The 116114-nt window shown below is 33.3% G+C and overlaps 10 protein-coding genes across 23 annotated transcripts; 6 read left to right on the forward strand and 4 right to left on the reverse strand.

Annotated features, from left to right (window-relative positions):
* Positions 1-13819: 13819 nt before the first annotated feature.
* On the forward strand, positions 13820-14644 carry LOC148230639 (uncharacterized). Its single transcript, XM_088195002.1, has 2 exons — positions 13820-14258; positions 14316-14644. The coding sequence occupies exons 1-2, from the start codon at positions 13908-13910 to the stop codon at positions 14586-14588; spliced, it is 624 nt and encodes a 207-aa protein (XP_088051128.1). The 5' UTR covers positions 13820-13907; the 3' UTR covers positions 14589-14644.
* A 2812-nt stretch (positions 14645-17456) lies between these two features.
* On the forward strand, positions 17457-25564 carry LOC148230640 (uncharacterized). 4 transcript variants are annotated; one of them, XM_088194590.1, is made up of 3 exons: positions 21405-21794; positions 24240-24716; positions 24857-25564. In XM_088194590.1, the coding sequence occupies exons 1-3, from the start codon at positions 21423-21425 to the stop codon at positions 25217-25219; spliced, it is 1212 nt and encodes a 403-aa protein (XP_088050716.1). In that variant the 5' UTR covers positions 21405-21422; the 3' UTR covers positions 25220-25564. The 4 variants fall into 4 exon arrangements, with proteins under 4 accessions (XP_088050720.1, XP_088050716.1, XP_088050718.1 ...); XM_088194592.1 differs by lacking the exon at positions 21405-21794 and adding an exon at positions 21799-21927; XM_088194591.1 differs by lacking the exon at positions 21405-21794 and adding an exon at positions 22180-23761 and having other exon boundaries at positions 23822-24716.
* Positions 25565-29045: 3481 nt separating this feature from the next.
* Positions 29046-65000, reverse strand: LOC148230641 (uncharacterized). Of its 7 annotated transcripts, XM_088195436.1 has the most exons (5): positions 64783-64991; positions 62882-63003; positions 37068-37221; positions 34652-34781; positions 29046-29681 (listed from the first exon to the last, which is right to left on the reverse strand). In XM_088195436.1, exon 5 carries the CDS (start codon positions 29595-29597, stop codon positions 29118-29120), a length of 480 nt encoding a protein of 159 aa, XP_088051562.1. In that variant the 5' UTR covers positions 29598-29681; positions 34652-34781; positions 37068-37221; positions 62882-63003; positions 64783-64991; the 3' UTR covers positions 29046-29117. The 7 variants fall into 7 exon arrangements, with proteins under 7 accessions (XP_088051562.1, XP_088051561.1, XP_088051560.1 ...); XM_088195435.1 differs by lacking the exon at positions 37068-37221 and having other exon boundaries at positions 64783-65000; XM_088195434.1 differs by lacking the exons at positions 34652-34781; positions 37068-37221 and having other exon boundaries at positions 64783-64996.
* Positions 65001-67578: 2578 nt separating this feature from the next.
* Positions 67579-68507, reverse strand: LOC148230642 (uncharacterized). Its single transcript, XM_088195441.1, has 2 exons — positions 68193-68507; positions 67579-68131 (listed from the first exon to the last, which is right to left on the reverse strand). The coding sequence occupies exons 1-2, from the start codon at positions 68505-68507 to the stop codon at positions 67850-67852; spliced, it is 597 nt and encodes a 198-aa protein (XP_088051567.1). The 3' UTR covers positions 67579-67849.
* On the reverse strand, positions 68446-71606 carry LOC148230643 (uncharacterized). Its single transcript, XM_088195429.1, has 2 exons — positions 71528-71606; positions 68446-69249 (listed from the first exon to the last, which is right to left on the reverse strand). Exons 1-2 carry the CDS (start codon positions 71578-71580, stop codon positions 68622-68624), a joined length of 681 nt encoding a protein of 226 aa, XP_088051555.1. The 5' UTR covers positions 71581-71606; the 3' UTR covers positions 68446-68621.
* Positions 71607-71855: 249 nt separating this feature from the next.
* Positions 71856-79311, forward strand: Pits (Protein interacting with Ttk69 and Sin3A). Of its 3 annotated transcripts, none has more exons than XM_088195430.1 (4): positions 71856-72583; positions 75035-75331; positions 75906-76177; positions 78242-79311. In XM_088195430.1, the coding sequence occupies exons 1-4, from the start codon at positions 71926-71928 to the stop codon at positions 78365-78367; spliced, it is 1353 nt and encodes a 450-aa protein (XP_088051556.1). In that variant the 5' UTR covers positions 71856-71925; the 3' UTR covers positions 78368-79311. The 3 variants fall into 3 exon arrangements, with proteins under 3 accessions (XP_088051556.1, XP_088051557.1, XP_088051558.1); XM_088195431.1 differs by having other exon boundaries at positions 75975-76177; XM_088195432.1 differs by lacking the exons at positions 75906-76177; positions 78242-79311 and having other exon boundaries at positions 71856-72628.
* An 847-nt stretch (positions 79312-80158) lies between these two features.
* Positions 80159-84650, forward strand: LOC148230645 (uncharacterized). The gene has a single exon (XM_088195696.1). It carries the CDS (start codon positions 83079-83081, stop codon positions 84648-84650), a length of 1572 nt encoding a protein of 523 aa, XP_088051822.1. The 5' UTR covers positions 80159-83078.
* Positions 84651-87691: 3041 nt separating this feature from the next.
* On the forward strand, positions 87692-88656 carry mRpL14 (mitochondrial ribosomal protein L14). Its single transcript, XM_088195772.1, has 3 exons — positions 87692-87762; positions 87833-88027; positions 88091-88656. Exons 2-3 carry the CDS (start codon positions 87841-87843, stop codon positions 88357-88359), a joined length of 456 nt encoding a protein of 151 aa, XP_088051898.1. The 5' UTR covers positions 87692-87762; positions 87833-87840; the 3' UTR covers positions 88360-88656.
* Positions 88657-93645: 4989 nt separating this feature from the next.
* Positions 93646-108974, reverse strand: LOC148230647 (calcineurin subunit B type 2). Of its 3 annotated transcripts, none has more exons than XM_088195769.1 (5): positions 108715-108974; positions 108587-108626; positions 103499-103558; positions 97608-97906; positions 93646-94196 (listed from the first exon to the last, which is right to left on the reverse strand). In XM_088195769.1, the coding sequence occupies exons 1-5, from the start codon at positions 108715-108717 to the stop codon at positions 94026-94028; spliced, it is 573 nt and encodes a 190-aa protein (XP_088051895.1). In that variant the 5' UTR covers positions 108718-108974; the 3' UTR covers positions 93646-94025. The 3 variants fall into 3 exon arrangements, with proteins under 3 accessions (XP_088051895.1, XP_088051896.1, XP_088051897.1); XM_088195770.1 differs by lacking the exon at positions 103499-103558 and adding an exon at positions 104899-104934; XM_088195771.1 differs by lacking the exon at positions 103499-103558.
* A 1900-nt stretch (positions 108975-110874) lies between these two features.
* On the forward strand, positions 110875-114493 carry eEF1gamma (elongation factor 1-gamma). The gene is made up of 9 exons (XM_088195773.1): positions 110875-110906; positions 110970-111119; positions 111188-111254; positions 112482-112624; positions 112685-112825; positions 112891-113007; positions 113081-113250; positions 113706-113875; positions 113944-114493. Exons 1-9 carry the CDS (start codon positions 110895-110897, stop codon positions 114222-114224), a joined length of 1251 nt encoding a protein of 416 aa, XP_088051899.1. The 5' UTR covers positions 110875-110894; the 3' UTR covers positions 114225-114493.
* The last annotated feature ends 1621 nt before the right edge of the window (positions 114494-116114 follow it).

Here is a 116114-nt window from a genome sequence, read left to right on the forward strand (position 1 = left end):
AATACATCGTGTTTTATGTAGATATCAATATAAATTAAACATATTTCAGGGGGTCTGTTGAATCAACATCACCCTCAGTCAAATTGTTTTTTAAATAGGTATGTTTAAATGTATTTTTTTTCAATACGCTACCTTATGTTAAAATCATTAACCCATCTCAACAATTAATGAAAAAAAACTATTTGATATTTAATGATAATTTTGGCTATAAAAGCATGTACAATATTGTTCTTATGATCATTTCCAATGCTAATTATCAATCTATGATGGTTGATAATGGAGGCAATGGACGGATATCAGTCGGTGGGGTTTTAAAAATACTACGTTTTGGCAACGGTTTTCAGAAAATAAACTGCATGATCCATAGCTATGTGAGTTATCAGAAACAGATAAAAAGTAGAATTGTAGGAAATGCATTCGGGATCCTGTCCTGGCGGCTTAGAATATTAAAAAAATATTGGATTACATCCCAATAAAATACAAAAAATTGTTATGACTGTGTGTCACTTAAACAACTATTTGTCTAAAAAAATTAAATTTTTTACATCCAATCTGAATACGTTGATTTTGAAGACACTAGAAATGGCACGATCAAAGAAGGTTCATAGAGACAAGGACGCCAGTTACTAGATATAGAACATTACTTATAATATTAATATTACAGTTACTAGTTAAAGGGAACTCGGTTAATAAAACGAAAAAAGTCTAGGATGACTTTTGCGAGTATTTCAATGACAGTAGTTCAGTTCAGTGGTAAAATAATTGTTTAAATTTGTAAATACAAGATGTGTACTATAAAGAGTGGCGTAGCTAGGGTATGTGCCGCCCAGGGCGATCCTTAAAATTGCCGCCACCCCCCCCCCATACAATTTTTACAGGGTCATAAAATCAGCATTTCTTAAAATAATAAATTGGTTATTATTAAGCTCTTGTTATTCGTGGATTTATATATGTTTTAGTGCATTCAGGGTTAAGAACCACACTAGACGATCCCATCGCCAATATGCCGCCCCGAAGCAAGTGCCGCCCGGGGCGGTCCGTCCCCTCCACCCCACCATAGCTACGCCACTGACTATAAATGATGACCAGCTACAGAGCACTGAATGATGATGACTGATGATAATAATGACTATTACATACATTTTTTCATTCATTAAAATTTCTCAAGAATTCTCAATAAATTTGAGAATTATTATTTCTCGATAAAATCATCGAGAAATCAGAATGCCTAGTAGGTACTAAAAGACACGTTCACAAATACATATAAGTACGATACTACTTCCTTCACATAGTGCAACAAACCGAATGAGGCGTACGCGATTGACACACCTTCAATTAGAGCTTCAATTGAAACCTTCAACTATGTAAACATTGACAATCGCAATTTACTGTTTAAAGGAACCCAAGAACACTGTGAGACGGAATATAGAGTGAAAGGTCGTTCCGATTTTAATCACAGTAGTCATGTTTTCTTCTAAAGCGTCACTATATTATTTTTAAACATTTTAATTTCGGCACAGCCATACCTCAACGCATTCGCAAGTGTGGGCGATGCGAATCGTCATTTTCCTTTGTCTCCAGATTGCTATCGAGCGGAGCCTCTGTGTGTGTGCGTGCACGTGCGCGCGGCTGGGCTGCCCCGCCAGCTGACACGTGAGCCTCACCCCCGCCTCGGTCGATCGATCCCGGTCCGTGCCCGGATTTTCCCGGACGTTGTATAACCGGATTTTGACCTGCGCAAACGGGGAACGCCTCCCGGGGCGCAATACTACGAGCCTAGTAAACGAGCATAATGAATATGTACACGTGGATTTGTGTGTATGGAAGAATATACGCGTATTGACACGCTATATTTGGCGATGGTGTGTGGCACGCGATGGACGCGCCAATTCAGGGAAAATCTCACGACGTTAGATCAAAATAATAAGTCGTATTTGAAACATTGATAGACTGGGGAAGATATTTGCTTAGTTTCCTCAATGTGAAAAAATAATGATTTCATGAGTTATTTGGGATTGGGACAAATTATCGAATTAAACATTTCTTTGAAAAGTAATGATGATGTCTAACAAGCTAACACAGCAGTAATTCAAGCAGCAGCTGGAAAATTCACACTCAATCTTAATACAAATAAAAAAATCACCCCGTAATATTATCAAAAAACCTATGCAAAAAGTGGCAACAATCAATATTACCAAGCGACAAAACAAAATTCGATAAAGCTGTTAAAGAACTAAAAGCTCTATTAGACAACTTCAAAAATGATTCTATTCAAAATTACTTTTAGAACCTGTCAGCCTCAAAAAGCAAAGATTACACGCTGTGAAAAGCTACTAAGAAGCTAAAGCAACAATGGATGAAATCTTGAAGAACGGAAGCAAACATTAAAGAAAAATTCCTGCTCAAAAATAAGACTACATTTAGACAGAAGACTTACATGGCGGAATCATATCTTTACTAAAAGGAAACAACTTGGAAATCAACTTCAAAAAGAGCACTGAGGGATGAGAAGAAGATTACAAATGACACTGAAAAACTAGATACTAATGTACAAATCAATAATCAAACCAGTATGGACATATGGAATTTAAACCTTCGGGTAGTTCTTGTGTTTCCACCATCGCCATCATCCAGAGATTACAAAACAAGGTTGTACAAGTGATAGTCGACGCTCCCTGGTATGTTCCTAATGATGTAAAACATAAAGACCTTAACATATAATTCATAAAAGACGAAATAACGAACAAATACACAACATACAACTCCACCCAAACAAAATGGCAACCAAACTACTTGACTGTAGATATGACGACACAAGACGACTTACACGACTTAGATCATCTGATATACCTGACAGACATGACAAATAATAAATTAGTATTCTATTAAATAAATTAGTTTTTGTATTAAAAATGTGTAGATGCATTCAATGGGATGTTTCTTTATATGGCAATATCCTAATTTAAAAAAAATACTATTTGCTCATGTATAAACAAATAATATCATAGTATATAAATTAGTGACATATTTAAGAAATAATAAATTATTATTAAAGCTTACAATTCATTTATTAAATGCACGATTAAAAACGAACGATCTTCGTCGGTGAAATTTGAAATAATTAGCACTAGGGTACGACTTTTATCACTAGTCATGTTTATCATACGTATTTACATACATATATATGTTTATTGTTATATATACTTGTATATGTGCTAATTATAATAATCCTTGCCTTGCTCTTCGTGTTTTTTTTTATTTTATTTCATTTGTTATTAATACTATTGTTTTATTTAATTATTTAAAAAAATGTTTTATTTGTAAAAATTAAGCTTTGGTTCACGAGAAAAAATAAAGCGTAATATATATTTGTTATTTCAAAATTCAAATATATATATTCTAATATATAAATATAAATTAGGTTTCAGTGTCGTGCGTCGGTGTTGAATGCGGATTTAGTCCAGGTGAATTAAATTGTGCTTTTTCGCTGCTTGAATGATAGTGTTTAAAAATATGTTTCTTACAAATATTCGTTATTTTCAACTATTTCAATATCCAAAACCAAACGATAAAATATTCGAATATTCGAATAAATTCCTGAAGTTATGAAAAATACATTGAATTGAAAATACAGATTGAATAATCTATAGTCTATACAGATTCATACATTATTTGTTACATAGAAAATTGATAAAAATCACTATTATTATTTATATTATTTTAAGAATAATAGAGTACAAATTATTTTAAACTCTGAATTAATACAACATTTAATTTTATTATAACTGATCAAAATATCAAAATAATATTACTATTATAAATTACTTTAGACTAACATGAAATTGAGCATTATTAGTTTTTATTTAAAGGAGATAAAAAAAATAACATTAATCATTGAGAAAGTCCACAGATGCACAATATTAACTCGTAAATATGAGTAATTTATGGAATTTCGGCAATAAAAAAGTGTTGATTATAATTCAAATAACATAAATTTCACAAAACAATAAAAGGGCATAATTATGTTTTTAGATAATGCATCACACAGCGTAAGAAAAAAATTACTACATGTATTATTGTAAAAAGTTACTACATGTATACAAAAAATTAGAAAAAAATTACTACATGTATACAAAAAAAAATAAGAATTTCGAAATATTACACTAAAAATATGAACAAATAAGTGGACAAATATTCGAATAACGAATTGTTAATAACGAACAAATATATTCGGATTAAAGTTTTAGTGACCATCCACAAATGAGTCTATTTTACGCAATTGAAAAAGTCTTTGTCTTGAGCGTGAAAATTAGAGTTCTTATTCGAATTATTTGAATATTCGAATAATTGCTCAAATATTCGTCTATACTATCTAGAATGAAATTTTTTTTTTTTTTAAATGAAACAATTTGTAAACTTGCGCAACACAGATAGTTGTTTTTTCCCTCAATATATTCGAGTGATTTGTGCCGCTCCAAAAATTAATAAAAAAAAAATGCTTTTACGCGTTAATATTTGTGAGTACAATACTTATTGGTTGTATCTACTATGACCGAAATACGCAGAATTTGTTCGTTGAACGAAACAAAATATTGGAAAAGCCCACCTTTTACTATCGTGTAACGCTTATCTCAAAAATAGGCGTGCGTCATATTTTGTATTTATAGTTTTAGGACGTAAAGATTTTATTTTAGTTAATTTAATAATTCGATCGCGGTTAATTTATTTATAGTTATTTAATTTATATGCAAATCCGTACAAAAAATGTTAAATTCGTTCCAATCCTTATTGTATGTACAACAAATTCAATAAAATTACGTATTTAAAATGTATTATCATTTTTGCTGAATTAACTCAATCGCAGGGTCTGGTGATGATTTATATTTCTGAGGTTTCTATAGTGTTTTGTTTAAATGGCGATCTCATTCGTGAGATGATTCATAAAGCGCCTTTGCTTAAATTACGTTTTCTACCACAAAATTATGTAGGATCCCGTACAACTATGTTACTGTTATCATAAAAAATTAATTGAATTAATATGTCTTAACTCATCTTTTTCAGAGAATATGTAAAATATTAAAAATAAAACTTTTTTTAATTTTATATATGTATACATTCAGTTATAGTATCTTTGAGGCAAAAGCATTACTTTGCAGTGTTGAGAAGATGAGATTGCTATAAAACACTTAAATTTGTATTATGAAATAAAAAAATACTCGACTATACCTACCCAGTTAAATTCGTTCGCGTACAATATTCAGGTGTTATATAGGGAGGCTCGCCACCCTTCACCACCTTCACCACCACCTCAACTCAACCCTCGCCAAACAAAAAACTGAAACCAACGATCAATAAAGCTTGCAAAAAATTGCAGTTGCATCGCAATGCGCATTGGCGGAACGGTCGTATCGCGTTACAAGAAAGCCAACCTATAGTGTGCGTGTCGTTCTGGATTGATCGAGGGTACCTTTTATAGTAGGTAGTACTATAGTAAGGAGCGCAGACACGCAAATCGGTCGTTAGTAGTCGTGTATCCGAGTGCAGCCGAGGGTGGCGCGGGGGCGAAGTCGTGGGGCGTCGGCCTGCTCGTCCGGGCTGCGCTCGATATCGGCGGGGGCGCGGGTCGTGACTCATGCCGCCCGGGAAAAGCTCTGCCAATGAATGAAAGTTATAGAAAACGCACGGGAAAAACGACGCCGATCGATCGGGCTTTTCGGTGGGTAGTGCGTGGGCAGTGTTTTAAGGCAGTGGGACTCATTCACTCATGTTTTATAAACACGAAAAGTTTATTATTAATTATTCCATAAATTCAACCCCAGCAAATTATTTTAAAACATTATTAAATAAGTCTTTTATCGATCAATAACTTTTCTATTTCTATTAATAGCTGAAATACCTGTATTTGACGCGAAACTTGAAATGTCACGTACATACTACATGGTTCTCATAGATTCGCCTCCAGCCCAATAATAACATTTTTTTTATAAAATATAAATTACAGCAATAAAATAAAATATAACACACTCATAATGAAAAATAGTACAAAATATTATGCAAGACAATGCAAGCCTACTAATTTCTAAGCTAAAATTTAATGTACATATACACATACATATGTAAATCAAATGGTCGATATGACATTATCAGGGGTCGATTCGGGCCTCAACGCTGATGGAAAAAAGAGGTTGTAATTGTTACACAATTCAAAATATACATCTCATATAATTTATTAAATTAAGTGAGATTTTGTTCTATTAATGTGAAAATATTTTCTGCAGATTTTTTTAAAAAATTAGTCAATAAGTCAGTGAGTGATTTTATTATAATGCACCTAATAATATATATTTATATATAATATTTGTAAATAATAAACAATCTATAATATTACATGAACGTTTATTTTAAGTCGTAAAAATACGTTTTGTGAAAATGGTTGCTCCTATTTTTCTTTTTCACCTCTCAAAATATTTATTTAAGATTTCAAAAGATTTTCATAATTTATTCGCCTTTGGTTTAAGACCGTAAGCACTTGGCAATAGCGTATATATAATATATAAACGCGTATTTTATTTTATTTTTGGTACATCGTTCGTTAGAGAAATGGCCCAAACCAACTTCGCTGGGGTACTCCAGCTAGAATTTTACGCGGTATCGAGTGTTCATTCTTTATTGAAACAACATAACTTTTACTTCTCAGGTATGATCATATTAAGCGTAACAGAAAGCAAGAGGTTTTCTATTTGTATAGTTTATAAATCAAACCGTCATGTCTAACTGTGTCGAAAGCTTTTTCTATATCTAACATTAAAAGACCCATACCCTTTTTCATAACATTAAAAGACCCATACTTTTTGTTCTGCGGCTCGTCACGGCTGAACTCTTGATTGTTCCAAGTTGGAAGCGAAATGGTAGAAGTGGCAGTTCTGACTAAAACTTCTTAATGAAAGTGAGGTCAGTGTTCGCGTTTGTATATTTTCTTATAGTTAGGGTGCGCTTGTATATTTTCCCATAGTGCTTGATGATTCGGGGCGGAAACAGATAATTTCTGATTGACTACTATAATATTTTGCGTAACGGCTATGATTCAAAAATCAGGAAACGTGGCAATGGTGTAATTAAATGAATTTCCATTACATTAAACCCAATTTTAAACAATAAAAGAGCACAAAAAATAATTATCCCTTCTCAGAAGTTAAAAATCTACGTCAAAAGCAATAAAATCGTGCCGTCGCCGTCGCAGTGGGAACGTTCGTTACCGAGCGTTGAATTGCGAATGCCATCTCTTATGTTGAAATTTAAAGATGGTTACATTAATATACCAGTTTTGGATTGACCAATACATAATATGTTAAAAATAATTAATAAAATGCAAATTAAATTATTATTTTCCGAAAAACAAATGGGTGAAATAAAATTTTATTGTTGACACTCTGCAACCCTTAACTGAAGCAACATTGAAGTTGAAAGTGATTTTTACGAAGTTTGGATCCAATTCAAAATAAAATTACGATATTTAAAAAAAAGTCTGCAGATTTGTTATATAATGAATTATCTAATAGGGAAAAATTGTTATTAGAAAGTGATAGTATACTAGAAGCAGTTTATTTCGATACGCGTTATCAAATTTTACTTTCGACGTCACAAAAAGTGCAAGCTGTGCAGCATTTGAAAAATATTACAATTTTTTGAGAAATCAATTTCAATCATAAATGAACAAGCACAATCATCTAGTAAATCGTCTGCTGAAAAAAATGTTTAAGAAGTAAAGAATTGGCAATAGATTCCCTATTTCTAAAGATGTTATTAGACAGAAAAAAACATACATCCTCATTTATAAAAAATTGCAATGGTGGTTTTAGGAGCTCTAGCAACACAAGTTAGTGTTGAAAGGGCTATCTCTGTTTTAAAAAATATTCTATGTGATGATAGAAATAGTTTGAACGAAAATATATGTAATATATTTTAATAGTTAGAGGTAACTTTCATTTGTTTTTAATTATAAATAAATATACACAAGAATCCTGTATAATTCAACCGCGGATATACGAATTTGTTTCGTTTATACATATGTATGTATATATTTGTATATTAAATTATATTATTATCATATATTATTTATTATTTATATTATTTTTTAAGGTTTATAACCCTAAGGGGTGTGACTTCGCAGCCAGAAAGATGCCGTTACATATACATACATATATGGGCGAGTTATTCTCCGAGCTGTGACGGAGAAGCTGGCGGAGGGATGATGTCCAGTGGATGGTCCTCAAAGGTTTTGTAGTTGTGACAGCGACGGTGTAGTGGAGGTTCGTTTCTTTCTGCAGCGGCGATCGTACGGTGGAATCCTTCTCTGGCCTTGACCGTCTATGACAAATTAATTGCAAAGCTCGCTGACGAACCATAACCATGCAGCGACCACTTAGCTAATTGTTACACTCATTTCTTCGACCAACGAAATATGTCCACGCCTCTAGAAAATGACATTTGCTTGCTGGATGGATCAAATGATGCAACGGGAATATTATGAGTTTAGGGTGCTTTTTGTCGTCCAGTGATATATTGTTTTTCGTGTCCGTTTCGTAACAAAGAAATGTTCTTTCAATGCATCGGAGAGTAATTACGTGTTATTTATGTGAAGTCATTTTTTTTCTGGACGTAACGAGGGTTTTTGTGTGGTCCCTTCCTTTACACTCTATTGTCAGACTCATCCTTATTGTGTCGTGGTTACGGTAATTATTGCGCGAGCTTCTAGAAGAAGAACCCCCCACAGTATTTTTGTATCAATTCATGTAGTATGCTTAGTGCAAAATAAGGAATAAAATGTTCTAAATTATTGTAGAAAATATTTTTTTAATACAAATTAAAATAATTAATAACATTAAAAATTAATCACTCGGAGCTGAATTGAAAACATTATCTTTTCTGGAACGAAAACCGTAATGAAAAAAATAACGGTTCGAAGCACTGATATAAATTTACATATGATACAATCGAATAACAACCAGTGGCGTCAATAAACAACCAAACTCCTTAGAGTAATTTTCAATTACGTGATCAAGGCTAATCGTCTGTGTCTATTTTGAAGTTACGTAAAACAAAGTTTTTTTAAAAGGAATAAGATTTTAAATTGCTTTTCATATAGATACTCTACATTTCATATATATAGACATGTTTTAACGTTACTAATTCGGATCGTAACTTTTGACCCAAACAAACTCGACTCGAAATTTTGACCCTAACAAACCCAAAAGACGAGTTCACCATGTGCGAGTCTATCGTGTCACGTGTTCCCATGTAACCCTTCGTCGTGTGTCACGCGGTGACCGAGCTACGACGATGACGTCGCGCCTCGTCAGAGAAGTGTCTCCTCAGCTCGCGGACCTGAGGTCACGGACCCCGGCCTGCGTCATCGTGACGCACAACTCGATCCTGACCCTCAATGCACCGTTACTTATCGCTCATCTTCACTATGTTCAAATGCCTTCCCGTGTTATCTCCCGTTCTGGAAGCTCATGCAAGCTTCCGATAACGCAGGGAATGTCAAGATCAAAGGCGCACTCAACCGAATCGGGTTAACGAGTGTCAAAAGTCGGGTAGATTTACGGTTAGACTGTTTACGAATAAACGCATAAATTTATGGTCAGTGGGTTACTACCTCAGTAGTAATCGTTCCGGTCGATCGACGCAAGTGAGGCACTCCCTATTTTATTTGATACGCGGCTGTAATTATTTGAGCAGGACAAGGTCTGCAGGATAAAACTAGTAATGACACTTATTACAGCGACTACTGAAAGTTTATAGAAAGATCATTTAAATCAGGCCTCGGTTACCTGCGGGTCAAAATAATTAAAATGTGACTATGTATTAAGAGAAGTGTCAGTGAATATTTTTGGTCCTAACAACCATATATGTGGTCTGATCATAACACGTAATCCGGCACATAGATATACATATATTTAAAAAAAAATGCTATTTGCAGAACTCAAATGGGTCACTTAAAATCATCAAACGGGTTACTTTGTGACCCGCGGGTCATAGGTTGCCAAGCGCTGATTTAAATCATAGGTGTGCAACCTTTTTTTGGATCAGCGCTCACTTTTTTAAAGAGCGCTATATATGAGATAGCGCTCCCACTGGGCGAACTATGCGATATATTGAAAATAGATATTAAACAAATATTTTATAAAAAAATATTAACAATATTTATGCATTACGTGAAGTATAATTAGGAAATGTTTATTATTAAATAACTATAAATAATGTTATTAGTAAGAAGGCTGGGCTGGTGTGATGACACTATTTTTTAGATATTGTGTACCATTTTATTTAGTATATTAATTTATTTAGCTAATATAGCACTTAATGCAGTGGCGTAGCTAGGGTATGTGCCGCCCAGGTCGATCCTTAAAATTGCCCCCCCCCCCATACATTTTTTGCAGGGTCATAAAATCAGCATTTTTTAAATAATAAATTGGTTATTATTAAGCTCTTGTTATTCGTGGATTTAAATATGTTTTAGTACATTCAGGGTTAAGAACCACACTAGACTATCCCATCGCGAATATGTCGCTCCCAAGCAAGTGCCGCCCGGGACGGCCCGCCCCCTCCACCCCGCACCCCATAGCTACGCCACTGACATAAGGACAATTTCTTTATAACAAAATAAGGACAGAAGGGAAGAGGAATTTGACGAAGAAAAAGACAATCATCAAGATGGAATTTTTGAAATTATATTACATACATATGTATGTATGTACAATCTACATACTAATGTATATACTATGTATGTACTACATTTACATTTCTTCGTATTTTTTATTTCTCATTCTTACTGACAATATTTCTTAGATATTGAATCACACGAAATGTATGTGTATGTGTATATTTGAAAGGTTTATAATAGCTCTACTTTCAACCATTGCGTGTCTTGAGGGGTGCAATCAAAGACACCGCTATGCCAGGTGTACCAGGTATTCGTTTTTTTATATAGGCTCTGCTGTGTTTGATATTTGCGAATTTTGAAAAGAGGGTTCTCCAGCTTGTGTCCCGGTTCCAGATAAAACGCCAATCGGGACAAAAGGTCGCGGAAGTGGGCCATTCCGACCGAAACCAGGCAACGGATTATTATATGGGAGCAGTAATTTTGTGCAGTATGTGGGTCAAGGCGAGAGGCATCCAGATGCGGTGCCTGGAATTTTCGAATTATGTCAAGATGAGCAAACAGGTCGCTGCTGTGTGCTACTGGCATTTACTGGAAGGTAACCATGGAATCGCTCGTATACATTAATTATAAGTTTTGATAAACGTCATAAAATAAGAATAATATTTTTATTTTTTATGCCATTTCCATGAAAAACAATACAGACAGGATGAACTAAATAATCAATAAAATTACCAGGTATATTTTTTAATCAAATCAAGATGAATAAACGTCGATGGCTGCTATTGTACTGCGATATTCCCATGATGTTTGGTAACGGTAGAGATGTCAGGTCGTGCCTCTATGACCAGATTCACATCGCAGGATGCCATAGTTCGCTTGGAAGTTGCACTCGTGTGACGTTTTCTGAGCAAACGAGCTGCATCCGCCACGTTTTGCGGTCACCCCACAAACTTCTGGGTCACATCCGTTAACCTCGCCGAAGAAGCCGTTATGTTTTCATGGAATTTCAGTTTACAGCTCTCTAGGAGCGAGCTTTGATATAAAGCCATTTCAATAGTCAATAGCTTATTGAGTATGTATATTCGAAAGAGAGTTTCACAGTGGTGATAGTAGAAGTTAATCAAAAGGCTCGACTCGACGGTCGGTCGAGCGGTTCAAGAATGTAGAGTAGGCTTACTGTACTTATTGCCTCTCGAAGATAGAGAAGGTACAAATATTAGTTTTCATCAAAATCATGCCTAAAAGATATTTAAATTATTGCATGAAGTAAAAAATTTTGTGATCGCGATTTCTCACGAAAGCACTACACATTTTGCTTGGTCATGAAAAGCTTTTGACAATTTTCTGCATTTCTTTCAAAAATTGATATAAAGAATGGATTTGGTAGGCTTATTACGATTATGCTCTCAGGCAATTTTATTTAATTTTTAGAAATATTCACAAATTCTCAATTTTTAATAAAATTAACTTATATTTATTTATTAACTTGCATTCGGTTTCTTGTGTGGTGATATAAATTCACCACACAAGAAACCGAATGCAAACTTGTATTTGTATTTATATTAACCCTTTCACCGCGGATGGCTTCTAGAGAAGTCATAAAGAAAATCGCCAGTACTCACTGGACACCTAAAGGTGCCATAAACCTTTGAGTCTAATGATTTGGTTATTTACCATAATTTAAGACTGTAAATCACATGAATTTATTGACCCATAATATTTTCAAAAATATGGAATGAATAGGTGCGCCACATATTAATAAATTTTAAAATAGCGCGCAAAAATGTTGCAAACGTGAAAGGGTTGAGGATTATGTGTCAATGTGACGACTCGGGAATACTCTGTTTTTGCAATCTCGTATTCCAGGACTTCTCGAGACTTGACACGTTCTGATTTTCTACTGAAAAAGTTGTAAATGAACACTTTATTACTAGAAATGTTCGCAGCGCTGAAATAAAAAAAAATAAAAAAATAAGCAGCTCGTTGGTTTAATATTTTTTTTATAAAAGCCCGCCTATATTGCCAATGAAAAATATTTTCACATTGAGCTTGTTTACTTGTGATTGAAATTGATATCTCTATAAATTGTAATTTGTTCCAAATATTTTTTAAATATAGCACAACTTGCACTTTTTGTGTTTCAATATGTACCGAACCAAAATAAAACGATATTTTTTTTCGGTTTTCGTTTCAACAAAAATCAGTAAAATTATATTTTCGCTAGTATAAATATATATCTACTAGTGAAAATGTATTTGAACTTCACTAGTATAAATATAATTTACTGAAATATACCAATAAATAATGATAAATTTGTGAATATATATATTACTATGAAAATATCTACTTACGAAAAGATGAAATAATACAATTTTACTAGCACATGAATTTGTGTAGAAAATAATTGTCATTTAATGAAATACTATGAATCTTAATAAAATCGAAATATTATAAAAACGACCACTTACTGGCCAGCTTTTGCCCCTCCCCCACCCCTCCTTGAGAAAGCTAAAATAACGTCCTAGATTCTAAACCTAAAATTCCCGGGCTATCACTAAAAACAATCTAACCCGAATTTTTTTTTCAAAATAAGTCATTACAGTGAAATTATACCGGAATACATTTTCAACGGTAGATATATATTTTTAATTGTGAAAATATAATTTAACGGGCAGGTGCTAGTAAATTCTTATGATTTCAACTTTTCTATACTTTTTGTGTATTTACCTGTTTAAACTGGATTTAATTTTGTTTCTATAATAAATAGTGATTCACACAAAAAAAATGAAAATTTTCAGAAATATTTTTCAAAATATATTTAAAAATCATCTATATTTGCATACACTGCTTATTTCGTTTGGCACTAAAAGGGTTAAATATTTTTATTTCATTATGATTCATAGTATTTAATTAAAGAACATGCATTTTTCTGGTCAAATTCATGGGGAAGCAAATGCCCCGTATACCCCCCCCCCCCTCCCCCGCTCCGCCATTAAAGTATGTCCCTGGTTAAAATAAAATGCATTATTAATATTTATAGTATTGCATTCAACACATTCATATTTTTTTGAATAAATATTATTTTTTACAAATCACAGTTTGAGAGTTGCTGGCGTATGACGTAAGTTCGCGTTCGAGCGCACGTCGCGTGCGCGACGTTGAACAACAACTAGCGCTATCTCGCTCAGTCGAGTCGTGGCCTCGCAGCTAGTCACCGGCTCATGGGGAATATCCTCAAAAAATGGACGCATCAGGCACGAGATGGAGCGACGAAACCACTGTAAAGTTCATCCGCTTCTATAAGCAGCTACCCTGTTTGTGGAAATCTGGTACCCCCGAGTACAAATGCAAAAAGTCTAGGGACAGAGCTTGCAGATCCTTGGTCACTGCAATGGGCATAGAAGGTTTCGACGTCCACAACGTCAGGCTCAAAATAAAAAACATACGTTCCCACTATTGCCAAGAGCTGAAGAAAGTTCAACAATCTCAAACCTCTTCAGACACTCAAAAATACTACCCCTCAATCTTATGGTTTTCGTTTCTGGACTCGTTCCTCAGAAACCACGTACACAAGATGTCCAATGGATCTGAGGTAAATATACTGATAGCATCACCTACTCCTCATACACTAAATATGACTCAATTTTAGATTCCTCAATACATGAACCGAAGAATCAAACTAACGATGAATCCAAAATTAATGCAGGACAGTCCGATGATGAAGAAAGTAAAAGTGATGCGCATCAAACATTCAAGACATGAGTACTATAAAAAATCTGACACAGAATTTGAAGTATTCTGCAAATGCATAGCTGTGCATTTGAAGAAAATGCCTGTAAGAAATGCTCTGCGTATTCAGCTTTGCATTCAAAACTTGATGACGAACGAAAGACTAAAGCAAATGCCGAAAGAATCTGATTAGTGCCTTTTATTGTAAACATGTATATATTTTGTAAATATAATATTTTTATTTATTAAGATGACTTTTCTTAAAATTTTAAACCCAAATCTAAACCTAAATATATGCTTATTATATTGCAATAGATTTATAACCACGATAAGTAAACATGCAATAAACGAAGCATTAGAATTATTATTTTTATATTAGTCCTTCAAATTGTTATACTATACGCATTTACCATTATTACTATAGCATTGTACACATTATCTGAATCGAATCGAAGGAATGCGATTCAATGAGTTATTTTTTAAACATTATTAATGGTAATGCGATAATTTTTTATGTGTACACTGAAGGTGTAGGCTGTGAAGATAAATAACTTTTGGAATTTCAGTATTTTAGCGTAATACTGATAACATTTACAATATACATCTAAAAAATCAAGGCGAAATGTTGTTGATGGAGAATTAAAAGAACAAGTCAAAATCATAGTTCTTGTAAGACAATAGTCATATTGAAGCAAATACTATTTTTTTGTGAAGTATAAAGTGTTTTTCAATGGCAATTTTATTAATCAAAATATATAATTGCTGCAATGGTTTTATTACTGAACATGTATCTCATTTACTAAAATAAAACTGTCGACATTTAACTATTTCCGTAATTACGTAAATAAACAATTAGTTAAATTTATGTTTACGGGTGTACTATTTGTATTTAGGTGGAGGAAAAGTTGACAAAAACCTCCTAATTCGAGAATTCTTTGTTGTCAACATAGCGTATAGTAGCCTAAAAAAACAACAACAACAACAACACGCTTTTGATATAAATAGCAACCGGGTTATTTACCATAGCCGCCTTTCTTTAGTATAAATCAGCAATTTACTATTTTAACGACATAATACAGATTGATACAAAATAAAGTCATTTTTCTAAATATAATATATAGACAAAGAGACTTGATAATTTATAACTCATCTTATTAAAGATACTTATTCTTTTTACATTATTTTGTCAATTAAGTAAAATGAACGTGCTGCAACAGTCATTATCTCTTAAATCAATAGATTTATTTTATCAACTTTATATTGATTTAGTATCTTAGGTTACAAAACCATAGATATAAAACAATCAATTACTATTAATTACAACTATTATGATCTCTCGAACAATATACATACTATCTAATGTGAAAATTTGCTCATACATATTTCACAATGAGTAAATTGTAATTTAATACGCTATATTTTTAATATTTATATCATATATTATATTTATCTGTTTGTGACCATTTTTTCTATGTGAGCATTTTTTTCACGTGTGTGATTTTAAAGTAAATTGCTATGATATTTTTTTAGGAATAACGAAAATTTTATAAATAAATAAACTTAACCAAATTTATTGGAAAAATAAAGATCGACTTTTTTACTATTATAATGAATAAAACAAAATGATAACATTATGTATAAACTAGATTTATAACTTTGCGTTCATAATCTCGTGCTTTGCACTCGAAATATTGTTTTTTTTTTGTTAGGGTAAGCTTAAACTCATTATTTAACTAAATTATTTGTATTTAACGCTTGAAATAATCAGATATACTTATCAAATAAAAATTATGATAAGATAAGCTGTGTTTTGTACATCAAAGAATACTATTATAAGATATGAAAACGAAGCAATAATATAATAAGCAAACATATTTTTAATTACGTAACAAGAAATATTCGTGAAGAATATCTATTGTAAAATAATGATATTAAAAATAATACATAATTATTATTAGTATATAATATATGTTACTAGTGAAGTTATATTTCCACTATTGTTGTCAATTAGAAGTTTTTTAGTCTTTTTTTCTCAGGTTTAGGGTCTTTTCATTATTCTCAGCTTCCAGGTTAATTAATTCGAATATTCCTCCAATTTATAACTATTCGTTATTCGAATATGTAGTGAAATACTTTGAAATTTAAATTTCTAAAAACACCAAAAAGCGACGAAAACTTAGAACAGCTGAGTGTCACTTTTTCTCGATGTGATACTACAATTATGCTCTTCATTGTTTTGTAAAATTTGTATTCAAGTTATTTTTGTTTTGCGATATTAATATTCTTTTCTTTATATTATTTATAACAGCCATGACCATAACAACCAATAGTTGACAAACAAAACAATAAAGAAAAATTACTTCGTAATTGCCGAAACACTCATATTTCCTACTTAATATAATGCAGCTGTGGACTTTCTCAATGGTTGGTTTTAAATTTTATATATTTTAAATTAATTTGTATAATGTTTTATTTCAAGTCGGTCCAATGTAATTTATTATGGTAATATTTTTATTAACATACCGAGTTGTAGTCTTTATGCAAGTTCTAAAACCATAATTACTTTTAGAACTTTCATTAGGTTATGTTTGGGTTTGAACAGCAAATTTATATTTTTATACATACATTCTTGCTATGATTTTCTCCAGAGTCGGGCCCCATGAATTTGTCCCCTCTTCCCCCCCCCCCCTGGTAATATTCCATGAGAGCAATATTCGTGTACGCGATCGCTATGGGAACAATAGTCCGTTCACCGTATTTACATATGTGTACATATATTACTTCATTACTAAAATGGTAAATAAACATATGAAAATAGAAAAAAAACGATATTGAAAACATGCTCCGGTCACAGCCCTGTCGGGAAGTCGTGTAGTCTCTTTGAAGAACAAGCCCACCTCGATCGCAGCCCGCGAGGCGTCACAACACAAAAGAAAGTTTCGCGCGTCACTTCCTTTACGCGCGGTGACGTCACCGGCGCGCGACCATCAACAACAAACAAACATAATCGATGGACTCGCGCGCGTGAATGAGGAGGCGCGCGCGAGCGAGCGAGCTGCTCAGTCGAGTCGTGGCCTCGAGGACTGGTGCGCGCGCGAGACGACGAGCTTCATGTCGCACCACGCCGCAGGCAACAGATGGACGGACGAGATGACGGTCAAGTTCATCCTACTCTATAGGGAGCGACCCTGCTTGTGGGACACTGCTCACCCCGGCTATAAGTGCAGGGACCTTCGCGGCCAGGCGCTGGCCACTTTGGTGGAAGAGATGGGCATCAAGGGCTTCAACGCGACTACCTGCAAGATCAAGATCAAGAACCTCAGGTCGCACTACTGCCAAGAACTAAAAAGGATCTATTACTCGAAGCTGCGCAAGGACTATGCCGTGTACACACCGTCACTCATGTGGTTCCCCGTCATAGACGACTTCCTCAAGAACCACGTGCACCAGACCATCTTCGTTGAGGTTCATGCTAATATTGTTTATCCTTAGATTATACTACTTACTGTTGTACTATTGCGGATACAATTTCATGACCATGAAATTGTTGATATTTCAGTTTGATAACAGTATTTGATAGAAATTTTCAGAATTCGTTCGTTGAACGAAACAATATGTTGAAAAGACCCGCCCTTTATTATCGTTCAACGTTTATCTTAAAAACAGGTGTGCGTCACATTTTTTGTGAAATTCGTATTACGTTTTTGTATTTGTTGTTTCAAAATACAAAGATTTTATTTCAATCAGTTCAATAATTGCAGCTGATCTTAATTCTGGTGATTCGAAAATGCTGATAACTCAGTTAAAATGTATCAAACGATTGATTTACAATTTTACTGCTCAGTATCAGTAAAATTGAACAGATGATACGGTATTTCCACATGATCAGATATTCACAGAATTGTGACGTCACATCGTTCAATAAAATACTGCAATATTTAAAGTAAATAAACCAAACAGTTAGTTTTGGGCCTTTCATTAGGTCAAGTTGGGTTTGGTTTGGTTTTGAACAGCAAACGGACGTTTCATAAATATTTTAGAGCGGCAAATAATTTCATTAGTGCCTATCAGTTAAATTATATACCGGGGAAAATTTATTCCGATATAATTTCACTGAAACGCCAGTAAAAATATAATTTCACTGGTAACAAACATCTACTGTAACATATACATCGAGTTATTTTATTAAATTGCTCATTGCGGTATTCTCCCCGCAGCTTCCCTTTTTTTTACCTATGCTCCGCAATTTAAACATTTGCATAATCAATATGCGTGTACACAATTTGCAAATCTTCTTTTTGAAAAAAGTAACAATGTTAATTCTGACATAATATCGATGTATACAAAAGTCAATCTATATTTAATATAAACGCATATTAACCGCATCATTTTGATAATCTGTACAACAGTATTTTCACTGCGCAGCTAATTTTCATTAAATAAAATTACAGTTGATGAGTAAAATATTTCAAACATTTGCCTTACGCGCCAAAATACTTATCTGTGCTTTCTTAATAATACATTAATTTACGGACACTGTTTCACGCTCATAAAGTCACACTTTGCGCTCAAACCTCGCGCTTTACGTAATATAATTATTAAATAGTAGAATGCTTAGTAAATAAATATAGCTCCCAGCTGATTTGGCTTAGCAATCACTTATATTTAAAACTAAAGCTGCGGTGTTTCGTTTGTTTATCGTATGAATGCGTATGTAAGATGAAACACGCGAGCGTCTCTCGGGTTGGTGTAAATAGACACATATGCCGCGCGCGAGTTTATCTCGTTCAAAAGCATGAGGGGGTTACCTCTTCATTTTATGAAAATGTGATAATCGTAAGATGCAATATAATTAAAAACTGGATTTGGAATATTACAAATTTATAAAAAAAAAAACTAGGATTTAACTCGGTTTTTATAAACGAACAAAACCCGACATCGGAAGCTTAGTATTAATTATTCATTATTTTTTTTAATTCAACTTTCTCCAGTCCCAAAAAGTATTTTAAGCTGTTATTTTATTCCAAAAACGTATGGCCGCGCAGCGCAATTTTTTTTTAATCATATAAAATAAAGAGGTGTGACTGTTGGCGCAGAGCGGTTTAATTTTTTATATTTTTTTTTATTAAAACTACTTTATTGTATTATTGGCCATGCAGTGAGAATTTTTCATTGAATGAATGGTTTTGTGCGGGTGTGAAATATCTGAAAATATAGCATGCGAACCGTTTTAAAATGGCAACAAATTAAATAGTCAGAATTTACATTAACTTTAGGTCAGAATAAAAATCAAATCTCGGTCAAAATTGTATTCATGCTAAATATATTTAACTCATAGGCATCATTGAAATTAAACGCTGTTCTAAAATGTCAATGAAACTGTATTTGACAGTTGCAAAATGTCCATCTTCTGTTCAAACCCAAACTTTACCTAATAAATGTTCTAAAACTAATTATCGCTCTAGAACTTTCATTAGATCAAGGCCAAAATATTTATCTTAAGGTTATTTCTCTCAGCGGAAGAAGAAGTACAGACAAATGTCGCGTCTCGCATATTGCTCCATAGTTTGTCTGCACTTGAATATTACACTGTTTTAATACAATGTTTTAAAAATGATAACTGTCCTTAACGATATTACTACGAACTTTTGATATAAGGGTGTTGGTCAAAGTACATATTCAAATCGAATTTTGGTCAATAGGAAGGCGCAAAAACAATTATCACTTCTCAGAATTCAAAACTTCACGTCAAAAGCAATAAAATCGTGACGGCGCCGTCGCAGCGGGAACGCTCGTTACCGAGCGTTACGTTAGCTGAGAAATGATATTTTTTTTCGTGCTCTCTCATATCTTAATATAAACGCTTGATAATCGAGGGTTTTCACCGCGATGGCACGATTTTATTGCTTTTGACGTGGATTTTTGACTTCTGAGAAAGGATAATTATTTTATGCGCACTCCGGTTTGTAATAATTCAGTTTAGATATGCTTCCTTCAATTCTTACTTATTTTAAGTCGTAATATTGTTTAAAAAATCTTAATAAAAAGCGAGCGCCAAATTCGAGGATTTTCACTGGAGCAGCGTCGGCACGATTTTTTGCTTTTGACGTGGATTTGAATTTGTCCAGAAAAATGCATGTCATTTAAAAAAAACATACTTTAAATATGAATGAAATCGAAATATTACAAAAAACGACCACCGACTAACCAATTCCCCCCTCCCTCCCTCCCTGGAAAAAGTTGAAACGACGTCCCTGCATTTGACACTTTGAACACGCGTGATTATTGACAGCTGTCTGATTTATAAAATAAAAAAATTATATAACATTTATAAATATAAATGAGTAATAAAATATTTATTTTAAAAATATATTATAAAATAATTCGCTCGCAATTTTCACCATTTAATATAAATTCTGACCATTTAATATTTATTATAGCTGCTTATATTCTGACCGATGTAATCTGACCTTTTAGTATAAATTCTGACCCATGTAATATTAATTTTGATTACAACGTATTATATCAAATTTCCGCTCAGGTCTCATATATACATTACTAAATACAACATCAAGGATACAAAGTAACGGAAATAGAGGACACAATCATTAAAACACGTGACGTCAATAATCATAACCCCAATGAATATTTGAACATGACGTCACGGTGCATTGATAATATGGTTACAACAAAACAATGCATGGCCAAATTGACAGTCTATAAATAGATTCATGTAAGCCCGTGTAGTTATTTATTTAACTCCGTATGTTTTGATTGAAATTATCACTCGCCGCATTTTTTAATTACACAGCGATAAACCTATACAAAACATGCTGTGTTTTTTTATTTATAGCGCGCGCGCAGAGATACGCGAATCTTTATCGCTCGCATAATAATGCGATTCGCTGCTATGTTTTTGCCGACTTTTTTGTCGACAAAATATTTTTTTGTCGACAAAAATATCGTACGCTTTTGCAAGTCGAGCACCGCGCTTGTCAAGCACGCCGCCAGTGTTGGCTCGGACGCTATGGAAGACGCACCGCAGAATTCGCTCAGCGAAAGAGAACTCATCTTGCACTTTATCAACATATACCGCGATATACCGGCCACGTGGCGGATGAAGTCGGCCGAATACGCGGATAGAATCAAGCGAAGTTGCGGATATGGACAACTGCTGTACAGATACAAGTTCTATAGTCCGTACGCTACTATAGAGGAAGTCAAAAAGAAGATCAACATTTTGAGGACGTGCTACAGGAGGGAGACGAAAAAGATCAAACAGAGCATAGAGGACGGTTACGTGGGCGACGACGTCTACAAGCCTTCTCTGTGGTATTATGACGAGTTGAAGTTTTTGGAGGAGGAAGACTGTGACGCGAACAAACACAACTCGGCGGACGTGAGTAGTGCGATTGTGTTGTTGCTCCGGACGGTGCGAGTGTGTTTTGTTTGTATGTTTTGCTAAGTGTGCCGGCTGTTTTGCGAGTTTGCCGTCCAGGCGGTACAAGGTCGAGCGCTGCTGCTGCTAGATAGTACGTTTATAATGGCAGCGAAATTCGCTAAAGAGTGGACCCGCGGAACTTCAGCGAGATGGAAAAAACCACGCGCCAAAAACCGGTCCGCCAAAAGAGATGGACTCCAAAACTTGACTCGCATCGTCCGACGAGAATCTTACAGTCCGATTCTGCCTTACTTTGCCACAAAACAAAAATTTACCGTTAAACCAAAATATTTTTTCTCATATATATATATATACATATATTTCAAGACAGTGGTTCGACTAAGAGAATCAAATAAAAAATATACAAATCTAGATTAGTTTTTGAAGGGTTCCTTGAAAAATAAAAATTTGCAATAAGAATTAGTTTCAACATAATCAATGAGCCTAAAAGAGAATACTTATGGGTGCGAGGGTAAAATAGTTGCCAGTCCCTAATATTTTGCCGAACACTGCTTTAGTAAAAGGTCTACAAACCTATATTTATCTGATTAAAATGTCATGAAGAAAAAAGGGGGGGGGGAGCAAAAATAAATAATAGTCCTTAAAATATAAGTGACAAAGAAAATTAAATAATTTTAAAAAAAATTCGTTGGTCGCGCGTGAGCGCAACGCCGCACTCGAGTTTTTAGTTTGAACCGTTCTTGAGGCACAAGAAGGGGCACAGGCACATTTTACAAAGAAACATATTTGTTTTTATATTTTACAAACTTATATTTATCTGAATAAAATAGAGTTTATATAGTTATTGCACTATTGTCAGGAAAATAAGGGGGGGGGGGTCAACAATAAATAATAGTCTTCATAATATAAGTTATACTTTTTTCGCTACGCAGCCTAATGTAGCATATGAATTTCTTAAAAAATTGGACGATTTCCAAAAAAATTCGTTCAACCCGCCGTTAGTTGCGCGTGATTAGTTTGCACCATTCTTGAGGCGCAAGGAGGGGAGGGAGGAGGTACAGCAAAAAAATATTTTTTAAAAGCTTGCTAATCAAACAAATACTCGATTCTTAACCCTTTTACCGCAGCTGATATTTTTCAGCACTATTTCAAAATTTGCGAATATGTGGGGGAGCAACTATTTATGCCAAAAGTTATTTAAATATTATTTCATTATTATTATGGTTTAAAAACACTATTTTTCAACCATAGATTATACAAAAAAAGCATTACAAAACTCAAAAGTTTATGACACATTTAGGTTCCCAATGCATTTATGATTTGTATGGGTGTCATCTGCTGTCAAAGGGTTAAAGAAAAGTTTTTAAAGAAAAAATATTATAACTTTCATTATACGCCTTTGGTCGCGCGTGAGCACAGCGCCGTATTTGAGTTTTTAGTTTTTATACGTACTTAAAATGCAAGAAGGAGGGGGAGGTAGTTTAATACTCACTTAACCCTTATAATGCCAAATGATTTTGTCTTATATATACGAAAATCGACAAGCGTTTTTTATAGAAAAATCATCTTACAAAAATCATCCCATTTCTAAAAACCTATTTTAAGTTAAGTTATTAAAAAAAAAGGGGGGGGGGGGTTATAGCTCTAGTTCTGGCTCTAGGTCAATTTGATATATTATTTTAGTTATCATATTTTTCTATTCACATCTCAAGTGCACGTGAACGGTTATTCTTAATCTACATCCTCATTTTTATATGCACTCACTATTTGAAAAGATATTTTATGGGCTTTCGAGTTACTTGTAAAATTATTTTGATGAAGAATCGTTTTTTGAGGATCATTTCTGCAAGAGGCTTATGAAACGACGCTTTATCACGAATCTAAACGGTCGAAATGATCTCTTTGCTATTGTTTATCCCTTATCTCAAAAGATGTGCATATATTTCTGTTTTTCTTCTTACTTGGTATGAAGAAAGGGTAATTTGTTAATTGGCTATCGAATTACCAAAGAAATAGAATCCTAGAAAAAACAAGAAAAAATGGGGATTTTGAGTCATTTTCTAACGGATATTTTTAAAAATGTAGTGAAGTCTTAAATAATTTTAATCACAAACTACTCCCCCAGCCCGTTTTTTATAAAAGTTTATATTATGTTAATCTACGCAACGCGACGAAACTCGTGATTTTTCTTTGAGAGTTGGTGGTAAAGTTTAAGGAAATACGTATAGCCATTATTTCTACAAATTAGCTTTAAATTAATCAAATTTGGGAAAAGGATAGTAACACTGTATAATTAAAATATTTTTGAACCACTGTCTTCAGTTTTCCAAACGTACTTATTTTTAAAATATGTATACGGATTAAATGGCAAAATAAGGCAGGATTGTAAATTTTATAAAGACCAAAGTTACTCTACAATCTGAAATGAAAACAAATTTGCAGGATCAAAAATATGTCGTGCCAAACAAGCGAACTAGATACAAAATACCATCTGAAAACTGCCAAGTGGAAATGTCAACAGTGCCCCAACCGAACACCGACGACTTCACGTCGAACAATAGAGACTGCATAGAGAACGAAAGAGACTTCATAGAGAACGATAGAGACTTCTTAGAGAGCGAAAGAGAATTTATAGAAAACGGAAGAAGCTATTTAGAGAGCGAAAGAATCGACGCGGAAGAGGAAATCGACAGTCTTGCCAAATTATGGTCGATCAAGATAAAGAAGCTATCGGGCAGTCAAAGAATTTATGCGGAAAAGCTTGTCATGGATATTTTACTGGAAGGTGAACTTGGAAATCTTCACATGAATTCCAACGTTCAAAAGTGGCTTTCGAGCTCTGTAGCAGCACCGCAAGAAGATCCTATTGCAGTGATTGAAAATTGTGTATCACAAGCATCACATCAGTTGGAGTGTGCAGTAAGTCATCACGGCACATCTTTAGATGACTAATTTATATAATTAATAAAAATAATGAAAAACCCTAATCTTTCCTTATCCACGAGTTTCATTTTTAGACTGATTTTTAGATATCGTGCTTAGATTTGGTTTGTTTTCAGAATGGTGAGGATGCGTTGGAGCAGAAGATGGAGGAAGAACCAGCTAGAGAAATGGAGTTTACCTCCCAAATCACAGTGAAACAAGAAACTATGGAGATGCCAGAGGAAGGTCATGAAGATCATTCGGGGGAAGAGGCGCCAGCAAGAAGAAAACGATCGCACTTTCGTAAATTAGAAAAGTTAAAAAGGCTTAAAATGAAATCCACTTCTCAGCCAGACAACGAATTCGACCTGTTCTGTAAAGGAGTCGCTATGCAGCTAAACAGTATGCCTCTGGAGAATGCTCTTCGGCTACAAATGAGCATCCTCAACGTGGTCACCGAAGAAAGACTCAAATGCCTTGGAAGCGAGCAGAACACATGACATCGCTTCTGTTGATTTTTGGACTCTTTTTTATAATGTTTTCTAAAAATTTATGACATAAGTGAAACGAAGCTTCGAATATTAGTCACAAGAAAAGTGAAAGTGTTAATTTTGGCGTACGTACAACATGTGGTATAATATAATATATTATAATAACCTAAACGTAGAGTTTTAGTCCTCTCGCGTTTCCATTGATCATCCTTTGTCTTTTGTTCAAAATTTTGTGATATTTGTTTTATAAATGAATCTGGGTTTGTTATACGTGCGCTAATATGTGCGTTGTCGTTATATTACATTTATTGTTCCTATTATTTTTAATAGTGCTAAATAAATAATTTGTTTTTATTTTGTTGCTTAAATTCATGTTAAAATAATCCCAAATATCTGAGGCCACAACTCCGGGGAGGATCTACCGCCGGGGCTCTGCCTTTTTAAAAGAAACTGTCGGTTCCAAATAATGGAGTTGCCAAATATCCATTTATTTGAATTATGACCGTTAAAAAACAGGTAACGTACAATAACATACTATTTCATTTCTGTAGATTGACTAGGATGACTCTAAGAAGACCGAGAAAGCAGCTGCTTCTCACTTCACGTCAGACCTGGTTCAGCTACAAAGTTCAAAATACAAGAGTACAATCCGTTCTTCAAAATTATCGAAGACCACAAAAGTATATTATTCTTTTTTATAGTTGATTTTCAGAGATTTCATGAAATAGATATTCGGATACCACACACAAGCTAACGTACTACACAATCTCAAAACACTACGCCGAAAATAATATAATTATTATTATAATCACATTTCACACAAATTTTCCGACATTTTGTGGTTGCAAAATCAGCAAGAAGATAACTCAGATCGATGACTCAAGAACTCTGGGCGACTTAACATGACGGCTTGGTTGTTACAAATGTGACGATCGAAGTGAAAATATTGTTTTCTCTTCAATCTGTGTCTAATTGTCGCCCGTCACCATCCGATTACCAAAAGTAAATACCGCGAAAGCAATAAAAATAATTTAAACTATAATTAAAATTAAATTTTGACATATTTCATTAGCTAAATAAAATAAACTAATGCTATAATGTTCACGTTTATATTTATAAATAAAAAAATAATAATTAGCCAGGTAGATGACGTAAGCCAAGAAACCAGGAACGTCATTTCAAAATTTTCCAGAAGGGGGGGGGGGGGCAAAATTTGGCCAGTAAGTGATCGTTTTTTTAGTATTTCCATTTTATTAAGATTCATAGTATTTCATTAAATTACATTTTTCCCTGTTTAAAATCCACGGCAAAAACAATAAAATCGTGCCGTCGCAGTTGAAACGCTTAGAAAAGATATTTATGAAGCCTATCTAAACCAATAGGAGAGCGCAAAAAACAATCATCACTTCTCAGAAGGCAAAAATTCACGTCAAGAGCAATAAAATATTTTTAAAACATAGTATAACATCGAAGTGCAGACAAACATGGGGCAATATGCGAGATGTGACGTCTGTCTGCACTTAGATATAAGTTGACTGTTTGTATTTTAGACTTGATCTATCAAAAGTTCCGAAATCTATAATTAGTTTTAAAACTTTTATTAGGTATAGTTGGATTTGGTTAATTCGTATAGGTTAGATTTGGGTTTGAACAGAAAACGAACGTTTCTCAACTGTCAATTTGAGTTTCATAGAAATTTTAGAGCATCATATAATTTCACTAACGTCTATCAGATAAACTGTATTATCGCTAGTAGAAATATGTATCTACTGGTGAAAATCGGACTTCACTAGTGAAAATACAATTTTACTAAAAAATACACATTCACTGTAACATTTATACATCGCATGTAAATAAATAATGATAAGTACGTAAATGTATATATTAATATTTATAAGAAATTTGAAATCATATAACTTTCCTAGCACCTGCCAGATAAATTATAGTTTCACTGGTAAATACATATCTACCGGTGAAAATGTATTCCGATATGATTTCACTCAAATGATATATTTAAAAAAATATTTTCGGGATCGATTCAACACTGTTTTTCAGATTTTTTTTGAGGGATAACCCAAGAATTTGTGGTTTAGAATCTGGGACGTCATTTCAGATTTTTCCAGGGGGAAGGGCAAAAGTTGGCCAGTTAGTGATCGTTTTTTTTTATATTTCTTAGTATATTATTAAATGTACAAAAGACCTTCTTTGTGTTTTTATATCACAATCACACTGTATCTCATTCTAATCGGATATGGTCCTTCACCTCACCGAGGAATGCGCTCTTCACTGGCGGCTGCCCGCGAGTGGAATTAACGGGAAACGAACAGGCGGCGCATACCCGCGGGACCCTAGGGTCGGCTCTCGGGATCAATATCTGGCGAGCACGTCGGGCACATTCCACATTTCCGGGCCGGCGGCTGTATCGAGCGGCGTCGCCCTCGGCCTACGCCACTAGCGACGCCCCCAGGCGCCCACCCTGTCGCGCTCCCCCCGACTGCGCTATCGACCCGCTAGCGCCACAGACACACCCTTCGCACCCCTCGCCGGCGGCCCCTCTGCACGCTAAATGACCTCATTGGATGTGCCGCTGCATGCTCGTCTATTATAAAGGAGGCTCCATACGTTGACTAAACATGCGAACAGTGAGTCCTGAGAAGAGCTGAGAACTTCCTACTTACCTACTGTGTTTAGAATACATAAAGGTCTTTGAGAATTTAATAAAGACAACAGTGAACAAAGGCGAGAACTGCATGAGTTATAATTATTTTTCAATTTCTGAACTGAGCTTGTTTTATTTTTATGTTTCCATTATTAACCCTTTGCAATCCAATATTTTTTTATTAAATCCTCTGCGCTGCAATTTATTGAATCAAAGCAATTGGTTCTGCACCCGGTTTAGGTGTTGGGAGCACTACCTGAAAAAAACCACCCAATAATGCAAAGACAAAGAAAGAATGTATCACTCCTTGTAAATAGTATTATATTACGTCTAATATGCATACTTCTTGAATGATTTTAATAGTCTGGGAATGACAAAAAATGCTTACAATTTTTTAACACTCGAACTCGCCTTATTTTTGCTCAAGTATTAAAATAAGGTACTCAGATAAGAAACCTTTCCGAATGTGTTTGTGCCAGATGTTTGAAAATATGCACACTTTCTCGGAAGATCGAAAGTATTTGAATGACCAACTATTTTTTCCCGACTTTCTATTACTCTAACCGGCCGCTGGATTTATCTTTGTTTTGGTGATCTAAACACCCGCTCCGATAAAAATAAATTACGCATAGAAATCGGCAGAATGCAAAACGTATTTCAAAGCAAACATCACCCAAGCATCATTTCTCCAAAACCTAAAATGAAATTATACAGTTTCTTAATGAGATTCTAAATAATTTTGTCTGCTTTTTTATTTCATGTAATTAATTTTTTATCATATTTTATTTTAAAGTTTTTAATAAATTATTTAAAAGTATACATATACCAGTTTATCTTAAATAGTAGAATATGAGAAATATATTTTAAGGGTTCCTACATAATTGCTTAGTAGAAAGCAACTATCGAACAAAACAGTAACACCTAAAAGGTTTAAGAGTGACCTATGTACATAAACAACATATTTGTGTGTATATAAAAACTTTTTTCGCTCTGAACTTTTTATGTTCTTATTTAATTTACTGGATATTGGACTTTCCCCTCCCCTTTATTTTAGATGATCCAAAATATTATTGTAATTTCTATTCATTTACTGTCGTATTTTTAGATAATAAAACAATTCTCAACGTGCGGCTTGATAATGGCTTACTAAATACTACTGAATAATTACAAGAATTATTTAAATTTTTTATTTATTTATTTTTTTATAAATGAGTTACAAGTTAAAATATAATCGTCACAATGTCTTATTTATTCTGCGTCATTAAGCAGTATTATATTGTCTTTGCAGTCAATTTCCGAATCGGATTCGTTGCTCTGATCGTATTCCATCTCCGAAGACGCCGAGGGAGAAAAACACATATCTGCCACTTCTATTTTATTAATTTTCTGTACTCCTTGAGATGTGTCGATCGTCTCCAAATTATCTAGTCTTAGTTGACTCAAATACGTTTGAATATACTGCTGAGCCTGCAGAGCTAAATACAAAGGCATATTTCTAAGTTGAGCCCCTATGTGGCGTCCAAATATTTCGAATTCATTATCGTCTATATAATTAGGATTGTTTACAGACGCGCTAATCGCTCTTAAGTTATTCAACACGTCTTCAAGATCTTGAACTTTTCTTTTCTTGGCATATTTAGTAGTTTTCTGACCCACTGGCAATTTAACTTCTGCAGGAGTGATATTACTCTTGAGGAAAGAAGAAATTTTAGGTTCAGTTGTGTCCATGGAAGTCCCTGCATCTACAGATATGCTAGTCTCTCCTATTTGTTGAGGCTGTTCATCAACAGCAATACTATCTTCATTGTAATCCTGAAACATAATAATAATATTATTAATAAACAATTGACATGAAAATAAAATATGTCGATTTACAAATATGTACGCTAAATTTTAACTGCATTTTAAGTCATTTTCTATCGAGTCTAGCAGTGATTATTACATTATTATATTTCCGTACGATCATCACAGATTAGGTTTTCTTAGATTTACCTAATCTCACGGAAGAATATTGTGACGAATAATTAAAATAAAATCGAGCTAGGTTGAGCATAGTGACATATATAATAATAATTTATAATTAATGAAGCAGATCACTAATTTCAATTAGGTGTCTCGCTATTGTATGTAACTCGTTATTGGTCTAATGCCTGTCATGTTGCAACGGAACATATACAATAAATAAATAAATGAAAATAATTTATAGAAGAGAAATTGAGAAAATATGTCATTATTAAAAGTTTTAGATATGTACATTATTTATCAAAATAATTATACACTAATATTTTACAGACTTTCAAAATATAAACGATATAATACAAACAATAATCTAAAGGCGCACCTGCCAGCTTTATCAACAATATATGTCTGGGAGACCTTACATAATAAAGCATGTTAAATGTTTCAATGACATTGTCACGCAAAAACAATACACGTTGTTCTCATTCAGACGTATAGAAAGGACACGTCCATAGCAACAGACAATGTAGGTACTTATGGCCAATAAGTCATTATGGCTTGCCACTCCTAAGAATTCCGAACAATATTTGCTGCTGACAGAATCAAGTTTTCGTCTAAGAGCATATTTAAGGGAGTGGATAACCCATTCAACCTAATTGGTTGTAGCCATGAATCATATAAAAAGGCTTTTCACGAACGCTTCAATTCGAGCGGCAGCCAGAACACTGACACAGAAATAAATATATACAAGATAAAAACAATAAGCTCATTGACTGAAAAGTCACACGTTTTTGACACTAAAATCGGTCAGTATCATTAGTTAACCTGATAATGTTTTTTTATTGAATAATTTTAGTCATGTTTTAACAAAATATTTTGAGTCACATTTTTATGACTGACTATGTTAAATTCGATCCAGAGTATTAATTTGAAGTTTTGAGCTCTAGATAATGATGGGTGCAAATGTCCCTATCTGCTCCCCCCCAGTGACGTCCCTGTTTGGAATCTACGTCAAAATCAATAAAGTCGTGCCATAACTGTAACAGTGGAAACACTCGGTTATCTAGCGTTCATGTTAAGACATTTTTATAACAATATTACCACTTATAATAAGTGTGAATCGAATGAAGCATATCTAAACCAACTTTTTCTCCCTATCCCTCAAAAAATCTATTTATTATTTAAAATACGTCATTTCAGTGACATTATATCGAAATACAATTTCACCGGTAGATATATATATTTTTACCAGTGAAAATATTATTTATCTGGAAGGTGCTAGTAATATTACATAATTTCAACTTTTTCATTATTTATTCACATGCGATGTATAAATGTTACAGTGAATGTATATATTTCAGTGAAGTTATATTTTCACTAGTGAAGTCCATTTTCTGCTCAAACCCAGACCTAGCCTAATGAAAGTTCTAAAACTAAATATAGTTTAAGAACTTTTATTAGGTCAAGTCCTAAATAAACTGGAAAAGAAGTACAGACAGATATCGCATCTCACATATTGATCCATAGTTTGTCTGCACTTCGATATTACACTATGTTTTAAAAATATTATAGCTATCGTTACCGATATTACTTCGGACTTCTGATATAAGAGTATTGGTTAAAATATATTCAAATCGAATTTTGGTCAATAGGAGGGCTCAAAAACAATTATCACTTCGCAGACGTTATAAATTCACGTCAAAAGCAACAAAATCGCGTCGGCGCCATCGCAGTGGGTTTTTGGTGAAAGAAAAACAAAGGAAATGTTTAAAAATGCAATTCAAAATCATATCTTCATATGGAAGATCGCTTCGAGAAATATCATACGATGGACAAATGTAACCAAACATCAAGTATATACATATGTAAATAATTGTAAAATACAAACATAAATATATTTAGTGTTTCATATATTAAACTTATAATAAAAACAACAATAAATTCTGTGCGATTAAAACTATGTTGAGAACTATTGGTGTTGTGTGAATTACAATAGCGAAACATTCGTTCTTTTGTCATTGCATTCATGGGTGTTTTTTTTCCAGGTAGTGATCCCAACATCTTGAACGAGTACAGGTATACCCTAACTAAATGATATATAAATAATAGGTAAAAAGCCTAATTTTTGTGATTAAATAAATTGAACCGCAGTGGATTCAATAAGAAAAAAAAATATCCGGTAAAGGTTAAATTATGAACATTTTTATAAGAAAAGTTAAAGACAATAACAACCAGCCTGTCGAGTAACAAAAAGCTAAGCACCTCCTCTATCTCGAAGTGTACATAAACATATTCATCAGGCACACGAAGTATAGCGGGGTAACAACTCTAGGAAGGCCGAGGAAACAGCCGCTCTAAAATTTTGGTAGTCTTGGAATATGTACTTCTAATATTTAAACTACGATCATTTCACGCAATGATAACATTCCCTTCCGAAACGAAAACTTTTAACCCACTTTTTACAGTACAATACTAAGGTGCATTTAATCGAACTGTTAAAAGGTGAGGGGATGTAACGATTCAAAAAAAAAATACGTGTAACTAATGTATGACCGATTGAAAATATACTTTTTAAGCGGTAAGGTTTTTAAGTCATGCATTAAATGAAGCAGTGCAGCGAGAATATTTTAAGCTTACCACATCTATAACGGAATTCGGATCTTGTATAATTGTGTTCTTCAGAGCGTTGTGCATAGTTTTAAACCATTTTAATGATGGTATATACATCGTTCCCACCTCTCTCAACTCTTTGATCTTTTTAAGTTCTTGAGAATATGTAGATCGGATGTTTCTTATTTTTTTGACTACTTTCTTCTCCTCGAAACCCTCAATTCCCATTACTTCCATGATCTCTTTATAGGATGCACTGCGAGCCTCTTTTATTTTGTACAGTACATGTCTTTGGTCCCAAAGGCAATCATGTTTGATGTATTCGGAAACGAACTTGAACGTGACGTCTTCAGACCACCTTGCTAGCGCCATCGCGAGAAATTTTGCAATTTACGGAGCACAAGATGCGCGACCGTGCCTCGCGACTAACAAACTCGACTAAAATCCGTTTAGTTGCCTGTATGGTCAGTGGTGGGGGAATAAAGGCCGGCTCACGCGCGAGCAGATGTTTAGTGTGGCGCGTTCACACGAAGTAAAATAAGCATTTACATAATAATACATATAACAATGAGTAATAACTATGTACAAAAACCTCTATTGATTTACATTATCTTATCTATCAGCATTCTTCAATTGTTATCATTAACCAACAGGCAGTTATCTATTTAGTATATTGAAACTACCGCAATCAATGTTGCATAACGTTTGATAAAACAAATATTATTGATACAAGCATAGATAGCAAAAATATTGACATGTAATAATAATTAATGATTCGTGCTTAATTTCGTTTTGCACATTAAGCGCTATGTAATGATTCATTATTTTAACTAGAAGGAATTTAATAAAATATATAATGAAAGTAGATTAGTAATTCTAAAGATAAAATGTCTGGAATTTTAATAAATATTTTGTGTTTGGGTTGCGTGAATGAAATTCATGTCACATTTTTAATCTACTAAATAATACGGCATTAGTAAGCAGTATGGAACTGGTGGAATCTTTTTATGCATAACGATTTTTTTAGGTCTAATAATGCGCATCTTTAACTGCGAATAAATAATAAAAATTAATGTTATTAAAATAATTCGGTAATCCCGAAATAAATGTCAATTTTTATAATTTAAATTTTAAAAGTCAGTTAATACCCCGAGTACTTTTTTTGTTAAATCTGTGTGGTGCACATCTTGACTCAACATTCCGGTATTTAAAAACAACGGCCGCAAAATTTACGAAGGCAAAATTTTCACCACGTAAACAATTTATTCGAAATCGCATGTTATTAGAATTTATTAAAACAAATTATGCAACTACGACCACTAAAATCACTGTTGAAGTGGTAGGAGATTCATAAGATAGCAATAAATGTCAAAGATGGTTTAAAAATTCGAAGGTGAAATTAAGAAACGAATAGTCCTGAATTAGGGCTTCTAAAAAACTGTCCAAAAAAAACAGTTTTTTGTTTTTTACAAACCAAAAACCGTTTTACCGGTTTTAAACGTCCACAATAAATTCAGATAGTTAATTTAATTTAAATTTTTATTTAAAAAAAGAAATATGTAAATATTTGTTTAAAGTTATGCAAAAAAAAACTAATTTTATTGCTTATAAATATAGTATTTATGGTAAAATAACCAGAAATAGATAATCAAATGCATAAGAAAGGTAATATATATATATATCAACTATTTTTTATTTTATTTTAAAAGTAATATATATATATATATATATATATATATATATATATATATATATATATATATATATATATATATATATATATATATATATATATATATATATATATATATATATATATATATATATATATATATATATATATTTTTTATTTTTGTTTGCATAGTAGATGTACAATATAAATGATAAATTGTGAATAATTTAAAATAAAATACATTATAATTGCCAAAAACAATTTTTTGGGTAAGGATAATATATAATTAGAGATAATAAATTAAGAAATTATAATACAAAAATACAGGGCTGTGGAGTCGGAGTCGGAGTTGGAGTCGTGGAGTCGTGGTGTTTTGGCCGGAGTTGGAGTCGGAGTCGGAGTCGTGAAAAATGAGCGACCCCGACCATTTTTTATATAAAATGCATTTTTTTAAATTTTGACATTTATGAAATTTTAATTGCGTAATAATGAATGTGTATAGCGTATGAATATTAAACGTGTAGAAGAACACCAAAAATACCTGATAAAATTAAACTTTTTTGAGTCGGAGTCGGAGTCGGAGACGGAGTCGGAGTGGAGTCGTGTTGTTGGTAAATATCGGAATCGGAGTCGGAGTCCGAGTAGTGTTTTTTTTTAACGACTCCACAGCCCTGCAAAAATATCAATAATAGCGAAAATATTAAAATAGCAATTATATCAAAAATTCAAAATATATAAGAAAGAAATTATATATTAAATAAATAAATTAAAAAATTGATTTAAAAGTGTTCTTTTAGTTTCATTAAAAAAAGGGATTACCTAATACAGTGAAATCTCTTTGTAACGAATACCAAAATAAGGAAATTCCCAGCATAACGAATCTTTAGAATCCCCGAAAAACTTTCATACAAAATGTTTTCATTGTAACAAAACTGATTTCAGTATAACGAATTTTTTTATTCGATCCCGTGAGTTTCGCTATATTTAGATTTTACTGTAATTTATATTGAATAATGATAAAGGATATTAATTTTTTAGAGAACAAAATCTGACTAAAAAAATCAATACTTTTTCTGATTCAAACGTCTTTTTTTATTATTATTTTGTAATAATCCTACTAAGAGATACAAATAAATAATAAATTAATATTGTAAAAAAAATATTTTATCTCAAAACGTGAAATAAAAATATATTCCTTTCATTTTAGTTTAGTTTATAGTGTGAATTTCTAATAACGATATTTTTTATGCATTTTATCGCATAACGAATTAACAATGAACCATATTTAATTTTTATCTCAAAATAACTATAAAATTCTTATCGCATTCATAATTTTATTACATGATTTTTTAAGCGTATCGTTTTTCATTTGATTTGATAACATAAAATGAATAACAATATTGATATGTAAAGGCCTATAAAAAGTTTATGAGAAAATATTTTGAAAAGTTCGGGCTGTTTTGAAAAAAGAGTTTTGGTGTAATCGGAAACTTATAAACAAAGTATCCAGAAAATTCGTTCAATTGGGATGTGGCGTGGTACCTCTGGAGGGCTCAGGCTCTCTGTTGTTGTGAATGCAACATCTGAACTGCAGCTGATTTTGGTGGACCAAAACAGGGCAAGTCCCGCCTGTATGCCAACTTTAGTTAAAAATTACGATGACTGGTTTCAGAAACTGATTGTGTGAATAATGACGTTCCGACATATAGACTGTTGGTGAATGGAGAAAATGCTCTTCCTTATTTCCTTCGACTGGAGTTACTGTTATTTTTATACTATTTTTATACATTTAATAATGTTAAGCTTAAGCGGATATATGAGCAAATTGTAAATAAATATATTAAAAAAGAAAGCCAATGTAGAAAAATTCCCGATAAACGACCAATGTCCACGTTGTTTTTTTTATCTTATTTTTGTGTGTATTGTATTATTTTTAATATTAATTTATAATGTTTTAATATTAAATGTTAATATTTAAAACTTATTTAATAAAATATTTCGTTTTAATCAAAGAAGAAAATTAATTTTTACTCTCTCCTGTAAAAAACGGTGACAATGGTTGTTCTTCAAATAAGGTCTTCAATTATTTTATGTCGTGTCAATAAGTTTATCAATAAATATGTAAACTGGAGTTACTTAAAATTTAAACAGGTTAGGTGCGAACGAGCGGCAGCGAGTGAGCGTTGGTCAGAACAGTATGACTGCAACGAATCTACTTAAAAAAAGTGGTTTATAATTGTATATAAATAAATAAAAGGTATTAAGAAATAAAAAATAGTATTTAAAAAATACTACGGATATGTGTAATAATAATATTGTGCAGAATGAAACGGGAAATATCCAACTCATATTACACCTAGAATTTGAATTATCACCGCTAGAATTTTTTACCCAATTTGCTAATTGCTAATAAACAAACCGTTTTACCGATATTTTTATTTATATACAATCCTCGGGAGCGCACATTCGGCGAAAGTGGTGTGCCGTTAGCGGCGGCACGTGTCGTGGCGTAATTCGTAGTAGCGGTGTACGGACGCACAGTGTGCGCGCCAGGCGATTCGGTGACCCAATTCACCGATCGCCGACTCCATCGATCATTCGGTCAGCTGACGAGCGTCGCCGTGACCGCTGCACCGGAAGGTCTAGGCGAGGCGCGCATGCGTAAACTCTCCCCGGCCCGACTCGTCATCGATCGCTAAATCCGCGCTGCGACAATAGGATCGCCCTCCCGGAATCAAGGGGTGACGCGCAAAAGTTGGTAGCGCCGAAATTTGCTTCGGTCGACCATTGCCGATTATAAAGCCTCGTCTAAACCGAACGGCATGCTCCAACACGCGATATGAATAAACTAAAGCAATGGTCTTCAATGGCCTTCGGTACCCTTCGAGTGCTGATATCATTTTAGATACCCTTACTTTTAAACCTCCTGATTATCTTATAAACATAATAACTCGTACCTGACAGCTCGAAGTTGTATTGTTTCGCTAGATAAGGAACTCTCGATACCGCAAAAAAATCCAGGTGTAGTCCCACAGGGTAGTTTCCTTAGGCCGTTCATCTTGGTTATATAATATATACCAGGGGCGGCCAAAACGTCAACCGCGTAACTTCCTAGACGCCGCGCCCGCAAGAAAGAAAATGAAAGAGAGAAACAAAAGAAGATATTGTTTTATTTATAAACTATTTTTATGTTTGTGTGAAATAATAATTAATTTATGTTATTAAAATAATTTGATATTGAATTATTAGTATTATCTTGTTTTTTTTTTAAATTTAAATTTATTTTTGGCTTTAAATTACTACTTTTCTTATGACTGAACACACCGCCGTTAATAATTTAAAAAGCAGGTCGCCCGTAATGATAAAATGTATGGCTACCCCCGATAAATACGAATGGTATTCCTATTCAAAAAAAATACTGACTTACAAATGTACGCTGAGTACACAGCCGTCCAGTCTGCATCATAAGATTCCCTATCGAGCTCGACGGTTTACCGTTACATTCTAATTAGAATCCACTACTATTTGCCTCTCAGCCATACACCGTGGGGATGTTACCCTGCGCTTCTAAAGAAATATTGACCATTTTATTTTTATTATATAATAATGCTCTTTTCTTATAATAAATACAAATATTTTATTGCTTTTGGAAACAACAATAGTAGGAACACATTTAATAATGTCTATAATAATTATATTTATTTAAAAAATCTTTGAAATACTGCACAAAATTAAAAAAAATCAGATACATAAGTAGCAAAATTATGGAATAAAGTTAGTGGTATTGTAGATTAATCAAATTTATTCATTTAACAATCCAGAACTGATGCTGATCCCCTAGAAATAGAAGTGGGAGGGGTGTCGCACGCAACGAAGAAAGAGATAAAGCATGCTATTTCGTGTAACGGTACTTCGTCCAGACGACATGGGAATCTTATGAAGCTTACGGTCTTGAATCAATTACAATTCAATTACAAAAATCTCTACAACAAAAAATAAAAACCAATCAAATTATGATATTTACAACTAGCGTACATCAAATACCTGGATAAATATCTGGAATCCATGCCTGCATTTAATTAATGGGTTTAAATGGCTTGTTGCCATTGCGGCCATAAGACCGATATACCTTCTCAAGAATTTTTCGAGAAAAATGGCAAATCAAGAATCTCTTTTGTTAAAAATAAATTTGTACAAATATTTTTAAATGTTTTTCCAGTAGTCGTTTTTTTAATATTTCGATTTTCGAAAAGCAATAAAATCGTGCCTTATCTGTCGCAACTTTTTATAACAATATTACTGCTTACAATAAATAAGATCCAATTGAAACATGTCTAAACCAAATTTTGAGCAATAAGAAAGCACAAAATACAATTATCCATTCTCAGAAGTAAAAAATCCACGTCAAAGGCTACAAAACTATGCTGTCGTAGTGAAAACGCTCGGTTATCTAGCATTCATATTAAGACATTTATAACAATATTAAGACTTACAATAAATGAGAATTAATTGAAGCATATCTAAAACAAATTTTAACCAATAGGAGAACGCAAAAAACAATTATCCCTTCGCAGAAGTCAAAAATTCACGTCAAAAGCAATAAAACTGTGTCTTCGCCATCGCAGTGAAAACGCTCGGTTATCTAGCGTTCATATTAAGACTTTTTATAACAATATTATAACTTACAATAAGTGAGAATCGAATGAAGCATATCTAAATTGAATTTTGACCAATATGAGAGGACAAAAAACAATTAACACTTCTGAGAAATCAAAAATTCACGTCAAAAGCAATAAAACAATTGGAAAATATCAATTCTGAGCTAAGCTCGAAATTTCAAAGGGCAACTAAAGATAAATTATATAATCGAAGAAACCAGACGTTGATGTCATAAATTTAATAAAAAAGTGGAAAATACAGAATCTTTCACCAGTCAAAAAAGGACGATTTCTTTAGTTATTCTTCAAAAGCAGAAATATGTAAAATAGGGAAAGAAATTTTTCGCAGATTATTTAATAGCTCGAAGAAGTCCAAGATCCCTTGCGACTCCATCAAATCATTAGAATTCATTGAATTTTTTCAACAAAAAAAGAACGAGAATGCTTGACTTTAGATGACGTGATGTGTTTTTTAAAGAGTTATTTTAATTTTTGTAAAAATTTGAGAAGTGAAGTGAAGAAAATTATCCAGAAATCAAAATGTCTATCTACAAGAATATCTCTCTACAAAAATCAAAAAGTGAAAATGAAAATTCAGAAAACCAAGAAAACAATGAGAATGCCTAATTATATATAATCAGCTAGATCATATCATATGCTTGCTCGGTGTGGAGTAACAAGAGTAATATATTGTTTCTATACTTTAAGGCAGGGGTTTTTAACCTTTGACAGCCTTTGGAACCCTTCTAGTTTATAATATAATTCAAGTAACTCTAAATTTAGAAACAATTTAAGACAGTGTTTCTCATACTTTGATTATCTCACCGAGTTCCACCTAAACATTATTTTACTTATCACGTACAACTGTGAGTGTAGACTATCCTTCACCTCTTAATCCTTTTATACAATAGTGTTATAATTTTCTCGCGATTCTGTTTCTGATAACTAGTAAATAAATAACGATAACGATGACCTCAGTTCAGCTTTCGTATCTAATAATCAGAATTAACTTACGTGTATGATAAAAGAAAATGGATTTGATAATAATGATAATTGAGTTAAAAAAATGTATGTGAAAATTTATTAAATAATGTAAGAACTACCCAAAGCTGAAGAAACAGTTAGATTAAAGCAAGATTAATCCGAAAAGGTTTTGGAAGTGCTAAAAGCCTTTCACCCGATTCGACTCTAGAACTACAACAATTCGCTTAAACTGCAGTAATTAAACCTGAACAATGATATTGCTATGCAAAGTTATGTTAGGTTTTTTAGTAAGTTCTCAAAAATGGTCAGTGAGCAACCGAATAAAAAGAGAATTGAGATTATAAATAACTAGTAAGTATATACAGATGGTCAACTCATTGAAAAGAAAGACAAACAATTGATGCGTTTAAAGTGTTATTTAGGATAATAATGAACAGGACAATCATGAGATTAGCGTTCTTGAATTTTTATTAACACAATGTCAGGAAAGAAGACAATTAGGAGCTAATCGAAACTCCGACGAGATAACGAAAGTATACAACTTTTTCAACAATAGTGTTGAAAAAGATAAAGAAATATATGTAACCGAAAAAAAGATCCCTAAAACAGTGATATGAAGAATGCAAAATCAATTATTCTACAGTCATTTTATTTATGGAATATATTTCGGTACCATACTGTACTCTTACCCATCTATATAGGTTTATGGAACTCGTGTTCTGAGTGAGTATTGAAATTCAGTTTGCGCACTGTGTCATTCCTAAGGTTTCGAAGGCGAGGAAGTGACGATATGCGTTTAGCATAAATTCAATTCAAAGATTCGTCGAAGGCGTCCGTCTTCTCTGCGTTTGTATTATCAGGGTACGTGTATAGAATGCAAGCGAATGACAGGAAATTATGCAATTATCATATCGACGTACATTATTGACCAAATCTGTCAAAAGGATGTGACTTATTATGCGCTTAATTTGAATGAGCCGCCCACCGGCGTTCGTTTATGTCGTAAGCTCTAAAATAGTCATCTTGAGCCTTAAAAATAAGCTGCAGCTAGACCAAGATAGATACTTGAACTTCATTCCATCAAGAATATACAACTCTTTAGACTCCATTAAGATTCAGATCGTTTTGAAAGAGGATTTATTACACACGGTACAAAAAGGATATCAAGTAAATTACTTTCCTTATGGGTGCATTTAAAGAAGGAATATGTATTCTACCATACTAGTTCATGAAAATTCAATACTACTAAAACATGCTGCTTTTAAACATGTGATTCTAGGTTTTTAGTTGAGGGTGCCATTAATACACATACATTATTTATGTAATAGAAAATCACACTATAGTTCGTTCGTCTGAATTCATTAATAAAATATTTTTTACATTATTAATTTAAATATATTATTGAAAAACGATGGTGCGCTAAATATCTTAATTAGTTTGGCGGACGTAAGGTAACGGGCGGCTATTAGAAACAGATTGATTAGGTTTATCTTACATGTTAAAATTATGCGAGTGAACGGACGAGGCGCCGCCGTTTGTCAAATCCCGTCGCGATCCGCCAAAGAACCCAGTGTTAACATATTGTAGCCTAGTTTTGGCCATAAAAATATATAAATAGGCTCCTACAAATTATTGTTTAATTACACCAAACAACAAGATATATTACGTCAAACAATCTGGCCGGCTGTTTTTGTCATGCACGATATTTATTAATTAAACTCAATAACGTAAAAATTCAACAAAGATGCAATTAACACATATAACCGCAAAGCCCTGAATAGAATAGTCCGAAAGGCGCTGGACTGATTTTTCCCGTTGTAATGTATTGGGCTCAAGCATGTTAAGCTACAATGAAATATTTAAAAAAATATATACATGCGCATGAGGATCAAGATGAAAAATTTGCAAGTGTTTCTTGGTTCGTTTATTGCAATTTTAAATTGCTAGGGGAGAGTACCGTAGTGATCAACGATTGACGGTCGCTCAAGTCGCCGAAATATTATATAGAATATAATAATAAAAGACATTCTCGTTGCCGGTCATACACGCGCGCATTTACTAATTATGCATAAGAACTTTGTGTCAAAGAGGATATAACTTGATCAGAAAATATTTCTTATAGGCGCACTTATAATATATATATTCTATTCTCTCACGAGATCCACAGTTTGGATAGATTGTGTTCGTTAGTTAATCAGTGTATATGGCACTCAAAGGTTTAACGAAGTTCATTCGTTCAAATGCGATTACCTCATCGTTTTTGCGCTCCAACAAGGAATGATTGTATGAAACGTTTGTCAGCTAAACTAAAGCGCAATTGCGACTGTCAGCGCAATTATCAAAAGCAAAATAAACGGATTATTCGATTCGTCAGTTAGTAACTGCATTCGGTTCCAGGTTGTAACTACGTGTAAGATAACATCATTAGCATTGAAGCATTTTTTATAAACTCAACGTGTGTATGTAGTTGAAAATTTGGTAGATCCCGTTTTGGAAACTTGTTCTTGGCCGGCCACGAAGGCGTCTTGAATAGAAATCGTTTTTTTGCGCCCAAACAAGATTCCATTCAAAAGTCGTTTCACTTCTAAATCAACTCTTCTGCTTGTTTTTTTTATTTATTTTTTATAAGTCACGTACGTCCGCACGTACTCTCGAGGCTTGAGCTCAACAACTCACGGATGACATTCCACAAGAAGACCCTTTCTCGTAACTCGATTAGCGACGCAATTAATTCGAAGTTACGACACGAATGACGCGCTATAAAAATAGGAAAATGGCCAGTTGAGCGTGCAAAATCGAAAGTGTGCTTCGGTTTCGTTTTAGCGTTTTATTTTCGCGATTACGCAGTGCCAATATAATGTGGACGTGTTGAGAATCGCACGTTAGGAAGACATGCCTTTTATGTTTGCATACGTTATGCAAATCTAACTATGAATCATAAAATGCAGTAATTTTATACTTTATGTGTCATTCCAGATTTTAATTGTTGCTGCAGTTATTTTGTAAATAGTAGGCATCATCATATTATTTAGGTACTTCGTATCGGATCATAGGCTATCTACGGGGGTGTGACAAAATAATTGGACCACTCCAACATTTCACGTATTTTGATATTTAGCAAGCAACTAATGCAGGAAATAAATGTTGTGCGTTAAAAGATTTAAAGCTTATTAATCTGGGATGATTCTTAACAAAAAAAATGAATGTATATGTACCCAAAAGGATGGAAACAAAGAAGAATGTATTCAGTGTGCAGCAATTTAATAATTACGTTTTATTTTCTATTCTCTATTGTTCATATTTGATATATAATTCGATAGTATTTAATATTTTTTTTTTTGGGTGAAACAGTGATTTTTATAAAATAGCCCAAATAAAAAAATATTTCGGCTGAAGTGAAAATTTATATTTGTACTTTAACGTAGTAAAGAAAATCATACTTTTAATGTGTCTTATTAATCAGTGATAAGAATAAAAAATGTTAGCATTTGGACAGCAAGCAACCCATTAGGTCACAACGAAAATTTTGGCGAAAACGCCATACGATAGGTACGTCATTTCAACTTTTTTCAGGTGAGGGGGGGGGGCAAAAGTTGACCAGTCGGTGTTAGTTTTCTTAATATTTCGATTTCATTAAGATTGAAAGTATTTCATTAAATGACATGCACTTTTCTGGCCAAATTCAAGGGAGTCCTTGAGCAGAATTCACGTCAAAAGCAATAAAATTGTGCCGTCGCCGTCGCGATGAAAACGCTCGGTTATCCAACGTATATTTTCAAACTTTTTATAACAATATTAGGACTTTCAATATACGAGAATTGAAAAGAAAAATATCTATACCAAATTTTATTCAATAATAGAGCGCAGAAAACAGTTTTCCCTTCTTAGAAGTCAAAAACAATAAATTCGTGCCGTTGCCATCGCAGTGGGAACGCTCGATTATTTAGCGTTCTTATTAAATATATAGTGTGTACAATGATAATCGAATGAGGCATATTTAAACCGAATTTTAACCAATAGGAGAGCGCGAAAAAATTATCCCTTCTCAGAAGTCAAAAATTCACGTCAAAAGCAATGAAATCGTGTCGGCGCCGTTGCAATGGGAACGCTCGTTACCGAGGGTTCCCACTACAATGGCGCCAATACAATTTTATTGCTTATGACGTGAATTTTTAGCTTCTGAGAAGGGATAATTGTTTTTTGCGCCCTCCTATTGGTCAAAATTCGGTTTAGATATGCTTCATTAATTTCTCAACGTTGCCGTTGCAGTGGAGGGCGCATAAAACAATTATCCCGTCTCAGAAGTCAAAAATCCACGTCAAAAGCAATAAAATCGTGCCGTCGCCGTTGCAGTGTAAATGTTCGGTTATCTAATGCTCACATTAAGACTTTTTTTAACAATATTACGACATTGTAAAGGTTTCGAGGAGTCATATAGAAAGTAATTGCGGAAGGTTTCGAGAAGAGTTTGAGGTATTTTAATCAGACTCTAAGGAACTCCAGCTTTCAGATTTATTGATAAATTTTATAGACATGACAAAAAATAATCGTTTTCTCTACGAGCTAGCTCTTTTAAAGATACTGATTTAAATTCTCCAAATTTTACATTAAATATTTCATTATTGTATTGTACTAATTTATTGAATTCACAGTCTTTTCCATACTCTCAATACACTATCAAAGGAGTATCATAAAAATATTAAGGCAATCTCGGTAATTTTTTTTCGAGGAGAATAAATTGCTGCAAGAATAAAAAATTGAGTTTCGAAATTTTTAAGGACAAAAAGAGGAGGACGTCTGGTCGCCTTATTTTACAGAAAGTGTTCCAAAGGGACAGCAAATTTGATGATGGAGTTTTGGTGGACTGCGAGGCTGGCTTCACAATTGGTACAATTTTGCTTTCATCGTGATTTTTAGGAGAATGAAATATCGCTATATGAGTGTATGCTCAAAGCCGGCCCTGCACTGATCCACAGTGAAATATATCTTTGTGACTTGCATGGACTCATGTAAAAACTCCAGTTTTCCTTCTGATTTTGAGCTGCATAATATTCAACCAGTTTCTCAAAAACAGGTATTCTCAGTGTTCTTTAATTAACATTCAAGTACATAAATTTCGAAATTTTTCATCTTGAAATTCATTTAATTATCTCCTACGTATCCAGATTGCCCTATACTTTCTAATAAACTGGTTTTGCATGTATACGTAGATACAAACGTTTTGTTTTGCCGTCAGAGGTTTAATAATATGTTATACGAGTAACAGTTTTCCGACTTCTGCAACGGTTTTTTTACGCTGAGCCTACTCGAGCATGATTTTATTACAAGAAAATTGTGGACACACGTCCCGAGCTAAACGTTCGCTTTGGCCATTGAACGCAAAAATAAGAACGGACCGTTGCCAGGTGGAGTGACGTAAGACACTGACATGCAGCAAGCAATTGAATGAATGCACTCGTCGGCCCCAACTGTTGCTCAGTTACACATAGTATATAAATATTTGCTTCTTCTAAGTATTTGTCCAATCCGTGACGTGACAGGCCTTGGCTGGATCTCCTTCGTCAGGTGTCTAGGTGGCCCCTCCCAGCTGAGCGGGCCATTTCGTCATGGGTCAACAACTTTTGGTAGAATGCTTCTATCCGTGACGTCATCGAATATAATGGATGTTTCACAATAACGACGCCTTCTCACGCCATCCGCCTTGTTTTTACCTCCATGCTGAACGAGCGTGAAAACGAACATATATGTTATTATTGGAGCGTTTCGATTGTTAGCTCGGCATACAATTTTGTCTTAAAAAACGCTATCTGGCATGGCGTCAATCGAAGCGAGGCAGCAAGCCAAGGACTCTTTCCCCGTTGCATGGTTTATTTTCTTATTTTTTCAGGCGAGTCAGCGATGTTATAAAATGGACGAAACCGGTCTACGATAATTCAAGAACGGCTTTCCAATGATATCAGAGCTTTACATCGATCCAGCGGTCTCAGAATATCGACTCACTCAAACGTAATTATAGTCTGAACAGCACTCTTTAATATATAATCGAGCGTAACCGTAGTTTTTTCAAAGATCATTATAAGTTAGATAAACTTTAATGAAGTTATATGGTATTTGTCCAATTTACGACGGTCATAACAACAGTTATCAATATTTATTTTCTACTCAATAGATTACAGATTAAATAAGTATACATTCTTATAATTTACTCCCATGCATCTACTAAGAAAGCTTAGCGAAAAACAAAATATATATCATACGAATCAAGGGAAATATTAGAAACAGAATGCCTATATAGTGCAAAAATAATGCAATTAAACCAGCCAACACTATCAACTTTCGTGAAAATCAGTTTAAGCTAGACGGCATAATTTTTATGTTAAATTATATTTTTAAAACATATTTGTAGGGCGACACACCTGTTGAATCCAAAAAGTTCTGAACGTACGTAGTTTCATTGATATAAACCAGTGAAAATATAAATCACCTAGCCTATTTACTGAAAATATATTTATACTAGTGAAAATATAACTTCACTGAAAATTTAAGACTTCATTAAAAATAAGGTATATGCAACACATTCATTGTTGAATATACCTTGAAGTTGAAAATAGTAAGAGGTTTAAACAGAACCTCAGATCCAACATCTACAACAATTAAGAAAAGTCGCCGATTTTAACTCGAAGAATTCAGATCCTTCTTGAAACCTTCGCACACCAACAAAGTATATTCTTTAAAATCCTAAATAAACTTTGCTCGTTTTTTTCTTGCGAAAGCATTATTAGAAAGCAGTCTGGACTGTATAGTCCGTCAGGACTCTCTAAGTTTGTCAAAACGATTTTCATCTCTCAACAAAAAAAAAACACATTGTGCTAACCGAGCGGGGTAAAAATTAACTCCATTTAGATTTTCGCATTGTTATAAATTGGCGTGTCTCAATTTGATGTTGGTTTTTTACTTGTTGTTGTGAAGGTTTCGAGGAGTATTTTTAGACTAAATTCTTCGAAAAATCTTCGACTTTTCTCGGCCTCCAGATTCAAAAATTATTGCGGAAGATTTCGATCCGAATTAAACTTATTTATGAAGCTTACAGATACATAATAGTGCTACAAGCTAGCTGCAACTCGAGTGAAGATCGATATTATTTGTGTTCTGACTGACCGTTTGGCACGAAAGTGAAGTTTGGCACGAAAGACCAAAGGAGATTTACCTATTTATAACGTCATGCTAATTATAATGTATTACAGCGCTTTTTGTCGGTACCTAAGAGTTCATTGCTGAGCGAGTGACTTTCACTTAAGCCCATATACATACATATTGTTACCGAGAGTTTTAACTAGAATATCTTACAAACATTTATAATCGTACACAGTTTTGAATTAGTATTTCAAAAGAAATAAATGTGAAGTTAAAGCGAAATTCATCTTATAATATTAATTAGAATCTTTGAATTTAAGAATATACAGAAATATGTATGTTCCAGCATTACACATATGGAATATCAAACTGAAGACAATTACTGAAAATATCAAAATTAGGGACTATTATGTAATAGAAAATTATGAAAAAGAGGTTTGTGACCAATTATATTTATGGAAAATAGTAGTTTATTAGCAAAACATTGGAAAACATGTTAAAAGGAAAAGGAACTGTGGAAATAATAGTCACTGATAATACACATTTACTGTTGAATGTGTATTACCAGTGAAGTTTCGATAAAATCATATTCGAATACATTTTTACCGGTAGATATATATTTCTACTTTACCGGTAGATATATATTTCTACTTTACCGGTAGATATATATTTCTACTATAAAGAACTTTCATTAGATCAAGTCCATAAGATATTATTATGGACTTTTAATATAAGAGGGCCGATCAAAGTACATTCAAATTGCATTTTGGTCAATAGGAAAGCGCAAAAACAGGCAAAAATTCACGTCAAAAGCAATAAAATCGTGTCGGCACCGTTGCAGCGGGAACATTCGGTAACGAGCGTTCAGCAATCCGCTGCAACGGTTTTATTGCCTTTGACGTGAATTTTTGAATTCTGAGAAGGGATATTGTTTTTTGCGCTCTCCTATTGTACAAAATTCGGTTTAGATGTGCTTTATTCGATTCTCACTCGTGATACTGTTATAAAAAGTTTTTCACCTCGATGGCACGATTTTATTGCTTTTGGGTTGGACACTATATGGCAACACTGAGCAGCAAAGAAAACACTACTAATTATCAAATAAATTTATGAGTAGATATTTTTAATATCTAATTAAAATATTTTGCATAAAATATTATTTAAGAAATATGACGCAACGGTGTCTAATTTTATTTTATTTATTTCTAACATAGAAATGGTATTATTATTTATTCAAGAAATTATATTAATATGTTAAAAAAATGATAAAATGCTATTTTTATCATGAGGCGGCCCTGCATGCTGCTCTAAAATATCTATGAAACTCAATTTGACAGTTGCGAAACGTCTATTTGCTGTTCAACTAAACGAATGAACCAAAACCAATTTGAAATAATGACAGTTTTAAAACTAACTATAGCTTTGATAATTTCACTGGTGCCTATCGGAAAAATTATATTTTCGCTAGTGAAAAATACACATTTATTGTACCATATGCAAACTATAGCAGGAAATAAAGATACATATTCCGTACATTTAAAAAACAACTGATTGACTTTTTAAAAAGTTTGGAGACCACTGACAATAGCTGAATCTTAAATAGTTCTTTGAAGATACGTGCTTTCTATCTTTCAATCATGAGTGAATCGAATACGCATTACTTTTCAATTGTCACATATCGATGGTGATCAAGTGTAAATTATCTAACTCTATAATTGTCAACTTTACTGGAAGGACAAGAAATTATATTAAAATACACCCGGTTCTTTCTAAATGCAGTGTTGCTCTCAGTAACAATTGAATTGGTATTAAATAATTTTAATTATAAAGTGGAGTTAGCTAATTTAAACTTGAAATATGTAAATCATGTTGGATTTGAGTGTCACCATGAATCTTGATGGATCTTTATTACCAGAATCTTGTACACTTGTACCAGCCCCACTTAAAAGTTGTTGACTGCACTCTCGCGAGGTGATTACACTCTCGCCCTCCTTTCTCCTCTCGTTTAGTGCGAGGCCATTGGACTCATTGGTTTTTGACATTATTGTCAGTGTTGCCAAAGCATTGTATTCATCGGCAAAGAACGTTGTTATATAACTAAGATTTTGGACAGCGAAGAACATTCGAGTGGTACGTGCTCGGGAGCTCGAGGCGTACAAAAGTAACCCAACCGTTGTTGGTACCACAGATGGCGGTGGGAGGTACAAAATTCCGTTCGTCTGAGTATGTTTGCATCGAGTGTTTGTCTTGTCGTTGGGTGGCTACGTGGGCTGGCAGCATAAGAAAAAGCCTCGCTTCGTCTGAGGCGCATTCCTGCGCAACAAAAACTGGTCTCGGCCAACCGAGAACCGTTGCTCGGCTTGGCTGGCTGAGTCGGTAAGGGGGCCACACTAGCGGCTAACCCGGAATAACCAACAGTAAAAGCAGCCTCCGCTTCACGCCGCCTGATTCTTCAACCGAGGCTACTTTCCAAACCCGTCAATTGGTTATCTAACAGAGAAAAGAGAAGGAAAAAAATGCCGTAACCAACAAAATAAACAACGGAACGGTCACGAATCGGTTTCGTGCATGAAAAGACGAGACGCAGTTTGTCAAGCGTTGGAGTGAAGTGGCAGCAAACAGCAGCAGCAGCGCTCACCTGCTTCGATCGATTTTTACACGTACACGAAAAAACCTTGAAAAACTTATTTCTGTCGTGATAGCCGAGTCCTTGTATGGCTGCTTCGCCATTGGCTAGGATGTTTGATTCGTCTGTCGTCGTAATGTGAAGCACTCGTGTCTGAGACAGTGGTATTCAATTTATTTTTATAGAAGATTAAATTCTCAGTATAAGAAAAGAGAGATAAAGAATCTTCTGAATAGATTATATATCTGGTTTTTTATCACCTCTAGGATGATACCGATAAAAATGCAACAACAATGTTATATCAATGATTTTATCAATGCGCAAGCAATTAAAATAAATATAATCTAATTTCATATAATATAAAGAATATATATAGCTTTTAAATATGCACTTATCTAGTGGTGAAGTACTTAACGCTGCAATAATGTCATCCTAGTTATAGACTGTTGTCACAGTATTGATTACTCTCTAGCCCTTAAGGCTTCCGACCCGTGTAGAACCAGAATCGGGTACTCGCACGTTTTTAAAATAATGTTATTATTAACGGGTATACAGGCATTTTAATTTCAATATAATATTTGATTTCTCCATATGAAATATACTGTATATCATAAAATTTTCAAAATGCGAAATTCTCTGGCTATTCTTCTATTTCGCAAAACCCATTTAGAGATTAAGTGGATAGTGAAAGCGGTGTATCGAAAAGGGACAAGAAATGCCCATTTATCAGTCCGAAAGTATTGTTTCATAATGTAAGTTTTATGACACATTTCGTTTCGGCATCCTCAAACATTCACCGTTTTACAAAAAAATTAAATGCGAATATTTGCAAAAATACACACAGCATAATCGGGGGACGGTTGTACACAAAAAAACACGACATTTAAGTAAATTGTTATTAATTACCGTCAGTGATTAATGATCGCTTGTTATTTTTTTCAAATAATTTCAATGCAATTTTGATACAAATTACACAAAAAAATATTTGATTAGGTAATTAATGATTATTTTCCATTTAGAAGTAACAAAAAATATTTTTTCTTCACTTTTGAAAATATGATAAGAGTAAATTTTGCATGTACAATTAGGTGATTCATAAATAAATGATGCTTTCAGAAAGTAGTCCGTACCATTTATTATATAGTGCAGTAGGACTCCATACTTTATTAGAACAATTTTTATCTCAGCAGTATCACTGAAGTTATCAATAAATCTGAATGCTAAGAAGAGCTGCCTATTGTTCTAATACCTTATATCAAGGGTTTGTGGAAAGATTTTAATGGAAATTAAACCTCCATTCTCATTGCGCTGATACCTAATAATAAATTTAGTTTTGCTATTTTAATGACAGAAGAACCCATCGTCACTTATTGCATTTTTTTACAGACATGCGTTAGGAAAAAATTCTATTTCAACAGCTTAATCATATATTTGTATATGACATGAGAGCAAAATATGAAGTGCTTTTTTATTAGACATAAATACGCTGACTTTCAAGAGGACAACTCTTGAAGTAAGTGCTTGTTAAAACTAAGTGAAGACGCTTCACTCTATCTGGACGAAAGAAAAAGCCCACTTTATTAATAATAAGGATTTTATCTAGCTTGGTTGGCTTACCTGGCAGATCATTTTAGCCGTATGAATGAGATAAATCATTTCATTCAAGATCGCGAAGAACCATTACGATGCCACTGAAATATAAGTATGCAATCTGATACTCAAAATCTATTAGATATCCAACATGACATGTGAGTTGCATCGTCAAATAACACACCACAGTTTTATTAAGCTGCATATACATGTTATTAAAAAAATATTACTGTACAAAATATATGTTTTTTCACCTAAAATTTTTGTAATTATCTTCCTAGAAGCTGAAATAGCTCATTAATAGAAAATTTTCAATACCTCGTATGTATGACTTAGCTCTATTTTAATTAATCTAATGAGATTATAAAAATGTAGGTAATGATTCATCTAAATTATAATTATATAATAATCACTAACACGATAGAAATTTAAAAATACTAAGTCCCATATGGGATTCGAACCAAGGTATATTAATTAAAAATTCAATTAAAACTCGATGACTCTTCTTAGTTTCGATGTTTAAGCTATGGAACAAACGTTGGAAGAAGATTTAATACTTAGTTTAAGTGTCATTAAAAATAAGTATATACAGTGAATGTCTATTTTTTGGTAAAGTCACATTTTCACTAGTAAAGTCCAAGTACATTTATACCAGTAGATATTTATTTCTACAAGTGAAAATATAATCTAGCTGATAGGCGCTAATATGTTGCTCTGACGTGTATATGAAACTCAATTTGACAGTTGCGAAACGTCCATTTGCTGTTCAAACCCAAATCTAACCTAATGAAAGTTTTAAAACTAATTATAGTTTTAGAATTTTTATTATGTCAAGTTAAAAATACAAACTAAGCCAACTCATCTCTAAGAAGAAAATAAACAGAAGGATAGGTACCGACAGACGTCGCATCTCACATATTGCTCTATAGTTTGTCTGCAAAAATATGATAGCTATCTTTACTGATATTACTATGGATTTGTAAAATAAGAGGGCCGATCAAAGTATATTCAAACCGAATTTTGGTCAATAAGAGAGCGCAAAAACAATTATCACTTCTCAGAAGAAAATAACTCACGCCAAAAGCAATAAAATCGTGTCGGTGCCGTCAACGAGCGTTCCGCGATTTTATTGCTTTTGACGTGGATTTTTGACTTCTGAGAAGGGGCAATTCGATTCTCACTCGTAATATTGTTATAAAAAGTCTTACTATAAACGCTTGATAAACTGCGATGGCACAATTTTATTGCTTTTGACCTGGACTGGAAATTCACTATATGGCAACACTGAGCAAACACGACTAATTATCAGATAAATATTATGAGTAGATATTTTTAATAATTTTAAATGCATAAAATATGATTTCAGAAAATATGTCGTAACGGTGGTTAATTTTTATATTTATTTATAGCATAGAAAGGGTTAACTCGTACCTATTATTATTTATCCAAGATATTATATTACGATATTAAAAAATATATAAAGTGCAATTTTTGTCATGAGGCCCGGAATCATTGTTTTTCCAGGCCCATAGGGCAAAATTATGTACAAATGTTGATTACGCGAGATATACTTATTTGTTTTCCCGGTTTTAAATCAATGCAGCGCTAGGTACACCACGCGCGTGTTGTACATATCATTGACGTGTCTCCTTTCCATTTTTTAGCATTTCTTCTTCCAAAATACTCAGAATTGCAATAAGGACTGACGTTGCAATCTGTGAATATGTACGTGCGTATGTTTGTATGGAGATACATGTTTATTAGGAATATTTTAGGCCTCTCGACAGCTCACAGAAGGAGAAGAAGGAAAACTTGGCCGCCGTTGCTCCATTCATCAGTATGCATGCGACGCAGCCGGCTTGCGTCAGACGACCGCCGTTGGACCTATTTGCAAACACAAACATGCTTTTTTCATCCGCGTGTATGATTTATTTATGGCCGCTTTACTGTTAGCGTATTTGAAAGTAAAATGTCCGATCGTCATTCCTGGCTCTGATCCACGCTGAATCCCAAATCGAACGCGCTACTACATAAAAATGTGCTTTATGTGATTTGAGCGACCTTGATCGACCCAATGGATGTGCTCGGATGTATAAATAAATAGGCAGGTCTGAGAACACAAAACTGAAAATAAGAATAAAAATCTTATCAGAAAAACATTTTCTTTTATTTTGATTCGAAGTGGAAATAAACTTGGTTTCTTTCATAGAATCAACTGAACGACTAGAATATAACGTTGGATTCTCTAAATAACAAAACTTGTTTCAAATCTGTACTCAGCGCTTGAGTTTATGTTTAAGTATGGTTTATGATGTATAAATTATTTAACAATTAAAATATGCAATAAATAAATGCTATGATATAGTTATAAACTGGTTACACAAAGCCTTTTTCAACATTTTAAGCTCCGCCACGTCATGCAAATTACTTTCACTTTTATTGGCTTTGCATCTTTACTTTCTGAATATGATTTATAGATAAATTGTATGTATATTGTAAAAAAATACATTAAAAATAAACATAGTATATTAATAGTGTTATATACTTGCGGGTACTCGATGAAAATCGGTATTTAGGGGGTCAGACGTCAGACGGACGACTGACCGTATGGTTTGAAGTAATTAGTAAGAATGCTGACGAACAAAGGACATTCCCCTATTTATATAATTATGCTAATTAGATGTAAGAAAAGGGGTGTCCATCGTCTTAGTCTATAAGCAGACTTGTTGGATCATAACTCGTATAATGGGTCATTGATCTTATGAAAACAAAGAGTTATATAACAATATATAACATTTGACCAAACCTTCGCTTATCTCAAAGGAATAAACTAAAATTCGGTTTCTACTAATTCATTTTATGCATATTTTTTACAACCCCAGATAATTTTGCATATTATATTTATGGATACATAGGATTTGTATGTACTACAATTTAATTATAGAATTTGTGTTTTTAATATTGTGCCAAAATAATCGCATATGATTTTCTAATACATTAAAGAAAACCCGATTCTAAATAATCAAACAAGAATTATAATATTAATTTATATAAAAACTCGTAATCGTGTATCAGCATGTTTTAAAATATTTTTTAATATATAACGTATGTTTTACGGAATGTTATGCGGTTTTATAAATATAGATACAGTTACAGTTTTTATGTGTTTAGATTGAATCATATTTTTACAAATTGTTCAAACAATCTTGCTTTAAAAAACACACACTTGTGTTTAATACAAATTTTATGTAAAGAAATTTACAAAAAAATTTGAAACGTATACAATAATTATTTAAAAAAATAATTATATTATTTTTTTCCCTGCAAATTTTATTGATATCCTAGATTTAAAAATAATAAAAGTTTAGATCAGTAAACACGTATGTAACTATGCACTAAATTGATATCATCTTGATTGTACACCGCAGTTTTGTGGTCGTAAAAATATGCGAAATCAATATTTCTGTTTTAGAAGACAAGAACGCCAGCAATTCACCGCCAGCAATTAATCGCTAGCAGTTTATCGCCGCATCAATTGATCGCATAAATAATTTATAGCCTACAAATGATCGCTAACATATTTACCGTCTAAAACCAATGAGACGTGTTTGGTCAAATCATAAAAAGTTATTTCCAAGTGAAGGGTCAAAGGCAACTTTTACTAATTTTAAAATTCGATAGGCAAATAGTTTATTGTTTTATCCCGTTTCATTATTTGTTAAGAAATATCTTTAAAATAAAAGCGTTTTTCTTTGCAAACATACCGTTGAACAGATCCATTGTGAATCTTAAACTCGATCCAAATAACATACCAAAAATTCTTAAAATGTCAGTTCTAGAAAATATCTAGCATATAACTTTATTCCAAAAATAACTTATATAAAAAAACATTTAATATGACCAATAAATTTATATAAATTGTATGTATTTTCTGGCTATAAAATATCCTAACTATAAATTGTTTATGCGAACAGTTGACGCGGCGGTAAACTCCTAGCGATTAATTGCTAGCGGTGAATTGCTGGTAATAAATTTTCCGGACCCCGTCATACATATCCATGATAGATGTAAAATTAATAAATAAATAAAATGTTAATGCACTTCCATATGGGATATATAATATATAATTTACGGAAAGATTATGTATATTAAAATACACGTTTTTGCCATAAATATGTTTTTAACATTTTGCTCTTTAGAACTTATGTTTTTTTTTGTTATTGTAAATGACTTTGGAAGGTGTAAACATGTTGTTCTGTTTTATGCATCTGTAGAATAAATTGATATATGGTTTTATTTTATAAAACTCAGAGATAACAAGAGTAGATGAAAATGACATTAGCTTTTAAAAAATAATATATCCTATTTCAAACACTAGATCCAATTATGAAGAATACAAAAACCATCGTTCATGTATGTAATTTCAGTAATCTTTGTTTACTTCTCAACCGCTTGCAAAATTCAACGCACTTTGCTCGCACATGAGTCACACGAACATGTGTATTTGTTGGTGTTCGTTTTAGGAAATGAATTCTAAAATCGTTTTCCACAGTGAAAAGGTTAAAGTTCGCAACTAGAACGTAAGCGCATTAATGCCAAATTTATAAATAATGGCCCACGTTCTTCTACACACACATATTTATGAGTCACGTTCTTTCGCGAGCTCCATATAGAATTCTAGACGATTTCGCCAGGGACGTACTTTTCGTATTCAACATACCGGACCGTCTGCCCGACTTGCAAAATTGCCGCGGGCAAGTACGCAGAATAACAATAGCCACATCCATTTTTATCAATTTAGGGTTGGACGTATAGAGTAATGTCAATTTAGTATAAGCATATCATAGAAAAGTGGTGGCAATAAAGCATTATTACAAAATTCTACTCAAAATACTAATGTATGTTACAATTAAATTTCGATAAAGTATAAAGTGACTAGGCAAAGTATGCACAAACTATTAGTTTTAGTTAGTATTCGTGGTAGATGTTTTAAGAAATACATACTTTCTTTATGATTTGCTTATTTGCGATTGTATATCACTCTAACCGGCCGGCGGTTTTATCTTTGCTTTGGTGATCTAAGAACTTGCTACGATAATAATAAATTACGTATGAAAATTGGCAGAATACAAAACTATTTTTCTTTTTTGATAATCCAAACGATTTTTTTTATTTTGCTTTTGTAAAATAGCAACTGTTATTGACAATTGTCTCATGATTATTATTGGACCTTAACTTTTTTGTTAAAACAATTGGAAAATAGCAATTCTGAGCTAAGCTCGAAATTTCAACGTGAAGTTGAAGAGAAATGATATAATTGAAGAAGTCAAAAAATATGATTTATTTAGTTATTCTTCAAAACAGAAATAAATGAATCACTCATAATTTTTTATGCGGTTTGCAGCAAGCAGCTTTAAATTTAATTTAAATGATCTTTGAATATAATTTTCTTTAGTAAAATGCTTGACAATTGTTTAAAAAAAGCCCTGCATATACATATATGTATATATAAATCTAAGCGAATGTCATTCTTTCGAAATTCGGATAACGATTAAAACGCTGTATACATTTATTCATTTTAAGAAGACGTGGCGCCTTGTTTTGCATTAATATAATGTTATAAATGTCTTCTTAGCTAAAGGGGGCACTTTCATATAGTTTTCGTACAATACGGTCCGTCGGGACACTGATAATATCGACTTTCATCCGAGTGATCTGAAGTCTCCGATGGAGCTCGGGGAGTTTAGCTTCCAGGTTCAAGATTTATCAATTGAACTTGAAACTTTTCTATTACCAATTTAAAAGATTCACTTATATTTTGATAAAGCGTTCTATAGCGGTTGAATCGAAACATTATTGTAAGCTAATATAAGCTTATCAATAAAACTGCACGCAGTGTTAGTCAATAGAACAGATGACGTAATATGTTTTGAAGAGATAAACAGATGAAAGAAGAAATCAATCACATGGTACATTATTGTAATATAATATAAGCTTATCAATTAAACTGCAAGCAGTGTATGTTAGTCAATAGAAAAAATGACGTAATATGTTTTGAAGAGATAAACAGACGAGAGAATAAATCAATACACAGTACATTAGCCTTTCCGACACATTCTACATTTTAATCTATTAATAATAAAAATCATACAATTTAATTGCATGGCGTTTTTATGCTACAAGGAAAAGTTGCATCTCTTCTCTTCGTATTCAAGACCGGTATTTCTCAGATATTCAAAGCATAAAATCATAACTGATACCCGCCGATTATCGCAATCGATTCGATGCATTTCTTTCACAAGCTAGTTTGAAAGAGTTGCCGATGTTCGCATCTTGGTTTTATCTCCAAGACCAATTAGCGATCTGTCTGACCCGGCGCATTTCCAACAAAAGGCCAAGTTTATCCATCTCGGGGTCACGATGATCTCAGTGGCTTGCATTCCCATTGAGCTCGTGACCAGGCGACAAAGCTTTCTAAACGATGCGCGCATTCAAATGATTCAAATGTCCCTTTGTGTGACCAAACGCATCGAATCACGTTTTTGCTCGTGCAAGGGAGCTAGTTGGACATTCTCTCGGACAGTGTTGTTAACTTTAGTTTAATTCCCAAGTATGGGTATGGGTAGGTTCACTTGCGCCACTTGCTCGCGCCTACTAGGTATGTATGTACCTCTCGCTGCTCTCGAGACTCTCGGTCGTGCAGATGCAGATGGAATGCTGTTCGACAAGTAGCTGATATTCCTGTTCTCCAGCCTGGTCGACTAACCAGAAAGACAACGTTGTCTTGCGGCTAATAAAGCGTAAACCGAACCGGATCACTTTGTACGTATTCGCCGTATAGGCATTTCGCAGACCGAGACACGGCCTGTTGGAGGAGTGACACTGGATTCTCAAACTCTATGATTATAAATAATATTTGCTGCATTTTACGTCACTAAATAAATTAAAGAAAATCTTCATTATATTTATATAAATTTTCTTGCATTTTTGAACAAGTCATTCTTACGTAAACAACCAATAAATATGTTTACAGGCGGCCCTCGACTATCGAACGTTCGACTTTCGCACATTTAAAAAAAAAAATCAATTTTAATTTTTTTTTTTTTAAAAAAAGGTTCTGATAGCGGTGAATCTTTTGCTTCAATCGGACGTTCGTATGATATAAACAGGTCTACGATATGTTCAATTTTGCAAAAAAAACATAATTAAAGAATACGTTCAAAATTGTGGAAAATAAAGATATATTTCCACAATCTTTAATGATATGTTTCCAAAAATACACAGCAAAAAAAAACATGGATGAAATGGAAAATCTTTGTCATCGTAGATCGATGACCAACATCAAAAAGATATCCCTCTGAGTATTTCAATTATTCAAGCAAAAGCTCTTAATTTGCACAAAGATTGGAAGGATAGATTAAAAAAATATTTTAACACGGTTTTTCAAGCAAGTAACAATTTTAAAATGAGGTATTCTTTTCATAATATTAAATTTACTGGAGAATCAGCTGATGCAGATAAAGATACTGCAAAAGAATTTATTTCCTAATTATCCAAAATTATTGAAGATGTAGAATATTCCTCTAGCTAAACATTTAATGTAGATGAGACAGGTTTATTTTGAAAAACTCTTTAACAATGAAAAATATGAATGAAGCCTTCACGCACCTTGACAAATTTTTAAATATTATGGAAGATTGTGATCCCAATGGAGATCGCATATCTTAAGTGCGTGGGGCGATCAATAAAAACATAGCATGTTATAAAATACTATATGAAGAAAAGAAAAAGAATAGTGGAAAACAGTTAACTCTTGATAACTTTTCTAAGGAAACACCCGCAAACCCCACTTAAACGTGTCTCTTAAACGCCTCCTAAACATCTTATATTTAATTGATAAATAAATATTTTAAAATACACACAATTTCAACTTTTTTTACTTCCCTCGACTTTCGTACATTCAACATTCGCACACATTTTCAGGAGCCAATTATGTGCGAAAGTCGAGGGCCGCCTGTATCTTATTCTGATGTTAAAATTTATTTTTACTAATGGGGAGAGACACAAGTTTTAGCATATATTTTTTTCAATTTTCGCATATATTTTTTATTAGTAATAAATTTCAAATAACTTGACAATTTCAATACATTTTAAAACAATTTTAACTCTTTCATAAATAAATAAATACCCACTAAACTACTTTTATGTGCCCAGAACTCACTACAAATAAAAATGTTTAAGCTATTGTTAACAGGAAGTACTGTAATTAAAAAAATGTAACTGAATCGGAAACAAACCCCACATATCATATTCTTTTAAAGTGTCTACTATTGTTCGGCAACAAATAATTATAAATTAATAATATAAAATTGTAAAATATATTTGTTAGAGGACAACATTTTAATTTATTGCATATGTGATAAAGTTAAAGAAGTTGTAGATAACTTAAATAATGAATTTAGTGTAATAGAAATATATATAGCGCTTATCAGTTAAAATATAATATATTTTCTCTAATAGAAATATATATCTACCAGTAAAAATGTATTCGGTTATGTATGTTTTGACCGAAACGGTAATGAAAGTATATCTAAAATATAAATGTGTTAAGAAATAATATATTTAAACTAAATGTATGCTTATTAATTTTAAAGATATGTTAAGATAATAATATAAACATAGTTATAGATAACTCTATTCTAGAAATAGTTGATAATATAAAATACTTAGGAGCAATTGTAGATACAAAATAAATTTTAAGGAACATTGTAATTACACATGTATTTTAAAAAAATTGTCGAAAAATAAGTATATTTTATATTTGCTTAATGTATAAATAATTAGCTATATTAGCTAAATAAATTAATAAACTTAACACAAGTCTATTTTTTGCACAATTCCTTTTAATAAGCAAATATTATTTACTACGTCAAAATAATTTTCATTCCTATATTATAATTAATTAAAATTGATTGCGAAGCTCGAAAATTTGCAACGTTTTGCTAATAAACTACTATTTCCAATTAATATAATTGGTAACAAAGCTCATTTTCATAAATTTCTATTACTTAATAGTAATAACTTTATTTGGTTTGATATTCCTCTTAGATGCCATATGTCTTTAGTTTGATATTCCTCTTAGATGCCATATGTCATGATATTCCATCTAATGCTGGAACATACATATTTCTATATATCCTTAAATTCAATGAGTCTAATTAATATCATAAGATAGATGTCGCTTTAACTCCACGATATATAGTAAAACAATACATTGAAATACTAATTCAAAACTTAATATAAAAATAGTTATAAACAACTCTATTATAGAAACAGTTGATAATGTAATAAATTTGGGAGTAATTGTAGATAAAAAATAATAATTTTAAGGAACATTGTAATTGCATAATAATAAAAAAAGTATATTATCTAGGACATGGTTTCCCAAACTATGTTCCGCGGAACACTGGTGTTCCGCTCATCCAAAATAGGTGTTCCGCGGAGCCTAAATAGATATTTTACAAAAATTTTGAGTATATTATAAAAATTGTTGATCTTGCTAATACATAAAAATTGTTCATAAATCTGATAAAAAAGCTTGAAACTATTGTAATTTATTGCGTTAAAACAGGATTGGGTGTATACTTTTGGAAATATAAATGATTTAAATAAAATTTGCATAAAAATGAATCGATTTTCTTGTACATTAATTTAGTCTGGTTGCTTAGAATACAGATTTTTTTCCATTTGGACAAAAAAAAAATATTACGAATTTACATATTATTCAAAAACTACCCATGGATCTTTGGTTGAAAACAGGAAATTTGACGAAAGAAAGGTCAAATACTTCTACTGATACATCTATCATCGAAGAAGAAAATAATCCAAAAACTGAGAATACAACTGATCAATATTATGCCTGATATAAAAAAAAATTGTAATTTAAGAACCCAAAATCATCAGTAATTAGGAGTCTTGTTTATTTGAATTTTTATGTTTAATAAATAAATGATATTTATTTTTTAATTTTTTTTATTTTTATTTATACTATTATGAATTATCCAGCCTACAAAATAAGCTAAGTGTTCCGCCAAAGTTTTCGGATTTGCCAAGTGTTCCGTCGCTAAAAAAGTTTGGGAAACCCTGATCTAGGATAAGAAATATATTTGGAATATATAAATACAAAAAAATATGCAATAGTAATATATTGTGAACTAAATAAAACGATGATTCAAAAATATATTTTATAAGAAATATAGATGTACATAGATTTAATAATAGAAATAGAGATAATTTAAGGATATATAGGTGTAAGAAAACGAGTACGGCCAGGGGATTAATGTAAGGAGGTGAGAATTTGCTTAATAATATTACTAGAACAATTCGCAAAAATAAAAATATAACGGTTTTCCTCAATGGAATAAAGAAACACCTTCGTGCAATAAAAATAAATTATAATAATAGTCTTTTTTATATTTTGTTCATGTTTTATATGAATGTTTTGATTAAATTTGTATAGTATATAAACAATTGGCTATATTATCTAACTAAATAAAATAAATAAATGGAGTCCAAAAAATTACAATAATACAAGAACAATGTTTTGTTAATTTGATGACGAAATCGTTTTGAATAAAAGTATAAAGAATGTGTGCTATTTTGTCGGTGGTTTCATCATCGTAAACGATTTGCAAATCACCGGACCCCTCAATATATTTAGTAAGGTACGCATTGGTGGTTCTTATAATTTTTTCCAATAGAAATTTGGCATTTAGTCACATTTTCACAGTTTCTTTAATGAATTCGGACTTTTCGTAAGCTATTTTCATCTTCGCTTTTATAATGCCTGGAGTAATAAAATGCAAGGTGGTACTTTTAGAAGCCATGGAAATTGCTTTCTGATGATTTGCCGGTTTCAGATGCTTTTCAATGTTGTCCTACTTGAACCACTCCACTCAACGATTACAATACCAGCATATCATCAAATTTAAATCATTTATATAAAACCCGTGGGCTTTATTATAAAAAAATATAACAATATGGCCAGTGGCAATAAATAGCGCCATAGAGAAAAAACTATTGTCATATTAATATTTTATTGCATTTATTTGTGATTTTAGTTAGCATACATATATTCGCATATTTTACGAAATTCGAATTTATTAGCATATATTTAAAATTTTAGCATTTATTACAAAATACTAAAAACACGTGTCTTTACTAATGAGCCTCCTCAAGAGCCACGGTATTATTTTATACTAACTAAGGATTCTGTGTCGAGATAACCAGGGAATTCCTGGGATTTAAAAATTAACCCAAGATTTACTGATTTATCTACCGTAAAAGTTGTCTGAAATCATTTCAATTTTTCATGGGGGCAAAAGTTGTTCAGTGAGCGATCGTTTTTTTAATATTTCGGTAAATGAATCTACGTCAAAAACAATAAAATCGTGCAGTCGCTGTCACATTAAAAACGCTCGATTATCTAACGTACAATAAGTAAGAATCGAATGAAGCATATCTAAACTGAATTTTGAGGAGAGCGCAAAAAATAATTATCACTTCTCAGAAGTCAAAAATCCACGTCAAAAACAATGAAATCGTGTCGGTTTGTATATACATATATAAGTTAAATTGCCTTTTTTTAGTTGTTATAAAAATAAATAAATTTAACAAAAAAATATGCCTTAAATTTTTATATTAAATAAATTAAATGTATGCTTTTTACACACATATGTACATAGGCATATTTTTTTATTAGTAATAAAAGACTCAATACCTGGGAATGCCCGAGACTTGAATTTTCTTCGACTCATTTCCCGGAACTTCAGAATCACTCATAATAACCATGTTTTGCTGCAAATGTAGACATGAAGACTGGTTTTAACTTGCTATAATAATCTGAAAAAAGCAAAAGGAAGTTTAAATACATGTTAAATGCTTATCGTTGTCGCAACCCTGCAATCTACAATAAATATACCAATCAGTAAATAACTATGTTTTCATCGCCTCACACGCAGACATTCAATCATATTCAATAAAAATGCAGTTTATAACACTTTAGAAATAATTATAGAGGATATAATCCGGATTGGTGAAACGAAGATAGAAAATCGCATGACAGTGTCAGTGCTGGTTAAACTAATTCAATACTAATCACCCCTGATCTGAAACATTACTAGTTTTGGTATATGAAAGATAAAGACTTATGATAATTGATAATGAGGCTTCTGATATGAGAGTATTGGTCAAAATATATTGCAAAGAAGTCCAAAATTCACGTCGGAAGCAATAAAATCGTGTCGGCGCCGTTGCAGTGGGAACGATCGGTAACGAGCGTTCCCACTGCAACGTTTTCTTACAGTGCCGAATAAACGCACTTTTCCGTTGCAATCCTAACGAGTTTCTGGGTCGATACATAACCATTGATGAAACATGGGTCCACCACTACTCTTCAGAGACAAAGGAACAGGAACAGTGGGATTCTGGAAACGATCCGGGTCCAAAGAAAGCGAAGATTTTGAAATCAGCTGGCAAGGCAGTAGGCACGGTTTTTTGGGATGCACGCAGAATCATCCATATTGACTACTTGAAAAAAGGACGAACGATGAATGGAGAGTATTAAGCGTTGTTTTTGGACCGCTTGAGTGAAAAAATCAATAAAATACGCCCACATTTGGCCAAAAACAAAATGCTATTCCATCAAGACAATGCACGGGTACACACTTATGCAGTTTCGTAGGCGAAAATGCACGATTTACGAATTAAATTGTTGCCGTATTCCATCGTTTTCATCAGATTTGGCCTTCAGCGAGTTTTTCTGTTTCCATATATAAAGAAATGGTTTGTCGGAAAAAGAAAAGGCAAGGTTATCGCCGAAACAGATGCTTATTTTAAAGCCTTCCGGAATCTTGCTTTTTGGAAGGCTTGAAAAAGTAAAATGCCGGGCGAAGTGTATCAAGCTAAAATGAGACTATGTTGGGAAATAAAAATTAATCAACCCAAAATAATGTGTCTTTCTATTAATTTGTAAGGACTTATTGCCCTACTCTCGTATAACACTATGTAACTCACATCGGAGAGTTCACATACTCTCTAGGTAAAGCGTACATTATGTATTAAAATTATACAGGAAATGTAGCATTGTAAGTTTAAATTAAAATAGTCAGTGCATACTTTGTCTAGTCATTTTACACTGAAACTGTAACATATAGTATACTATTTACTGTATTTTATAAAAGATTTTGTTACATTTTGATCTGGATTGACTAGAACTGGGAACCTTGTATGGATGTTTATGACTCCAAAAGTACATACATATGTAGTACAGTATATAAGTTGTTTTGAAAGGCATAGGTAAGAGAGCTTCGTAAGTCGCTTTAACAACTTGCTCTCGCATCAAATCCGTTTCATAACATCATCTCTGAATTACGTTCTCTTCGATCCAAAACAGTCCCAAAGCTCCGTCTGTAATCATAATCACGCTATCGACATTCCTTCGACGACCACGCGTGATTCACGATCGGATCGGCCTACGTGGTAGAAGAGCTCTGGCTCCGAGTTCTATACACACAACATGGGATCGCCCGCTCGCGTTTACAAAATTGTACAAGGTCTAATATTAGAAAACGCGTTTCTACGACGGAGCGAGAAGTAGGAAGCGATGACGTGGTATTTTACCTTCGAACTTGGTCTAGCACTGCCCGAACGTTGCACCGTCCCAAAGGTTAAAGGCCCCGTAGCGTAGACAATGAACCATCCGACCTAGAGATTCTCGAGCGTCTCTTCCGATAGTTTATGTAACTCGCAGTACTGCCAGGACGAAAGTACTCTTGTGAGATACTCGCTATAAAAAGCTTCGGATCGAAGTCCCGAGACTGAATCGACTCTGTTTACGCAACGACTTCTTAGTTGGATCATTTCATAAACGAGTGTACTACAGCGATCGACAACTGGACAACTCTGGTCAATATTGATGAACACAAAATGCATATAATAGCGTGGTTATATTTAGTCAGACATTGTGCAGAAAGAAATTTACCAAACTAATATGTATTAAAAATAAACAAAGTATAAGTATCAAAACAAATGAGTTCAAAAAAAGAATAGACTCAATAGGAAAATTATATATTTATTCTAAAATAAATATGTTGTGATACACTTGCAATAAGAATAATATGCGAGATAAAACGTTTATGACGCATGATGCATGCAACATAAGAGCAGAATAAATTACAAAGGGTACACATAAGAGATTTAATTGCTTTAGTCACGTTTTGATAATATTAAACATGTCATATTTTGATCGAGTCATACTAAAATGTAGTTAATAATATTATTCATTCTGCATACATATATTTTTTCTAAATACTTAATTAAAATATCACGTATCAAACATAATTTATATTTTTTTATAATGAATTTTTAATAATAAATAATCAATAATATTTTGTATGTGTGAAAGAAAATTGTTTTAAATGCGAAAATAAATATTTTTATTTACGCGCGTGGGAATTCAGCAATAAAAAATAATTTTGAGGATAACGTTCTAGCGATAAGATGCTAAAATTTCCTTTCCGGCGCAATTAATGCCAATAAATAAATAATTTTTGCTAGTCTGACGTGTTTAAATATATTTTTTCTACATTAAAACCAAAAATTCATTATGTTTTAAAGACTATGTTTACGCATAGGCATCTAAAACTTTTCTATTCTACACTTCTACATAAGCACTAATAGTATATGAGTTCCAGTAATGATAACTAGACCAGTTCAAAGAGCTTGGTTCTCTTTAGTCGTCATTTTGAGGAGTTTCAACACATTGAGGAATTTGGCTGACTCGATGTAAAGATGCAGATAACAAGGAAGTCCGTCATTTTGCGATAATTAAGTAAAAACCATGACTGACTAGAATAGCATTTCTACTGTAAAACCGTTTATTATCGCCAATGTTAGGTACCAAATTTATACCTAACCGTTTTAATTATCATACTTCTAACTTAAGCCTAGAAGATGAAAAGAATCACTCAATTTTAAGCTATAAACTTCAGACCCAAAAAAATAAAATATATTATAGGCGTACTGTTTATTCTTATAAAATCTTATTTTGTATTGACTACTAAATGTTGATCTAAATTCAGTTTCCGAAGTTTTTTTTTAAAAACAAGAAATCTCATCAGATTTTTTTATTATTAATCAAACATTTGCTATACTTCATTAATTATGAATAATATCATTTTTTTCTATCAAGTTTCTGGACCTCTTGCAGAAACCGATCCTTTCAATATAATTTTCGACGGTATCTCGGCTATAACTTGCCGGATGTTGGTTTTTAGGTGCTCAAACGTTACGGCTTTGTCTGCGTATACACTACCCTTAGCATAACCCCATAAAAAATCCAACGGCGTTAAATCGCATGATCTTGGTGGCTAATTGACGTCACCAAAACGTACCTGAGAACTTTTCACGAAAAAAATCAAACGCTGCACCCGATATATGCAAGTTGGGTCGTCTTGTTGAAACCACATGTCTTCCACATCAATATCTTCGATTTCATGCCAAAATTAATCGATTATCATGCACCTATAGCGCTCACCATTGACAATTACAGTCCAACAAAGATCCTTCGCAAAAAAGTAAGACTCAATGGCGCCACCTGACCACAATGCGCACCAAACAGTCACCTTTGGGCATGAGAATTTTCTTGTCTCGCAAAAACAATTATCATTTCTCAGAAGTCTAAAATTCACGTCAAAAGCAATAAAATCGTGTCGGTGCCGGCGCAGTGGGAACGCAAGGTAACGAGCGTTTCCACTGCAACGGCGCCGACACGATTTTATTGCTTTCGACGTGGATTTTTGACTTCTGAGAAGGGATAATTGTTTCTTGCGCTATCCTATTGATCAAAATTAGGTTTAGATATGCTATATTCGAATCTCACTTATTGAATGTTGTAATATTGTTTTAAAAATCTTAATATGAACTCTTAGATAACCGGACTTTAATTTAATATTATTAATCCCAATGTAATCGAAATGTTAAAACAACGACCATTGAATTGCCAAATTTTGTTTCCCCCCCCCCTCCCCATTTCAAAAGCTGAAATGACGTCCCTGCAGCTGTCTGATTTACTGTGCTGCCAAAATAGGAAACTCGAATTGGACCTGTACATATGAACATATACCCACTTTTTTATCATCTTATGGAACTTATATTTAATTAACATTGCTGTATAGAATTTATAGATTAATATGTTTTGGTTTCTGTTGATGATTGGAAGATACCACATTGAATGTTTTTCGAACTTGCGACATGAGACCCTTTTTTCTATAGATATTTAAATTATCTATTTAGTAATACGCAAGTGAGAGTCGAGAGGTAATAATAAAGAATATATTTTTTAGTCATTGTATTGTGCAATTTTTTTATCTAAATCTTGACGTTTAATCATCATGCTTCCTCATAGTAAAAAAATCGTTTTTTTCTGAAATGCATTTTATTTTCGCACATCAGCTTACATAATATTTACAGTTTCTTATAGAAAATAAGCCTAAATTCTATATATGGCATACAAAAATAAGTCTACGACGCAAATTCGTCCCGGTGCACCGATCAGCTGTCCAAAACGACGCGCTCGACTTATCCGGTGACGTCGTCCCGAAATAATTTCACTTTTACTTCTGTCCGAACATATAAGAGCTACTTCGTCACTAAGGAAAATAAGTCTATGGTTTAGAAAATTCTTGCATTATCGATCGTCATCGCGTATCTTAGATTCGGCGGTCAACTGAAACACTAGTCCGTCGTATAGCGTTTGATTTATGAGATTCTCAGCGTAACGCCTTTGAGATTCCGTCATGTTTTTGAGTCCTGTTTCGACTTCGTTGCCAAAATCTGTGAATTCGTCTTCAGGGTCGCTGCTATCGACAGTTTGAGACACGTTAGTCTGAAGCGTCTTTCGATATTTCATAGCTAGCATCCGGCTCGTGGACCACGGAGAGTCATAGCGCGAATGCGATGGTTCGTCTCTCTGTAATTAAAATGTCAAGATAAGATAATATTATCGCGAGAGTGCGTTGTAGGTGACTCACTTCAGGCGCCGCTGCCAGAGGATCTTCCTCGTCGTCGCCCAGGCCTCTCAGGAATTTCAAGGCGTTCCAGTACCTCCAAGCGGGCGCGTTTCTTTCAGTCGAGACTCTCTTCTTCGCCTTTCTGAAAGACGCCAGCAGCGACTGCATCTTAGCCTTGCATTCTTCCGGACGCGCCCCCGTCTCGGCGGCCAACTCCTTCCAAGCCGAGGCCCTGGCCTTCCTGTCGCGGTATCCGATAATATTCGCGTCGTGCAGAATCGGTCGCGCCTTGTAAGCGGCGATCAGCGCGAGCGTATCAATGCCGGAGAGGTCCATGGCTCACGCGCGAAGTTCGCGGCTCGCGCTCGAAGTTCGCGGTTCGCGCTCGAAGTTCGCGGCTCGCGCTCGAAGTTCGCGCCTCGCACTCGAAGTTCGCGATTCGCGCTCGCCCTACCGTCGGTCGAGACCCGCGACGTCCGAATTCGGCGTCAGCTGGTAGGTGAGCCCCTCGTACAGCGCTCGGCTGATCACGTTCTCGGCCAGGAGTCGCTGGTTTTCGTCCATGCGCCGCAGCTTAGCGGCGACGGTGATCCCCCAGGCGTCGAACTCGTCGGGCTCGCGACGGTCGCGATCGATCGGCTCGGTCCTCCTGGCGGTCGACTCTCCTCGCTTGCTCCTGGCTCGGGGCGGCCGCCTCGCGGACGGAGACCACCTCGGGACTTCGCTCGGCGGTTCGTCTTCCGATCCGACGTTCTCGTCGAGCTCGGAATTGGGTCGCAAGAATCGCAGCTCCTTCCAATAGTGCCACTTAGGGACGTACACCTCTCCGGGTGGATCTTCGCGCTGGCTCTTCAGGATCTTGTTCTTCTCGCGGCGGCAGGAAGCGAGGAGCGATTCGACTCGGCGCTTACACAACTCGACTTCGACTCCCGTCTCCGCCTCGACGCGCTCCCAGGCGGCTGCCTTCTTCTTCCTGTCGCGGTATGACTTGGAACTCGCGTTCCAGAGTACTTCTTGGCGGCGCAGAGAGCGGACGAGGGCGATCGTCTGCTCGCGCGTCCAGTTGACGAACACGTTCCTGCAAAGAATAATATTTTAGGGACAAGTACTTCACACTAGTTGATATAAAATTAATTGTGCTCTAACTAGCAATAATATATGACGTATTGAGCGTTTTGTGTATTAAGGGCGAACTCCACAAAGTGCGAGCGAGAAAATGAAGGCAACAAATTAAATAGTCAGAAATAAAATCAAATCTCGATCAGAATTTTATTAACAGCCTGGTTATAAGTATATTATTCAGGGTCAGAATAAAAATATACGACGATCAGAATTAAAATAATGAATAGTCAGAATAAAAATTTTTGACGATCAGAATTAAATGACTTTGGACTGCAATGGTGAAACCATTTTGAGCATGACATACTCGTACGTGCCTTTGGACTTCAATTTTATGTTGGTCCGTTATAAAATATCGGAGCAGTGGAGCACTACAAATTTCCGTGCTTCTGCTTCAATGCTTTGTCGTAAATATATTTTTTAATGTATTGTTTTTGCATTGGCGTAAAGCTGTTATGCCCTTAACCTCGGTTTATTCCCCGGAAAAACTGGGTTTTTGGGTGGGAATAAACGGCGATGGGAAAAATTTGGGGAATAAAAAAAATATACAAAAACAGATTGACACATTATTAGATACAAACATTGCATCACTTAGTTGAATGTAAACTGTTTCGCATAGTGGCAATACTGTCAACATCGTTGTGTTTTAACTACCTAACTTAACCTAAAATCGAGAATTCGCACGAGTAATTTTATAAACATTTTTATTATACAAAATTAAATTTATACGAATATTTTTTAAATGGTTACAACTATTTTTATAACGCTGCATAAGTGAAGGCGGGTTCATGCTTAATATGCATACTTCTTGGAAGATTTTAATAGGAGTCTGGAAATGACAAAAAATTGTTTACAAAATTTAACACTCGAGCTCGCCTTATTTTTGCTTAAGTAATAAAAGAAGAAACTCCCATTAGAAATCTTTCCGAAGGTGTTCGTGCCAGATGTTTGAAAATGTGCATACTTTCTCGGAAGATCGAAAGTATTTGAATGATTAACAATTTTTTGACGATTTTCTGTTATTCGAACCGGCCGGCGGCTTTATCTCTGCTTTAGTGATCCAAGAACACGCTCTGATAAGAAGAAATTAGCAGAATGCAAAACGATTTAGGGCTATTTTCTTTTTCGATAATCCAAAAAGGTTTTTTTGTATTGTTTTTGCAATTGTTACAATTATTGACAATTGTCACATGATTATTATTGATAAGCTTGAAATTTCAACGGGCAATAAATTATATAATCGAAGAAAACATTGATGTTATGAATTAAATAGTTACAAAATCCAGAATCTTTCACTAGTCAAATAAAGAATGACTTCTTTAGTTATTCTTCAGAAGCAGAAATATGTAAAATGGGGAAGACAAATTCTAAGGACCATTAAATCGTTAGAATCCATTAAAGAAATTGAAGATTTATCATTGGCGCAACGATTAGATAACTAAATTTCTTTCAGCCTTACAGAGAATAGTGAAAGAAAACCAACATCTTACGGATTAATGGAGAAAGAATTGGAAATATTTTAATCGACGGGCAAGAGCACAAATAACGTACTGTGCCTATCTGCAGCCTTGTTGTCGATTAAACCAACATCAACACAAAACGAGTGGAATTTTTCCACAGCCGAAATTTTTTTTAGCAAAACAAAGAACGAGGATGTTTAATTCAACTTTAGATGCCATGTGTTTTTTAAAGGATTATTTTAAGAATAATATGTAATTATATGTATCTGCAAAACTTTATTGTATTACATAGATATTTTCATTCATTAAATTTTTTCGAGAATTTTCGAAAATTTTTTTAGCTCTCGGTAGTTTGTTATTCTCGAACAAAAATTTTCGAGGTGGTTTTTGAATAAAAGTTTAAAAGTCCGAAATTACTTTTTTCCTCTTCGAACAAAAATTTTCAATATGGTCTTTTTATTTTTAGTGTTTAAAATCTGGTCACCTTAGTATTGGGATTTTGTATTGTATTGTATACATATGTACATATGTATGTAGGTTTCAAATACATTTTGACAGCCAAATAATTTTGTAAAAACTTTTGAATTTATGTTTTCTGAATTGTTTTATTTATCAGCCTCTTATAAAAAAAACACATTATTTTCTAAGGTTCCCAGTTATTTAAAATTGTCAATTTTGCCCATCACTACCTGCAATGCATATAAATATATTTTTTGTGTAGCATGTGAACTGATATGAAAGCGAAGGGTTAATATAGTTATTAAATTAGGCGTTCACCTATAAGCGCGCTCTTCGTCTGCGATCGGCGCGGCGGATTCGTCGGTCGCCATGCCCGGCCGGCGGCCGCGCGAACACTGCGGCGAACGTTCGGCGCGGAAGCTCGCGGCGATCGATCGGCCGGCGCGGCGGTTCGCAGTTCGCGCTTCGTCACGCGCTAACGGGACCCGTCCCGCGGTCCGCCCCCCGCTCTGACGCGTCGGTGACGTAGTCCTCGGCCGCGCGTAACCGCCGGCGTCGCGCGGCCGAACGCCGATCCGCGCGCCGAGCGCGGAGGAGAAGTGGCGGGAGGAGAAGGAAGAGGGGGGCCGTTCGAGTCGGAGCGGGCAGTCGGCTCGGCTTCGGCGCCGAGAGCGGTCGCCCGGAATGCTTCGCTCGAGTAGCTCAGACGCCGCACGATGTCCGTGATGCAGCAAGCGAAGCGGCAGCACTGCTATTTGTGCGATCTGCCGCGCACGCCGTGGGCGCTGCTGCACGACTTCTCCGAGGTGGTGTGCCGCGGGTGCGTGAACTATGAGGGCGCGGACCGCATCGACCTCGTGCTGGAGACGGCGCGGCAGATGAAGCGCGCGCACGCGTTTCAAGAGGGGAGACACCAGGCTCACGCGAAGCCGCACAGGCCGCCGGATCAGAACGGGACGGGGGGCGGCGCTCAGCAGGGAGCGCCGGGAGCGCCGCCGCCCTCGCTGGCGCTGCACCACCGCTCGGGGCTGCTGGCCGAGTACGGCAGAGGCAGAGGGGCGGAGCCGCCGCACGCGCTCGCGCACCACCGCCTGCCGACCGCCGCCGGCCTGAAGCGAGCTCCGCCCGACGACGAGGAGCACCACCACCCGCAAGCTCACCACCAGCACGAGCCGAAGCGCGCGACCCAGCAAGGCGAGGAGGGCGGCTCGAACGGCCTCCAGTCCGGCTCCAGGCCCCCGCTCACCAGGGGCGAGTCGCTGCCCGCCGTGTCGCTGGCGGCTCCCTTCGCCGCCGCCGAGCGCGCCTTCAAGCCCGACAAGCATCCCGTGCGCGCGCCCTCCTTCGACACGGCCACGGCCTTCAAGCCGAACGGTGAGGGGTTCGAGCGCCGCCGCTCTCCGAGAGATTGACTCAGTCGTAACTAGTGACGCGAGACTGGGAAGAGACCCCATTTCCACCGGCCATTTTGGGAAAATTGGTATCGCCTATCGCGTATCGTCGAAACTGACATTTTACACTCAACTTTTTTTATTTACTACTTGTTAATTATATCGGCGCCGCACTATTAACATATAAAACTACATTTAAAATTACATTTTTATCACCAAAAATCGTCGATCAGTGTCGTGGGTTATCGTTGATTCAGTGCTATCGACGAGACTGATATACGACGGTTTAACCGTTTCTAATGTGGCGCCCGTTTAATGAACAAGTACCGAATTTTTACTCCCCCAATGCACCGCTCAAGTAGTTTTGAAAAATAAGCTAAAAGCCGACAAAAGTGCAGTCGCTTAAAAAATAATTAAAAAGAGAAATTATTGTTCCATGAAACGAATTGTTTGCGAAGAAAAAATTCCAAGAAAACGCATATATTTAAATGCACAAAGCTGCTGAAACCCCAGAAATTACTCAAATTTACAAGTTACTAGCCAAATGGCTGGTAGTGATTTTATTTTCTCTGATAATCAATACGAATAATGTTCAATTTTGAGTCTCGAAAGTAAAAAATGGGTCATTCGGCAGCTGGAATAATTAAAATGAAACTTCATACATATTTCAAGTTTGAAACATTTAATGCTCTATTATTATCGAATTTTGTGCAATGGGAGAGCTTAAAATTAAAGAATTCGTAAATAAGTACTTACAGATTCAAAATTAGTTAAATACACTATTTTAGGTAAATTAAGTAAAAATGTCTTCAAAAGTTTGTTGTGATTACTACTTTTATGTACATTTCGATTGAACTACTGCAGCGTATTTCATGTCGCAATTCCAATGATTTTTTTAAATATTACTAAGAGACTTCTAAATGTTAATATATTTTAATCCATCATTTTTCTGAAACATTGCCATAGTAAATATATTAACTAAATTTGTTAGTTGAAATTATTCCTATTTCTGACTCAATCGACTAAAAAAATAACTTGAAATATCTATTCACATACAGAAAAATCTACCCGATTTTTGCGACATTTTCTTATTGTTTTTTAGTATAAAAAATAAATAAAATAAAAGTATTGCACGTTGTCGCCAGAAACTTAATTTTCTGTAATGATGCAATTATCTAATCTGGCATTGCATTTTATAGCAGCAGATTAGATGGAGAGGAAAACGCGATAAAATACTATAAACAAAAGTAATCATCAACATTTTTAGCGATGTAGTAGTATTTGCTTCGAAACAGTAATTGTAGTAGCTCAAATGCATAACGTTACGTCTTAATTTATTATTAAAACGATATAATCTGAAAGACTCAATATTTATATAAACCCATCTGTCAGTATGCAATTTTTTGCCATTGCCTTCCGATTATTTGACTCGCAATTGTTATTTTAAAAATTCACACAGATTATTTCTGTAAGCTATATTTTAATCTGATTTTTTTCATTGCCGCTGGAAATTTCTTTTCATTTGTCGTAATAGTACCGAATTTGATATGAGAAGATATTTTGTTTATTATTATTCTTATTTTGATTTAATGAACATGTTATAAAACGCTTTTGAGCTGTTTACTTTATCCAGGATTTTTAATGTAGTTCTAATGAACTAACCAAGCATTATTGTACAAAAGTCGTAAACTTTTTGTTTAACTCGATTGAATTGTTATGAAAATTTTCGCACGAGTCAGATGAAATTTTATATCCATATAAAATTTCACTTCATTATTTTATAACATACAATCTTCTTGTACTGCTTGAGAACTGCTTCATTCAATTTAGGAATAAAATATTTCAGGATTTCTGTATGAAAATAAATGAGCGCAATATTTTATGTCATTGTCACATATTTCGCTCTTATCAACAAAATTGATAAAATAAACTTAACTAGCAGTTAATTGCAATAGATTAAATGCAAGTAATTTATATTATTAAAGAGTGATTTTTTAATTCTATCAATAGTGATTATAGATTTATTTCTTTTCGCGCATAGTAGTAATATTCCAATATTTCTTAGTTTATCAATAACCAAAATATTGCAAAATTACTACTGTTTTATTGTCAGTAAATTTTCACTATAAAAAATTTGTAAAAAGTCAGTTTCAAAAATAACGGCAACCCCAATAATCGTATCGTAAATTATAACGTTAAAAATTAAAATTAAACCTAGTACGTACAATCAAACTTTTTCTTTCGCTGATTTCTTAAATCATGAAATAAAATAGATGTGAAATTATAATGTTTTTTTTGTAACTAAAACAACGCGTGGTAAATAATTCCCAATTTTCCCGGTTCGAACCGTGTTTAAATCCGGTCTTTTCCCTCTCGCTTAAAGTTGCCGACGTTGTGAACCTCCAGTCTTGACGTGGCTCTCCTCTGTCCTCAGGGTACGTCGGATCGGCGTCGGCGCTGACCAACGGACAGGCGGGCTCGCCCCTCAGCCGCGCCGCGGTGTCTCCGCCGAGCGCCGGCCCCGCGCAAGGCGCCCCCGGACCGGGGGGACCCTCGCCCATGGCGGCGCTCATGTCCGTGGCGGACGCCCTACCGCCGGGCAGTCCCCGGAGCGCCCCGTCTGCCTCTCCGCCCGGAGCCTCGTCGGTTCCGCCTCAGCCTCCGAGCGGTCCTCAGCCCCCGTCGGCGAGATCCGCCACGAGGGCCACCCAACACTCGCCGAACTCGTCAGGTACATACAAATGAAAAGTTGGTGTTCGTCAGGTGCGGTCCTAAATATCAGAGGTAGTAGATCGTTCAGTGCGAGTTGACGGCACTCGGAAAGAAGTATCAAATTATTCCTAAATAGAGGAAAATAGAGTAAGAAAAATTGTCATTGCAAAGCTCGATATTTGTTAAAAATATATATTTTTAATGAAAGTATCAAAATTTCTCACTACATTACTATAACGGCGTTATCGATGAACGGAAACGGTAACTAATTCGATTCAAAAGCCTGCTTGGGTTGTCACGTATTTATTTTCTTCTTGAAGATGTATTCCAATACGTCTTCGAGTAAATGGATGTTGAGAAATTCTTTCTTACAATTGAAACGAAAGAGAAAGTGTGTGGCCATATGTAATACGAATGTAAATAAATAAGGTATTTTTTATTTAAAAATACATAATGTCGAGCCATACAATGAAATTTTTACTACTACCGCCAGCAAGATATTTTTAGGGGTATCATCTCCCCGGGACCGCGCCTGGCGTCTGTTTGAGACCCGGCGCCGACCGCTCTCTCACGTGATCGTGTTTCGCGCGCAGGTTCTTCGAGCGGCCGCAGATCGTCGGGCTCGAGGCACGTTTCGTCTACGACGTCCGTATCTTCGACAGATGGAGCCGGAGCGGGCCCAGATGGCGGCGCCGTCGCGCTGAGTACGGAGCAGCCCCCGCCTCCGTCGGCGCCCACCCTCAAATGCACGCTCTGCCAGGAGCGGCTCGAGGACACCCACTTTGTGCAGTGCCCGTCGCAGCCGCACCACAAGTTCTGCTTCCCCTGCAGCCGAGACAGCATCAAGAGACAGGCCGGAACGGAGGTGACTATATTTCGCTTTACATTTTCATTTCCACCAAATCTATGAGAGTCTAGAGAGCTTTTTTATATTAATTCAATATCATCAAATAATATGATTATTTTTGCAGCTGCATATCTCATATTACATTTTTTGTATTTCCATTATATATGCATACTTATCTGTTTCAAATTCTAAAATCATATTTATTCAACTTTCGATGAGAACAATTCCTCCTTTTGAAATTATACATTCAATTTTGGAATAGTAATTAGATCGTTAATTTAATATTAAGTATATTGAGCAATTAATAAAATAATTGTCACAAATCACATTATTATTAAAAATAATCATAAGACTAGAAATAAAAAATTAAAACTACCTTAGAAATGGGTAGCTTTTAATGATTTTTAAATATGCAAATATAGAGGGGACATAACCTTCTGTTATAAAGATTGTTTATAATGTATCTATAAAATGAAAAAATAAGCTATAAAATGTATGAAATATAATGAATTTTCTGCTCAGTAACTCCCATAGTTCCTATCACACTGATCAAACTTTTCTAAAAAATTAATCTAGTGAATATCTCTGCTGAGTTAGTTAGCCAACTTGGCTCCGTTTTTGTCGGAGCTGTGGAGTCATTTCAAAATTTACCGACTCTTTTTTTTTATATTATTTTATAATTTGCTACATTTACCTAATTTATTTATATCGACTTATTGATAATGATAAAGGTATAAGTAAATAAGTAAGTACATTCGTACACAAATAAATTTAATAAAAAAAAATATATAAATAATATGCATTCTTCATACAAAATTAATTATATTTAAAAAATATATAAACATTTTATAAAATAATTAAATAAAACTTAAAATTATTAGATGAATTATGTTTTAAAAAATTTTAAAGAAAACATTTTGAAATAAAAAGAAAAAGCTTGCTTCATTTTGTTTATTTTACCATGTTAACTAAATTTTATTTCATTATTTCCCATTCGTGTTCGTGGTCTAAGTGTAATTAGATCTCAAAAAAAGAATTACTTCTATTAATCATTAAAGAAAACAATAAAAAGAACTCGGAATCGGTCGGTTTTAAAAAAAATATCATTAGAACCGCCAAGTTTTATATAAACTACCAATGTCCTCTCAATGACGTTATTTGAGGGAGGCAGATGGGACATTTGCCCTCTCTTAAATTTAACCAGAAAATGTTTCATTTATTGAATTACTATGAATTTGACTGGCCAAATTTTGCACTCTCTCCCTGCAGAAAAATCTGAAATGTCGTCCCTGATTCTAAACCAGAAATTCTCAAGTTATCTATCAAAGAAATAAAAAAAAACAGTCGAATCTATCGCGAAAATATGTCATTTCATTGAAATAATCGGTGTAATTTTACAGGTAGATATATATTTTTACCAGTGAAAATATAATTTATCTGGCAGATGCTAGTAAATTATATGATTTCAACTTTCTCATACGTAGTAATATGTACATATATTTATATACTTATTATTTATTTACATGCATATTTTTTGTTGAAGTTATACATTTTCACTATTGAAGTCCAAACACATTTTCCCCAGTAGATGTATATTTCATTTAACATTTTACCCCCACCCCTTGAATTTGACCAGAAAGATGCATATCATTTAGTTGAATACTATTAATCTAAATGAAATCAAAATATTAAATAACGACCACTGACTGACCAAGTTTTGTTGCCCCCCTTGGAAGAAGCTGAAATGACATCCTTGGTTCTCTGGTACTTTGTAAAGAATTCATTTGATTTTAAATAAAGTTCAATTTAAAAAAAATCAAATGTTTAATTGATAAGATATCCTTAATTTGTGTTTTTTTTTTTAAAAGTTCAGATCATATTTTAAATATTTAAAAAAAACAAAAATTTAATGATATCATCGGATTTTTTTATTGATCGAACATTTGATTTTAAAAAAGGTTCGGAAATTTTTTTTTTACCTACATTTATAAATTTAAAAAGTATTCCATTTATTCCATTTCACTTAATTTGTTTATAAAAGAATATCATTTTATTAATCGATTTATTATTATTTAATTTCAGGTTTACTGTCCGAGCGGCGAAAAATGTCCACTGGCAAACTCCAACGTGCCGTGGGCGTTTATGCAGGGTGAAATAGCCACCATCCTTGGAGAAGAGTTCAAACCCAAGAAGGAGCGCGACACCTAGGAACGGCCACCGGTCGCGCCGCGTCTTCGTTTCTGATCTCTCTCGCGACCTTGAGCGAGAGCGCGCGCGGCTATCGCGCCGCGCGTTTTCGGCCCCCTTTGTCGTTCTCGTCGAGCGCCGTCGAGTCGCGCTCGTGGTGACGATGCGCGCAACCGGGCCCGAGCGTCGCGGAGGAACGGCAGCGGAAGTCGTCCGACTGCGCCCTATCATCTCGGCCGCAGTGTCTGTCATCCTCGCGACTCCGATCGCGCCGCTTCTTCCGGCGACGTCGTCTTGTAAATATTTGTAAATACGTATTCGTTAGCGTTTCGTTTGTAATGTGACGTTCGATTCGCTCGTGCGAATCTCTTTATCTTATGTAGAGAGCGCGACGCCGAGCGACTCTTCGATGTTCGCACGCGAACGGTGACAATCAAAATTGTATATTCGTCGAGAGTCGACGGCTTTAGATCGTTTCGTTTTGCGTCGAGTTCGTCGCGTCGTCGTCGCGGCGAATCTTAAACCTAGTCATTTGAAATATAATATCGACCCGCTGCCCTCGTCGGCGGCGTATATAGGAACTCTAAAACTCGCTGGTGTATATGTAAAAAGAACGTTATTACCGTGTAATATCTATTTAGTGCGTTATCGGTTTCTCTATGGACGTTTTCGGCTCGTACTGAGCGGGCGGATGCGATTCATCGCATATTTTCGATCGGATTAGAATATATTGTACAGCCGAAAGATTGTATGGTTGAATTACGTTTTACGTTTCCACTTCGAAAACTCCAGTGTTTTATTATTATTATTATTATTATACCGTCGGTCTTTCTTTTTCGCCTTCCGAGAGCCTTCCGACGAAAAAATGATTACTTTCTGTGAGACGACTTAACTATGGATATAATCGCTTTGGATTTAGACTAAGGTTTAATGTTTACGATGAATAAATGTGATTGTATTGTATATACCAACGCCTTTTATTTCACCCTTCCCGCTGATATACACAAACATAATTCATTCAAATATGATCATTGTATTTAGAAAGAACCCACTAAATTAAACATTAAAAGATTTTAATTTTATATTATTTTTAGTAATTAAAAAAATATTTTTTAATTAAAAAAAATATTTTTTAATTTGAATAAAATTACTTTTATTTTTACATTAATTAGTACAAATTTAATATTAAGATAAACAGAATTAACGACACAATAAATTGCAAAAAATTATATTTTGTGGAAATATAGGTTAAATACAATTTGTATGAGAATTTTTGATAAAATGCATTTTTATTGTTTTTCCTAAAACTTTTGCACCTGAGCTTCTCTAATGAATTGCTCCTCCATTTAATTTTTTATTCAGGGAAACAATTTACCTTTCCAGTTGAATTTTTATGTAGGGAAAAGTTTGATTTTTACAAGAACTAACAGTTGAAAAACTTATTGTTTTTATAATCATACGTATACAATAGTATCTGAATAGCATTGTAAAAATGAAAAGCATATTTTTAAAATTTAATTTGAGGTTTGGGTTTAAAAGCCGTTACTTGTTTTGAAGATAGATCATATTATTATCTTTTCTCTCAATTAAAAATGTTCTTATTTCAGGCAATATCTATCGAAACCAAACGAGAACTTTTACTCGGCTATTTCATTGTGAATCAGAAAATCTTTGTAATGTGTCTCAACTTCTTTCAAAAGAATTTTATATTTTTTCTTTCTGAAGCGCTTTACATCTAACAGAATTGATTATTTTAATAGAAACTTTTTTGGGAAATCATTATTTTTCCTGCACAAAGCAAGAAACCTATTTTCGCTGCCGATCATCGATGGTTTTTGTACAGGTAATTTTTCATATATTTTGTAGTGCTTAAAAAACGTAAATATCTTTTATAGGAATTATTTTCAATTATTCTGATTGTTGTGCATCATATTTGTTCTTCTAAATATTATACATTTTTCGGTACTTTTACGTATAATGTGAGCCACCAGTGACAGCAGCTGACATAAAAGAGAAGAGTATCAATTTTTCCTTTGTACAATAAATAACTAACAACATTTTTATTTCTCGCATTAAAAGGTAATATAGGTATAGTCCTTACGAATATACCTCAGTTAAAAACATAACTGTAAAGCATATACATATGTGTGTAGGTAAATATAATGTTGTTGAGTTTAGCTCAACTGCCCAAGCTGAAAATGCGAGCGCAAAAATATAAACACTTCTAATACATAAGCATCTTAAAAAAAATAAATCTCATTTTTACTGATTTTGTACATATCCATACAAAGAAACGTATGTATCACATTTTGTATTTTCTAATCCCTGAGTACACGCTCCCACTTAACACGCTTCCTATATACCGTGTTATCGAGGAGTCAAAACTGGTTAAAAGAACTGTTGTTAAACAATAAACAACAGGGCCATAAAAAAGTGTCCTTTACTTGGACCACTAACAGATAAGCGCGAATCTAGAATAACCAATTTTTTCTACCACTAGTTTATTATTTTTTTCATCCACGGTTGTAAATTTAAAGAAATCATTATTATTTTAAAAATTTACAATCTTAATAGGGAACCCTTGAACTGAGAATTTTTAATAGAAAATATTTATGACCCGGCTGGACTTTAATTGATCATTATGATATTCATCCATGAGACTAGGAAAACCTAATATATGATTATCGGTTTGAATTATAATTATATAATATTCACTAATTCTGATCTCTCAGATATGCACTAGGGTCCATATGGGTTTCGAGCCCAGGTCTTTCAGGTAGTCACAGACTTATCATGTCTTTATTTTCAGTGATGAGAATTAATGCAAAAAATGCACCTACAAAAAATATAGAAAAGGATCAGAATATATTGTATTACTAGATAAGAAAAGTGCTGTTATATCTAAGCTTTTCAAATGAAGTATTTAATTGTGTACATGTTTTTTTATAGTTATAAAGTTTTGATTATGATGTGTTTGCTATCACCGTAGTCTCCAAGTCGCTTAGAAGATCAGGTTGAACTCTTAGGATTTCGGTGACTGCTTAGCTAGAACTGGAAAGGAGCTGCTATGCTCTCATCGTAGCTCTTGTTTATTCGAAGTCGGAAGCGAAGTCATGTTTCTGTGTCAAATTCTGCCTGAAGTATATTCCTGGTGGTTGTGAATTTAGTATGGCTATGCTTTACGCCTGTGTCGAGCGCTCTTCTAGTTCTCGACCGTCTGATTAATGTGATGTTTCAGGACGAAAACAGATTATTGTCTAATCTGTTTTTGTTTTTGCATAAGCATAATGGAAATTTTAAAATCGAAAATGACAACAGTTGGATTTCTATGGAATGTATAATCTCAGGTTTAGATATGGAATGCATTTTTTTTGTATTTGGCACCGACTGTATCTTTTGTTCAGGCCCTAATGTCAATAATAATTATGTAACGCCGACAAATAAAAAATTTGTTCTTAGAAAGTCACAAATAAAGTCCCTGTGAAAAATTTCGTCGCAATGATCAAGGGCTATTCCGAAGCAAATAAGAAAGCTTTTAGTCGCTGTACTATTTTAGGAAAGGTTTAATTTTATCAAAGATCCAACGATTTGAATATTGGTTATTGATAATAGGACGACTGGCATTGAGCACAGCTTTAAGTCAAAGGAGTATTTTGCATGAGAATTTTAATCTGTAAGATTGAACTTGAAAATATGAGTTTTGCTAAAATTAAAAAAAAAATTGATGCAGACTGTCTAATGGAACACTGTCTTACCTCTCATAATTGCTAGACCTCGAAGCTCCTGATACAAGGTTTATAAATCTAAGCCATACAATAAGAGCAATCTAAGAGCGTCCATATAGGCTATAATTTAAGAAAAACAATAGCAATCAATAACTATTTAATAATGAAAACTATGTTTTATACATTAAGAATAATATAATGCTTGAATAAAAGGTAGAACAATAATTATTTTATCTTGAATTGATACAATCAAAACAAATCCATGCGTTATAGTGGGGGTAATGTATTCTTGTCATGTTTTGGTTGCGTTTCCATGGAAACATTTAGTAAACAATTGTGTTTCATTATGACACCATACTGTGCTATTAATTATAACGTTAATTTAATGACCGATTGAAGTGTTTTATTGAAACTAATGATATTAATTCGCCTCTATAACCTCTGTGAAACAAAAGAATACAGGTAATGTATTATTTTAAGGAAAAGTAGGGTTATGTTACATTTGTTTGATCAATTAATAAGATTGTTTCAGATAACTTAAAATCGACACGGATATGACGATCAATAAAAACGTTACCGTTAAAAACTTTAACTTTGAATGTTGTTCGGATAAATTTTTGGTAAGCGATTTTAATCACAATATCTAAACTATTCGAGATTAATTTTTAAGTATCTTGTTTTAGCCAAACTCTGAGAATAAATATTATGTTGAAATATTAAACTCTTACAATTCGGCTGATATCAAAGGAAACGTCGAGACATTTCAAAAGTTGAAGGATTTGCTAAAGTTAGCCGAAAAGAATCTCAAATACATATCGTCTTCTGTGGAGCGTGAATCTGAAACGGTTCATTTGGATGAGCCGTTGTATTTTGACGATCACTTCGATCCAAAGTTATATATTAAAGAATTAGTGAAAGCAAAGATTAGCAATTGTAACATAATTATAAATCGTTCTACTCCTAAGATTTGTATCGAGTCGTCGAACATTGTAAAAGAATCAGATCGGATGGATCATTCGGGTAGAAATATACGTTTGTTGGAGATTAACGCCGAACAAGTCGCCGAGAAGATGAGTCATGGTAATTTGACGATTCATACTCAACCCGGTATCAACATTAGATCGCAGTTAATGGAACAGAAGTATCCGCCGTTGGATATATTTCCGACAGACGAAGGTAATTTGCAACGATCGAAGCGTGACAATATAGTCATCATCAATTATCGGCATGAAGTCGATAATGTAAAATCGAACGAAGAATTTTTACAGTCTGAATCGAATGAATTTGCTACGGCCAGTCAAAGTAAAAAGATAAATTTTAATATTACCGATAGTTCACATCGGCAAGTAAACAATAAGAATCCATCGTATTTGTTTTTGAATAAAAAATCTGAGCCATCAGAAGTATATACTAAGAAAAATGTTTCTAAATTGAAAAAATTTGGTATTCCAATCATTCAACAGATCTATAACCCTAAATCGAATTTCGTTCCACGAAGATCTAACACAAGGTATCAATCTAAATCATATATTAATTCTAACATAAAAGAATCTCATCCATTGCCTGGAATGTCAGATTTTAATTTAAACAAATCATACAAGAATACAGAATATATTCCATATTCAAAGTTGACGATAAGAGGAATAAGCTCGGACGATATACAGAGTCATATATCACTTTATAAGTCGACTAAACTGAGTTATAATACTGACGATAGCAATACCGATAAGACAGAAACTCAAGAGTTGACTAATCAAGATAAAAATGATAATTTAAAATCTTTCGGTAAATTCTTAGATGAATGCAGTAGTAGTACTTCCGTTGAAACTTCAATAGAGCAAAATAATACAAAGCTTTCAAAAAGTATTAATTTAAAAATGAAAGATAAGATAGATGTATATGATTATGTTCATAAAATAGAAAAGAAAGATTCTTCCACACAATATGATAGAAAAACTCTTCCAAAGTCTACTCAAACGAGTGATTTAAATGAACAGAGCGATAAATTGACCATAGATGTAAATAAAATTACACTAGCAGATATGATAATTTTAGAGAAAACTTTGACTTCTTTTAAATCTAAATTAAGTGTCAACGAAAATCAAAAGTGCTCCAAAGATACCCAAACAACTCCGTCCAAATCTGTCCACATGATGACGTCTCCGGCTAGAATGGTCGATAGGAATATATCTCCTTTTCACACGCTTAAAGTCGAAGCTCAAACGAGCCCCATGTCCAGTTCCATCAATCAGGTTTTACAACAAGAAGATACGTCACAATCAAACGAATCTTCTTCTAAAAAATTTCCATCAAAAAAGACTGCCAAGAAGACTGAAAAAAAAGTTTCTTTGTCCGATACTACAGATTTCTCGCATTCCGAAACAAGTGAAGTTCACAGCTTGGGCGAGATAAATATGAAGATCATCAAGAAGAGGATTGTTAAGATTTTGAATCAGTCGCAGTCTACTATGTCTGCTTCTTTCTCTACCAGTATCAATAGCGATATACACATGGATACTACTAACTCGTCGAAAAACAGTGAAGGAGAGATTGTTAGGAAAGTGAACTATAAGTTATAATTTTAAATAAGGAGTTGCTTTGTAATATAATATTATTGTTTGTAATAAATTTGGATTATAAATAAGTTTTTTATAATACTTCTAATAGTAATTAAATAACATCGAGTAAATCATTTTATTTAATTCAAGATATGAAATATTCTAAAAATGATCAAGCAAGGCATGAAAAAAATATTTTCATGAAAATTTCATTAGATTTTGCACGTTAGCCACAAAGTATTGTACTCGTATAATGTATTGTATTTAGTATCGTTTAAATGAGCTTGGAAACAAAGTCATTGTTTCGCTCAGTAATAATTCTTATTTGTGTCCTATTGTTGCCATTGGGAAGTAACCACAATGTTTTCGTATGTAAAGGGTCACCCGGGAGAAGTGCTCATGTTACCTATCAGGGATGATACATTAGAGAAGCGGAGTTTGAAATACTTTTAAAATAATGAATAGGTTTGAATCATATCAGGACTTGTATATTCACTTCATCATAAAGTTTTAGCTTTAATAAACAACATCATAGAATAAACTTATGCACTCTCTAAAACACATTTTTAATTAAACGGAGGAATAAATGAAGAATATTTAAATAAAATAGTAAATTAATAAAAAAAAATTGTGGGGGCCTATTTATATATTTATTTATTCATTCATTATGGCTAAAACTTGGCGGCACTCCTCGATCATTTTCCCCACCATTTTTAACAAGTAAACTATATAGATTTAAATAACTAATATCTATCATAAAAACTATATAGTTGTACATGTAAACTATATAGTTTTAAATAAGTAATATCAATCTGTGAGTAATTTCTACCCATCACCATCCGTCCGCCAAAATATAAAATATATTTTCGGGAGAATTTTTGTTATTGTTCTGTTTTATATGGGACATGCTGATTATAAACCAAATAGAGTGGAGAAACTCTTATTCGGACTTTCCTATACTACTAGACTACGTACTGCGCGGACGTGTGTTAGCCCACACAAAAGTTAAATAGAAGACAAAATGAAAATATTAGAACCATTTTAAGTAAGTTAAGTTCGCATGCGTAAGAAAGAAGTAAAATAGTTATAGTATAGAAACAATTATAAAAAGGCATTTGCTATATGATGAAAAAAGTTTTGAGAGCTTAAATAGTTTTCAGTGATATTGCTGTTAATTCATAATCAAGATGTTAAACGTAATGCCTACTAATAATAACAACCAGTCATATATTTCTTCTCTTCTGATATTATATGACAGGCGTGAGCCCAATGCGTTACAATGGGGTAAACCAAGCAATACGTACAAACAAGTTAGTTTTAAGACATAGTCCAATGTCTGGAAATCATTAATATCTTTATTGCTTATTAAAAACTAGTATTGTTGTCTGCAATCAATATAAGCTAATTACAATTAATTAAATGGGATAATCCATAGAATAATTTGCTACTATTCCGCTTGTTAGGTTAGGTTAGGTTAGTCCCCATTATTTGGGTTTTCAGTAACACTTTTTCTCACTGCGGCTAAATTTCTGAGAGAGCGCCCACTATTATTACGCATTGGTGACTTTAGGGGCCGTGATGATGGCGGGTGGCAATGAGACACAGATTGAGCCGCTGCAGTAGTATATTTATTTAAGGTTACGGTTTACATTACAAAAATGGGGCGGACGCGCGACGGCACGCGTCCGAACCCTTACAAGCTTGCCGGAAGAGAGGGAGAGCCGTCACAACACCGCTACTTCTGCGCCGACCAGTTTTGGCCATAACAAATCTATATTGGCCCCCATACGGCTCCGGCCCTAGCAATTTACAATTGCGAACTATAACCAGGGGGAGGTATGGGGGCCTTGGCGCTGCTGTTGAATTAAATGCTGGCGGCGCAAAAGTAGCAAAGTCGTGACGCATGGTGTGGCGGCGCGGCCTCCAGTGACGCGCGGCGTGCTTCGCTCCAAGCCGAGTGGAACACGCGTAGACCCGGGCGGCGCGTAGGGCTCCAGGGGGCGCGAGAAGAACGGGCATGTCCGGGAGCACCTTTCGGGGCCCTGTGGTGCGTCGGTGCAGCTACACAGGGCGCGCGCGTGACGGGCCCCGAACATGCGGTTCGAGCTCGGAGTCGCGGGGGCGTAGCCCTACGGGTGCGTGACGGGTCACGCGTGGTCCACTCGAGCCTGGTCTACGGCAGCACTTCGGTGGCTTCTCGCTGGAGGCGCGTGGTGGCGCCGGATGCTTCTTGGGTCACGTGGTCGGCGGCGGCGGCTGACGATGGCGGCTCATGGTCGGAGGCGCAGGCCCATCGTCTTGGTGGTCCGCCAGCTCGAGTCCGGATCCAGGGAAGCTCCGGCGGGGTGGCAGCAAGTGGGTTTGCAGCGGCTCGGCTTTTTGTACTGCAGCGGCGTCTGTGTCTGCCATTTTTCGTCTGACTCCATATGTGTGCTCAGAATCACGTCGGCGTCAACAGTTTAGGGGCCGTGATGATGGCGGGTGGCAATGAGACACAGATTGAGCCGCTGCAGTAGTATATTTATTTAAGGTTACGGTTTACATTACAAAAATGGGGCGGACGCGCGACGGCACGCGTCCGAACCCTTACAAGCTTGCCGGAAGAGAGGGAGAGCCGTCACAACACCGCTACTTCTGCGCCGACCAGTTTTGGCCATAACAAATCTATATTGGCCCCCATAGTGACTAACTGTCCACAATCGAACCAGTTAAAACATTTCAATTTTAAATGTGTACATATTTTTGAGCGTAAATTCTGATTTGGTGGGGAGAGGCGGGGGGACACGTGGACATTGCCCCCATGCTCCCCCTTTGAAACTGGTGGTACAAGTACAAAACATAAAGTTTTAAATAGTTTAATACCTTTTAATTATTTTAATTAACTTGATATGGTAAATAATCCATATATAGATAAAGTATATGTAATAATTGTAGTAATGTAGTATAGGAGCGAGAAAACGAAATAACTGTTATTTTTATAAGCATTTCAATTAAATTATTTTAAACTTATTTAAAAAAATATACATGCCCAAATATTCAGGTGCTACGACCCCAGTGCTGCCAGATTTACGAACACCACTTTTGACGTATAGGTTATAAAATACAACGTTAAAGAAAATATACTTTAAAATAGGTTATACATGTTTTTATTTTAATTTAATTTTATAGAAAACATGAAAATATATTTTTCTAATTCATTTTAGGTTAAAAAATGTTCGGCGCAATGTTTTCAAAGCTGACGAATTTGAGTCCTATGGCAAGAGGATTTCACACCACTTCAGTATGCAATAGAATCAGACTTTTGTCGAGATTAAGAGTCGTGGATAACTCTGACATTGGCAAAAGAGCCATGGCCGAAGGAAGACCTCCAAAAACCATTCACGTATATAATAAGAAAGGTCCGTTTAAAAGTATATAATAGTTATTTTAATTTATTTATGACTAATGAAGTAGTTTTTTAGGCATTGGATATTTAGGAGACATAGTTTTGGTTGCAATTAGAGGTCAGAAGAAAAAAGGCATATTGGTCGGTCTGAGAGAAGTGCAACGTCCTCGAGTACCTCAATTCGATAGCAATAATGTGGTTTTAATTGACGATAACGGAACGCCTTTGGGTACTCGAATCCATGTACCGATCCCGACGATATTGAGAACGATCCTGAAAGAAAAAACACACTCGAAAGGAGCCGATTATACCAAATTGTTGTCAATAGCCAGTAAATTTGTTTAATGTATATAAAGAGGAACATATTGGGATAGCTTAAAATTTTCATGTTTTATTAACTTTAAATGTATTTTTGAAAATGGTGGTAAATAAATATTGAACTACTAAAACATCATAATCAAATCGCTGAAGGTAATACTGTTTTATTTATATTTGTTCTAGTTTTTATTTTTGCTTCTAACTCAAAATAGAATAGATAGATTATGAGCTTATTCCAAGTTGTTCCCAATGACGTTTTAGTTAAGTAGATATAAGATTTTATATGTGTAATGGTAGTTGAATAAAAGAAATACATTTAATTAAGAAGTCATTTATTAAGATTTTTTACATGCAAAAATGGAAAATTGTACAGTAGAAGAAAAATTTGATGAAATAATTCATTTCTCTCATTAAAATCGCTCAGTTAAGATTCACACAAAAAAAGAAATTGCAACACACGATCCTGATTCAACTCCATATATATTATATGTATACAAATTTAGTTAGAACTTCAGATAAAACGCATACTCTCGGGCGTATGGAGCCTTAAAGATTTAGAATTGAGTGTCAGTGGTGACACGTTGAAGCTTAACAAACTGCAATTTATTATACGCATAAATTGGCCATCAATGAAATTTCGCGAATATATATTGTTCGACGGTGAAAAATAATCGAGGGCCAATTAATCATATCCGATACCGTTGATAATAAATATACATTCGCACCAAATGACGAAAACGAAATATTATTGACACAACAGCTAATCATGATGTAAAAAAATTTGCACAAGCCGATACGTAATCAATGACATAATAGAGACAGCCAAACACGTAACAAACGGTGACAGTCTTTTGTAAAGTGTACATAATATGCTTCTAGATATTAACAATATATATTTATATGTATAAATAGAACGTTCAACAATAAAAATGTACAGACACTGCCGGAGTCCTATTGGAACAATGTAACAAATCGTTTGAACCTTGTGATTGACTGCGAGGATATTCATTAGATGGGAAGGGAGGGGTCTCAGTCCTGCAAATTAAGATAGAGTCGAAATGCTAATTTTTGATTCATTTTTGATTTACTAGCGAATACGTGTAAGTGTATATTTTCGCGTCCCAACTCTACCTTTTGTATCACAATACGCTCGTCAGAGCTTACATTAAAATACGATATTTTTTTAATAAGACTTCCTCTTTGTACAACAGGAACAGGACTGATTATTAACAAGTGACGTCGAGCGCCAGATTTGTGCATAACATGCAAAAATATATCATCGAGTAGCCACAATTTACTTATCTTACGTCATTATATATATATATATATATTTATATATAATTCTTTTACATCTTGTATGAAGCGAACACTAATCAGTTTTGAAAGGAGACACTAAGCGATCAATAAAAGAAGGATTTAATAATATATATATTTTAGTCAGACCGACTACCTATTAAGTACAATATTCGTAATGAATAATTTTTCATTAATAAAATCTCAATAAATAGACAAACGAGATTTATGAAAAAGGGATATTTTGATATATATAATTATAAAACTCTACCGACGAATATATATATAAGGAATAACAATTAAAAAAATTAACATACTGTTTTTTAAAATGATAAGGGACAACCTTAAATATACAGTAAAACTGCAAAATACAATTTGTCTAAAAAGGATATTTTCATAAAACACCGTAATACACTATATTCGACCATGTAAATTTGATTATTTGTTACAATAATAAATATCTTACTTTAAAGTCTCATAGAATCAGTAATAGGTTGTTTTATTAAAAGTAAGGATAACAAAAAACTTTTTAAAAATATTTCATATATTTTGGATATTCATTAGAAGAGATTTTACTTTATAAAAGTACATCTGATTTACTTGAAAAAATATTTAAAATGCTGCTGGTTTTTTAATATATTTTTATAGCTATATATATAAGATTACATACATTATTTTAAGTACCACTTCATAAGATATTTTTAATCATTAAATATTCAAATCCTTTGCTGATCTTAATCTTAAGATTTAAAAAAATGAACCAAACTAGACTATTAAAAACAAAATATGAGCAATATAAAAACATAAATGCTTGGTAAAGTTTTTAAATTAAATTATAATAGTAAAAGTCAATGAAGCATTTTTTATCCAAAATATATGAAATAAATAGTATATTTAACAATAAAATCAACAATATAAGAAAAGCGTTGATATAAAACCTATATGTAATCACTCCATTAAAAAAAACATTTTTAATTAAATTAGGGGTTTCTTCGTAATCGTCGTTTCGGCAGTTATATTCCTGCCATGGTCACGATCTGTGATTGGCAATCGTAAACCATGACCATCGCAGGAATATACCTTGTGAAACATTGGTCAATAGTAAGTGATTATGACGAAGAAGCCCCTAATTTGATAATATATATAAAAATCATAAAATAAACCAATATTGATTTTGTGATATTTTAAAGTAAGAAGTTTACAAATGATCCGATTAACACGTTCAGTTGTAGTGTAATATATAAATTTATATATAAATAACTTACATTGTACAATCAGCATTGCTGACGTTTCAATTTAATTTAATCATATAAAGGTGTTGTTTTAAAAATTACTCGTAGCTTTTAGAAAAAGGACATACACAATTTTCTAAAATGTACATAATATAATAATATTTGATCGTGAATAGTTTTTTTCAAACGATAAAACAATATTTGTTAAATATACATCACAATTCGTGCAACAGATCTTTGATTTGTCGGCTTTCGACAGTGCCTGTTTCTGGACGAAGGCGTAAAATTTCCGATATGCAGTACAATATTTTTTTTGCATACAAAACAGAACACTGTGGATCAGCCAGTTTCTAGCTATTCGTATATCAGTGGCGGTGCGCGACTTGTGACTTGAGGGAAGCTGCAGGGGAAATATCGTAACCCTCGGTGTTCATATCGCAACCCTTTACAGTCGAGAGATATTCGTATCGAAAACGCCGATTCCCACCAAATTACTCACTGCAACCGCTCCCAACTGCTGAACAAGGTCGCTAGCTCGCGTTATGGCACAGGGTTAAAGCAAAACGGTTTACCAATTATTTCCATCACAAATTGATGGGAAATAAAAATAGAGAAAGCGGCGCTCCATAACTTATATGGACGCACCTCCACTGATAAATATAATACACATGTATATATAATAATCTAACTAAGTAATTTGATAATGCTCTGCCGCATTACAAATAATAGTAAAATAAAAGCGATAAATGAAAAAAAATGACGAACAGCGAAACTCACGGCAGAATTTGTGACAACTCGTACAATTAATAATATGATGAAATATTTTAATGGCAAAACGACAAACACTTTTTTTTTGTATTTTTTTTAATAATAATAATAATAATTATTATAAATTTAGTTTTTTTTAAACATTAATTCTTGTATTAATAGTATGATTAATCGGTGCACTCATGTCGCAAGTGCACACATTCAAAGCAAAAAAAAGTTCGCATCCGTCGCGATGGAATCGAAAAACTGTATATACATATATATATACACACGTATATAAATATATATACATACATATAAATATATATATATATATTTTATTGAAAATTTTTAATAAAAACTTCGGTGCAACGTTTCATAGTCGATAATAAAAGTGCATCGAAAAAGAAAGGTACAAAAAGTGTAAATCTCAGGCATTGAAGGCAATATTTACATATTATAAAAACGCCAAAGTGTATATATGTACTTTCACATTTACGCCGATTATTCAATATATGTATATATAAATATTACTTATGTATCCTTTCTTATATTGGAGAGACGTCAGATTTGCGAGATATTGTCATGGAATATATTGAAAGTTAAAACATATTTCTAAAAACGATCAGTATTTCTAATATACGGCATGTGTATTTTTGAATTCACGTTATCGCACTCCCGCTTTAATAGTGACACAAGTAAATATGCCACTTTCAATCTATTACGTTCATGTAAATTTAACAATAAGTTTGATAACAGTACAATGTCATAAGACAATAGTGACACAATGCAATGACAGTTTAAGTGACACAAGTAAAATGTTATTTTAAAAATTATAAATAAATTTAGCTACACATTAATTGAATAGTGACAACTCAAATATTACGTAAAATATGATATAAATAGTCATAATTAGTGACAATTAAAATTTTATACTCGATTCCTCAAGTAAAAATGTTAATTTAGAACTATTATACTGTTCATGTAAATTCAATAACTAGTAACATAATAAGTATAGTCTATTTATTTTCAAGAGTCAGTGCGCAAGAACATTGTTTAACGCGTAATCAAAATGTGCTCTTAAATTTCTGCCTTGCGCTTGGTCGTTCTCAATGAAACGATTGATCTTACGGCGAACGACCAATCACAGGGCAGAAATTTAAAAGCATGTTATGATTACGCGTTAAACAAAGTTCTTGCGCACTGACTCTTGAAAATAAATAGACTATAGTATTGTTTGAGTTGTCACTTTTGAAGCGGAAGTACGACATTTTTATATATACGACACAAATGTATATATACAGACCTGTTTTTATTTTATTTTTAATTAGACTTTTATACCGAGACTAATGATTCAATTTACATTATTAGAGTAATTATAACATCTATTATTTTTTAAATTTATATATATTTTATATATATATATATTGTAAAAACTTGTCTTTGCATAAATAAAAATAAACGTGTTCATATCCACTACAGTAGAAAAAGTATTGCTTTATTTGCAATTATTTGTAATGTGCAGATTTTCGTATTCTATATTTATGTATCATATATGTATATGCAGAGCCACGCCGCGATGAGAAAAAACGATTTTTTTCAATATAATAGCTAAAAAGTACATGGCCGTGGCTCCGTGTATATAAATATACATATATACACGTCCGTGTATATACGTATTTTATTCATTAGGTACTATATATTCAATTAAAACGTTAAAAAATTGATTTAGAAACTTTTTTGATTAATCGCAATCATGGCACAATCGATTCAATACAACCGAGACCAAGCCCAAGTGATACATCATCATGGTTCATAGTGACAAACATGAAAAACTTGAAGCAAAAGATCCGATCGTCTATTGGCGATGTAGGGTAAATAACACAAAGCAGACGTGTAAAAGGCAGGCCTCGGAAGATTCACGTGTATGTATGTATTTATGCATGTGCATGAATATATTATTGTAATACATATATATATTTTTTGATATAGGCATTTCAATTTGATAACTTCCATATATAATAAATCTAACAATCTTAACGACGAGGTACTCATTTGATAGATTTATTTAATTATATTTACAATATATAAAGTAGATATAAATAATTTCATTTGCAACAAATCAAACGTAATAACCGTGATTAGTTTTAAAAAAAAAATCATTTTGTTAGTACATCAGCGATGTTACAACGATACATAATAAAAAATTGCACTAGACTAAAAACAAGGTTGAAATTAAAAAAAAACATTAACAATATAAAGTATTGCCATGTTTCAGAGAACACAATAAAGTTAGCGAAATGGCATTCTTACAGCTATTTACCCCACAATGCCAATGACTAGATAACAATTTTATACATATAGTTAAAGATATCATTAAAAAAAACATAAAATAAAAACAATTGACAAAGATCAGCAGAATTAAACGTCCACCACCATTTTCTTGTGGATATCTGTGTTACCGACGACGGAACAGAACTCGTCGAAAGATATTTTGCCGTCTTCGTCTTTGTCGGCGAACAGGATGGTCTTGTCTACGATCTGTTGTAATTGTGTATCTTTCAAGTTATTGCCGACCATCATTTTAAGTACCTGAAATATAAAAGAGACATAACAATTAGCTTCTACTATTTTTATATTATTTGCACGAGTCAAACAGAACTCGTTATGTAAGTTGAGATTTGTAAAGCAAGTTTTTTACGTTTACATTTTGAACACACAGATAAGATAACATATGCTATTGTAATTATAAAGAAGATAATTTCGTTTTTAATTATATATGGTAACAATTTATTAAGAATTACCACAAATATACAGGTAGGTCCAAAAAAATAATATTACTTCTGTAGAAAACTCCGAATGTTTGACTTTTACACAGAGATGTCTAATAGAAGTTGGAAGGTCTAATCGAAGTCTTAAAGGCAGAGTAAATTTCACTGTCATGACTTTGTCATAGGAGGAATTATGGATTGACGTGAATATGGAGTCAGAGATAAGGTTACAAATAGAGCCGCAAGAGGATGTTGAGGAATCCGCTCTCACTTATTTAAATTTAGCTAGCTGTAAAAAGGAATTTATCATTATGGGAATATTTCACAGGTATCGGATTTCCCTATTAGTAAAATTACTTGTACTCTCAATCCTTTGCTAAAAATTAATTGTGAAAGAAGTTCTTACATATGCTTTAACTTCTCAATTTTTTTAAATTCTTGATGCCTTACTAATAAAAATCCAGGTTTTCTGCTACGATTTAGCGAATATTTTTTGAAATTAATAACCATTTGTTTCAAGCTGCAAACAGTTATTACTGAGTTGTTGGCTGACACCAGCTGAAAATGTTGCAGTGTTGCACAGAAATTAAGCACTTAAACGAAGGCTTATAAAGTTCAATTGGTGCAAGAATTAAAGCCCACAGATCTTAGGCAACGATGTTGCTTCGTTGATTGGGTGTTGGAAATACATGAAGACGACTACGACTTTTTTAAGTATTATTAGCGACAAGACTCATTTCCCCACTTTTCTGGCTATCAAAAAAAGCATAACTGTTGCATAAAGAGCTCTGAAAATCCAAGTGCAACTATTGAAGTGCCTATTTATTCGCAACAAGTGGTAGTTTAGACAGTTTTTGGGCTGGAGGCGTAATGGATCGATTCTGAATACCTTTTTTAGTATTTCATTAAATGACATGCATTTTTTTGGCCAAATTTAAGGGGGACTTTTGTTTGGAATTTACTTCAAAAGCAATAAAATCGCACTATCGCAGTGATAACACTTGGTTAAATACATATTAAAACTTTTTATAACAATATTTTATTACTTACAATTAAAAGTGAGAATCGAATGAAGCATATCTAAACCGCCATCAGGAACGCTCATTACCGAACGTTCTTACTGCGACGGCGGCGACACGATTTTATTGCTTTTGACGTGAATTTTTTACTTCTGAGAAGGGATAATTGTTTTTGAGCCCTCCTTTTGACAAAAATTCGGGTTAAATATACTTTAACCAATACTCTCATATCAGAAGTCCATAGTAATATCGGCAAGGATAGCTATAATATTTTTACAACATAGCTTATTATCAAAATGCAGACTAACTATGGAGCAATGTACTGTCTGTACTTCTTCAGCTTATTTTCCCCTGAGAGATGAGTGGTTTAGTTTGTACTTTGAACTTGATCTAATGAAATTTCTACATAACTATAATTTGTTATAGAACTTTCATTGGGTTAGGTTTTGGTTTGAACAGCAAATGGACGTTTTGCAACTGTCAAATTGAGTTTCATAGAAATTTTAGAACAGCATATAAGCGCCTATCAGATAAATTATATTTTCGTTAGTAGAAATATGTATCTACTGGTGAAAATGTATTTGAAATATACTAGTGAAAATATAACTTTACCAAAAATACACCATCGTTGTAGTATTTGTACATCGTATGTAAATAAATAATAATAATAAGTATGTATATATTACTACATATGTAAAAGTTGAAAGCATATAATTTTACTAGCACCTGCCAGATAAATTACATTTTTACTGGAAAAAATGTATATTTATTAGTGAAAATGTATTCCGATATGATTTTACTGAAATGACATATTTAAAAAATATTTTTATCTAGATTCGTAACGTTTTTTTAGATTTTCTTGAGAGATAATCTGAGAAATTCTGGTTTAGAATCAGGGATGTCATTTTTTTTAATTCATAGTATTCATTAAGATTCATAGTATTTCATTGAATGATTTTTCAGGCCATATTCAATAGTTATTACATCAGAAATTCAAAGTAATGGTTTGGATCAATCTTCACCAAAAAATATATTGCATATCTCCGCCAAAAGATACCCTCATGCCATTAAATTACATGATTGCTGAATCTACTGATTTTTGAATCACCGTACGCAGATAAGCTAACTAGGTATTTATTAGACAATAACAAATAGTCTGTTTCCACCCTGAATTATCTTATGAACGGAATGGCGTTGGACTTTCCCTAATTATCAAAGGGTATACAAATACTGAACACATTTCTGTTAGGAATTTTGACATTTTAGACTTCTACAACTTTACGACTCCGAATACATGAGAATTATGCCAAATCTGCACCAAGCAAAGCTATGCGAATTATCAATAGAGATACTTAGAGGCGCGAGAAAGCACCAGCTTCCACTTCCATATCAGACCAGATTTGACTAAGCAATCACTCGAATCCAAATAGTTTAATCTGATCTACTAAACGACTTGGGAGACTATGTAACTCAGACTACAGCAAGAACATACATATCTATTTTAAAAATCCTGCGAATTCAGTAATAATTTATGAATGAAAGCTATAAAAATAAATACGTGCACCACTTTGATTAAAAAGGTTTGAAATAAACAGCAAAAGAGCATAATGGAGATAATCTCTCATAAAAACCTAATCATAAACAACTTTGAAACAGTAGGAATGAAGATTGATGACTTCAAAATTGCAAAATAAAAGGGCGTATGATAAAGATGAATTCTCCTGCTGATGCTATTCAACATCAAGAAGAAAACTTTCGAGAATAAAAATTGTGGTGTCTAGATACATGGTAATCTCTGATCTTTCTTCAGCCAAATTCACATTATTGACAGTCAAACTAAACAAAAATAATCATAACACTCCACTACAGACTAGAAATAAACAGATAAATTCCTCGAATAGACGAAACTTCCAGATCTAACACCTACGAATATGTCAACAAGAGGTCTTCAATTTTATCTATATTTCTCTTTGAAGTTGACACGAAAAAGTGTAAGATGACGAATCAATGTCTTCGAAAAGTGGTGACGGAGAATACTCCAAATATTGAAAATGTGTTAGAAGAGTTCTTTGGACTTTTAAAGCAGCTAGTTGTCGTCGGAACTGTCAACGATTGCGAAAGAAGAGAGTGATAATCAACGAGATGGAGTAGCAGTAGTTTTTATCTTTGCACTGCATTTTTAAAGCACTGTAATTAAAATAGTAAGCACTCACTTGGAAGAGTTCACCATTAGATATGAATCCATCGTTGTCCATGTCGTAGATTCTAAAGGCGAATCTCAGCTTGGACAGTTTGTCGCCTTTGACGCTGAACTGTGACACGCCCTGGATAAACTCCTTGAAGTCCACCTCACCGTTGCCGTCCGCGTCGAATATGTCGATGACGCGCTGCACCAGTGGATTCTGCTGCAGCTCCGGCAATGACATAAACTCGTCGATGGACAGTGCCCCCGAGTTGTCGAGGTCCAACTTGCGAAACCGTTTGCCGAGACGCCGTATTTCGTCAGCATCAACTGTATCAAAACATCGTTACAACGCAGGTTCTATAATATTAATTCAAGCGATACATGCAAGCGTATATGTATATACACGTATACATGTATTATAGATATACATATGTACGTATATATTACCGTTACGACTAATTATGCGTATGATATATAGATTTCAATGAATCTGATGATTTTTATTAATCCTAACTACGATGCGCATGAGATTTTCATTCAACCAAATATTGTTACAATAAACATTGATTTTTAACTGATGCCTCAAAAGTGTTTGATGATGGAAAAAGTGTTGTAACTTAGGTACATGGAAAATTAATTTCTTCATTTTTTTCATAATGTCGTAAATTGTAATATTACGCAACGGTGAGTCTAATGAAAACCTTAAGAGTGCGATTAAAATTAAATTATTGTTCTGTAAATTGGCAGCAGTGTTACATATATTTTGAAGAGTTGCCGACAGGTGGCAGTACAAATCAGACATGCAACACGAAAGCACAGTAGTGGCTTAAAATGCCGGTGCACTTGCAACATGCACCAAAGTAGAACAGCGTTTTGTCATTCGTTGTTTATATAGTAAAGGGGTAGAATCAATTTAAATTCATCGACAAATGAAAGTTTAGTATGGTGATGCATGCATGTTACTCCCACGAATGTATAAATGGACTAGAAATTTTTGAAATAATGCGAGTTCTGAAGCGGATTCTTCTCACCGTCTATGATGTTCTGCGGTTACACATTGATACCTGCCAGAACCTTGAGGCAGTAGGAGGCTACTAAGAAATAATTTTTACCTGAGATAGTTGCAATAGAGCGGAATAATGGCAATGTACCTCTGAAATTTTTTTACATGTAATAATCTATAAGATAAAGTTGGGATAAACGAGAGGTAATTTTTGAACAATGTCAATTCATGAGAAACATTTTGTTACCAGTAAGAAATACACAGATCTCATCATACAATGAGACTATGTAAAAAAATATTTATTTGTTCCATTTTCGTTCATTAAATTACGAGAAAAAAATATTTAAGGTTTTCATTCGACTCAACTTCGTATTAGGTTGTTTCACATAGAATAGCTAATTTGTACTGGGGCGAAAACTTCATCAAAACAATATGGTCATAACTTGCGTATATTACTTGGTTAAAATAATCAAATAGACCACAGTAATCTTTATTCTTCACTTCAAACAAGGGGTTGACGTACTGTTCTTTATTCTAAACATTATCATGTACCTTAAAAAAAATACTGAAATTAAAGAATTAGCACAACAAGCTCTCATATAATTTAAAATAATCAAACTTCAAATACTTTTGTGACATTGAAATGTAAAACATCTATCTAATTATTACAATTCTATCTATAAGAACCCTTGTTAATAAATCTGCAAGATAATTACACTAACGGTGATTACATAATAATTCTACAAGACTTCACTAGTGTGCCTTTGCTGTTGTTAGTCATTGTTTGATGTTATTATTTCTGACATGATATTGAATATATGTTCACATAATACATATAGATAGATTAAGGCATTAATAAATAATTTAAAACTACTTGATTGATTAGTTAACGGCAATAATATTCATATGATCTATCTTTATGTATTATAAAAAAAATGAATTCCGTCATATATCATTTTTTTAAATTCAATTCAAAAATGTCCTAAACATTTTTTTTTATAATATAGAATACATTTATATTTTATTTATATATATAATATATACACAGAACAAACTAATCAAACAACTAATTCAAATGATAAGTGTTGATGTTTCACTAATTGATCTTCAACTATGTTTAAAACAACCTTACGATTAACGTTTGTGAGTGAAAACCACAAGTCAGTGTGTTCGTTTTGTTGTCTTTGTTAAGCATAACTGTGCAACACAAACTAGATGTCTATTTTACGGTAGAAATATAACAAACACATAATGAGACAGTATCACCGCTATTTGCAAAACTAAAACACAAATGTATGGTAGTGTTTCAACGTCAGGGTAAGTCTACAAAATTGATGTCTATATTGAAACAATCAATCTTTAGAGATGTCAAATTATACTTAGTTAAACTGACACATATTTAACAAATTTTAGAGGAAATATTTTTGAGAACCATCTGTTTGAATGAATGAGTTTTAGCTATTTTTTCTTTGATCTGAAAACTTTTAATTTTATTTACACTTTCACAGTAAAAGAAATTAAAGGGAAAAAAAAAGGTTGAAATAGTATAAAATTTTTAGGAGATTCGTGGAAGTGTTGGTGAGGTTATTATTACATTTTTATATAATACTCATAAAAAAGTTCTTGATAAATATTTTTTTAAATTTAGTTATGATCATGTCTTCATTCGATGTTAACATATGTATACGTCTGGAATTATCCAAACATGGCCATAAAAGGGCTGTGAATATTTCTATGAGTTTTGTTATTAAATTATTGGAACGTGTTTGCATTTGAAACGATTGTTAAAAGATTAATCTCTACATTTTTGCATATATACACAGTAGAGAAGTCTGTTATTGATTCTAGATATCACATACTATATTATATTATGGAAATAAAGTGACAACTTATAAAAAAGACGCTCATTTGTATACCTAACAATTTGGTTCTTTAATATTATTCTTCATAAATGTCGTAGCATTTCATGAATCATTCATTTCCTTATTCAAAATCTAACAATATGAGATAAAGTATTCTATACAGTGTGAAAAATCACAATTTTACAACACATAATGAGAAGAACTTGTCTAATTCCAAAACTAACGAGATCTTATCTCGTGCATGCTCTCAAAAGCATTTTCTGCCTTTATGCGGCATTGTATAATGTGTGTCATTCAACCAAAAACAATGTTAACGTTTCAGTAATTTTTTCCCCTTAAGCCGTTTGCCGTACACGTACACCATATACATTACGTACGCGTAAGTTTGCAACTCGAACAATTCTCGAATCTTGCGTATGATATTCGTTCTGAATACTGATGTTATTAACATGCAAATATCCGTCGAATGATGCTCCTTTCGCAACAACCGTGCATTATTTATATGGTAAGCATGGTTAAATATGATCGAAACGAGATGATGACAGTTAATGTAATAATTTGTGTAGATATCAAAAAGTTAGATTGTGAAACGTTCAACCCTTAACGTTAGTAGAGCGTGTGATATATAATATACTTTTGTTGTTGTTGCATTGTTTAAGCATACTAAATACGTCACTTATCTATATTATTTGTTATTATGATACATAATTTACTGTGGTATTTATTTGTTGTTAAAAACATGTGAGAATTTGGTTAAAACAGGCGTAAAAAGCCGACGTGGTGAATCAGAACTATTTTCAGATGCGGCACTTTGTAGATTCACCAATTAGTAGCGAGAATATTATAATTGCATATTTTTCACCCATAGTAATTTTACTTAGCGGAAGACGTTATTCAGTAAATAATGAGATTAAACAGAAAATATACAGGTGGGTTCAAATATAAAAATTGCACGTTTATTTGAGAAGCTTTATATGGCATTAAATAGATTGAGGGAAGAACATGGCAACTAGCTTATGTTTTCTAATATAATTTGTACTAAAAATACTATTTTAATAAAAAAAAAATATTCTGAATTATGAGAATATAAATATTTATCTACCGACTCAAATGTGTCGTTAAAAGTTAATATTTCAAAGCAACTGGGATATATATAAATTAATTGTAATGTGAATACATTTTATTCTTTTATCTGTCTTTACAGAATAAACCTGACTATTGTGTTTTTGTAAAGTAAATCATTTATATACAGTAGACTCCGCAATATCACGGTAAATTGTGAACGTGCTATCTGGGTGCGTGTAGTTGGGGGACTAGAATTTTTTTTGCAATACATACGTACGAATCAGGCGCGTGTGTTGAGATATCTTTCCTTTGGATCGCTCACACATAAAGTAACGGGTCCTCAATTTACCGTGTTATTGTATATTTTTAACTGTTTGCCATTCGTCATTTAGATTTTTTTATGGGAGCCTATTAGTTCCTCGTATAGGAAGAACACAGTCACTGTACTCCTTTTGCCATTTTTTCGGAACACCTGTCCTGAATATGGTTTATATATGAGGGATAATCGAACAAGAACATTCAAAATGTGATAGAAATTTAAAACAGTCCTATTATACTGTAAATTGGCTGCAGTACGAATCAGGCATGCGACACTAAGGAATTTGCAACATGCACTATGGAGTAGCACTGTGTCATTCGTAGTAAAGTGTGAAACTCACTGAAAATGATTGAAAAATGAATGTTCAGTATAGTGACGTATGTTTGCCACTCCAGCGAGCGTACGAGTGGACTAGAAAATTCCGAAATGGCTTTAGTAACTTTTTGACCAGGACATTGTACGTTGAAAATGCAACAATATCCAGAGTAGTAATAGTGAAGAAAATCACTTCTAGAGATAGGTCATGGGGCAGCACAACACATTGTCCATGATATTTTGATGTTAAATGCATGCCAAGCACTTTTGCAGCGCGCCGAAACAGATTTTGATGACTTCCTACGAAAACGTAAGCCAAGAAATGGGTTTATTGGTTGCAAAGATCTAAAGTCTGTACTTCGCCGTATTTGCCTCTTATTCGGAACACTCAAAGAAGTTTAGGTCCATCGAAGAGGAGCGGCAGGGGATATTTACAGAGGGATTACAGACTTAGTTTTCAGTGAAAATATTTTTTACAACAAAAATGGACAAAATGATTAAGGCGAAAACTGCACTTTAAATAAAAATAAATGAATTTTTTGCAGCAGTTAAACATTTTTTTTTACTTCATACTATCAAGATTGGCTACTTCATATAAAACAATCTAATTAATCATAAAGTAGAACGCTTTTGTTCTAAATATGCGTTATATAACATTTTTAATTAAAATACGATTAAACTTTTAATATAACTATTATCACATTTTTAGTTAAGTACTTACAAAATCTCGGTTTTCTAAAATTGACACAATTTGATATTTTAACAAAAAACTAAAAGTCTGAAAACATAACTTATTTTTGCCATTGCTTCTCAATCGCAGACCTTTGATTTGAACCCACTAAAAAAAATGTTACATGGAAAATTTGTAAACTGGAATGTAAAAAACTCAAGCAGAATGTATTTATGTCGTGTATTTAGATCGGCCTCTAAGAACTTGGTTATAAAATCATGCAAAAACCTCTCATCCGCCAAGAAACATTCTAACAAAAAAAAATGTTATTTGCGGCTTGAGCGACTAATATACACTATGAAATCAAAATCAATCGCAGCCCAAGTGTTATGCGATGTATAAAACCTGAAAAAGGTTCTGAAAAACCATGCCATCGAGAGTGTGATCATGTAAAAAATAATTTTTAGTATCGAAAATAAGAAAGATGAAGAATAAAATAAAAAATAAAATAAAATAAAAAACAAAGATGTTTCTGCCCGGCGTCTACAGCAATGCAAAACGCATTATTGGAATTATGTATGCGTACAGCGCCGCAATATGCACAAGCTGAAATAACCAAGGGCAACTTGCTCGTGTTTTACTTATGCTGTTTTTCTTTTAATTTTTTTTAATAAAATACAATTACATTTTGTCCACTCGATGACGTCCCTCAAATTCGATTGATACAATAGCGAATTTTTCCCATCTGTATTGAAGTAAAAATTTTCAATGAATACAGGTGTTTCCAGTTCACAAATAATATTACATTCAAGATCATTCGAGAAAGAAATCACGGTATATCATAATAAATAAAAACACTTTCTTGAACGATCTTGTACTTATATGAGACACATATTATACCAATAAACTATATAGATAACTATATAAATTGTTAGTAAACCGCACGGATGGCATATATATTATATGTAGTGAAGAGCTCCTCTTGTCTTGTAATGTTCATCTAATGATTTTGTACTTATAAATAAAATTATATATGCATTTTAACCGATAAGTTAAAAAACATGTTTGCCATTTACTACACAAATTATTAACATTCACTTCTAAACATAAATATATACAGGATGAGCTAAAATATAGTATATAATTTATTTTGCTAATTCAGTTTTTGAGATTTATAACGTAAACCTATAAATATAAACAACGATATTTTTGCTATTATGAACCTACAACGCTAATCAAATAAGCAACATAGGTGCTGTTACAGATTCGTTATATTATAATTTTAAAACATAATATTATACTCAGAAATTCAATTTTAATAATGAGAAATAAATATGTACAATATTAGGTTATTGTAACATATTTGTGACATTACAACTAATGATTTTAAAGTCCTGTGTGCGATTCTTTTATTTTAACTCATCTAAACCTATTCTATTTTATGAAATTTTAGTAAAAACATAATCAAAGCAATATTTTAAGAAAATTGTACAATATCTTATACCACTAAAAATTCAAATTATTATCAGACTAAAATATTTCTTCAAACAATAATAAAAAAATACTGATTTTACTACAAATAAAAAATGTTTTAAGTGATTAAATAATATCAATTACTTTTCTTCAAATAATAAACTATGTGATAGAATAATTCAGAGTGCCGTAAGTCTACGTTAGAGTTGTGAATTATTAGCAAAATAGATCTTAAAACAATTTTTTGGCCAATCCTGTATATGCCTATAACTTTCATCGCAATTTATTATCATATAAGAATAATATATAATCACGTAACAGCTACTACAATAAATTAATTATATATAAATGTATATACATTCAACACATTATAGGTGGTCAGGTGAGACATCTAATATTGCGATGCACCAATATGCAAACTAAACGCTAATCCGCAATAAACTATTTTCCTTTCCGTCTATAAAATCGAGTCGTCGTTACATGATGAAGTAAAAAGCGACGATCACGACAGCCGTATTATTTCGGAAAAAGAACACAGTCCATGCGGCAAGAACCGTAAGCCATACACATCTAACATTCAGGTATTTAAAGTGAACAGTCGCCGTCACTTACAGTTTTCCGCTTTCAAATCAATGCAATTCAGTCTCGCTGAAAAACAAATGACAAAACATCGGATCACATTTGTTTTTCAGTGATATGCTACACGTTGATAATTAAATCATAATAAAAAAAACTCGACAAAAACCGAACTATCGTGGTAGCTTGGTTAGTATAATAGTTAAATGTCGTTAAAATAAAATAATTAAATTATATTGTGATGTGTCTAAATATATGTATAACACACGGTGTTGATTGTATATCGCACGATTTTGTAACAAATGACTGTTTTACTCCTAGACAATTTCTGCGTAAAATATATGGACTGAGTTGCATAATTGGCTTCTATCCAGATGTATAAACTATGGTGACAGCAAGAAATTTCAAAACATTCTGTCATACACCATATCTTTAAATAAATATACATAAAAATATCCAATTTAAAGTATATTGAAATAATATTAATAATAAATATGGTCATGTAGGAAAAAAGGAGTTTATGAAGGAAACGTTTTGGTTTATAATGATTCTCAAACCGATTCGCGATATATTGAAATCTATTATTATATAGGTATATAACATAGTATTGTGCAATATTTGAAAAACTAAATTAGTTAGATTTTGATTGCCAAGAAATAGATTGATGTCGGTGGCAAGAAGTCTAAATTTCTTCAACTATGAGAAAAATGATTCTATTCTGTAAAAATCTGACACAAAGAATTAATTGGCTTCTGGCACTGCTTTACGTGAGAGTGAAAATATTACCAGTTGTTGATTGCTATCTTTAAAAACTGTTCAATTCTATAAATGTATCACGTCTTAGCTGATAAAATTATGAGACAAGACTTATTTCACTTAGTATAAGTCCAGTTCTATATCATATATCGTTTATCCCGTTTTATTGATTGCTTAGATTGGGAATTAAGCATATTTTACAATACGGCATTGTAGTAGCGAATCTATTGTGAAAACGACACCTGTTCAATGAATCAATAAATAGCACAATTGACGAGATTGAAGCAACATAATTGGGTTTATGCTTTATAATAATGTACCTAATAATATATTGCATTAAAAGCAGGAATTTTTATCAAGTTTTAAGGTGACAGAGAGCAGACATATGTTGCCTTTTATTTATATTTTAGCTGTACAATAAAGTTGTCTCTTAGAAACTCTGTGGCGTCAAAGAGGATAACGTGAATTTCAATAAGCTTATGAATATTTTCTAATACATCTTGTATAAAATATTGCACAATATATATTTTAATTTAAATTTATCAAGTAAGTATGTCAAACTGGAATTTGTGGTAGCATTAAAATTACATTTTAAATAAATTAAATTTTTTTACATGATAGCGCTTCTGCTTCTCTAATTTATAAAGTGGAATTAGCATTTTTAAGTACAAAAAAATACTATTTTTTACAAAGAAATCATAAAATTTCACTGCATCAATAAACATTAAAAACAAAGAGAAGGAATTTATTGGCTCAAAATTTTTAGCATTTAGTAATTTTAAAAATGTTGAGAAGTATTACTTGTGGATTACAATATATGATGCATTCAAAAAATGGGTTAGTCAACCGGAAGTTTTTCTTAATTTCTTAACAAAGTGGAATAAATATCTTGGGGTTCTAAAAATCTTGTTTTTAGTGTAATCGAAAAGTTATAGTGCTTCAGAAAAATAAAAAAAGTAAGCTTATAAATTGGCTTTAAAAAAATACATACTAAGTAAACATGAAATAAAAAGAGGTTATTCAGAATAAATAGATATAGTCTAGACGTTTTTTTTGACTTCCCGAAAACACATGTGATGGAGGAGTTTTAACTTTTAAGGTATTAAAAAATACTATTTTTGATAATATTTGAAGACTATAAGGATCATAAGTTTGACTAAACGTATTACTAGATAACTAGTTACATTAAAAATGTACAAAAATATATTATAAAATATGTTTAAAGGGGATATCCAGAAGTAATAGATATAGATTCATCTGGAAGTTTTCGTTGATTTTATCTATTATGGAGTGGAAAGCATTTTAGTTTTAAGGAACACTATTTTTTAAAGCGTAAACTTGAAATATCAACAATAGAAATATTTACTTCAAATATAATATAAAATACTAAGCTTATTATATTTGCTATAATAAAAATAATTGATAATATTTTTAAGCAAATGACAATAAACACATAATTAAAATTTATGTATTAATTAAATAAGAAATATGTTTCTCAGAATAAATAGATAAAAACTGTTTGTGTTTCTCTCAAATATGAAGTGAAATATGCATTTTGTATTGAATAAGTATCAAAAATTCAATTTCTTTACAAGGTAATAAATTATACTGAGCCAATATACATTGACTAAAATAAAAATATAGTGGATAATACTTTAAAGCAAAATGCCTTATAGGTTAATAAGTTTAATAATATGTATGACTAGGATGATGAATTAAATATAATATTAATGAAAAATATACTTATATACATAATGTGGAATTTAAGTATTAAATGCACGTAGAGAAAGAAGCGATTGCTTCCGACAAATATGAAGTGAATTATGGATTTTGAAGTAGCAATTTTTATAAGGCAATAATATATACTGAGCCTATAAATATATGGGGTAAAGTATAAAGTGGATAATATTTTTAAGCAAAACTCTAATCCTAAACAATAAAAACATTATTATATTAGTTTTAAATTTAAAAGGGTTTACTCAGTAGTAATGTATAAAAGCTGGAAGTTTTTCTAAAAGCACATGTGATGAAGCTTCTGTTTTAATCACTGCTGTAAAAAAGATTGGAATACAAAATACTGAGCCTATATATACATATATTGGCAAAAATAGAAACATAGTCGAAAATATTTTTATTACTGGGTTGATACTAATGAATTAAATACAAAATGTATGAAACATACACAATAAAATGAGTTTTAAAGGAAGTAACCCGGAAGTAAAGGCTGAAAGATTTTCACAAACACGTGTGATTGGAGAAATATTGCTAATAAAATGGTACGCTTTCGCTTTTATTAATTATGGAGTGAAATAAGCATTTTGATGTATCTAAAATGCACTATTTTTGCAGTTTATGCGTACAATTTCATTGCTACAGCAATATTGACATAAAATACATTATAAAATACTCGGCTCATATATTTGCTAAAATCAAAACGTAGTGGACAGTATATTTGAGCGAATATATGTATGAAAACTACCATATAAACACATGCATTGGAGAGGCGCTTTTGAATAATTACTAATCGACAAAAAATGACTTTTGTGGATAAACGTCGATTAGTAAAAAATAAAAAATGTGATTTATTCCAGTTTGAATTAATTATGTATTATGGCAACACTGTCGTGTAAGATTCTGATAGGAAAAAAATAATTGATTTTTTTTAAATTATTAAATCTGGCACTAACGCGTCGGACTATGGAAAAAATCAATGTTACATATTTTGCAGCGAGACGATCGTCTCGATCGCTCGCCGGACACAATCGAGGTGGGCCGAAGTCGTGCTATTTTCGCTAGAGAAAGATTTTGCGGCGCGTTATTAATAAGATCGAGGTGAGCGCGCGAATCGATTCGAGTTTGACGTTTGACGGGCGCGGCGGGAAGGGGCGGGCAGAGAGGGGCTGGCGCGAGTCGTCTCCGGAGCGCCGGAGCTTCGTAGGGAGGCGGTGAGGCTTCGGCGAATACGTACAGTTGGAGCATAACTCCATGGGGATCGACGTCTCATTGCCCTGCGAACAGAAAGACACGGGTTTTGGTTGCGACGATGAGCCGGGGGGCGACGAGCCGAATTCGTCCGGATCGACGGAGGTATCATACCATGGTTGTGTCGGGGTGCTCGCGCACGCCCGCCGCCCGCAACAAGACCGCCGACGGACGAACACCGACGGACACAGATGGCGAGCGACCCTTTCCGGCACCCGACGCGCCGCCCGCGAATATTCACAATTAGCGTCCAAAAATGACAAATCGGCGGGCGCGACGCGCAATACGCCGCCGCAGCCGTTTGAACGCGCTTATATTCGACGATAACGTCAATATTCGCACGTGCACGGTGAACCAAGCGTTATGGCCAAAAATATTTATATCCGCAATATGGGTCAGTGGAGCCGAAACTTTTTCGCCCATCAATCGACTTGCAAAACGACGCGTGCGAATAAATAATCGACGATATGAACGATACGTTTTAATAAAACTATGCATCGCTGCAACATTTCAATAAAATAATACCCCCCTTTTTAAAAAAATCATGAAATTATAATTATCTTGGTTGCTGTATTGCTCAATTCTATTCATATAAATAAATTAATACTAAAAATTAATACTTACAATCTTGCAAGTTCGCAAATGCGCTATATGCATTCTCGGTGTGAAAAGTAGTGCGATAGTTAAGCAAATTTGACCTACTTACCAAAACTGAAGGATGTTTTATGTATCGTTGTTTCGAGGACGTTTTAAGAGAGATATCCCCTTTCTCATTGAATAATACACAATTAAAATATTAAAAATATGACAATACCATTGTAATTAAAGTTTACCTTATAATTAGTACCGCTCTTATGGAGTTAAGCACTTGCGGGAATAAGAACATCGATTGCCGTTCTATATACGGTGTTTGTGCACATGATAGCTTTTATATATGAATATCTTATCTTAGTGTGATAGCCAAAATCGTCGAAACAGAGTATGCAAATAATCGAGACCCGGCTTCAGAAGGGACCAAGTCGTAATATTTGATAAAATAAATGATGTATCTATAAATTTTAAAAAGTATAATTTGAAATTTGTTTACAGTCGTTATATGCAAAAAATATGTATATTTTCATTTACCTAAATTTCTTAGAAATTAATTGTAACTTGTTAATTTCTACCTAATTTCTATGACTTGAATTTAGGGAAAGATCCTTCGCATGAAACGAACGGTGAATCATAGATCGGTCAGTTCCCATAATACAGCAAATACGTTTTCTTTTTCAAATATTTTAAAATTTAGCAAAGTGGTAAAAGTGTATGTGTAGATCATAAATGAGGCCCAGATCGCTTTGTGAAAAAAATTGTATTCGAAATTCGAGCGATCAATCGATACAATATTATTTTTGATATAAATAAAATAAATATTAAGACAAAGAGGTAAAAATTGTTTTACAGCAGAGTTTGAGTTTCGGAGTGTAGGATTTTCATTTCTTTATCTATTAGTTTATGATTTACAGTTTTATATGGGTAACAGTGAAAACAATATGAAATTGTTTTTATTTATATTTTCTGGTTTTCATTTTAGTTTATACAATAAAATGCATAATTGTGCAAACTGTTAGTCTTTAAATATTCTATTTTAGATGTCATTTAAATGTTTAGGGTGGGCAGCAACAATAAGCACCGGGACCAGATTTTCTCTCGGCGGTCCTGGTTTACCGTTTTAAAAACGCGGTCGTCATAAAAAGGTAATGCTCAAAGATTTTTATAAAAACAACGAAAATGCTATTTTCTTTCACACAAAAATTTACACGATTTTTACGGCCAGTTCTGAAACGATTTATTATAGTCTTATGAAGTGAAAAAATGATCTAGCATTTTGATGATCAAATACTGTGGAATTATTTTAACAAATTGTTGTTTAATTGTTTTTGCGTATTAAATTTTTTATTTTACGGCAATTTTAATATTTTTTTTTGCAAATTAATCAATTTTAATTGCCATAATTTGTTGTATAAAAAACTTAATCCTCTTATTAGTTTTAATTTTTAAGTTTCTAATTAGAATTTATTTATTGAATAATGTCTCAATTATTAATTAGCTGCACAATAATCTAATATTTTATTTAATACGCAATGAATATTAAATTATTATATTAAGTTAAATAGTTCTCTTAATTTTATTTGTTGAAAAAATAATTATTTAATTAAAATTAATTATGTACAATCGAGTGATTGTGTGCCCAGTTGTGCAATTTTTCTGTCTGGCAACCCCTTATTGTCCGGCTCTTTCTGGTCGATCTGACGATGGCGGCAGGCGTAAGTTGAACTATCGCTGCCGCGTAATCCGTAAACATCGGCTGATGGCGTTCGTTTTTGCAGAAGCTGTACACGTACCCCAAGAACTTCCGCGCCTACACGGCGTTGATCGCAGCGCAGTACTCCGGCGCTGCCGTCGAAGTCGCCCCCGACTTCGTCTTCGGAGATACCAACGTATCTAAGAACTACAAGACCAAGTTCCCATCCGGAAAGGTCAGCGACTTCAGAACAGCCCCGAACCTTCTTCGACGTCCGTTCTTATGTCATATTTTCGCTTGCAGGTGCCGGCTTTCGAGTCTGCCGATGGAAAAGTGTTCCTGACCGAAGGCAACGCCATTGCATACTATCGTGAGTGAAACGTCATCTGTTTTCGTGACATAACCTCAAATGCGCAATGTATATTTTGCGCTTTTGCGAAAAGCCGCAACCTAACCTTTCATACTTGCGTCAGCTGATGCAACTTTGACATATACCAATGTCATTATTGAATGGATGATTTTTTTTTGCTAAATGTACGTTTATAAGAACTTGAGTCGTGACCACAGATGGCCATTTTTAATAGCTTTACACCGATTTGTATATTGTTTTCGATCCTTGTTAGGCTGTTTTTCAGACTTGTGTGAAAGTGAAAGTGTATTTTATCGTGTGCGTCTACTGTTGATAGAATACAAACAGTATTTGTATTAACTCATGGCAGAATCAAATATAAAATCGGAGAATCATTGGCGTAGTTATCTTATCCAAGTAATCTTGTTTATATGACTTTCTTATAAAATATCTTTTCTTGACTACATTATTACTTTTGACCACATTTGTTACTAAGAAGTGATACCTTATATCATCATTCCTTTATCAAGGGCAATTCTATAACACAATTTATTCAACTAGGTATCACTACGTTCATTCAGAGATGTCATTTAAGGGTGGGTGAGGGCACTTGCCCCCCCTTAGATTTGGCCAGAAAAATGGATGTCATTTAATGAAATACTATGAATCTCAAAGAAATTGATATATTAAAAGAACGACCACTGACTGGTTAACTTTTGTGACCCTCCCTCCTGAAAGCTGAAATGATATTCCTGATTCTTAATGAGAAATTCCCTAGTTATCCCTAAAAAAAATCTAAAAAAATAGTTTCGTATCTATCTATGTCTTTTCAGTAAAATCATATTGGAATACATTTTCATCAGTAAATATATATTTTTACCAGTGAAAATATTTATTTGGCAGGTGCTAGTAAACTGTCTATGAAACTCAATTTGATGGTTACGAAACGTCCAGTTGCTGTTCAAACCCTAACCTAACCTAACGAAAGTTCTAGAAACATTTATTCTTATGCTAGTTTTCTTGATTCTCTGACCCCTATTAATATTAAATAACAATAAGTAATAAAACCTTCATTTGCATTCTTTAATTTACTTTAGAGTTTATTGCCATATCATCTAGTAATTTTTCGGATATCAGACTTTCTTTTAATTACTTAATTTTAAAAAACAATTTTGTTTTAAAGTTTAAATTTTATTTTAGATAATGTAATGGCATACAATCATTAATTATATATTTTATTTTTTACAGTAAGCAATGAAACTCTCCGAGGAGCTGATCCCATTCAAAAAGCTGAAATTTTGCAATGGATCAGTTGGGCTGATTCAGAAGTATATCCAGCGTCTTGCGCATGGACCTATCCCCTCATCGGAATGATCGCTGTCGATGAAAAGGTATTTATAAACACTATTCAAATAAATTTCCTTCTTAACTAATGTTTATTTAACTTTTAGACCATGGAAAAAGGCGGAAACAAGATCATGGAATGTTTGTCTTATCTCAATACTCACTTGTTGAAGAGGACGTTTTTAGTAGGCGAACGTATCACTTTGGCTGATGTCATAGTTTTGTGCAATTTCTTAAATATCTTGAAGGTCTGTATTTGATATTATATAATTCATATAAATTTCCTGATGTTAATATATGTTTTTAATTACAGTATGGTGCTAATTCAAAGCCAATTTCTAGTTATTACAACGTTTGCCGTTGGTTTAGAACTTTGTTGAATCAATCCGAATTCAAAAAGGTTCTGAGCGAAGATATGGAAACGTATCTTGTGAGTAGTTTTTTTAATTTATTAAATATACATTTAATTGTAGTGATTTTTATAAATCGTTTTAATCGAATAGAAAGCGGCAGAGATCCAAACTCATCAGGCCGAAAAGAAAGAACCTAAAAAAAAGGAAAGCAAGCCGAAAGAAAAGAAAGAAAAGGTTGTAAAAGAAAAGGAACCGGAGGTGGAAGAGGAGGAAGAGAAGCCAAAAGAGAGTGCAAATCCTTTCGATGCTATGCCTAAAGGGTATGTATATACATATTTATATATATACTCAATTTGCGTTAATTTAGTCAGTTCGAGAGCTATTCATTTCATCATTATTCATAATTGAGAAAGAGATGGCAAGTTTGGGTTTATGCCCCTACTATTAACTCGAAAGCACACCATACGAATATACGTTTGATATACTTATTACTCCGATTGATTGATAAATATAAAAAATATAGTAATGATTTTAATTTCTGTAAAGTTGTTCAAAATATAAACAGGAGTAATAACAAATATAATATATCAAACGTATATCTGTATCGTGTGCTTTAGAACTAATAGTGGGGGCGTAAACCCAAACTTGCCATCTCTTTTACAATTATGAATAATGATGAAATGGATACCTCTTGAACTGACTATGCTAACGCAAATCGAGTATAGAATAATAATTTTTTTTTAATATTATTAACAAATAATTATTACTATTTTAGTAATTTCGACTTTGATGCCTTCAAGAGAGTGTATTCTAACGAGCCGGAAACTGTCTCTATCCCTTATTTCTTCGAAAAGTTCGACCCTGAGAATTATTCCATCTGGTTAGGAGAATACAAATACAGCAATGAATTAACAAAGGTGTTCATGAGCTGTAATCTAATCTCTGGTATGTTCATTACATTTATTTTTTATTAAAGTTATTTCTTTAATTGATAAATCATGTTTTTTTTTTAGGTATGTACCAACGTTTGGATAAAATGCGAAAGGCCGCCTTCGCTTCCTGTTGCTTGTTCGGTAAAGACAATGATAGCACAATCTCTGGCATTTGGGTATGGAAGGGTCATGAGTTAGCTTTCCCCCTGTCGCCTGACTGGCAGATCGATTACGAATCGTACACCTGGAACAAATTGGACTTTGCCAAGCCCGAAACTAAAGCTCTTGTTGAGCAATACTTTTCGTGGACCGGCAAAGACAAAGAGGGACGCGATTTCAACCAAGGAAAGATTTACAAGTAAATCTTACTCAGCATTTATGAATGATGTCATGTTAGTTTTACAACATAGACTTTTTAACGTTTATATCTTCAATAAAAAGCATTTTCTTTTTTTATGTATGAATAATATTTCAACGCTTAACTGTTTTACCCTTTTTATATATAAATAAAAGAAAAAAATGATGTGACATTATTTGTAAATATGCAGAGTTTTTTAAACTCTACATGCTTTGGTACATTATATTTTGTGAATGAAAATTTTCAAAATAAATATAATTTATTCACAAAAAAGTTTTTTAATTTATATTTTTCGTCCTGATCTTAAGAGATTAAAGATGGGTAAGTCTAAAATTGTTGGAGTTATAGACAAATATTATTTGTTAAAATTTCAAGAAAAAGTGAGGTTAAAGATCGAAACGGCGAGACTCAATCGTAGTTCGGCGGTCAAGTGTCGCGTCGCTTTTGGCGCCCCTGTCGACGGGCCTGAAAAGCTTTTAGCGCGCATGCGCGTCCGTACGTTGAACCTTCTTCAGAGGCGTGCTGAAACTTTTTCACAGGGTTTTGTCTAACAATAAATACATTTGCTTATCACAATATTACACAAGATCCGTCAAAAACCGGTCGATTGCAATAAAAATATACAAAATTCTCTGCACTGTCATACAATTCTCGATTTTTGCCTGGATTTTCTGTGTTGTAAAGATGGAGTCGATGGAAATCGAAGAACTCCGACTCGTTTTTTAACCACATAAAAAGCACTTTTTAAATGTATCGAATAAACAAATCATTGCGATATATCATATTTTATAGTAAATAAGAATATATTTTTTAATAGAAAAACATTTTCTATTAAAAACTTTTTGCTAGATGCAAAATGTTTTGATTTTTCTTGATTTTTTTTCAATTTTGTTTGCTCTTCTTTATCACGTTTTTGTAATGACATTAAGTCGTATTTTTTTTTGTAAAAAATCTTTGCTTTTTGAAATATAAACTACGCAGTAGAGTTAATGAAATAATTGTTATTACGCTGGAACATAATTTAATATGTTATGATAATTTCGTACCGAGAAATTCACGATAATCAGGGATTTCCGTCGATGTTTTCCTTCCTCAAAGAAGTGATAAAATTCGTTGAGGTATGCAGATATAAAAATTTACTGCATAAATTTGCGAGTTATAAAATATGTTTAATATATTTTTTTTTAATAGATCGAGCGTATTAGGTTTGTACGGATTTAAAAAAAATATTTTCAGTACTACCGGTATTTTATTTTATAATACCGGTAATACCGAAGAGACATTTTTTCCCCAATATCGGTATTACTGGTATCGGTACTACCGGTATTGCAATCTTTAATACCATGGGACTATACACACATTTGTTTTCAATACACAAAATAAGAACTCTTTGATAGATATAAACTATCGACTTCGTTTTTACTCAACGAAGACCAATAATTGGCACGGATGATAGTTGGTTATTCAATATTTTTATCACATAAAATATTTGAGAGCAGATCTGTTAGCTAGGATTACACCTTTCCTTATATTCCGGTAAGACACGCATTGTAGAATATAGTAGGAAAACTCTAAATAAGAGCTTCGAGGAAATTTGAATTTATAAAAGCAATGGAAATCGATTCGACATTGACTGTAAATTAACGCTACATTAAAATTAAAAAATCTGGAATATTGTTTTATTTCGGCTTTATGGATTATATGGGATACTTCTGAATAATTACTAAAGAAACGCATGTAAGAACACAGTATTTTATTGAATAACGATATATTATAGTCTGTGTAGTAATCGATGTCGTAAGCATTGAATATGCGTAAGCTAAGAACACTGTTTATGTTAACTCGTAAATCGTTATTTGTAAAGGTATTTACAAATGATTGTACCGCATCTCTC

The sequence above is a fragment of the Plectrocnemia conspersa genome, unplaced genomic scaffold (assembly GCF_051122295.1).
Source record: "Plectrocnemia conspersa isolate PC_06_02 unplaced genomic scaffold, ASM5112229v1 ptg000010l, whole genome shotgun sequence".
Lineage (NCBI taxonomy): Eukaryota > Metazoa > Arthropoda > Insecta > Trichoptera > Polycentropodidae > Plectrocnemia > Plectrocnemia conspersa.

What these genes read in the sequence shown, in the direction of transcription:
- LOC148230639 (XM_088195002.1), top strand. Translation starts at nt 13,908, where the DNA reads ATGGACGCATCAGGCACGAGATGGAGCGACGAAACCACTGTAAAGTTC. An exon ending in AGATGTCCAATGGATCTGAG is followed by an intron (nt 14,259 to 14,315) that starts GTAAATATACTG and finishes ACTCAATTTTAG; the next exon opens with ATTCCTCAATACATGAACCG.
- LOC148230640 (XM_088194590.1), top strand. Translation starts at nt 21,423, where the DNA reads ATGGAAGACGCACCGCAGAATTCGCTCAGCGAAAGAGAACTCATCTTG. An exon ending in ACAAACACAACTCGGCGGAC is followed by an intron (nt 21,795 to 24,239) that starts GTGAGTAGTGCG and finishes ACAAATTTGCAG; the next exon opens with GATCAAAAATATGTCGTGCC. An exon ending in CACATCAGTTGGAGTGTGCA is followed by an intron (nt 24,717 to 24,856) that starts GTAAGTCATCAC and finishes GTTTGTTTTCAG; the next exon opens with AATGGTGAGGATGCGTTGGA.
- LOC148230641 (XM_088195433.1), bottom strand. Translation starts at nt 32,810, where the DNA reads ATGGCGCTAGCAAGGTGGTCTGAAGACGTCACGTTCAAGTTCGTTTCC. An exon ending in CGAATTCCGTTATAGATGTG is followed by an intron (nt 29,682 to 32,465) that starts GTAAGCTTAAAA and finishes ATTATGTTTCAG; the next exon opens with GATTACAATGAAGATAGTAT.
- LOC148230642 (XM_088195441.1), bottom strand. Translation starts at nt 68,507, where the DNA reads ATGGACCTCTCCGGCATTGATACGCTCGCGCTGATCGCCGCTTACAAG. An exon ending in CTCTGGCAGCGGCGCCTGAA is followed by an intron (nt 68,132 to 68,192) that starts GTGAGTCACCTA and finishes TTTTAATTACAG; the next exon opens with AGAGACGAACCATCGCATTC.
- LOC148230643 (XM_088195429.1), bottom strand. Translation starts at nt 71,580, where the DNA reads ATGGCGACCGACGAATCCGCCGCGCCGATCGCAGACGAAGAGCGCGCT. An exon ending in GACGAAGAGCGCGCTTATAG is followed by an intron (nt 69,250 to 71,527) that starts GTGAACGCCTAA and finishes TATTCTTTGCAG; the next exon opens with GAACGTGTTCGTCAACTGGA.
- Pits (XM_088195430.1), top strand. Translation starts at nt 71,926, where the DNA reads ATGTCCGTGATGCAGCAAGCGAAGCGGCAGCACTGCTATTTGTGCGAT. An exon ending in ACACTCGCCGAACTCGTCAG is followed by an intron (nt 75,332 to 75,905) that starts GTACATACAAAT and finishes TTTCGCGCGCAG; the next exon opens with GTTCTTCGAGCGGCCGCAGA. An exon ending in AGAGACAGGCCGGAACGGAG is followed by an intron (nt 76,178 to 78,241) that starts GTGACTATATTT and finishes ATTTAATTTCAG; the next exon opens with GTTTACTGTCCGAGCGGCGA.
- LOC148230645 (XM_088195696.1), top strand. Translation starts at nt 83,079, where the DNA reads ATGGATCATTCGGGTAGAAATATACGTTTGTTGGAGATTAACGCCGAA.
- mRpL14 (XM_088195772.1), top strand. Translation starts at nt 87,841, where the DNA reads ATGTTCGGCGCAATGTTTTCAAAGCTGACGAATTTGAGTCCTATGGCA. An exon ending in TCACGTATATAATAAGAAAG is followed by an intron (nt 88,028 to 88,090) that starts GTCCGTTTAAAA and finishes GTAGTTTTTTAG; the next exon opens with GCATTGGATATTTAGGAGAC.
- LOC148230647 (XM_088195769.1), bottom strand. An exon ending in CATGGAGTTATGCTCCAACT is followed by an intron (nt 103,559 to 108,586) that starts GTACGTATTCGC and finishes ACTTCAATACAG; the next exon opens with ATGGGAAAAATTCGCTATTG. An exon ending in CTAATGGTGAACTCTTCCAA is followed by an intron (nt 94,197 to 97,607) that starts GTGAGTGCTTAC and finishes TTTATATTTCAG; the next exon opens with GTACTTAAAATGATGGTCGG.
- eEF1gamma (XM_088195773.1), top strand. An exon ending in CCAAGTTCCCATCCGGAAAG is followed by an intron (nt 111,120 to 111,187) that starts GTCAGCGACTTC and finishes TTTCGCTTGCAG; the next exon opens with GTGCCGGCTTTCGAGTCTGC. An exon ending in TTCGATGCTATGCCTAAAGG is followed by an intron (nt 113,251 to 113,705) that starts GTATGTATATAC and finishes TTACTATTTTAG; the next exon opens with TAATTTCGACTTTGATGCCT.